This window comes from Gobius niger, assembly GCF_951799975.1.
Source record: "Gobius niger genome assembly, chromosome: 3".
NCBI classification, from domain to species: domain Eukaryota; kingdom Metazoa; phylum Chordata; class Actinopteri; order Gobiiformes; family Gobiidae; genus Gobius; species Gobius niger.
Window position 1 is genome coordinate 41156403 of NC_136854.1, and position 144179 is coordinate 41300581.

The following is a 144179-nucleotide window of genomic DNA, read 5'->3' on the forward strand; positions in this document are numbered from 1 at the left end:
TTGCCTTTTTTGAGCCGTTAAACCACTTTCTTTTCCTTCTCCATGTCTCTATATCTTTGTTTGGTAGAAAATATCCATCATTCAGCAAGAGTATTTCTTCTCTCTCTTTGTTTTCCCCCTAAGGCTTTTTGAATGTGACCTTTTGTGAGCGCGTTTGTGAGCATTGAATAAACCTACAACACACTTCAGGAGATAAACTATTGAATAAATATTCTCTGGGAAAGCCTCATGATCCACAGAAAATGCTTCTGCGACCACAACACGACCCCGAGTTAACTAATTGTTTTTGAGCTTTCGGCTAGTGCAATTCCAGCTCTCACTATGTGCTTTCCATGTTGTAGATTTGACAATACTGCTGCGACTGTGACCCGTCTGAGGCCTGGGGCGCCGTTTGTCTCCTTTAAACCGTTATGGCTGTTTTAAAACCGGTCGGTCAGGACTTACTTCAAACCTCTTGTGGTTGAGTTCATAATATTTACACTGTGGTTCCCATCAAAGCAACAGCCACGTCTCTTAAAAGTCTTAGATAGCTTCCTGGTTGGGCATGTACCCGTTGGCAGCGTTTCCGTTGGCCCGTGCCTTGCCGTTTCCTGATTGGTGGAGAGGACGGCTGTCTTGTTGCGCCGACTGGTCGAGGGCGTTCGCGTCGCGCAGGGCTTTGGCTTTGATGAGGTTTCTTCTGTGGTAGAAGAGATATCCCGGTAACAGGAAGCCGGCCAATGAGAAAATGAGCAGGCCGAAGTTTATCTGAGGGCAAAAGGAGAAGGGAGAAAAAAAAAGGGCACGTCAAAGCAGGCACCCCTCGGATCTAACCTGTTTCTGAAAGGTTCCCACAGTCCCAAACCACACGCTCCCACGATTCAGTCACACATGAAGGTGTGCTCGCCGTCCTCGTGGGAAAATGCAAATGCAAAATCTAATCACATTCACAATCTCTGCTTGGGTCGGTCTCAATGATCGTCATGAGACAGCACAGAGTTTGGGAGTTTTTGGAGGAGATAATTAACCTCTTAAAGGGACTATAGGGAGTTTAAAAATGTTTAAATGATGTATTTTCCTCCCCCTACATGTTCCAGCCCTGTCCTAGTGTGTAGAATGAACTCAGATCTGTTCACCACAACTGCCTCTAAACTCCTGCACTGTCACTCAGAAAGGTGTTACTTCTTAATATATAAGGTGCAGTTACACGTATGACCTGAGGTGGCAGTAGTGAGTATAAAATGGCCAACTTGCATCCAGCCCCTTTAAAGGAATAGGCCACCGTTTTTACATACTGAGATATGTTCTTACCTTAGCTTTGACGAGTTCTTTAGAACCTGTCTGATCTTCCCCTGTGCCTTCAGTCACGTAAACACAGCGCAGACGGCGTTAGCATTTAGCCTCTCCCTCTCTCCTCTATAGCTCCAAAACAGGTCAAGATAGAAGCTAGAACCAGGAGTAGTTCGAAATCCGCGCAGTAATCTTCATTTTACTGTGCGGATGCCAAATTACTCCTGGTATTATTACGCCTTACAATATAGTTCCCCCTTTTATCCGCTTAGAAAATCCACATTGTTTAATTTTGTGTAATTATACTTTGTAGTGGAACATTTCACGTAACCATATCTAAATAGGGAAAACGTGGAAGAGCTTGGTAACTTCTATCTTGACCTGTTTTGGAGCTATAGAGGAGAGAGGGAGAGGCTAAATGCTAACGCCGTCTGCGCTGTGTTTACGTGACTGAAGGCACGGGGGAAGATCAGACAGGTCCTAAAGAACTCGTCAAAGCTAAGGTAAGAACATATCTCAGTATGTAAAAACGGTGGCCTATTCCTTTAAGCCCCGCCTGAACCAAGCACATTTTCTCCAGTTTGGCTTTACTAAAATCTCTCTCCTTGGAAAAAAAAACGTCAAAATAACAACTAAAACGAGACGAAAACAAGGATGAAAACGCAACAAAAACGTGATGAAAATGTGACAAAAAAGCTGTGGTAAAAAAAAAGGTAAAAAAAAGTGTTGACAACCCGATCCATTTCGATGAGTATTGTAGCTCTTAGCTTTCAAATGAGGCGTTACTCTGGCCTATTGGCTGTGACCTTATGGATTTGGGTAAAGCTGAACTAGAGAAAATGTGCTTGGTTCAGGTGGGGGTAAAGAGCTTAAAGGAACAGGCCACTGTTACTCTTACCTGAGTTTTAGGTCTTTGTGTGTGTGCTCAGTCACGCAAAAAGACCAAAGATGTTGTTTGCATTTGGCCTCAAAAATTTGGCTCCAAGCGGGGGTGAAGTTAGAAGCTACTAAGCTCGTCCACGGGCACAAAGACCAGACAGGTACGTATCAACTCGTCTAAGCTCAGGTAAGAACATATCTCAGTATGGAAAAACAGTGGCCTGTTCTTTTAAAGGATCTAGTGTGTTAAATTAGGGGTTCCAAAAATGTTTTAAGACTGTGGTCCCCAAACCTTTTGGTCTTGCGGACCCTCTGGACCATTCAGTGGTAAACCCTGTGCCCCCTACCTCAAGGGTGTTGGAGTTTATCTAGTAGTAAGCAATCACTATTTGTAACTAAAAGGAAAATGTTGCCTTAAAAATATACCTACAATTCTCCCCAAACCAGGGCCGTGGTAAGATGTTTTGGCTAGATGGTGCTGAGAGACAAGAATGCCCCCAAAAACGCTATTTCGGTGCCTGTAATGCATAGTCTATCCACAAGGGGGTGCACCTTCACCTTCACCTTCAGCACCCTGGGTTCCTTGCTGAAAACTACACATTTTACTGCAAAATATAGCTTTTTCCTTCCCAATGATGTTCAGTTTCCCATTTTTATTCAATCTGAAATAGTTCCAAGTACCCCCTGCATCAAAATTACATCAATTAACAACAACAAAAAACCACCCAAATGAGAAATACTAAAGCAGTTTTTAAATGCAAGCTGAAAAATGTGGGAACCCCTGTGGTAAATGACTCTGCAATGGAAAGTATTTGTCCATTATTTGAGGTGAGGTTTGTATAAAGGGCCTGTCTTCTTGAATCAGCTAAATATTTCTTTTTAATTTCAAAATATAAAATCGATTTCACAAGCTCGATGTACCAATATGAGAGGAAATAAATGGGGGAAAAGCCACATTCTCTTGATCTAGAAGGTGGTGTAACTATCAACCTTCTGGTCACTGCAGATCGGGGGGAGGTAAGTTTGATCAGTGGACCAAAATAAAGCATCCTCTTTCAGCAAATGCCAGTGTTGTACATCACATATGACCTAATCTGGTGCCTTGTCAGGAAATTTGAAAGAGAGTACATGTTTAGAGTACATTAGCAGGCTTTATGCTGGAGGGGTGGATTTTTGCCACTGGAATTAAACGTTTAATCTGTCATTAACTACTTACCACATTAATTTATCTAAATCCTTGAACTAAATTGAGCAAAAATTGTGCTAAAGTACGATTTCCTTTGAATAACATCATAAACATGACCAATCCCTGCCCCCAGATATAAAGTAAAGGTGTTTTGAGTAGTAATATTATTCACAAAAACAAAAGTATTCCACATGATGTACCCACACCTTAGGGTTGCCAGATAAAATAGTTATATTACCCAGTATGGATCTCCCTTGAGCGTTCCCAGCATGAGGATGAACAGAGGCTGCTGCAGGAGAGCGAAGGCTGCGCTGACCATGGACTGCATCCCAGTCAGAGTCCCAAAGTGGTTCGCTGGATACCTGAGGGAGCCAAACATCCACCATTAAATCATGCACTGTACTGTACGGTCCTTTAAACACTGTAATCCAAATATAGTCATTTCCTTTCTGGGAGAGAATCGCGGCGTAACACGGGAGAAATGTACGTGAGCCTGTGCAGACGTTACAAAGCGTTCGATCTCATTTTCTCAAAATTAGGTGTTTTCATTCCACTCTCCACTTTAGCAGCTCCAACAAACTCTTTTCCAGGCTTGTACTGAAGAATTTATCTCAGAATCATTTTTCAAATCCTAAGTCTTTGTCTGGTTTATTGAATTTAGAACAAAAAAAAGGCTAAATTAGAATTTTTACAGATTTTTTCACTCATGAATGTCTTAAAATAAGCAAGACCAAAAATCCCCTTTATTTTAAGGTGAGCTCATTAAGTATTAATAAGGTATTAATAAGTGCTAATAATGTGATGGTAAAGTTTTAACACACTGCTTATTATACTTTTATCTGTTAACAAATACGCTTATTCATAGCTAAGCCTAAACCTAACCCTGACCTTAAGCCTAATCCAAACCCTAAAATGATACTAATGCTTATTCATACTTAATGAGCTCACCTTAATCTAAAGCGAAACCAAAAAATCTGTGTAACTAATAAAACCATAAATTCAAACCTGGGTCAATGCATTACTTAGATTTTGAAGCTGAAATTATAGAAAAGTTTGGTAATTTTTATGCATAAAATGTCATATCTTTCTAGTATGAAAATATAAAATGACAGAAAAATTGCAATATTTATATCAATAATGTATGGGAAAAGTTTCAAACTGACGTGTCAAAAACAAAAATTTCCCTATTTATCTTTTTAATTTTTATTCATAACCGTATGGAAGCCCATTTCCGCCATGTTTATAAAATAAAAGCCCAACAGAAAGTAGAAATTGCGAGATTGAAACATTTCAAACAAAATAACGAGTTTAAATCTCAAAATTACGATTTTGAGTTCAAATCTTATAATACAAGTTTAAAATTTGTGGGTATGAGTTTTAAAAAGTTGTAATAGTGTGTTTGAAACTCACAATTCCATGTTTTAAACCATGTAAGAGATTAAAATTGCGCATATGCTGACCCGGCTGTCCAGATTATGTCGCCCCTTTAACAATAGAGAGCAGCATTACAGGTGCGTACTCTAGCCTCTGGCCTCTACACAACTTGAGGAAATTCACGAGGAGGAGGTCGACATCCTGTTTCTTTCAATAACATGGCGCACGAGTTGGCAAAGAAGTGCTTTGCAGATGGCTTTACGACACACTGCATTTACTTCAACATTCACATGGAATCAAATTAAGCAAAGGACGTTCGTCAGCATCGTCGAGGCCTGCGCAGTTTCAGTATCTTTTTACAGAGAAAAAGTTGTTGTAAAGACAAAATTGCAACTCTTGAAAACTCGTAATTACGAGTATGAGTGTCAAACACATCATTTCGAGTTTTAAAGCAGAACTAAGTAACTCTTGCCCCTAGAGGCCATAAGTGCCACTGCAGGTGTCGTAGCATGTTACGTTTTTTTACTCATTAATTGTCCGTGAGAGTAAATACTACGCTGACAGAAAAGACAAAGGGAGAGAGGGATATTGTACATCCAATTACACAATGAAGATAATTTTGGCTGTAAATACTGTTTTAGTGGCGCTAGCCCGCAGTTAGCTTTGCCCGTTAGCCTGTTAGCTTCTTCTTCATGATTCCATTAGTGTGGTTTTCTGGCCAGAGACACCAGGGGGAAATGAAAGACCCCCCCCCCCCCCCCCCAATCATCATTTATTAAGGTTAACAAGTTACTTAGTTCTTTAAAAGTCGTAATTTTGAGATTTAAACTCGTAATTGTGTGTTTTAAACTCATACACTGCAAAAAGTAATTTACTAGATTAGTTTAGATGTCTCAATTTGAGCATAATAATCCAAATTTTAGTTCTTTTGACTAGTCAAGATTTAGTTGGGCATCTGACCTAGATTATTTCACTTGTTCTGAGATGTTTCTGACTCGTTAAATACATTTCATCTTTATTTCAAGTAAGTTTCTCTGCCAGTGGGGTAAGAAAAACATCAGAAACAGCGACAAGAAAGTTGTCGTCATTCGGACATTAATGGCGCTCCTGCCACACGGAGTTCAGTAAATGACTTCTGTCGTTTATGTCAGAAACACATAAGAACACAAGCAAACCGGAGCATTACGTGGAATAGTTGCTTGTGTTGAAAAACTACAAAACAAAGGCGCAACAACGTGACGCCCGTTCAGGGAGCTGCTCTGATTGGTTGGTCGGCTCCATATCGCTACGTCACTTCCTTTGAAAGTGCGCAATGGAGTGTTGCCAGACCCTCTTCTGTTAAGAAGCGGAGTCTGGTTGGCGAGACTACTAAAATGGCCGCCATCAGAGTTTTTACAGATTACTCAAAAATACAGGAATGTGCCAAGGCAACACTTCAGGCATGTTTTCAATGAGGGAATGACATAATAACATGATGTAAAGCTTGAAAAAGTCCATTTTGCATAATACCCCCCCTTTAAACAAATAATAATGACTTTAAATCTCGTAATTTCTTCTTCCTGTTGGGCTTTTATTTTGTAAACATGGCGTAAACGGGCTTCCATATAACTGTATCTAAAGTAATCCGAAAAAAAAAAACTGACTTAAGTGCATCGCTAAAGCATGAATAACACTCGCGATCCACTGAAGAGTTTCATAGCCCACTTTTCAGTCCCGACCCACGAGTTGAGAACCTTTTTCTGCGATACTCACACGGCGGCGTACAGGCCTCCGCAGCACGAGTGGGCGAACCCCCTCACGATGGTATGCAGAACGAACGACACCATCTGACCAACGACACAAATCAGTTATTCCAGCCGTTTATCTGCTTCACATCCCGTTACGCACTTTTCACAGATGATTTTCCTGAACTTGGGCAAAGGTCAACACGCGGTCGTTCCTGTCATGTAATGTGTGTTTTCTGACCTGAACGGGCAGGTTGTCGATGAGGGAAATGGCTCCGAACGCGACGAGGAGGAGGTTGGTGAAGACGAACGCTCTCATGGCGTTGGTCAGTTTCTGGATCTTCCGGTCTCTCTTCGGAGGATCTGAGGGGCTGAGGGACACAAAGGTGAAAAAAGTTATTATGTTGTTTGTGTCTATCCCCATGCAAATGAATGGTGAAGCCAGTCCCTGCATTAACCTCTTAATTCAAAAGATTCAAAGCCTCATGTATGAAACTGTTCTTCAGTCGACTGAACCTGGCCTGTAGATTCCGCAGTCTCCTCCCTGAAGGAGACTACCTTGAAGAGACTGTGTGATGGTGCGAAGGGTCCCTGGTGATTCTGACGGCTTTGTGGGTGAGACGGGTGGAGGACATGTCCTTAATAGAGGGGAGAGGAGCTCCACAGATCTTCTCTGCTGCTCTCACGATGCGCTGGAGGCTCCATCGGTAGGAGGCAGTGCTGGCGCCGTGACACACAGTGATGGAGCTGGTCAGGATGCTCTCTATAGTCCCTCTGTAGAAGAACCTCACAGTGAAGGTGAGGATGCTCTCTATAGTCCCTCTGTAGAAGAACCACACAGTGATGGTCAGGATGCTCTCTATAGTCCCTCTGTAGAAGAACCACACAGTGATGGTCAGGATGCTCTCTATAGTCCCTGTAGGTTCTAAAATTATATGAAGCCAGCATGACTCGCTGCGCCCTTAGCATGTCGTAAAGTAATCCAAAAACACCGTCAATAATAAAATCCATGGAGTCAAGAAGTGCAGTTAAAAAACTCTTTAGTGAGAAAAAACATACATTACATGACAGACAGACAGGGGATTACAAAAAAGGGGTAGCAGTGGTCTAAAAACTGTTTGGCTCCATTCTGTGCCATCCCCACCAATGCGACACTGTGCGGCGTCATGATATAGCGACACCTATAGCCTGACCAAACAAAATATGACAAAAAATAATTACCAAATACCAAAATGAAGAAAAGTAAATAAACCAAAATAACCATAAAGTTACCAAACAAAAATAATTATGTCTTAAACTGATTGAAACTATTTACAGAACAAAACATAATTTAGGCTCCTACATTACCGGCCCCTAATTGTTAGCAAGTTTACGTAACAATTACCAACAGATTAATTCATTAAAGGGAGCCTCAAACATAGATGGTTCAAGGAGTCTAATCAGGTTATAGAACTCATGTCTCTTCAGCTTCTTGTAGTAGACACAGCTTTGTCACTGGCCGCAACAGCTCAGAGCTTTTGGTCCTGATTTTGACTTGACGGACGAGACCTTTTCTGTCGGGAAAAGTCTCTACCACTCTTCCAAGTGGCCATGAGTTTCTGGGTGAACTCTCATCCACGATCATCACTATATCTCCCACGTGAAGATTTCTTCCAGTTGTGGACCACCTCTGGCGTTCCTGTAGCTGTGTGAGGTATTCTTTACACCAGCGCTTCCAGAAGATATCTGCCAGGTACTGGACTTGTTTCCATCTTCTCCTGGCATATTGTTCCTCCTTATTGAAAACACCAGGGGGCAACAATGGTTTAGTTTTGAGCAAAAGCAAGTGATTAGGCGTTAGGGCCTCCAAATCATGCAAATCTGAAGAAGCTCTTGTAATAGGTCTGCTGTTAATGACCGCTTCTGCTTCACATAACAGCGTATGTAAGCCTTCTTCTTCCAAAACTTGCTCTTTCAATGTCACATTCAGTATCTTTCTTACAGAGCGTATCAATCGTTCCCAGCAGCCACCATGGTGCGAGCCTGCTGGTGGGTTGAAATGCCATGCAACTCCCTTTTGTTGCAGATTTTTTGCAATTTGGCTGCTGTTCCATTGCTGAATAGCTTGCTTCAACTCCGCATCCGCTGCTTTCAGGTTGGTACCATTGTCAGAGTACATCTCCTTCACTTGTCCTCGTCTTGCAGCAAACCTCCTTATTGCATTAAGACATGCGTCCGTGTCCAACGAAGATGCAACTTCCAGGTGGACAGCTCTCACAGCAAGACATGTGAAGATGACTCCATATCTTTTTACTTGAGCTCTTCCTCTTCGCACCAGGAAAGGACCAAAGTAATCCATCCCAACTCTGGTAAAAGGCGGATCGTCAGGTAGCAGCCTACATTCAGGTAAGTCAGCCATTAATTGTTTCCCAGTAGAGCCATGGAGCCTTCTGCAGGCAATGCATTTTGAGAGCAACTTCCGGATAGCTCCACCAGCTCCAGAAATCCAAAACTTCTCTCTTAATTTAGCCAACATGTGATTTCTGCCTGCATGAGCTGTAACTTCATGAACGTTTCTCAACACAAGAGAGGCAACATGTGACTGCTTCGGTAGAATAACTGGCTGCTTGAGTTCAGCTGGCATGGCTGATCGACTCAATCTTCCACCCACTCTCATCACTCCGTCTTGAAACACCGGACTTAATTTGTGTAGTGGGCTACTTCTCTTGACTCTGTTGTGTTCCTTTAACGTCATTATGTCCTCTTGAAAGTACTGCATTTGGAAATATTTCACAATTTCTGTTTCAGCTTCATCCAAATCAGCATAAGTCAAATCAACTCCTTTGAATTTTGATTTCACATCCATCATTTTGTGATCATTATTTGAAGTCAACATTTCCTTTCTTTTCATCCTCAGCTCCATCAACAGCGTTTTCAGCTTGAGAAACCAAGCAACAGCTCGCTTCAACTTGATCCAGGAAGAAAAATGAAGCATTAACTTGCCTGTCGCATTGCTGAGTTGTACCTGAACCGCGTGTATTTGAGCCACTCTCTTCACCTCCAGGTCTTCACAAACCAAAACTGTGGGATCTGGATTGGTGGGCCACAGATCAGGTGACTGGAGAATAAAGTTCGGTCCAGACAGCCAATTTTCACTCTGCAGGAAGGTCTCTGCCGTGAGCCCTCTGGAGGCACAATCTGCAGGGTTAGAGATGGAATTCACATACCTCCACTGACACGGTTGTGAGTGCTGCAGAATGGCTGTAACACGGTTCGCCACAAAGGTTTTGAATCTTGACGTTTCACTGTTCAAGTACTTAATGACTGCTGTACTGTCAGACCAAAATATTGAGTCTTTTAGCTCCAACTCCAGCTCCTTTCTCAACAGCGTGTCCATCTTCACTGCCACTGCAGCAGCTGTGAGCTCCAACCTTGGGATAGTGGGCGTTTTCAGAGGTGCGACTCTGGCTCTGGCCATCAGCAGAGTGGACTGTGCATCACCAGTGTCATTATGCAGCACCAGGTAGCTTGTCGTGCCATAAGCATCTTCACTCGCATCAGCAAAATGGTGAAGCTGTGCAGAGACTTGTTTACCAAAGTGCTTAGTTTTGATGCATCTGGCCACTCCAAATCCTTCCAGCAGCTTGAGGCCAGAAAGCCACTTTTTCCAACTTTTGATGATGTTATCTGGTAGCTCTTCATCCCAGGAATATTTCAGACGACATAACTCCTGAAGAAGTCTTTTCGCTGGTAAAATGACAGGAGCGAGCAAACCCAGTGGATCAAAAATGGAACTAACCAGGGAAAGCAATCCTCTTCTGGTGTGCGGACGCTCTTTGAGATTGATTTTGAACTTGAACTGATCCATTTCAGTACACCACTGTATTCCCAGAGCTCTCTCCACTGGTAAGCAATCTTTGTCCAAATCCAAATCTTGAAATCCAGTAGCTCGTTCATTTACTGGTATTGCATTGAGCAGTGTTCGGCTGTTACTGGACCACTTTGTCAGCTTGAAGCCTCCTTTTGCCAGCATTTCCGTCAGAGCAGCAGCAAGTACAACAGCGCTGTCTTCATCCTTGACAGACTTAATACAGTCATCCACATAAAAGTTCTTGAAGACTGTTTTTGTTGCTTCTTGGCCGAACTCAGCTCCAAAATCAGTTGCACATTTTTGCATTGCAAAAGTAGCTACACTTGGTGATGACGTAGCTCCAAAAATGTGTACCAACATCTTGTGATCCACCAGCTCTTTACTGTAATCGCCATGAGGCCACCAGAGAAATCTGAGGAGGTCTGTATCACCATCACTCACTCGTACTTGATAAAACATGGCCTCCACATCAGCCATCATGGCAACAATCTCCTGACGAAATCTCAAAAGCACTCCAACTAATGAGCTTGTCAGATCTGGTCCTTGCAGTAGTTCTTGATTCAGAGATGTTCCTTGAAAACTGGCTCCAGAATCAAAGACAACGCGCAGCTTTTGTTTAACAGGATGTCTGACTCCGTGATGAGGTAAGTACCATTTTCGACCAGCAGATGTTGCATTTTCAGCGTTTGTTATCTCCACTGCATAGCCTTTCTCCAAAATGTTGTCCATAAATGCCACATATTCCTTGTAGTAGCTGTCATCTTTGGAAAATCTTCTCTTTAGATTCAGTGCACGTTGCTCTGCCACTGATCTATTTTTTGGCATTTGCAGAAATTCATTTTTGATTGGGAGACAAACACTGTAATGTCCATTTTTCAGCTCTGCAGATCGAGACACCATGGAAATAAACTGATGATCATCCTTTGACATCTCAAGCTCCTCAGTTTGTCCAGCATCAGGAAAGTCCTGTTTAAACTGAAGCTGCCACAACTCATCCAACCTGGCAACTGAAATCCTGTTTACAGTCACTTTAGTCCATGCATCATCCTGTTTGGTCTCTCCTCCACCTCGCAGCGGCCCGTTTATTGTCCAGCCTAGTATTGTCCTCACAGCGTATGGTCCGTTATCCACACTTTTTACCACTTGAAGTGGTTCCATAGCTTTGGGTACATTTGCTCCGATGAGCAATCCAATGTTGGCTTGGATAACAGGGATTTTCACTTCTTTCAGGTGAGACCAATTATTCACATCTTCTTGGCGAGGGATGTTCTCTTTGCTTACTGGAATCGACCTTTGTGAGTAAACTTCAGACAACTGGATGAAGTGCTCACTATCCAAACTGCTGATTTCCAGTCCGTTCACAATACAAGTGTTCACAACAGATTCTCTTCCCATTGTCCTGAGCAAAATACTTGTGTTATGTCCATTCATATTCAGTTCATTTATCAGTGACTCTGTGGCAAAAGTAGCTGTGCTTCCTGGATCCAGAAATGCATAGGTATTTACTACTTTAGTCCCTTTCACAGCTTTCACACACACCGGCACAATAGAGAGAGTGCAGTCTTCTTTACCGGCCCCTGTGTGACGATGAGTCTCCATAGTCTGTACCAGAGCACTTGACACTGTTTGCTGCTCATGGTTTTCATTTGTAGATTGTGATTCTTTTGGTTTAAAATTCATGTGCAGCAAAGTTGGGTGTGGTCCTGAACACTCTTGACAAGTTGCCTTTTCTTTACAACTATTGCCCATATGTCCGTGTTTCAAACAAGCAAAACATAAACCTCTGCGTCTCAAAAAGTCAATTTTTTCTTTGTGCGACTTGGCTTTGAGCTTCCTACAGACAGCAAGACTGTGATGCTCTCCTTTACAGTAAGCACAAGGTTTAGCGTTTGCATCCACAGGTATGTATGACACTTTCTGATTTTGTGATGTATCATCTTTGTTTTCCACCAAGGAAGAAACAACTGCTGTGCTGAAGACTTTCTTGGACTTTGGTGGATCTTGGACCCTTGATTTTGATCTTTGGTGGAAGGGTACAAAGTCACTATTTGTTTCTTTTATGCTTCCATAAAGTGGATGTACCATGTATTTGGCTTGTTTTGTAATAAAATCGACAAAATCCTTAAATTTGACTCTTCTTTTTGTTCTTTCTTGCAAGTCACATGCACATTTTCTCCAAGTTTCTTTAAGTTTGTAAGGAACTTTGCTTACCAGCAACTTGATGTTTGTAGTGTTGTCCAAATCTTCCAGGTAAGTGATATCTGACATGGCATTGGAGCATCCAGTGAGAAACAGTGCAAAAGAGTGTAGTGCAGCGCCATCTTCTGACCTAATTGTTGGCCAGTCCATTATTTCTTTCATATAGGCATCTGCAATTTTAAAATCGTCTCCAAAAAACTCTTTTAGCAAAGTCTTTGCCTTAGTATATCCAGCTGTCGGCTCCATATGAATACAGCTTTTTACCAGTTCATGTGGTTGACCACTGGTGTATTGCAAAAGAAACTGCAATCGGTCGCATGCATCACTTGTGCGGCCCTCAATGCTGTGTTCAATAGATCTGATGAAGGTCTGAAATTGAAGTGGGTCACCGCTAAACGTTGAAATTTTTATTTCAGGAAGTAGAGTTGCCTTGTGATTTTTCACCAAATAGTCAGTAACACTGGCCTGTTGATTTATGGCTTTGCACAAGCTGTCAAAGGCTGGCCCGTCAGCTAATTCCAGGTTAAGGGCTGTTGAGGCTCTTGGTGGCATGACTGTTGGCAGTGGTGTTTTGTTTCTAGGATTGGGTGCTGATGAAACATTAGGTGCTGGCCAAACATGCCGAGATGAAAATTGGGATACAGGTGGTAGTTCTCTGTGCATGTTGTTCATTTCTGATCCAGCAGATGGCAGCGGCTGTTGCCTTTCCAATGGTTGCGCCTCTGAATAATCAATGTCCAATACATCTCCATCAGCATCGTTGTTCACACCACCATCACCATCCTCATTATCACCGCCATCACTGCTAAAGTCAGAACGAGCCTGGACGCACTGTGAGCTGTATTTTTGCAACACCTCCATTTTAGCCTCCGACTCAGCCAGTGCGGTTTGAATGTCATGCATTTCTTTCTTTGCTTTAATTTCCGCCTCAAGTCGTTTTTGATGCGTCTCAAACTCCACGGCTCTCAGCTTTTCTTGTGCCATTATTTCAGCTTGTTCTTTTTCGATAGCCAGCTTTTCCTGTAGCGCAGCAGCTTTAACTTGTAATGACGCGCGTTCCAGCTCTGCCTTTATCCTGATGGAAGATGTTGAACTACGGCTTCCATGAGATGAGCCCGAACGCCGACTTTGCGCTCCGCTCCTTGTTGACTTATTGTCCACTTGGTCAGCGCGTAAAGATCTGACCTCGACCACGGACGCTGGTGCAGGTGCCTTTGCGCCAAGCACACCCACCGCTGCGTGCTCAGTTTGTGCCGTAGGTTTCAAAACATTCTTCATCCAGTTCTCACATTTCCAAAAGTAGTCATTTATGTGCTTGTTTTTAGGTTCAAACCACGTATTTTGATCCTCCACATAATCCTCTTCGGACATATAGTTCATAAGCCCCGCATTTATTTCACAGAACTCTTGATGCAAACTGTGATAATCCACACGTACTTTGTTTTTGACAACATCTGCATTTTCATCCGTTTTCATTAATTCATCAAGGTGATTAATCATTCTTGATATTTGAGACAACTTTTGTTTGCGTGCATTTAGGTACCTTGTTTTGTAGTCCTCCATAGCCCGCTCGGTTAACTTTATTGTCCGTTTTTCTCCAATTTGCTCCAGATCTTCCGACATTTTGATCGTTCTTTTTCCACAATAATAATCCACGAATTAGGAAGGAACGAATAATCCACAGAAATGTCCAGAATATCCACGAAAACGGCTTTTATCCAAGGATTCACTCGTGCGTAATAGCCGCGCCACGGCGTGGTCCAGGTTAGCAGCAGCAAACAAAGAGAGGCTAGTGCTTCGGCGTTTTCGTCTTCAATCACCGTTTTGGCACACAAGTTCATGATCCACTTGTACTCATCTGATTGTCGGGTATTTCCACTGTCCAGTAGTCCATTTGGAGCGAGTTTTTAGACTAAATGTAGGTTCTAAAATTATATGAAGCCAGCATGACTCGCTGCGCCCTTAGCATGTCGTAAAGTAATCCAAAAACACCGTCAATAATAAAATCCATGGAGTCAAGAAGTGCAGTTAAAAAACTCTTTAGTGAGAAAAAACATACATTACATGACAGACAGACAGGGGATTACAAAAAAGGGGTAGCAGTGGTCTAAAAACTGTTTGGCTCCATTCTGTGCCATCCCCACCAATGCGACACTGTGCGGCGTCATGATATAGCGACACCTATAGCCTGACCAAACAAAATATGACAAAAAATAATTACCAAATACCAAAATGAAGAAAAGTAAATAAACCAAAATAACCATAAAGTTACCAAACAAAAATAATTATGTCTTAAACTGATTGAAACTATTTACAGAACAAAACATAATTTAGGCTCCTACAGTCCCTCTGTAGAAGAACCTCACAGTGAAGGTGAGGATGCTCTCTATAGTCCCTCTGTAGAAGAACCACACAGTGATGGTCAGGATGCTCTCTATAGTCCCTCTGTAGAAGAACCACACAGTGATGGTCAGGATGCTCTCTATAGTCCCTCTGTAGAGGAACCACACAGTGATGGAGCTGGTCAGGATGCTCTCTATAGTCCCTCTGTAGAGGAACCACACAGTGATGGAGCTGGTCAGGATGCTCTCTATAGTCCCTCTGTAGAAGAACCTCACAGTGATGGAGCTGGTCAGGATGCTCTCTATAGTCCCTCTGTAGAAGTTGCAAATATCGGAGGCTGGGACTCTCGCTCTTTGCAACTTGCGGAGAAAGTAGAGACGCTGATTACCTTTCATGACCAGTGATGTAGTGTGCATGGTCCAGGAGAGCTTCTCTGTGATCTGCACACCCAGGAACTTAGTGCTGCTCACCCTCTCCACTGCAGCACCGTTGATTGTTAGAGGAGCACGCTGGACCCGCGCTCTTCGAAAGTCCACAACATTCTCTTTTGTCTTCTCCACATTTAGAGAGAGATTGTTCTGCACCACATGGCCAGACCGCTCACCTCACTCCTGTAGTTTGACTCGTCTCTGTTGCTGATGAAGCCCACCACTGTGTCGTCTGCAAACTTGATGAAGAGGTTTGAGTCGTACTTTGGAGCTCAGTCATGGGTCAGCAGAGCGAACAGGAGGGGGCTCAGCGCACAGCCTTGGGGAGCCCCCGTGTTCAGTGTGATGATTCTGGAGGACACGTACAGCCTGTGGTCTCCCCGTCAGAAGGTCCAGCAGCCACAGTGATGTGTGGATCCCCAGGTGGAGCAGTTTGTGTATGTGTGAATGCTGAGCTAAAGTCTAAAAACTGCATTCTAACATAGGAGACCTGTGAGGGCTGCGTGAAGCACATCCCATTAACCCCCGCCTTAACCAAGTGCATTTTCTCCAGTTCAGTTTTACCCAAATCTAAAATCTTAGATTATTGAAAGTAGACCAGTCTAACGCCTAATTTGAAAGCGAAGACCTACAAACCTGATCTGAAATGGATATTTTTCCTCGCATTGTTGCCATATTCTCATTGGATTTTATTTGTCACTCTTTTGTTGCCTCTTTTTGGGGATCTTTATATTGCGTTTCAAACCCATTTTTGTCAGTTTTTCATATTTTTTATGACTTTTTCGTGTTTTATGTTTTGTTTATGGTCCGAAAAAATATTTATTCATCATCATATTCTCATTCTATTCTTATCCTCTTGTTGAACTAGCCCGGTCTTCGGAGAATAATTACGAGAGCTACTTTTGCTTTTGCACACGCGGCCTTTACCTCGTGAGCGCGTCGGGGCCGGCGTTCTCCTCCTCGCACTCCTTCATCCTCCAGTCCATGATGTATCCGATCAGGGGACACGTGACCAGGCACAGCAGCTGCATCGACCCGAACACGGAGGAGTAGAAACTCACTGCAGGGACAGCGACGGGCCACCAGAGGGCAGCACAGGGAAGAACAAAGATTTACAGGCCAGGACTAGGCAGACAACATTCTGATCATAAACTGTGGCCCAGAACCTCGACCTCATTCTAGGTTTTGCCAGCGTAACTCCTAAATACTATATACGGTAACACTTTACATGACGGGCCGGAAAGTCCTTGGTACTTACAGAAGTAGTTTTAGATACTTATCGTGGTACTTGCGGTGGTGCTTACAGTGATACAATGGTAATTCTAGGTACTTATGGTGGTAATTACAGTGGTACTTACGGTGATACTTATGGTGGTACTTACAGTGGTACCTATGGTGGTACTTACAGTGGTACTTACGGTGATACTTATGGTGGTACTTACAGTGGTACTTACGGTGATACTTACAGTGATACTTACAATGGTACTTATGGTGGTACTTAATTCTAGGTACTTACAGTGATACTTACAATGATACTTATGGTGGTACTTACAATGATACTTATGGTGGTACTTACAGTGGTACTTACAGTGGTACCTATGGTGATACTTACAGTGATACTTACAATGGTACTTATGGTGGTACTTAATTCTAGGTACTTACAGTGATACTTACAGTGATACTTATGGTGGTACTTACAATGATACTTATGGTGATACTTATGGTGGTACTTACAGTGATACTTATGGTGGTACTTACAATGATACTTATGGTGGTACTTACAATGATACTTATGGTGGTACTTACAATGATACTTATGGTGATACTTATGGTGGTACTTACAGTGATACTTATGGTGGTACTTACAATGATACTTACGGTGATACTTATGGTGGTACTTACAGTGATACTTATGGTGGTACTTACAGTGATACTTATGGTGGTACTTACGATGATACTTATGGTGGTACTTACAATGATACTTATGGTGGTACTTACAATGATACTTACGGTGATACTTATGGTGGTACTTACAGTGATACTTATGGTGGTACTTACAATGATACTTACGGTGATACTTATGGTGGTACTTACAGTGATACTTATGGTGGTAATTAAAATGGTACTTATGGTGGTAATTACAGTGGTAGATTCTAGTAATAATAGTGGTACTTCTAGGTACTTATTGTGGTACTTAAAGGATACTATAGTGAGAATTACAAGGTATGTACTTCTAGAAACAGTGGTAACTCTTAGTAATGAAGGTTGTACTTCTTGTTTTCTTGTAAATGCCAAATTACTCCTGGTATTATTACGCCTTACAATATAGTTCCCCCTTTTATCCGTTTAGAAAATCCACATTGTTTAATTTTGTGTAATTATACTTTGTAGTGGAACACTTCACGTAACCATGTTTAAATAGGGAAAACGTGGAAGAGCTTGGTAGCTTCTATCTTGACCTGTTTTGGAGCTATAGAGGAGAGAGGGAGAGGCTAAATGCTAACGCCGTCTGCGCTGTGTTTACGTGACTGAAGGCACGGGTGAAGACCAGACAGGTCCTAAAGAACTCGTCAAAGCTAAGGTAAGATAGAGATCTAACAGTGGACCCCATGAAAGGTTAAGGATCAGGAGCTCAGGTTAGGACATAGAGGCTATAATTTGATGGTTTCGGACGCAGCCCAAGTCTAAACGGGGCAGCACAAAACAAAAGTAGTCCAAACATTATTCATCTGAACTTGCCTTGAGCCTCGGCCTCTTTCCTCAGGACTTCAGAGGCTGAAAAACATCACAGAAAGAAAACAACAAAGTGTAAAAAAAATGCTAAAAGGAAGAGAAATGTGTGAGCAGAAAGCGCGGCCTCTCACTGTCTCCGTGCGTGACGAGGAACTCCATCATCTTGTTCATGGCGCCCATGAAGAAGATGATCCTGAGCTGCGTCATCGCCATGGTGATGAGGCTCCAGAGCAGGATGGGCGAGCAGATGGACCGGCACAAAGGCACCGTACCTGGACAGGGACAGGACACGCACCGCTGAGTTTACATGCTCTCCTCGTTTCCCTCATCAATCCAAAAACATGCCCAATGGGGTAAAATCCTCGGGCCGGGTGATTCTGGCCATTAAAGCCACACCGTGCAAAATGTCACCACAAATAAACAGGACACCAGGCTCTGAAACAGGGACAGGTCAGGTTAATGGGAGCCGGGACGTCTCCAGATCGTCCCCATGGAGATGTTGACTAAAGGCAGCCAAATATAACTCCCGCTTGAACCGAGAGGATCTTTTTCGTCACGTCATCATTTTTTTGTTGGGTGTTCAACTCATTTTTGTAACTTTTTTGTAATTTTTTGTCACATTTTTGTCATTTTTTCGTCAATTTTTCATCACATTTTTGTCAATTTTTTTTTTGTTTTTTTTGTCATTTTTTTGTCATTTTTTTGTCAAATTTTTCGTCCATTTTTCGTCCATTTTTCGTCAATTTTTCGTCAATTTTTCATCACATTTTTGTCACATTTTTTGTCAATTTTTGTCAAATTTTTGTCAAATGTTTGTAATTTTTTGTCAAATTTGTATCACATTTTTGTAATTTTTTTGTCAAATTTTTATCACATTTTTGTAATTTTTTGTCAATTTTTTACCAAGTTTTTGCAATTTTTTGTCAATTTTTATCACATTTTTGTCACATTTCTGTCATTTTTTCATCACATTTTTGTCACATTTTCTGTAATTTTTTTGTCTATTTTTGTAATATTTTTGTCAAATTTTCATCACATTTTTGCCATTTTTTTGTCAAATTTTTGTCACATTTTTGTCACATTTTTGTCATTTTTTGGTCAATTTCTTGTGACATTTTTGTGACACTTTTGCCACTTTTCCCATCAATTTTTCGTCACTTTTTTGTCACATTTCCATCATTTTTTTCGTAATTATTCTGTACAGGTTGTGTTTGCGCTGAAACTCATATAAACCTCGTGGTCTTACTCTGGGGGGAGCTCTGGGAGTCTGGACCGTCCGGGTCTGAGCTGCTGGAGCCCACGGTTTCCTCAAACGTGGTGACAGGAGTGAAGTGCATGTCTCCCGTGTTTGTGTCCTTTGTGACGATGCTGCTCATCTTCACCTTTTTACTGCACACACAGAAAGACAGATGTTAATGCGTTTTAAAGTTTAAAAATATTAGGCTTGTTTTGTTTTCACTGACGTGTATCGCATGTCCTCAGGGGCCGGGAAGGACTCCAGGGGCCAGTTGAGGAAACAGTTGATGAAGGCCAGAGAAGCGACTCCAGTCCAGGCCCACATGATGACGGTAAAGGGCACGCCCGCATCGTAGATCAACTGCAGAGTCACGGGACAGAGGGAGGCAAACACATGAAGGGAATAACAACAAAGCGGGAGTAAAGATGTGTGTCTTTATGTGAGTGCGTCTGAATAACTAAGGTATTACTAGTTTTATGGTAAATGTTTCATGTCCCACATTTTGCAAGAAAATTCCTAGTTATTAAAACCTATTCTGATTCTGAACTGAGGCAATCAGGTCCATCGAAGGCCAGTAGCTACAGACGGCCATGGTTCTTAAGGAAATCATTCTTTTAAGACATTTCTGGCACATGAATGATTTGTCACAGCAGATTGTCCATTAACCTCTTAACTCCCGCCTGAACCGAGAGGATGTTTTTTCTCACGTCATTTTTTGTCACATTTTTGTAATTTTTTCGTCATTTTTTATCAATTTTTTGCAATTTTTTTTGGGTCACATTTTGTCAAATTTTTGTAATTTTTTTGTAACATTTTTGTAGTTTTTTGGTCAAATTTTTATCACATTTTTGTCCTTTTTTTTGTCCATTTTTATCAATTTTTTTGTCACATTTTGTCATTTTTTGGTCAATTTTTATTATTGCCATTTTTATCAAATTTTTGTCCATTTTTTGTCAATTTTTATCAAATTTTTGCCATTTCTTTGTCACATTTTGTCATTTTTTTGTCACATTTTTGTCATTTTTTTGTCAAATTTTATCAAATTGTTGCCATTTTTTATCACATTTTTGTCACATTTTTTTGTCAATTTTTTGTCAATTTCTTGTGACATTTTTGTGACATTTTTGCCACTTTTTCCTCAATTTTTCGTTTGCCAACGCCACTTTTTTGTCCCATTTCCATCATTGTTTTCGTCTCAGTTTTGTCGCTATTTTCACAGCTTTTTTCCGGAGGTTTTTCGACTGGGGTAAAGATAAACTGGAGAAACTGTGCTCGGTTCAGATGGGAGTTAAGGGGTTAAAAGCGAAAATCTCCTCTTCTGAGACACTGAAGAGCCACCAAGAGCCCCTACAGCTTCACGAAACAAAAAAGGGACAAACTAGAAGATGGTGAAAGACTGTTGTGGAGCGGAGGAAGCTGCAGCAGGAAGGAGGAGGAGGTGGAGATGGTGACCAGTGCAGCTCTGTTAGAAGGAGTTCACCATGCAGAGATTGTAGATGATATACTGTACTGTATATACTGTATAAACATAATTGTAGAGAGTGTTTGGCGATCTAAAAAGAAACGTTTTGGAAATACCTTGACTCCGGGGAAAGTGACGGCAGACGAAGCGTACGAGCCGATCATCAGGGAGAGGATGGTGGAGCGGATGTTGCCGAACATATTGGGCAGCTGTGGGGGACAGAAAACTCACATGAAACATTAAAATCACCGGACTGTTGGAGGTCTTGGAGGAGGCGACCACAGCAGCTTTACGAAGCCCCATCTGATCTCTGAGTTGGCAGTAGGACTGGGATGGGAGGTACCAGGTGCTGTGAGGTTGGATGTTGGCGGTTGTTGGAGAGGCCGATGGCACAGATTTCCCCAAGTCGAAACCCAGGGCAGCTGTGGCTTAAAGGAACAGGCCACCATTTTTCCATACGACTAAAGATGTTGTTAGCATTTGGCCTCTCCCAGTGTATTCCTATGGCTCCAAACGGGGGTGAAGTTAGAAGCGACCAAGCTCTTCCACGGGCACAAAGACCAGACAGGTACACATCAACTCGTCTAAGCTCAGGTAAGAACATATCTCAGAATGGAAAATGGTGGTGTGTTCCTTTAATAGCTTAACCAAGTTCATATTTAACCAAATCTAAAAGGTTACAGCCGGAGCCTATAGGCCAGAGTAACGCCTCATTCGGAACCGATCATTTTCCTCGCATTGTTGCCGCGTTGTCGTCACTTTTTCGAGCTTTTTTTCCATAGCTTTGTGTTTGTTTTTGTCACATTTTGCCACATTTTCATCGGTTTTTGTCACTTTTTTAGTCTCTCTTTTGTGGATTTTGCATTTGGCGTTTTCATCACATATTTTCATCACTCTTTTGTCACTAACACTTTGTCAGATCTTTGTCACATTTGGTTTTTTTTTGTGATCAACTTTTTATTAAAAAAAAAATCTTTAAGTTTGGGAGTGTATACATTGTTATCATTAACCTCTTAACTCCCGCCTGAACCGAGCACATTTTCTCCAGCTTGGCTCTACCCCAGTCCAAAAGATTCGGGGGAAAAAGCTGTGAAAATAGCAACAAAACTGAGACGAAAACAATGATGGAAATGTGACAAAAAAGTGAGAAAACATTGACAAAAAAGTGATGAAAAATTTATGAAAAAATGACAAAAAAAATGACAAAAAATTTGACAAAAATGTGATAAAAAATTGACAAAAAATGATTAAAAAAAATGACAAAAAAATGACAAAAATGTGACAAAAAAGTGATGAAAAATTTATGAAAAAATGACAAAAAAAATTACAAAAAAATGACAAAAATGTGACAAAAAAATTACAAAAAATTACAAAAATGTGATAAAAATTTGACAAAAAATGTACAAAAAATGACAAAAATGTGATAAAAATGTGACAAAAAAATGACAAAAAATGACAAAAATTTGACTAAAAAATGACAAAAATGTGACAAAATGTGACAAAAAAATTACAAAAATGTGATAAAAATTTGACAAAAAAATTACAAAAAATTGACAAAAAAATGACGATTAAATGACAAAAATGTGACAAAAATGTGATTTAAAAAAATGGACGAAAAATGACAAAAAATGAATTTTTTGGTGAGTGTTTTTTTCATCGTCTTTTGTCACTTTTTTAGTCTCTCTTTTCTGGCGTTATTGTCGCGTTTCCGTGTCACATTTTTATCACTCATCTCTTACACTTTTGTTGCATTTTCATCGCTTTTTTTGTCACCTTTTCATCCGTTTTCTGTCACTTTTTTGTGGATTTTTCATCACTTTTTCATCACTTTTCTGCCACACTTTGTCAGATCTTTGTCACATTTTTGGGGTCACTTTTCCATCCTCGTTTTTGTTGCTATTTTGACACTTTCTTCATGAAGCTTTTTGATTTGGGCAAAGCCACACTTGAGAACATGTGCTCGGTTCAGGTGGCGGTTACGAGGTCCAAGTCTTATTATATCTCTCCCTCTGACTCTTTTGTGTTTTGGAACGAGAGGCGCTGCGTGGAAATGCTTACATCACACTGTCCTCCCCGTTTGGATCGATTCGTAGAACTCTCCTCTCTCTAACCTTTCCGTGCGCGGTTCATGTGAGAACGGTCTGTGGCAGAAACACATGTGAATCTTCCAGACTCTAAGTTTAGACTCGACCTGAAGGGAAGCCAAGCACCGGCCCGGCACGTGTCACTGGAGAAGCTCGACTAAACCCGGACTGACCCCCGGCGGGACTAAAACCGCGTCTAAACTGACACAGAAACTTGCAATTCGAAGCTAGCAATTGTGTTGGAAAGAGAGGGGAAAAACTTGGGCCCGGTCAAAAACTTTGTGGAATTTCCCTCTGCTCCAGGAAGAGAAGGAGGAAGTGTCTGCAGCTGAACGGAGAAAATATGCAGAGAAATGAATAGGCCTCTGTTATGCGAGAATTACCCGTGGAGAAACGGGGAGAGCAGCGGTTCAGTCTGGCATCACAGCTGTTTAGTCCTTGGTATGAGACTCGGATGGTTGCTTTACTCGGCTCGTTTACTTTACTTGCTTTTAACAGGCTAACTTCTTAAGATCTGCAAACGCTCCGTCAAGCAGAGGAATGAGGAGGACGTTTGAAATCGGACACAGCGAGGAACCTTTGAGCAATAAATTGGGTAAAAGTTAGATTCAATGTCAGTTATAATTTGTTTTAATGACTTTTAATGACGTTTAACCCCTAAACCCCCACCTGAACCGAGCACATTTTCTCCAATTTGGCTTCACCCAAAACTAAAAGCGTAGAAATTAAAATAGCATCAAAATAGTGACTAAAACGAGGATGAAAACGCAACAAAAAAGGGACAAAAACAATCACTTGGGTAGGTCTTAGCTTTCAAATGAGGCATTACACCGTCGCTCTCCAGTCGAGAAGCTGTTAGATTTGGGTGAAGCCGAACTGGAGAAAATGTGCTCGGTTCAGGCAGGAGGTAGGAGGAAGACTTTAAAGCTGCCTTAAGCGATGTCTTTTTTTATGCAAAATTGACTTTTTCAAGCTTTACATCATGTTATTCTGTCATTCCCTCATTGAAAACAAGCCTGAAGTGTTGCCTTGGCACATTCACGTATTTTTGAGTAATCTGTAAAAACTCTGATGGCGGCCATTTTAGGGATAGGTTTGCCTGAGTCCTCCTAGGAACGCCCCCACCTCCTGGAGACTGATGCCACAGACAGCGTGTGGAGGGGGCGTGTCGGAAAGGCTCAGAGGTTCTTAAAGAGGGGGTATTCTGCTTTTTTCAGTCACATAGCACCAGTCTATATCACACTACAATGATGACGAAACCTTCTGTTGGTCTGTAAATGCAGTAAATTAGAATAACTGCCTTGTATAAAATGTCTCTCTCAAAATGGCTGTAGCGAATGTCTTGAAATAGGCCTCTGTCTCTTTAAGAACCTCAGAGCCTTTCCGCAAACCTCTTAACTCCCGCCTGAACCGAGAGCATTTTCTCCAGTTCAGCTTTACCCAAATCCTGTAGGCCCAGTGTAACACCTCATTTGAAAGCTAAGACCTACAAAACTAAATTGATCTTTCTCCTCACATTATCAGATTTTTTTTCATCACTTTTTTTGTTGGGCAGTCATCTCATTTTTGTCAAATTTTCGTGACTTTTTCGTGACTTTTTCGTCAAATTTTTCGATGTTTTTGGTCCATTTTTTTGTCACTTTTTTGTCAAATTATTCGCATTTTTTCATCAAATTCTTATCACTTTTTTGTCCCTTTTTTCTCAATTTTTCATCAATTTTTCCGTCCCTTTTTTCACATTTTCATCCTTGTTTTCGTCTCAGTTTTGTTGCTATTTTCACACCTTTTTTCCAGAAGCTTTTAGATTAGATTGTCAAATTTCCGTGACTTTTTTGTCACTTTTTCGTCAATTTTTTAAATTTTTTTGGTCCATTTTTTGGTCACTTTTTGGTCAAATTATTTGCATTTTTTCATCAAACTCTTATCACTTTTTTCAAAATTTTTTGTCTAATTTTTGTCCATTTTTTCTCACTTTTTCGTCCCTTTTTTTGTCCCTTTTTTCACATTTTCATCCTTGTTTTTGTCTCAGTTTTGTTGCTATTTTCACACCTTTTTTCCAGAAGCTTTTAGATTAGATTGTCAAATTTCCGTGACTTTTTTGTCACTTTTTCGTCAAAATTTTCGATTTTTTTTGGTCACTTTTTGTCACTTTTTCGTCAAATTATTCGCATTTTTTCATCAAATTCTTAACACTTTTTTGTCAAATATTTCTCACTTTTTTGTCCCTTTTTTCACATTTTCATCCTTGTTTTCACTCAGTTTTGTTGCTATTTTCACACCTTTTTTCTCAGAAGCTTTTAGATCGGGGTAAAGCTGGAGAAAAAGTGCTCGGTTCAGGTGGGAGTTAAGGGTTTAAAGGAGGGGTCTTTTTTACTCTGTGTAAATGTGAATGAATTCTGCTTTACAAATGAACTTATAGCATTCGAGATCCTGTTATTCTGATGCAGTGGGTTTAAGCAATTGGCCACTCATGGAAACTGCAGCTACAACAAACACTAAAAGTAAATTTTCCTCCCACGTGGAAACTTATTTGTTGCATAAACGTCCTATATCAACAAAGACAAAATGAATCGGAACAGCCGCTCATCCCGTGGACTGGGGTGACCGTGTGAGTCCCGGGACGGCGGCCAGGTCATGTGCGTCTGTTTGACGGGACAGAGGCGTTTGAGATAAGGCTGGGAACTGACACAGGATCACGGGGAGGTGTGTGTCGGACCCAGGCCTCTGATTGGTGCGGCAATATTTAGATCGACACGCAGCTTTCCAACGCTCAAACAGGCTCTCGCCCAGCCAAGTAAGAAGTACTGTTACTATAGTGTTACTTCGAAAAGGATCGAGTCACGTTACCTCATACACTGACATCTGTCTTCAGCTTCCAACCTATATCCCGTTCTAAAGGGATGCACAGCAGTGTTCATTTTGACAACATATTTTTATTTAGTTTTAGGATTTTAGTCCAGTTTTAGTCAAAAAAATATCTTCAATTTTAGTCTAGTTTTAGTCGACTAAAATTGCAAGTAAATTTAGTCGACTTTGCATTGATAATATTCATTACAATCATATTTAATCTTGTTCCTGAAAAAGTGGCAAAAATGTGACAAAAAAATGACAAAAAATTGATGAAAAAAATGATGAAAAAATTAAAAAAAATTGACAAAAAATGACAAAAAAATGTGACAAAATTTGACAAAAAAATACCAAAATTTGACAAAAAATTACAAAACAATGACCCAAAAAATTACAAAAATGTGATAAAAAATGACAAAAAAAATTGATTAAAAAAAATTGATGAAAAAATGGAAAAAAAATGACAAAAAATGAAAAAAAAGAAAAGTGACAAAAATGGACACAAAAAAAGACAAAAAATTGACAAAAAATTACAAAACAATGACCCAAAAAATAAAAATGTGACAAAAATGTGATAAAAACTGACGAAAAAATGACAAAAAAGTTACAAAAATGAGTTGCACACCCAACAAAAAAATGATAGAAAAAAAATCTGATGACGTGAGGAAAAAGATCCTCTCGGTTCAGGCGGGAGTTAAGAGGTTAAATGACTGGATCTCATTAAAGAGTTAAGTCGCATTGAGTTGCCTTGTGTACGAAAGGCACTGTATAAATAAACATGCCTAAACAGTTAGACTTCAAGTTCCCATCATTACAAGCTTTTCAAACGGCTCCTTTCTTCATCCTCTGGGGCAGACTTGGACGTCACCTACATGAAAAACCTAATGCTTCAGTGCAACCTATGCAAAACGTCTGGGCTTTGTCTGACAGTCAGGCTGGAAACGTCACAGTACATTCACAAAGGCAGAGTGACAAACTTTCTCTTCTAAGTCTTTCTCCTTTTAACGCCTTAACTCCCACCTGAACCGAGCACATTTTCTCCAGCTTTACCCCAATCCAAAAGCTCCTGGAAAAAAGGTGTGAAAATAGCAACAAAAGTGAGATGAAAACAAGGATGAAAAAGTGACAAAAAATTTACAAAAAATTTACATAAAAATGACAAAAATGGACAAAAAATTAACAAAAAAGTGAGAAAAATGTAACAAAAAATTGACAAAAAATTGAGAAAAATTTGACGAAAAATTGAGAAAAAATGGACAAAAAAGTGACAAAAAAATGGACAAAAAATGGACAAAAAATGACAAAAATTGACAAAAAATTTGACAAAAAAGTGAGAAAAAATTGACGAAAAACCGAGAAAAAATGGACGAAAAAGTGACAAAAAATGTACACTAAAAAATGACAAAAATTGACAAAAATTGGACAAAAAAGTGAGAAAAAATTGACGAAAAATGCACAAAATGTGAGCAAAAATTGACGAAAAATTGAGAAAAAAGTGACAAAAAAATGTACAAAAAATGAACAAAAAATGTACAAAAAAATGTACAAAAAAATGACAAAAATTGACAAAAATTGGACAAAAAAAATGAGAAAAAATTGACGAAAAATGCACAAAATGTGACGAAAAATTGAGAAAAAAGTGACAAAAAAATGTACAAAAAATGAACAAAAAATGTACAAAAAAATGACAAAAATTGACAAAAATTTGACAAAAAAGTGAGAAAAATTTGACGAAAAACCGAGAAAAAATGGACGAAAAAGTGACAAAAAATGTACAAAAAATTTGACAAAAAAGTGAGAAAAATTTGACAAAAAATGCACAAAATGTGAGAAAAAATTGACGAAAAAATTGACAAAAAAATGACCAAAAAATGACCAAAAAATGTACAAAAAATGTACAAAAAATGTACAAAAAAATGACAAAAATGGACAAAAATTTGACAAAAAAGTGAGAAAAAATTGACGAAAAACCGAGAAAAAATTGACGAAAAAGTGTCTAAAAATTTACAAAAAATTTACAAAAAAATGACAAAAATGGACAAAAAATTGACAAAAAAGTGAGAAAAAATTGACGAAAAATTGAGAAAAATTGAGAAAAAAGTGACAAAAAATGTACAAAAAATGTACAAAAAAATGACAAAAATTGACAAAAAAATTGACAAAAAAGTGAGAAAAAATTGACAAAAAAATGAAAAAAAAATTGGACGAAAATTTGACAAAAATGAGATGACTGTCCAACAAAAAAAGTGAAAAAAAATCTGATGATGTGAGGAAAAAGATCAATTTAGTTTTGTAGGTCTTAGCTTTCAAATGAGGTGTTACACTGGCCTACAGGATTTGGGGTAAAGCTGAACTGGAGAAAATGCTCTCGGTTCAGGCGGGAGTTAAGAGGATAATCAATAAACATAAAGGAATGGAGCCACACCAACAGTACATTACAAAACTACAAAACTATTTGGCTTTGCACCTTGGAGTCATCACATCACATTGCGCAGGAATGAAATCACTACAGAGCTGAGAGCACAGAGGAGACTGTAACACATTTATACAAAGTTAAATTCCCCTCATGAATTAAATCTTACCGTGAGCGACGTGAAGGTCAGACAGATTCCTCCGAACCCGTTGAACGAAACCGCGAGGAAGATGAGTATGGACAGCACTGAGGAAACATGAGAAGAGAAATGCTTAATTATCAAGAACAAAGAGGATAATGCATGTATTCTTTGTATTAATATAATTTACCTTCTGGTTTGTACGCCGCAGTCGCCATCATCGCACAAGACGCTGCAAAGCACGAACTGAAAGGCAGAAAGCAAAGAGCCTTTACATTTCATTCAGCTTTATGTATTTTGTAGCTGCTCCTGGAAAATTAAGGCGGGACGCTGCAGGTGAACAGGGATTTGCTTTTTTAGAGATATCGATTTGAAACTGTTTCTGTAGATTACTGATATAAACAAGAAAATGTATTGCTTGTCTACTTTTGTAAAAGATTACACAAATGCCTGTATTTTCAGTGACGAAATCAAAAAAGTGAATCAGGTCAGGTTTAAATTAGATTTTGGAGTGACTTTGTGGCTTTGTTTTTTCAAAGCTCAATAAATCAGGCTAGGAATTAGACATCTCTCAGAAAAAACCTTCAAACTACTCTTAAGAAAAAGCCTTGAGTTTGGAGCTACTAAAGTGGAGATGTTGTTGCAAGAGTGTGAAGAAAACTGGTCCTAACGTTTTGTAACATCTGCATTTGCCTGTTTATTTCTCCCGTCTTTAGCTGCTTTTTTTTTTTTTTTTTTTTTTTTTTAATTACAACTTTAACGTAGAAACGTCGTGCCCAAAGGCATTGACGGCTGGGTTCATGAATATTAAAAACAAAGATCAGCCTCTTATCAATGTCCCATAATTTGTTTTTAAAACAGTCCAAAGTAGGACAGTCCCACAGTTCTGGAATTTTGTTTAGTAACTTTGTTGAAAATAGAAATGGAGATCGGTCCAGTGCTCGACTCGTGGGGAACTCTATGCCCAGATGGACAAGTGTTTTATTCCGTGTTTCAATAGGAGTTCTTTTAATGGTTGGACATAGGGACTGGAGAGCCTTTGGTAGTAATCCTCGTAACAGCTTGTAGCCATAGCACATAACTGCAAAGTTTCTCCTGTGTTTTAAAGGAGCCAGTTTGAGTTCTTCATAGTCCCCATCTGTAACTGGTTGCGTGTAGGAGTAGTGTAGTATGATCCTAATGGCTCGGCGTTGGAGTTTTTCCAAGCGGTTAGTTTGTGTGACATTTAGAGCGGCCCAGACAGGTGATGCATATTCAAAATGAGGTAGAATATAACATTTATACAGTCTTGTTAATAGATTCTTGTCATTAACAGAGAGGGAGAGTCTACGAAGGAGGAACATTTGAGATGCCGCCTTTCGGCAGGCGTAGTCCACTTGTTTGTCAAATTTGAGATCGCTTGTAATCCAAAATCCTAGATGGAGATGTTCATTAACCATTTCGACTGGATACTGCTTCTGTCTCTCAGAAAGGAAATGACCATATTTTGGATTACAGCATCATCTTGGTTGCCTTTCATGCTGCACGTGGACACCAAATATATCAATATCTGTGAATTAATGCCCGTGTGAAAGTTGAGAAAAAGTGACGAGAATAAGCATTATGACGGTTAAGTCTGGAATTAAAACTATTTAGGAAGAAAAACTCTCAACATTGACCCCTGTTTTCACCGGCCGTGTGTCTCGCCTTACGTTTGCACTGTCCGGTAATGAAAATGTACAGTAAAGCTTCTATAAATACATCTGAAAGCTCACCTGCCGATCAGCCTGATGGGGCGTGGCCCGAACTTGTCCATTAAAATGCCCAGAGGAAAGGTGGCGGCGCTCAGGAGGAACGAGCCGATGGTGAAGCCTAAATTGAGGATCTCCTCCTGCTCCACACAACTCGCCCACTCTCCGCTCTCCACGGCCGAGTGGTTAGAGTGCGCCGTGTCGTTCTCTGAAAGGAAAAACACTTTAAAAGACATAGGTTCTCCATATCTCCGTGTGTCTGTGGAGGTTTCCCACGTGACTCTCCTAAACAAAGGCAATGTGGGTTAATCCTCCAGTCCAGGGCTCCAGAGTAACATATTTGGTTGGTGGCACCGGTACATCTGTAAGTATTCTCATTAAAGGGCAAATCTCACCGAGAGAGTTGTGGAGACTGCCAGTCGCCGCAACTCGGACTGAATGAGCACTTACAAAGGCCTATCTCATCAGCCTGGAGACTATTTAGAGATAGGTGGAATCGAGGCTGCTTCCGAAACGGTCAGATTGCTAAGAGCTCTAACGCCAAACCGGATGTGCGTCAGCATCCGCCATGGCAAGTTGCTTCCGAATTGGTAACTCAGTTAGGAAGTAGTTAGGAAAAGGAGCCTTGATGCTAACTATCATAGCCACTTTAGCATAGGGACCTCTGATGCTAACTATCATGGCCACTTTAGCATAGGGACCTCTGGTGCTAACTATCATAGCCACTTTAGCATAGGGACCTCTGATGCTAACTAACCAGTGATTAGGAGCAGTGGCCCACAAGCCATTGCGCCAAATCCCCCCACCCCCCTCGCCCCCACCCTCGAGTGATTCATGCGCAACCACTGTTGATTGACAGGAGCACATTTAATAATAAAAATAATAATAATTAAAAAGTAAGATTCTGCTCAAGCCAAACTTTATAAAAGTGATAAATCCATGTTGTCGTCCCCACAGCTCAGTCACATGTCAGTGTTAAAGAGGAAACTCAGTAAACGGATTAAATGCTTTTGTTTTCATTTAGTAGAAACTTAAGCCACATGGATCATTTGCTGCTGTAGCTTTAAAAAACAGCTGTTGAAATAAAATAAGACTAAAGGGAAATGTTTGGATCATTTGGATTTATTTTTCTCCTTAAATGTCTTTGTTTGGACACTATGTTGTTGTTGGACATTGTACACTAGGGGGCGACATGCACTTTTGTTTGGCCTGCACTCCACCAATAACTTTAAAGAAGAAGAAAAACAGCTGTTGGTGATGTCACTTCCCTTTCCCCTGTTTAAGGACGGACGGATTGTGCAAATTCTGCCAAAGGTTTAGTTCACTAACTGCACAGATCTAACAGTCGACCCATGAAAGGTTAAGGAGTTAGTTGCTAGTGTTAGTGCTTAGAGGCTACAATTTGATGGTTTCGGATTGAGCCCTAGAGTTGCCGATGGTCATGGAGATGCCTCTGAGATGTCCCCTGGCAATAAGGCGAGTCTCCAGGTAGTCTCAGTGAAAATGAACAGGTTCGATTTCGGCTGGGTCTTTGCCTGGTCTCTGTGAAGTCTACGTGGTCATGAGCAGCTGTGGCAACGTTGCGACACTATTCGTTGTCCTCAACCTGTGAGACGTTTCTGTGACGTCCCCACAATGTCTCCGAGACCTGTCGGATTCCAAGGAGATCTCAAAGAGTCGTTTGGAGTCAGAAAAGTCTCACAGGTTGAGGACAACAACGCGACGCAACTGCTTGAGACCGCGTAGACCTTTCGGAGACCATGCGGAGACCACATGGAGCAGGTGGTCTCCGCTACAATCAAACCTGGCGAAGATGTCTCGGAGACAACTTCGTGACTAGCAAAAACTTGAGTCTCCAACTTAACTAGTCTCCAGGCTGGTGAGATAGGCCCTTTAGGATTTTTAATAATAATAATAATGCATTGGTTTAATATAGCGCTTTTCTGGACACTCAAAGACGCTTTACATTGCACTATTCGTTCACTCCATACTCGGTGGTGGTAAGCTACTATGGTGGCCACAGCTGCCCTGGAGTAGACTGACGGAAGCGAGGCAACCAGTCTGCACCATCGGCCCCTTCGATCACTCACTCACTCACTACATTCGCCCAGGCTTCCTGGTGTTTCCCAAACAGTCTCCCATCCATGTCCTACCAGGCCCTTCCCTGCTTAGCTTCCGAGGTCTGACGGGATTGGGCAAATAGCAAAGGCGGTTTGGCGCCTTTGCTATTTGCCTCTATCTATGTCACTTCCTGTCAGTGTCCGATAAGGAAGTGAAACTATAAACAACACAAAAATGGTCCAACTAAAGAAAGCTGAGTACAATGTTTCGCAAAATCTTAAATATAATTGTGTTAATTATGTTTTCACAACAAATGTGTCTAATATGCACTTTAATGAAACTATAACGTTAATAAGGTTCCACGTACAAGTTTTCGTACTCGAGGTGACTCTGTTGATTCTTTCAAATGCGAACTTAAGACACATTTATCTGTTCAAGCTTTTAATTAGCTACTTTTGGGCTGCTATGATTTCTGTGTTGTTGTGACCCCTTTTTATATTGCATGTAATTTTTGCTTTTACTGTGTTGAGAAGCACTTTGTGGCCTTTGCCTGTGAAAGGTGCTATATAAATAAAGATTACTTACTTACTTACTTACTTACTTACTATAACGACGACTGAAATTATTTATATTGACTCATAAAAACAAAATAAAAATGAAAAGAAGGGACTAAAAACAAGTGACCTTCCAGTGGCACAGTTTAAAAGAGCCTCATATCATTTAGATTCACTGCTTTGTCCATGTGGGAGAAGAAACATGAAGCAGAGAATGTGATTAAACGTAAACTTGACCACACTCAAGTCCACTCGTATTTGACTGACGTTGGAAAGGACTCGTTGTGATGTTTAGTTTCCTCCATGTGTGGCCGTTACCTGTGCAGACGTGTGAGTAGAAGCCCTCGTTCTTCAGCATGATGAGCAGGGAGCCCCAGCCCAGCAGCACCGCGGAGCACAGCAGGTTCTCCACGATCGCAGTCACCGCCATCCACCAGCGGCGCCGGTACGACCGCGCCAGACTGGGAGCCATGGTGCTGCGGAGACGACAAGCTCAGCCACAGGGGCACAAACGGGGCTTAAATTGTTTTAATTATAGTTTTACACCAATGAAGTGGCAATTTCTTTCTAAAGCAAGGCTGAAAAAAGACGTTTAGCCAAAAAAGTTATGGAGCTCCTGGGAAGGTCAAAGATTCCCTGAAAAAGAGCGCACGCACGGTCCTATACATGCGTTTCCGATGACATCACGCATAGTTCCGGCGGCCATTTTGAATACCGAAGTAGCATTATGCAGTACTATAGCATGTAACAATATCTCAACTCAGGATGAAAATGAAAGACAACTGATTGAAAGTGGCGTTTTTATGTACTGGTAATCATTGTTCAAGAAGATAACAGTAAAAACACGGCCCCAGAGACGCACTTTTATGTGATATAATCAGTAAATGTGGCTCAGATGTAGCAGCTCTGTCTGTCGAGCTACAGCAGGATTTACTAAAGATCTGCTTCACTCTGAAGATTAAATGAACCCATCAAAGAGGAAAACAGAAAACCTTTCTCTGTGATTTTTACAGTTTGTCATGGCAACAGAGAAACAGTCTGGGTCAGTGTTTAAGCTGCTCAAAACGTTAGCATGCTACCAGTTAGCAACTGTCAATGGCTTCAACACGATAAACATGTATGAACACTGAGGAAATACTTCAGTAACAGCTCAGCTCTGACCTCTGTCACATGTTTGGCTACATGTTTGGAGTGTGGTTCAGGGCTTTCTCTTGGAGAGTTCAGAGCTGAGCTGTTGAAGCTAGATGCTAACCAGTAGCATGCTAATGTCTTGAGCAGCTTAAACACTGATTCACTGGTTTCTGAGGTTGTGATTTTTCTGAGGCTGTGATTTTACTGTTTTCGTCTTGAGCAAAGATTACGAGTAACTAAAAATGTCACTGTCAGTTGTCTTTCATTTCCAGCCTGAGCAGAGTTATTGGCTGTTTCTCAATTGCGAGGATCCGTCCTCCGTTTGGCCACTTCATTGACGTCCTCGGTGGCGGCTCCTCCAAAACGGAGCGGAGTGTCCTCTCACCGCCGCCTTTGAGCTCAAATGGAACGGCCTCCGGAGTGAGCGGCTGCGTCAGGTCACGTCTCAATCTATGCTTATTAAAACAACTGTTTTATGAATAACAGAGGCCAGGAAACTATTTATGTGGAATAAAACTTTTTTAAAGTGAGTTCAAACTAATAAAGTTTTGCGAGAAAAGAAAAAAAAAACTATGCTGCAGTGCATCATGGGTAATTTCAGCTCTCCGAGGCAGCGGAGGATCCACAGCTGTATCCTTCGTAAATGAGCCAAACGGAGGAGTCGAGCTGCGAGGGGGCGAGTGTGGTGCAGGTGAAATGGAACCACTTGGCGGCGCTGTGATGACCTGGCAATTGGGAAACAGCCATTGTTACACGCTGTAGTCCTGCATAATTCTTCGGTATTCAAAATGGCCGCCAAAACTACAAAAGTCACATGACTGAAAGGCATGTATAGCTGACATATTGCATGGAAGCGTGTGGAAGTACTTAAAACATCAGTCGTCAGTGTAAGTGGATACACAAACCAAATCCCATATTTAAACGATTAAAAAGCCTGACATTTTAACAAACGGGTAGAATACGTCCTTCTAAAAACTATGTATAAAAGCAAAAAATCAAGTAAAAGTAGATATAACTACAGTTGATTTTCAAGCGACAAAGATGAAATACCTCTATTCTATGTCTGAACCGAGAGCATTTTCTCCAGTTCAGCTTTACCCAAATCCTGTAGGCCAGAGTAACACCTCATTTGAAAGCTAAGATCTACAAAACTCATCTAAATGGATCTTTTTCCTCACATCATCAGATTTTTTTCCATCTTTTTTTGGGGGGGGGGTTTTCAATGACAACTAATTTTTTTGTCTTTTTTTTTGGTCTTTTTTTGTCTTTTTTTGTCATTTTTTTGGTCTTTTTTTGTGACATTTTTTGTCTTTTTTTGTTCTTTTTTGTCATTTTTTTGTCATTATTTTGTCATTTTTGTTCTTTTTTTGTCATTTTTGTCATTTTTTTTGTCTTTTTTTGTCACATGTTTTGTCATTTTTTGTCTTTTTTCGTCACTTTTTTGTCAATGTTTTCTCACTTTTTTGTCACATTTCCATCATTGTTTTCGTCTCAGTTTTGTTGCTATATTCACACCTTTTTTCCAGAAGCTTTTGTACTGGGGTAAAGGTGGAGAAAATGTGCTCGGTTCAGGTGGGAGTTAAGGGGTTAATATTGCCTGCAGTTCAAAAATAATATAGATATAAAATAATATATAAAATAGATATAACTACAGTTGATTTTCAAGCGCCAAAGATGAAATACCTCTATTCTGTCTGTATGTCTGAATAATGCAAAATACTGGACCTGTAAATGAGAAAAAAGAAATGTTCACGTCACTTTAGATGAAGCTAAAAGACAGAAACTCAGTAAATCAGGTAACACTGTGAACGCCTCATCATGATCCAAAAACATGTCTAAACCACATGCGTTTTCTGTGTCATTTTTCTGACATCTTTGAGGAAACGGTCTGTAAGCCTACTCCTTCTCTGGAATTAGCCGGGGTCACATTTAGACCCGTGTGAATGACGTGTCAGGAATAGCCCGCCCCGGTTTCCCTCGCTCGTGCATCTGTCAAAGGGTCGTTAGGACTTTGAGCGCTGCACATGTGCCACTGTTTCTGCGAAGGTTTCAGTGTCTCTGCCACGAAAACCGACGCTTACTTTGTATCTCCACATCACAACAAGTCACAGCGTATTTATTTACATATGCAGCCAAAAGCAAAACGTGGGAACTTCCTAAAGTAGCTCCAATTTAGATTTTTTTTTTTGTGGTGTCCCCCAGGGTTCTATACTGGCACCTGTTCTTTTTGCACTCTACCTCCTCCCACTAAGCTGTATATTCAAGAAACACGGCATTCAATATCACCTATACGCTGACTGCCAAATTCACCTACCACTCCAGAAACGCTCTTCCAGCCCCCTGACTCCCCCCCTCCTCAAGTGTCTTTGCACTATTCTATTCTATTACACAGGAATCAGTCATTCTGTACTGTCCCGCTTACAGATAGTCCAAAATTCAGAATTTCTCTTAACCGGGACCAAGAAACATGTACACAGTTTATTTACTTAAAGGGGCTGGAAGCAAGTTCGGCATTTTATACTCACTACTGCCACCTCAGGCCATATGTGTAACTGCACCTTCTATATTAAGCTCGTGCATGACGGCAATTCGGGCCGAAGTGACACATTTTTGAGTGACCGTACAGGATTTTAGAGGCAGTTGTGGTGAACAGGTCTGAGCTCATTCTACACATTAGGACATGGCTGGAACATGTAGGGGGAGGAAAATACTTAATTTTAACATTTTTAAACTCCTTATAGTCCCTTTAATTTTTAATTATTTTTTTTACATTTTTATTGTTTACGTTGTATCTTATTTGTGCAGCACTGGAAACTTTTTTTAGTTGTTGAAATGTGCTATATAAATAAAGTGGGATTGTTTTTTCCATAAGTTCGATCCTAAGTTCCAAGTCTTGTTTGATAAATATCATAAACGTTCTGTTGAAATGATTTAGTGGTTCTCCAACTTGTCACACCAACTACCTCTAAACCACAGTAAGTGCTTTAGAAATAGGTCAAATTTTCTCCTTACAGTCAACAAAAAAAGCTACAGCTATCACCCTGTGTTAGCTTCTCCTCATGGGCTTTCTGTGCATTACAGGAGAAGGTTTAAGCTTTAACTTATTGTCTTTAAATTTCTCCATGGCACTGCTCCTCTGTATTTGGCTGAGCTTCTTGTACGTCATGCCCCTCTGAGATCTGCTGATCAGCTGCTGCTGGAGGGTCCTCGCTCCAAGTGTGTGACCAGAGGTGACAGGGCTTTCTCTGCTGCAGCTCCTGTGGAATGACCTTCCTCTCCTATAAGAGCTGCAGACGCAGGACCATTATACAACCTTGATAAAGAAGCATTTCTACTCCAACGCTTTTAACACCGTCTAACACATATCACGGCCAAAATCTGAGCTGTTAGTGCTTTGCTGCCTGTATATTCTGTATTGTATATTTTTGTTCTGTAGACTTTTTGTGAAGCTCTTTGCTCAACAAGAGCTGTTTTTGAATGTGATATATAAATACATTTGATTTGATTTGACGTACATAAGTAAAGAAAATCAGCCAGGGGGACGAGTTTTTTGCACTTAAATTAAACTTCTCATTGCACTTAAAATGATATAACAAAATTCAATTTACTTGAAATAAGATGTTTTCACATATTTAAGTGCACACTTATTTCACTGGAAGAAATGGCTCAATTCAAAGCCAAATATACAATATAATTTAGTTATTTCTTTGTAGTATAGGCCTAGATCAAGATAAAAAATGTAAAAAGTTGTAAAGTTGTAAAGTTGACCAAAGTGGACTCAATTCTGTCTAAACTGTCTAAACTAAAGTCTGAAATACACCACTGAAGCATAAATGAGATCTTAAAAGTCTAAAATGGCAGATGACTCTCAGCATCACCTGAAGAAAAACAAGTTTGAGAATCATTAAATGATGAGTTAACCCTTAATTCCTCATGAACAATTCATTAGTCAACACTTAATAACTGCTTAAAGGGACTATACTATACTATATTGTCATCTTTATTGCTCTGTTTTATTGCTTTAATGTTCGGTGCAGCCCTGTAAGGCAACTCCTGTTGTGATATCGCGCTATACAAAACCAATGATTGACTATATGGAGTTTACAAATGTTAAAATGATGTGTTTTCCTCCCCCTACATGTTCCAGCCATGTCCTAATGTGTAGAATGAGCCCAGACCTGTTCACCACAACTGCCTCTAAAATCCTGCACTGTCACTCAAAAGGCTGTCACTTCGGGTCTGAATTGAGCTTAATTGCACGAGCTTAATATAGAAGCTGCAGTTACACGTATGACCTGAGGTGGCAGTAGTGAGTATAAAATGGCTAACTTGCATCTCGCCCCTTTAAATGAATTCATTTTGATATTATACTACTACTGCTCAGTCAAAGCTGCCGGACAGGATGACGTCACAACATAATTGACTTAAACTGACTTACAGTCGCTAAGAAATGTATTGCGGTAGCTATGGCAACCGTCAAAATGTAATGTTCGACCTGATTTATGGTTAATATCTCCGTAACGGCTGGACCTAAACAAAAACGGTCACATAGTTAAAGTCTTCTCTCTCAGCATACGAACTAAGGTCACATGACTGTCTCATAAAGGCGTCCAAAAGTGGAGACGATATTCCAAATAATGTGGTTAATGTCGGTCAGATGAACGGATTTTCAGCCGTAAGTTGATCGTAACAGGTTTGTGAATCCAATCACTTCCAAATAATGATCTTTGGAGATTTTGTTCTTCTCAAATTGAGCCGAAATGATGACGTTACCTCTGAGCCACTGTTGCCCAAATACAAACAAAAGAACCGAGACTCACTGACCACTTTATAAGGTACAATATCGAATTATTTACTCTATGTTTATGTAAATATGTGAGACGAGTCAGTTTCCCAGAACGCCAGAGAGCACTTGTTTCGCAGAAAATGACTAAAACGACTTGCGGTAATGGCTTTTATTGACATTTTAGTGTAAACACAGATGATGCAACGTCTGTGTTTGATGCCGCTCTGAGGGCAGGGACCTCACAGCGGCACTAAAATAGCCCCGTGAACCGCACGTGTCCCTGGACCTGCTGTGCTTCATGCTCAACCGGACAGTAGCGAGAAACATAAATCTCACCTCGGCCAAAATATCTGCTCTTTAAAGCGTTCGGGAGGGTTAAGGTTAGAGCTGCCAGGAAAAACAAAAGGACATGGAGTGAAGTCAGGAGAGGATAAGCTGCTGACTTTGGGGATTAATATCAATGTGACTGAAATTGAACAGCCAAATATGAGATTTAAATAAGCGAGGTCCGACACAGTGAGGGAAAAAGATCAACAAAGCCTTCACGATTACATTACAACATCTTTCCAACGCTCAGGAATGCTTAACGATGTCATTCTGCCAAGTGTTAGGAGGTAAATCATATAAAGCTAACGTTTGGCCAATGGTAAAATCTAAAAAAAAAATCTTTAAAAAAGGGTCAAAATAGTGACACAGAACGAGATGAAAACACACCAAAAAAAACATTAAAAAGCCACAATAAAGGGACAAAAAAATGGGCAAGAAAGCGATGGAATAAGTGTCAAAAAAAAAAAGACAAATATGCGACAATAAAAAGCAACAAAAGAGCAGCAAAAAAGTGATTGGAAAAAGTTAAAAAGGTGACGGTTAAGAAAAAATAATTATGCTTGAGACTTAGACTTACTCGTATTATATAATATAATATAGATAATTGATGTAGTTTAAGTTAAATGAATATATAAAATAAAGAAATAAAGTAAAAATCATGAAATCAACTGGAGTTTCATGTAAAACTAATCTAAATAAATAGGGTGCTAAACTTAAACCTTGACAAAATAATAATAATCTACATGCAGACATACCGTACCTGTGTTTTGTTGTATAAAACAAAAAATAGTGGGAATGTGTGTATATATATGTGTAGAAACTTCTATGTTTGTAATATCTGCTTATGCAGGAGGTTGCAAAATCCACACTGCTGACATAAATTAAGACTTTTATTATCTTATTATTTTTATTTTACGCTATTGATTTAACTATTTATTTATCTGTTTTGCCGCTGTTTTCTCCTTCTTTGTTTCTGTTTTTTTTTCTTTTGTTTATTGTAAAAGAAGAAAAAAAACGTTAGCCCGCAGTTAGCTTTGCCCGTTAGCCTGTTAGCATCTTCTTTATGACGCCATTAGTGTGTATTGGTGGCTCCGACCCGGTGGCAGTCAAGTTGCAATTATGTTTTTCTGGCCAGAGACACCAGGGGGAGAGAAAAAAAAAACTCCAATCATCCCTTTAACACTTGTATTACCCCCAGAGGGACTACGGAAAGGATTTATTAAGGCGAGACACTGCAGGTGAATAGGGGAAAAATGTATATTAACAGATATCAATTTGAAACTGTTGCTGTCGATCACTGGCATAAATGTGAGAAAAAAATACATTGCAAGTTTTCTGTCATTTTATCTTTTCATATAAGAACAAGGTGTTTTATGCCTAAAAATGCCCCAAATTTCCCATCTTTCCGGCGACAAAATCTGAATAATGGATAGAGCTACATTCAAATTTATGGTTTCATTTCATTGATAAATGAGTTACCAAGACTTTTTCAGAGGGGATTTTGGATTTCTTGTTTAATTTTAAAATAAGCTGTATTTTAGTGGGAAAATGTGTAAAAATGTAATTTTCGCCTTATTTTTTGACATTCAAAACTCAATAAATGGGGCTTAGGGATTAAATAATAAAAAATCCCTCTAAAAAAATCTTCCAAATATTGTTCAGTCCAAGGCTGGAAAATGTGAAGTCTTTAGGTCCGACTGACGTGGACATAGTGTCGCCACAATGACAGAAACATGTGTTTTGAGAAAAAGGCCCTTGAAATTGCGTTCTCCCATATAAGTCTATAGGGGAACATTGAATCAGCGCAATATTTAAACATGTTTTTGTGAAGATTAGGTACATTTTTGGTTTCCGGGAGAAAGCTTATATGTTCAGAGACCAATTTGGCCCAAAACCTGAAAAAATTTAGTTTTGCCTGTAGTGTCTCCCCTTAAGGTAAACAAGTTACTTAGTATTGCTTTAAATGAGATGTTACACTGGCCTATCTATAGCTCCCCAGTCATGAAACTTTTAGATTTAGGTAAGGTCGGCCAAACTGGAGAAAATGTGCTTGGTTCAGGAGGGGGTTAGGAGGTTAAGGTTTAGGTGCTTTATTTGTCATTATACAACAAATGTACAACGAAATGTGTCCACTGCATTTGACCCGTCCTTCGTCCTTTCATCTCATTTCATTTTGAATATCGTGTCCACTTTTGGACGCCTTTATGAGACAGGCATTTGACCTTAGTTCAAATGTGCTGAGAGAGAAGACGTTGTACTCTCTGTGACAGTTTTTGTTTCATGCAGCTATAGGTCCAGCTGTTACTGGAATTAGAGGAGAGAGTGACCACTGTGCAAAGCCTTCTCCGGCACATCCCAAAGGTTCTCAATGAGGTTCAGATCTGGACTCTTTCACAACCTGGGCCCGATGAATCCTGGCTCTGTCATCTTTGGAATATGTCTGTGCCAGTCAGACATATTTAATCATCACTCTTCTGTCACGTTCTTGTTGCATTTGAGCCACATTGTTGTTGGCTTTTTTGGAGCTGTTTCGTATTTTTTTTTGTCACTTTTTTGTTGCTTATTTGTCACCTTTTCATCAGGTTTTTTGTCACTTAGTTGTTGCATTTTTGTGGATTTGTCGTCACTTTTTTGTCACTTTTTCAACACTCTTTGTCACTGTTTTGATGCTTTTTTCAAAAAGCTTTTAGATTTGGGTAATGCCAAACTAATTAAATAAAAGTGGCGGTTAAAGAGGGGTATTCTGCTTTTTTCAATCACATAGCACCACCAGTCTATATCACACTACAATGATGACCAAACCTTCTGTTGGTCTGTAAATGCAGTAAATTAGAATAACTGCCTTGTATAAAATGTCTCTCTCAAAATGGCTGTAGTGAATGTCTTGAAATAGGCCTCTGTCTCTTTAAGAACCTCTGAGCCTTTCCGACACGCCCCCTCCACACGCTGTCTGTGGCATCAGTGGGGAGGGGGTTCTGCTGAGGAGCAGTGGTTGGTTACTCGGCTGGTGACGAAAGCTCGGAGGCGTCTCCAGGAGGTGGGGGCGTTCCTAGGAGGACTCAGGCAAACCTATCCCTAAAATGGCCGCCATCAGAGTTTTTACAGATTACTCAAAAATACGTGAATGTGCCAAGGCAACACTTCAGGCATGTTTTTAATGAGGGAATGACAGAATAACATGATGGAAAGCTTGAAAAAGTCGATTTTGCATAATACCCCCCTTTAAGAGGTTAAATCAAGATGTTGACTTTTATTTGGGTCAGGCAGTGTAATGACACATAGGCAATGGGCACATACATACTCTAACAGGGGTGCCCAAAGTGAGGCCCCGCCAGAGAGTGACCTACCTTTGCGTATTGTTAATACTGTCTCCCATTCATTCTCAATGGTAAATATGGATGCAGTATGCTTTTTGGCCACCAGCGTCAAATTGGGGGCGCTGTTTCACTCCTTTAGCAAAGTTAAGGAAACACTGTGGTGTCTTGGTGTTTATCAATCACGGAGCGTTATAACATCTTAACGTTTGCAACCAAAGTTGGAAAAATAGTTGTTGACATCAACAAAGGTACATGTTAACCTCTTAACTCCCGCCTGAACCGAGAGGATCTTTTTCCTCACGTCATCAGATTTTTTTCCATCATTTTTTTGTTGGGTATTCAACTCATTTTTGTAACTTTTTTGTCATTTGTTTTGTCATTTTTTGTCAATTTTTTGTTATTTTTTTGTCAAATTTTTATCACATTTTTGTCTTTTTTTTTTGTAGCATTTTGTCCCATTTTTGTCTTTTTTTTAAATCATTTTTTTTGTCACATTTTTGTCATTTTTTTGTCCCATTTTGTCCCATTTCTGTCATTTTTTCGTCAATTTTTTGTCCATTTCCTGTGACATTTTTTACCACTTTTTCATACATTTTTCGTCACTTTTTTGTCAATGTTTTCTCACTTTTTTGTCACATTTCCATCATTGTTTTCGTCTCAGTTTTGTTGCTATTTTCACAGCTTTGTTCCAGAAGCTTTTGGGCTGGGGTAAAGCCAAACTGGAGAAAATGTGCTCAGTTCCGGTGGGAGTTAAGGGGTTAAAACTGTACTCACAAAATAATGCATGCTTAAATGATACGTTTCAGTCACTGTAGGTGCTGCAGATACAGTTGTTGTTGTTGTTGTTGTTTACATTTTGCACTATATTGCTACAATTGCTGATTTTGTTCTTCTAAAACTAAGCTTTTTCCATAGTTATTAACATTTGTTTTAACGTAGCTTGGTATTTGCATAGATAGAATTAAATGCAAATATACCAAAAAATGAAATAATTATTATTTGCATGTATTTCACAGGCACTTTATCATTTTGGCCCCCGGAGACAAAAAGTTAGGGCACCCCTGTACTATAATATTCCGTGATCTTGCTACTTCCTTGCTGTTTTAGCATCTTCACTGCAATTAGTTTGTTTTTTCATTCATTTTATGTGCTCTAGTGTCATGCCTTGACCTGTTACTTGCCGTCCCCCCTGATTAGAGGGTCAGGTTTAGGGTCAGGGTCATGATTAGGGTCACAGGGACGTTCTAATGTGATGTTAGTTGTGTTTCACTCACACACTGTCAGCTCTGTCAATACGCTTTTCGATTTGGATAAGGCATAAAACAACTCTAACCCTAACATGGCGGGTAACAGGTTAAAACGCAGAGACCGAGAGTGGGTCGGTTGAGAGAGCAGTTCACTGACGAGGATCTTTATTTTTGTACCGTCAGTCATCCGTGTTCTAGAGCCGACCCTGCCTAAATTTAACCTCTTAACCCCCACCTGAACCAAGCTTAGTTAGTCCAGTTTGGCATTACCCAAATCCAAAACTAAATTAGGCCTAAACTGGGAGTAAAACACCAAACTTAAAGCATAACTGAAGCAAAATTAGAATGAATAGAATTACATTATGCAGCCCAGAGACCAAACTTCTGTAAACTTTAATAAATGCCTAGAAACGAAGCACAAAAGGTTCTTAGTCATTCACTTACCTTTTGTGAGTGTTTTCCCGTAAAACTTCGGTCCACGTTAGTAACTTGCCTCCGCCGTGTCGGTGCCGCTCAGGTCTGCAGTTGTTGACTTTTTTCCCTGCGTCAGCGCTGGAGACCCACGAGTGAAGAGCACATGGACTTTCTCTCCAGCCGCGCAGTTTGTCCAAAAAAGGAACGGACCCTCCCTCCCACGCACTCGCACACGATGGGGGGACTTTATCAGAGCGCTGACTGTACTACTACTACTACTACTGCTGCTGCTAAAGTGATCACGAGAAGCACTGACTCTTCAAAGTGCGTTCAAAGCAGGAGTAGAAGAAGCCAAAAGCGTAGACAGATATAGAGAGTATGTAAAAGTAATACGGGTATACTCCAAATATGGGCAATTTCATTTCTTAAGATTTGCACACATTCAATCAGAGAAATGAGGGACATTTGTTTTAACTATTCAGCCAGAAATACATACAAACGGCTTGATTTCAGTACTTGAGTAAAAGTAGAAAACACCAGTTAGAAAATACTAGTTAGAAAAAATTGCTTCAAAAACACAAATATTACGATTGAATTCATCCAGAGCCGCGGGAAGATGTTTTATTTAGGGGACAAAATGTACCCCCAAACCATATTTCCACATTTATTAATATTGCCTGCAGTTCGCCAACTATCCGCCAGGGGGTGCTACAAGCGCCCTCAGCACCCTGGGTTCCCACGGCCATGAATTCATCACCTGTCCGGCAACACGACGGGGACAAACTTTCTTCTTCTTTCTTGTGAGTCGGTGGCATTGATAGTACGAGTACATGGCGCCACCTGGTGTTCTGGAGTCGGCATTATTAGGCTTTTAAAATCAACAAAACACATTGATAAATCTACTTTTTGGAAATGTAGTAGAGTAGAAAGTATTATATTTATCCTTCTCTACAAAATGACTATTCAAGTTAAGAACAGATCCTCAAAAACTCTACAGAGCTTAAAGCAGAACTAAGTAACTCTTGTCCCTAGAGGCTATAAGCGCCACTGCAGGTGTTGTAGCAAGTTGCGTTTTTTTTTTTACTCCTTAATTGTCCGTGAGAGTAAATACTACGCTGACAAAAAAGACAAAGGGAGAGAGAGACATTGTACATCCAATTACACAATGGAGAATTAAATGTAAATACTGTTTAAGCGGTGCTAGCCCGCAGTTAGCTTCGCCCGTTAGCCTGTTAGCTTCTTCTTCGTGATTCCTTTAGTGTGTATTGGGGCTTCCGACCCGCTGCAGGGAAAGCTACAATTGTGGTTTTCTTGCCAGAGACACCAGGGGGAGATGAAAGACCCCCCAGTCATTCCATTAACACTTTACCCCCCCAGAGGGACTAGGGAAAGGATTTATTAAGGTAAACAAGTTACTTCGTTCTACTTTAAGTAAGTTTACTGCGTGAGTTTACTCTGCTTTTAAACCATACTTTTTGAAATTTTGACAAACTTCAGCAGCAAAAACAGCAGAGCAATGTCTGTCAATCGCTTTGAATCCAACGCTTTTATTAAATGACATATAAGGCCTTTTAAGGACATTTATTTAATAACTTTTTCTATATTTTTCAATATTTCTATAAGTGTGTTTCTGAAAGATCCGCAGAAACCTTGTAATACGGGAATAGTAGTGATTCTTCAGAGTGCAGAAGGACTAAAAGCGTCCAAAAGCGTGATATATCAGGACAACTACTATCACTACTACATTTGTTTGTTTGTTTTGTTGGGTCCTTTTATACGTTGACATTGTGGTTTTGTACGGCTTATGGCTAAATAACTGAATCTATAATTCTAAAATGACTGTTCCTACACAAACAGGACCTTGTGTTTACGAACAAGTGCTGCTTTTTATCACTGATTTGCAAAAAGTGTGAAAATATTTGTGAATGAGAGGTTTTCAAGGTTCAAACAAAGTGCTCCTCTCAGAGCATTCCTGTAGCTTTGTGGTTTGGATGATGAATAGATGAACTTCTCGTTGGCGCCCTCATGTGGTACTTCCAAAACCATCTAACAAACGGGTCTACAGTGGGGAAAAAAAGTATTTGGTCAGTTTCACATAGACATTCTATTGGATTTTGGCCAAATACTTTTTTTCCCCACTGTATATTTAAAATAGTACTTGATTAACCTCTTAACTCCCACCTGAACCGAGAGGATCTTTTTCCTCACGTCATCAGATTTTTTTCCATCATTTTTTTGTTGGGTGTTCAACTCATTTTTGTAACTTTTTTGTCATTTTTTTTGTCATTTTTTGTCACATTTTTGTCATTTTTTTGGTCAGTTTTTTTTTATTACATTTTTGTCCATTTTGGTCATTTATTTGTAATTTTTTGGTCAAATTTTTATCACATTTTTGTAATTTTTTTTGGTCAATTTTTTTTATCACATTTTTTTCACATTTTTGTCCAATTTGATCATTTTTTTGGTCATTTTTTGGTAATTTTTTGGTCAAATTTTTTATCACATTTTTGTTCTTTTTTTTGTCAATTTTTTTGTCATTTTTTGTAATTTTTTTGTCAATTTTTTTGTCAATTTTTTGGGTCAAATTTTTGTCATTTTTTTGTCACATTTTTATCACATTTTAGTTATTTTTTTTGTCAATTTTTTTTGTCATTTTTTTGTCAATTTTTTTGTCAATTTTTCTGTCATTTTTTTGTCACATTTTTGTCACATTTTTGTCAATTTTTTGTCAATTTCTTGTGACATTTTTGAGACATTTTTGCCACTTTTTCATAAATTTTTCATCATTTTTTGTCAATGTTTTCTCACTTTTTTGTCACATTTCCATCATTGTTTTTGTCTCAGTTTTGTTGCTATTTTCTCACCTTTTTCCCAGAAGCTTTTGGACTGGGGTAAAGCCAAACTGGAGTAAATGTGCTCGGTTCAGGTGGGAGTTAAGGGGTTAAAATACTTACTTTGTTAACAATACATAAAAATGCAATAAAAGTATTTACAGAAGTACTGTACTGAAGTAGAGTTTTTGAGGATCTGTACCCGCTGGTCCTTTTTGATCTGTGGTATTTGTACCTTTATTCAAATGACGAAATCAAGTACTTTGAAAACCACTGCGGCTTCGATTCCAATGATGTTGCATAAAATAAAAAAACTATTGTTGTTTTTAGCGAGCGCTCCATTAAAATCACAAACCACGGACGTCAGAGTATTCAAAATCCCTTTTCAATCTTTATTTAACCACACAAACTCTCCCAAAAAGTCAATTTCCTCTCTACAAATCCAAGTGACGCGGCAAAAGCTACAAACAATAAATAATCAACACGTTCAATATTAAAACATAGAAATAACATGAGATAAAATAACATTTCTGTGTCGCAAAAATCTCTTCCCTCAAGGTTTGCATTTTTCAAGCATTTGTCAAAGCTGTAAGACACGTTTCAAGTCTAAAACGATGGAGAAAAAAAACAGGCAGAAATGTGGAAAGCAAAAAAAACCTAGACATGAAATCACAATTAGGCAAAACAGTGCTTCGATATAAAAATTAAGAATTGTAATTGTTTGACCGTCTCTCTTCCCACATGGACTTTCCTTACAGCTTCACGCAACAACGTCTCTTTTGTTAATCATTTCATATTCGGAATTATTAGAGAAAAGCTAGTTATTAGTGTTGTTATTAGTGAACTCTGGCTGTTCCGCCGCTCTCCAGGTAGAGGCGCCACTGAGTCAAACGTACAGGTATAGAAAAAGCACGACTTAAGCTTTGAAATGTTCACTAATGTTGAATAAAACAGTTTTAATAAGATACTCGAACGAGGAAGACAAATTTAGTGTTTTATGGTCACGTTGAAGCTTTTAAAGATTAAAGAGTGCAATGTTACGGACTGGTTCATTTCAAGGGCGGCGCATCAGCTCTGAAAGGTTTTGTTTTTTTATATTTTAACATTTATGTCGGCTAAAGACTAATCAAGTGTATATGATTAGTTTTACATATTTAGTACATTGCAAAAAAGTCCTCTAGAAATGTGTGAATTTTTCTTGAAATAAGCAAATTTGTCTTTTATTTGAGCAACAAGAAATCTGTCCGTGGGAAAGATTCTTACATTTAAATTAAGAAAAAAACATGAATCTATTTTTTGAGCGTGATGAGTAGAGGTTCTAAGGCCGTTATGATATTTTTTTTAACTTTAAAAATGTCTTCTACAATCCTGAGTATGAAGCTTCTAAACTAAAAAGTGTTAAACTGTGCCAGCAGGGGGCGCTTTATTACGGGCAAAGGGTTGATTTATTCAAGATAATCCTGTTTCGTAGAGAGATCTCGTTAGAAAGACATAAAACAGCAGATTCCCAAACAAAAAATGGTTCTGAAATTACAGGCAATACCCAGATATCGGCCCGATATATAAGCCAGCCGATAACGATTTTTTTGTCTAATTTTAAGTGTTTTCAGTTCAGTTCAATCTATTTTTTGAGTGTGATGAGTAGAGGTCGATCGATGTGGGGTTTTCTAAGGCCGATACGCCGCTGATATTTTTTAACTTTAAAAATGTCTTCTACAATCCTGAGTATGAAGCTTCTAGACTAAAAAGTGTTGAACTGTGCCAGCAGGGGGCGCTTTATTACGGACAAAGGGTTGATTTATTCAAGATATTCCTGTTTCGTAGAGAGATCTCGTTTGAAAGACATAAAACAGCAGATTCCCAAACAAAAAAAGGTTCTGAAATTACAGGCAATACACAGATATCGGCCCGATATATAAGCCAGCCGATAACGATTTTTTAAAAACTAATTTTAAGTGTTTTCAGTTCAGTTCAGCGAAGAAAAGAGTGTGCAAATTAACGCTTTGGAATGAATGAAGTGTGTGTTGATTTTAATGCTGTTTTGGGGAAATGTATTATTCTGTATTAATATTTTTATGACTTTTTGAGGTTCATGCATGTTGTACACTGTCCCTGTTCAAATAAATAAATATAAACTAAACTAGTATTATGGATTTTTGAGATCACTTACTCAAATCAGGAACAAATGTACTTATTTCAAAAACATTTCACTCATTTCTAGATAATATTTTGCAATGTGCGGTACAAAAAAAAATGGCCTAAGATCTGAAAACTGCTAAAAGAAATATCCAAAAACCCCCAATAAATACAACGTAAAGTAACCTTTTTAAAATCGCAAAACAATTGGCCTCCAAACCACTGACGGTGTTTATAACTTCTTCAGTGACTATTCGGTTTAATTTAGTTGCAAATGCAGATTATAACGAACAAAGGTAAGAACTAAAGCTTAAGGCCTTTGAACAAACCCAGTGAGTGACTGAATTACGCAATATCGTCGCAAAGGTTTTCCAAAAGAAAGAGCCATGTGTGTAAAATGCTTCTTCAGTCGTAAATGGCTCAGAAAAGATGACTTCTGATATAGAAAACTCCCGGATGACAGAGAGCTTACACAAACCAGGAATTGTACTTTTTATTGTTTTTTTACTGATTGTCAATTGAATTAGTTTTTTAAATCCCCACTAAACCATTGACCTACTCTTTCTTGACATGTGTTTCCTGTATTTCCTTCACGGACCAACCCTTCTTTTTTTTTTTTTTTATCCATTTCCCTTGATATATTTCTTTACAAATCCGTTTTTTTTCCTTCCTTCGCCGTCTGTCCCTGTACCTTCGTCTGGGCCGGTAACTTTAACCCCTCTCACTCCCAGAAGATGTTGGTGATGTCAGAGTCCAGGCTGAAGATCCACATGACCAGGGGCGCCGCGAAGGCCACGAACGCCCAGGACACGCCCTGCAGCGACTGGCGCACGCACGTGACCACGCAGCCGACCAATCCCGTGCCGGCGCCTCTCCGGAGCTCCGCCTCCTCCTCGGGCGACTGCAGAGAACAGAGCGATAGAGAAACCATGTCAAACTCTTCATGACAAAGACAAGTGACCATCTTAAAGGCACATATATACAAATAATGGCTAATTAGCATTTATTTCAAACAAATAAACTTAAATTTGAACATCAATCATATTTTATTGATAACCATTTGATTTGCAAAAAAAAAAGAATCACTTAAATATCACTTTGGGCCCCCCTTTGCAATCCGAGACGCCCTCAGGTTGAGAACCACAGCCACACCTTCCCTTACAAGTCACTACAACAGCGCAGGGCTCCCGGGATGTTGGGGTTAAGAAAGATTATTGAATATTTACACATTTTCATTTCTGGAGCCGTGCTAATATCGTCGACTAAAATGAGACTAAAACTAAGACTAAAACATTCAGACATTTCCGTCAACTAAGACATGACTAAATGAAAAGAACAGACTAAAATCATCAAAACTTCCAATGAAAGAGCCTCATATCATTTAAAGAAGGCACAGGTCTGCGCTTTGTTCATGTGGAGAACAAACATGAAGCAGAGGAAGGGATAATGTATAGAACGCTGGTCATTATTGGGAAAAAAAGTACTGGGCAACTGGACAGGGCGAACCGAAGCAGATCAGCGTTCTATACATTATCCCGCTTATTATACGGCCATTTGCCAACTGAACACACACAACATTAGGGCTGCACGATATTGAAGTGACTTGCGATATGCGATACTGCTGTGCAATATCGCGATAACGATATTATTGCGATATTTCACTAAACACAATTTTTTTCAGCAAATTGTGTCAAAAGAAGACTTAAAAAACACCCAATCAGGACCAAAACAAGGGTAGAATTTAAAGAGCTTCTCACCCCCGCTGCTCGAGGCTTACGTCACTCACATTCTCTTTTCAAATCTCCCTCCAAATGGGCGTAGCCTGGAGGACTAAAGGGGACAGGCGGGGGGGTTAATGTTGGGCGGGTCTAGGCTATGATTGACACTTGACATTGGCAGTGACCAAGATGGAGGACGATCACAGCGACGTCAGCTCTACAGCTTCTGTGCGGTCTTGGGAGGTGGAGGACTTCTCTCCACCATCCTCACCGGAGGTTGAGAGAGAGGAGGCAGATAGCGGCCCTCAGCCCTATCAATTTGAGCCGCTAGCTCGCGAGCTAGCCCGCGCCACCGGGGGAGCCGATGCTGCGGAGGCTACGGAGGCAGCGGAGGCAGCGCAGGGCCACAGAATGGGGCCTGTTTCTGAATGGTATATATATATATATTAGAGCGGAATAAAAAGTACGAACTGCTTGTTACAGGTCTTGAAAAGCTATCCTGTAGGGATCCGGATACCGAAATGCTAACCTGTCTGAATCGAACCTTTGACAAGAGTGGGCAATTATATAGCCTAACACATTCCCATACAATTTTAAAGTAACCCCTTTTGTTGCGGTCCTTTGCTTGACCTTTTTGTATTTGAATTTAATAAATGAACCCAGACCAAGATAAACTATATGTTGTGTTATTATATAGGTATAATATTGAAAACTCTGCCTCAATAGGTGCACCTGTGGTCACTGCACCTGTTTGTCCCCAAGGGAAAACGTGTGCTGCAAGGAGACCCCCAAGGTATTTTTGATAGAAATTATGTGCACAAAAGAAACATTAATTTAACACATTAACCCTACACTAAAGTCTTAGCCCTGATTTATTTATTTTAATTTTGCCTGTCAGGTTATGCGCAGATGTCAGCAGGTGGGTCATGCCACCTGCATAACCCAGCACCCCGGATTTGAGCCAGTGTCTCTAAATCCGTATGTTCTCCAAGCAGTGTATGCAACCTATGTGCAGCTGTTTGGAGACATGCCAGAGACCATGATCAACAGGTTAGTTTGAGTTAGAGTATGACAATGTGTTGGCTCATTAATTTAATAAAAACACACATGTATCATCTTTCTTACAGCTGTTACAGGCACCTGGCATACAGGAACTTTGTCCGGTGGTGCTGGGGTTATTTAGGGCAGCACATTCGTGTGGTCATCCCCTCCTGTGCGGTGACCAGGATCAGGCAGGAATTCCCAGAAGACGGGGAATATACTGGGTTCCTCCCGCCACTGGAATTTGTATAGTTGTATAGTTGTATAGTATTTTATTGTATATAGTTTTGCAGTTTTTGTTTTAAATATATGTGTTCTTAATCACCCCTCCTTGAACCGCCACCTTAACGTGGTGGAGGGGTTTGAGCACCCGAATGATCCTAGGAGCTCTGTTGTCGGGGGCTTCGTGCCCCTGGTAGGGTCTCCCATGGCAAACAGGTCCTAGGTGACGGGTCAGACAAAGAGCGGTTCAGAAGCCCCTTATGAGAGACCACCAGGCCCGGTTAGAACCATGAGGCCGTCCTTCCGTGGACCCACCACCTGCAGGAGAAGCCATAAGGGCTGGTGCAATGTGATTTGGGCAACTCCAACAGCTGCCCCCACGACCCGGCAACGGACAAGTGGAAGAAGATGGATGGATGTTCTTAATCAAATACAAATATCTGAAAAGACTTGCAGTTGTTAATTACTGGTCCATTAAAAAACATTTCTTGGTATCGATTTGAAATCATACTTTTATGCTTCACTTTTACAATCAATATCCATGCAGGCAGCTTTTTTACTACAGAGACAGCTTTGAGGTGCAAACAAGCATAAAGAAAAAAAGTTACATTTGATAACAAGTACTTATAACAGAAAAAAGTCCTTTATGTAAAATGAATAAAACATGTGCAAAGGAAACAAAGTAGACCTTGATTACATACAAATAAAAATAAAAAAAACATTCCTTGACTGTCCAAAAGATAAACTTACAAATTACTGTGATAATGAAGGTTGACTGTGGCTGATAAAGTGACACTGATGAAGTATTTGTAAATACAGAACACACATTGGCCTGCACACTCTGCACACAATCAAAACTTGACACATCTGAATTACATGTTCATAATGGACTTCATCATCACACCCTATTGTTCTATATGCGGTTGGCTACTGGTCCATCTGAGGTGCCGCACCCACCTCCCCTGCTCACTGAATGGTAATTATAATTGACTGGAATTTACGGATGGCTAAGGCCAGGCTAGCCCAAGACTAAATTTATTATTTTGATTGCAGCAAAACTACACCATTTGTCATATGCTCTCCTGTAGATACATGCAACAACAGATAATAGTTGCCTTTTCTGTTTTGCAAAAGCCTCAGGCAGGATATTCACGAAGATAGCATGTGCAAAGGAATCCATCATCATACTAGTCTGTTACAGCACTTGGCTGACAACTTTTTTCCTTCTCAAACACTGTTGGTCCTTATTGCCATTGACCACGCCAGATAAATCTGGAAAAAAACAAAAAAACAAAAAATTAGCATTAACAGTAATGTAATAATATTGTCATGCAAAATATAGAAGACAACACATCATTCCATTCTGGAAGGTCTTGTTACGCAGGACACTAATCGAGGTTAATAAAGGTTTGCAATGTGTACTTGCCATGTTTGAGCTTTGGGAAACTCCCAGCAGTTGTAGTGTGTGACCATGTTGTGCTTCCGTTGCACTGCAGCATCACAATTTGGGCCTAAAGAAGACAAACACAAAATGTAGTATTATTCACAAGTAAAATGTACACATTACACAAAATATTTTTATAACTTTATCTACTCATTACCTGGCCAACATTAATTTGATGACGATGATTTTGAATGTCAGGCAGTGGGATGCCACAAGGGTTGTGTGGTACAGATGGCTGATTTTCTCAACATCCACAAAAAATGTATGAATATAAAAATTTAAATTCCAAAAGTGAAACATTGTTATCTGTATTTTAAAAACACACATTTAAAAATTCTCACATTTCTCACCTTACACGACACCCGTTTGTCTGCTCCTTCAAAATGGGCACAAAGTGGTACAGGCACAGGTACTTTGTCAGAGTAGTCCTGATAGGGACGGGCCTCCTCTATCATGCTATTGAAAAGTAGATCCATCAGCTCTTCAATGTAGTCTAAAACACAACATTTATTTAAATCAACATTTATCCTAATAATACTTATGTGTCATGCTAATTTAAATAAATATGACATACATGAAGTAGGGTTGGTCTTCATGGCTCTCACTGTGTAGTCTCCACGTTTGAATTTTGGATACACTATGGCATACAGCAGCATATGTGACGATTTGCCTTTTTTAATCATAATCAATTTCACAAATAAACATTAACATGCAGTATCAATGTATTATTTTCTAAACATTTCAAAGCAATAAAATAACTCAAGTGAATATTTGTTGAACCTTTATGATTCATTACCTGGCCAGCATTCCTTTGAACAAGAAGCCCAGACTATTGAGAGAGAATCAGGCTATGGATGCCTCAGTATGCGAAGTGTGGTATTGTGGGCTCATTTTAGCTACATCTTTCAAATAACGTGGTGTAAACAAAATAGTAAGAGTCTCTCGCATGCTGCTGTGCCTACAAAGAATTATAAAGAATTACAAAGAATAATAAATTTATATCTGAAGTGTAAATACATCAATATAAATTAGATATTGGGAGGAGTAGTTGCAATTCCACATACTTGATTTTGGACGCACTCTTGCATCATCACCTGAGGAGGACTTTGATGGCGACCAGTAGAGATGGTTCATATAGATGGTTCACAACGCTTTTGTTCCAACTCGTCATTTCCTCCGTTCACCTTTTTTTGCCCAGCTCAGTTTTTTCCTATCCCTGGGACACCCAACACCCCAAGACAATAAAATATGTGTTTTAATACATGAGATATAAAATGAAATTACTGAAAAAATTAAACAATTACATGACTAAAATACACTTTGGTTAATGGTTAGCACTATAGCTTAGCACTATTCACCTTATTCTGGCCCGCCCACTTTTGCCACTTTTTGCTTTGTCTCGGCACTTCCGTTGTACAGACACTTCTGGTCGAGCGCGAAGCCCGTTCATTTAACGGAGAACGAGGGAAAATATTCTTCCCTAAAATCTGACATTTAGTAGATTGATTTGTGCAAAATGTCCAATGTTCATTTGCATCAACAAGTCAACACTGCACCGTTGCTCTGCGCTCGAAAAAAGGCTTTGTTTTCGTGTAGTGCATGCAGTCCCATGTTAACAGATAGGAGAAAAGGGGCTGGCACAATTAATGGCGGTGCCCATGCGAGCCCTCGGAATAAATAAGCTAGCTCTATAATCTACGTCATGTACTTGCCATACAAAATGACCAAATCCAAAATTTCTTAAAATCTGTATGCAGTACAGGTGCGTTGGTCACCTTATGTCTTCTTGAAGAATCTGGACCTGTGCCTGCTCACAGCCTCCTGTTTGTCTGGCCTCTCATATTGTGCACAGAGTGGTTCAGGCACAGGGACTTTTTCTGAATGCTCCTGATACAGGAGAGGATCCTCCACCACACTGTCAAAGAGCAGTGCCATCAGCTTGTCAATATAGACTGTAAACAAAGAATACAACGTTTGTCCTCGCTGACTTATAAGCATTGAACTCATTTTGTAAATGTGACATACATGAGGTAGGTTTCGTCTTCAGGGCTCTCACAGTGTAGTCTCCGTGTTTGTACTTTGGGTACACAATAGCATACCTAAGCACACCCTCTACTGTCGTTGCGTGAGACCTATTTGCATTCTCATTGTAATGCAATGCAGCAACTTGCAACCTGGGGAAAAAAAGTATATTTACATATATACACACAGAACATATATTTTAATACTTTCTGTAGGTATTACCGAGCGAACATTCCTTTGAAGGAGAAGCCCACACTTTTTGGGGAGAATCTGATAATCAGACTGTGGAAAGCCTCAAGGGTTGATGTGTGGTACACCGGACTAATTTTTTCCACATCCTTGACAAAGCGTGGGGCCAATAGAATGTCTGAGAGTCTCTCACACGCTGCTGTACCTACAGAGTAAAGCATTTTAAAGAATGACATTTAGAATGGCAATGCTAGCCTGAAATCTAAAATACAATGGCCAAAGGGCCAGTATTGCTTGCTATACTTACTTGGTTTGAGCCACACTCTTGACCCTTCCCCAACCAGAGGCCCATGGAGGCACTGAGGGAACAGGACGTTGTCATGCGTGTGGACATTCTGCATGTGGTTCGCCACAGAAGTCCACTTGGCGACAGCCTCTTGTCCCGAGGAGGACGTAGAAGCTGACCAATAGAGGTGGTTTACCACGCTTTTCCTCCACTGGCCAGCGTCCTGGGTGCTCTTTCTCTTTCCCAGCTCATCCACTTTTTTCCCAATTCCTAGGTATTAAAATATATTGTTACTAAATGCACAATAACCATAATATTATACAGCATTACCAAAATGCATACCCTTTCCCATGTGCCATGGGTCAAAGTAGTGACGGATTTCCTTTCTTTCCTCCCGTAAAAACTTTTGCACGCCGGTGTGTCGGTCCGTCACAATGGCCTCCACATTGACACCCCTCTCTTCCAGCATGGTCAGACTCCGCACAAAGCCCTCCTTCTCCATGCGCACGCTGTTTCCAACCTCATTGCTCTAATAAGACAAAAAAAATAAGAATAAAGAATTCTATCATAATGCACAGTTATCCCAAATTACATATACATTTTTATTGTAATGTTTTACCTGGACTAGCTGGATGTCAATGACTTTGTTACACGTTAGATTCATCATGGTGTAACTGCCATACTTGGCTGAATGTCCTACACGAATGCAAGTTATACATTAGCTGACTTTTATTAATACTTCTGATAAATGTTTATGAAATGTATTTACCAGGTGAATCTGCCCGCATGTCCCCACCCAGTGACACAGAGCCGCTTTCAAGAGCCTCCCTGATGAGGTCATCCTGCTCCAGCTTCCACTGCCAGTTGACCGTAGGGATGAGGAACTTTGCCTGATGCCTATAGAAGCACTGCTCTGACAGGCCCTGAATATTGAAGGCCCCCAAGAACTATAAAATGAAAACATCTGTTATCAGCTGATAATATATGGAAAAATAATCCAAACAATTCAAATGTTTTTGTAGTACCTTTGAAATCTGCCTAAATGATGAGCCGGTGAACAGCACAGCAGCACAGAGCTGTAAGTTTCCAGCTGGGATGTTGTTCACCATGGGCTGACTGGACCACTGATTGGTAAACTCACAGCGAGGACACTGTTGCGTGACCCGAAGCAGTGTGCCGACTGTGATGGTGTCCACAGCACAGCGACTAGTGCAGACAGGACATCGCCTGAACAGCTCCAGCAGTTGGTCCTCGTGAACAATATATTTTTTGTCCTTGTGTGGAGGGACTTCAGCAGGAATGCTATATAAAAAAAAGAGGCATATGTCATCCCTCAAAAAAGTAGGACGCTGTATATATTTTTTCAATTAAAACTCTAGAATTTCTTTGTACCTTGAACAGTTCACAGTGCTGGCACTGTCATCAATGTGGAAGCTGGGGTCAGACGCTGACACCTCACACCTTCTCCTTTTTAAAGGTGTAGAGGCTGCTCTGGGACTGTCAGGGAGAGGGATTTCCATCAGGTCCCCTGTCCCACAACCGACGCTTGTGTAAGCGGTCCGGGCTTGAGTAGCTGTACAAAACACAAACAAAAAAAACACGTTTAAAATGGCAGTAATTACACAACTTGTGTCTAACTATAGAAAAAAAAACTAAAGTGGTGAGAGTACTGTTTAAAGGATAAATAGAGAGATCACCTTTGCTTCGCCTGCTCGGCTTCACATTGGCCTGGACACTTGCATGCCATGTAATGACTGGATCAGTCTGGCAACCAATTTCTCTGCTCACTTTTGGCTGAAAACATAAAAATAAATAATATTTATAAAGCGCACACTCACGTGACATGCACATAGATTGTAAACTTGTATTGATGATTTATAGGAAAACAACCTTGGATATACTTTAGAGTATGCCACCCTATAGCAGATAAACCAAATATTTGTATCAGGTTAATTCTGGCTACAGTCGCTACTAAAAACTTCCAAATGGTTTGGCATTTTGAATAGCTGCGTTCAAATAGGTGTAAACTTTGGTTCAGTTCAGAAAACTTGTCAACATGAACATAATTAGCAGAATTGATCCTACTTTGTGAACCTGTTCAACAACAATGGCAATAACAACTATACTGATTCTGAAACCACGTAAGAACAGCTCATATCTGTGACCACAATGACCACACGGTCCACCTGGAGTGGTCAGCCCTCTCCTCACTGACCACACGGTCCACCTGGAGTGGTCAGCCCTCTCCTCACTGACCACACGGTCCACCTGGAGTGGTCAGCCCTCTCCTCACTGACCACACGGTCCACCTGGAGTGGTCAGCCCTCTCCTCACTGACCGCAATCGAGCATCAAACGGGAGCATTCTAGCTATACGTTAGCTTAACATGCTAGCTTGTAGCTACTGTCAAAAGCTACAGTCATCGCAAAACTTAGATTAGTTTGGTGCTCACTGCTCAGACTCGTGCACATTTGCGCACAGTGTTGGCGTAACTTTGCAGACTGATGCATTAGCAGGCTGCCCCGGGCAGAGTAGACGCGCTTATAACCGGTGGCTGCTGTTCCTCAGCCACAGTGAGCGAGTGCGGGACACGTCGCCTGGAGCTGAGGCTGCACAGTCTATTTACACGCCATATTTTTTCAACATATCTACACGACTCATGTGATTGGTATTATCAGAGGCGAAAACGGCGAATTTGTTTGAGACACTACAATAACGATCTATTCTGACGTGCACATCAATATTCTATATACTGTACATGACTCAATCTGTGAGCAAAGTAGCTTCTACTGACAGAAATGACCGGGACAGAGTGAACCAAGTGCCTCTTTTTACAGCAGCTACAATCATTGCAATTATTACCAAATCCAAAATGGGTAAATCAGCATTATTTTTCTCACTCACCTCACATTGGCGCCCGAAATCGTCCTGTTGGCGGGGCAGCAGTGTCGGTGGGCTAAGGCTCAGTCGTGGAAGAGCAAGGGTGGGGACGGCCTCGCTCTTCAAACGCAGAAGACTAGCATAGCCCAGTTCAACCTCCATGAAGTTGGCGAAGGAATCGCGCGTAAAATGGTCTTTGCAAACTCCAGCCTGAGCAGGGAGTTCGCAGTTTTCCCCCAAGCCAATTGCGCGCGTCCACTGGCGCCTAATTTCTAAGTTCTGCGGAAACCTGTGCAAACCTACAGAACTGTGGCACCCCACTACGCTACACTTCCTCCCCATCCTAACACAGTACAATTAACACCTAACAATTAAATTATACACGATAGACCACTAAAAACAATACTAACAAACGCCCTAAGCTAAACTGAGCTAACTAATCTAACAATAAAAGCAACTAGTGACTACAACTACAACATTCAACAACTAACACTACTAAAACTATACAATTATCTATAATAAACAAGCTATCCTAATAAAATCTACCTAAATGCTATGATAACTAATCGCAAACCTGACAATCGATGAAAATATTCTCTCGCTATTCCAACTCCAACTCGCTACGGGGGCGTGAGCGAGACTGAGCCCTTTTATACCCCAGAGCGGCAGGGCCCGTGACATCATCTCTCGCCTCCTGACATCATCTCTCTCCCCTCCGCTAATTGGGTGCCGAATTCAAAAAATCAAATGCAGTACAGACAGTTCGCTGCAGATGGCGCCACACAGACGGTTTGGGACACAAAGACAGGATTTCAACAAATTTGCACTAAATTGTTAAAATAGTGACATATACACGTAGACAACACTATAAGATACCCATTTATACAACTTAGCTAGAAAAAAAAGTTGATTTTGGGGTTAGTTGTTCTTTAACAAAGCTAGTAAATGTTAAACTAAAACTGAACTTCTACACATGACTTCAATGCATGAGTTTGAGTTTGCAAAAAAAATGGGTCGATCTCAGTCAGATGAAGGTTATGGTGATGTTGGCGATATATTGTGGCTTCTCGCGATACGGATATTGCATCAGCTAATATCGCGATACGATATTTTTCGCGATATATTGTGCAGCCCTACACAACATAAACTTCATCCACTTTCATGAAGGCTGAAAGGTTTATTTAAAGCAGTACTAAGTAACTCTTCCCCCTAGAGGCCATAAGCGCAACTGCAGGTGTAGTAGCAAGTTACGATTTTTTTAACATATTAATTGTCTTGGAGAGTAAATACTACGCTGACAGAAAAGGGGAAGGGACAGAGGGTTACTGTACATCCAATTATACAATGGAAATATTTGTTTTCACTCAAACCTGGCTGTAAATACTGTTTAAAGTGACGTTAGCCCGCAGTTAGCTTTGCCCGTTAGCATGTTAGCTTCTTCTTCGCGATTCCATCAGTGTGTATTGCTTACTCCGGACCGGTGGCAGTCAAGTTACAAACATGGTTTTCTGGCCAGAGACACCGGGGGGCGATGAAAGACCCTCCAATCATCCCATAAACACTTGTATTAATCCCACAGGGACTACGGAAAGGATTTATTAAGGTAAACACGTTACTTAGTACTGCTTTAATGACTTCCAATGATTTCTAGCAGCTGGCCTAGCTACTTAGTTGAAGGTGCAGTTGAAGAGGAGGAATGGTGGTGAATCTCTGGGTAAGTTGAAAGTCGGACTCACGTTAACTTCACTCACAGTGACGGAGACAGAGATAGTGTCGTCTACTATTACACACAGAGTGATATGAAAGACCTGTATTACAAGCACGAACTCCATTGCCATTGGCAGCGGTCATTATTTTTTTCAGAGGTCCTCTATCAAAAAAAAATGACCGGTAGAACATTGGAAAATCCCATTCAAGTCAATGGAGCGTTCTACTTGCGTTGTGAAGAGACGTATAATAAGATATCACAAATGGTCCGTAAATTCCGGACTATTGAGCGCATCTAACCCGCACCAACTAAACTTATAATTTGTCTTTTATTTATTGTTTACATAAGATGCAGCTGTCCACGCTGTTCTAAGCGCAACTTGAGGTTAAAAATAGCAGAAGTAAGCGCTGCACTGGGTCATGATGCGTAGTAAAAAATACTGGCAACGGGCAACCCCCAGCTTTTGCTACAAGGCGAGCACCCACACACTTGGTTAAGACAAAAAGACGTCTTAAAGATCGCTTCTCCAAACACAAATACACGAAAAGGAGCAATAACCTCAACGTTCCTATTGCTCGACATTTTCAGTTTATGTAAAATCAATCTCCTCAAAGTGCTGGTCATAGACACCATCCCACCCAACACTAGAGGCAGTCCCGTCGCCAGACGTCAGTCTTAAGGGGGGCATATGAAATCCACGGGGGGGCACATTTACTATTAAATACATATTTTCATATGCTATTCACGTAGCCCTGGCGCACACTGATCATTACATTAAACATAATCAACAGCAAATATGACCAGATCAACTACAGCTGCAACATGAGTCCTCGTGATGGAAACGTCAGTACAGTTGCAGGTAGCGTTTCTCTGAGTTGAACCTCCTCATCAACACATCCTTCTACTCAAACTTGAATTCATGAGAGTGAGGTCCTTTTCAAAAGCAGCTGAATTGTCTGAGTGTAAAACGCACACTTGGAACGCGGGGACTTTTCGGCGGACTTCAGCGCTTTGTAGTAAAATACACACGAGCACCTGTCACTGCCTTTGCCTCTCACGAGCCGGGACGGGGAAAAGAGCATGAAGAGGCCGACATCGTGAACTCTCAGGGCGGAGGATGATCGTTAATACTCCTCTATCATATCAGCTATATTTTATTTTGTGCCCAGACAACAGCGCAGCTAGAGGGAACCGTGCCAGAGAAAGAGAGAGAGGGGTGAAATGCCGCCGGTCCCCTCTCTCGGTGTCTGGGGAGGGATAGTTACTTGTTGTGGAGTTTGGGCTGGTCTCTAATCGGGCAGAAAGCGCAAAAGTAACACTGCGCAAATGAGTGATACGTAGCCTATCTTTGCCCAATTTGTAGTGGCTTCTCGTGGTTATACGGCGTATACCTGTGTATCACGTAGACTACACCACATCTGTGTCTGGGGGGGCACAAGCATCTTGGGGGACGGGCACGGCCCCCTATGGCCCGCCCATAGCGACGGGTATGACTAGAGGTGGCGATCGGCCGACTCTGCTCTCTCAAAAAGAAACGCTTTGGATAGAAACTCTGAAAGAAACTACATTTCCAGGTCTTAATGATGACCTGGATTTTTCGGTGTTCCTCTAGTGGTGGGATGTTGATTCTGTGGTGCACACATGTCCCCTTTGTACTATATTGTTACCACACTTCCGCATGTGTTGTCTTTTTGTAAACACTGTGCTTTTATGTATGTGATATTCTTATCTACCTTCAACAAACAGCATTTTTTACTTATGTGTGGATTGAAACGCATAGGCATCTCTTGTCAATAAAGGACTTTAAATCAACCTTTGGAGAGCCTCGGATTTTTGCCCATTTCACACGACATTAGTGAAGGCTTTTAATCTTTATTTTATCACTGTTTCAAGTGCATTTGAAGAATCCGCAGCGTTGGGAATTTCTCTCTGTGAGAAAGAGAATGGTGGCTGCAAGGTTCAAGGCATGGGGAAGAAGTAGCAGCTTATAGTTCAGAACATAGGCGCCGATTGATGTTCTTCCCAGTGGATGTGTCCCCCGAAAAAAAAAGGCTTGGTTAGAATCGATCTCATTAACTTAACCTATGGAGCTAAACGAGTGTGGCAATGCTACGGTAATGTTATGAACCGCCCCGTGCGCATTTGTTCGCAGAAAATGGGCGGCTTTACAGGCTAGGCTATATTTATTGAATCGTTTTGTTACTAGAGCAAATTCGCCTGGGTGCCCGAAGATTTGAGTGGGTGCTCCAGCCCCACAGCACCCACAAGATCGGCGCCTGTGTTTCCGGAAATATCGGTACATGCTATTTTAGTTAACTAGATTAAAATTGAAGAGAATTACTTGACTAAGAGTAGTAAGTAAAATATGCTGACAAAATAACACTGCTCTGGAGCCGAATGAGGAAGGACTTGCTTGAAAGTTTGAAACGTGTAGTTTCCGACACAAAAGAAGTTTCTATCACTTTCCGTTCCATAGATATATCTGGAAATCCGGAGTAGGATTAAAAATGAAAGCGCCCCCTCCAGTAGATGCCTAGGTCGCCTAATTCCCAAGCTACTTCTGTTTCAGACCACAAACCCGTCCTACCTGAATGTGTGTTCCCGGCTCGATGTAGTTTCGAGCCAAAAACTTGAGCGCTTCGTCCATCAGAATGACCGGGAGGGACATCTTCAAAACCACCACCCACTGAGGCCAGGACAGCGGCCGGATCTGGAAAATCGTCTGAGAGAACAAAAGAAAGATCAGAGTTAAATACGAGAAACGAAATCCAAAAATACCATCACAATGTAAATAGTCGGAATGAGCAAGTCGTTAATACTATTCATCCTACATTTCGTTCTTCTCTCATATGTTAACGCTCCAGGATGTGTTTCAAATGTGTGGTGGGAACTCAATATTCACGTAAACGCGAAATTCAATCACAAAAATCATCCGAAAATCTCACAGAAAGCATGGAGACGTAGAGGATGAGGAAGTGCAGGGCCATGGACAGACAGATGGCTCCCACCAGCCACGGGTTCGACCAGGGAGGCATCTTCAGCAGCGACTGGTTTTCAGAGAGACTACAGACAAATACAATCATCATTTCTAACTTTAATACTGTTGTTTTAGAAGCAAAAGCACACACACACAACTACTAATTTGTCTTTTGTACCTGTTGAGGGCGTTGCACATCTCGATGGTGACGAGCACAGACAGAGCCATGGTCATCGGGATGGGAGACTCGAACACCGAGCACTGGACGCCGGCAAACTCCTCGTGGCCCTCACTGCACTGGAGGTAATGGGACTGTGGGGCAGAGAAGCCAGAGGTTTAGGCAAGATACTCAAGAAGAGTGTTCAATCTCTATGCACGTGAATGGTGAAGACAGGTTCTTAACTCTCATCTGAACCGAGCACATTTTCTCCAATTTCGCTTTACCCAAATCTAAAAGTTTCTTGAAAAAAGCTGAAGCACAGGTCTGCCAATGTGTTGTTGTAAAGTGCTATAGAAATAAACACTGTAAAAATGAGACGAAAACGAGGATGAAAATGGAACAAAAGAGTGGCAAAAATGTCACACAAAAAAGATGAAAAAGTGACAAAAACGTGTGACGAAAAAAAAAAAAAAAAAAAAGCAATAGAAAAGTGACAGAAACGCAAGAAAAATGTGACGAAAACGAGGATGAAAATGGAACAAAAGAGTGGCAAACATGTCACACAAAAAAGATGAAAAAGCGACAAAAACGTGTGACGAAAAACAAAAAACAAACAAAAAAAAGCGATAGAAAAGTGACAGAAACACAAGAAAAATGTGACGAAAACGAGGATGAAAATGGAACAAAAGAGTGGCAAAAATGTCACAAAAAAAACAATGAAAAAGTGACAAAAACACAAGAAAAATGTGACGAAAACGAGGATGAAAATGGAACAAAAGAGTGGAAAAAATGTCACACAAAAAAGATGAAAAAGTGACAAAAACGTGTGACGAAAAACAAAAAACAAACAAAAAAAGCAATAGAAAAGTGACAGAAACACAAGAAAAATGTGACGAAAACGAGGATGAAAATGGAACAAAAGAGTGGCAAAAATGTCACACAAAAAAGATGAAAAAGCGACAAAAAACGTGTGACGAAAAACAAAAAACAAACAAAAAAAGCAATAGAAAAGTGACAGAAACACTAGAAAAATGTGACGAAAACGAGGATGAAAATGGAACAAAAGAGGGGCAAAAATGTCACACAAAAAAGATGAAAAAGTGACAAAAACGTGTGACGAAAAACAAAAAACAAACAAAAAAAAGCAATAGAAAAGTGACAGAAACACAGGAAAAATGTGACGAAAACGAGGATGAAAATGGAACAAAAGAGTGGCAAAAATGTCACAAAAAAAACAATGAAAAAGTGACAAAAACACAAGAAAAATGTGACGAAAACGAGGATGAAAATGGAACAAAAGAGGGGCAAAAATGTCACACAAAAAAGATGAAAAAGTGACAAAAACGTGTGACGAAAAACAAAAAACAAACAAAAAAAAGCAATAGAAAAGTGACAGAAACACAGGAAAAATGTGACGAAAACGAGGATGAAAATGGAACAAAAGAGTGGCAAAAATGTCACAAAAAAAACAATGAAAAAGTGACAAAAACACAAGAAAAATGTGACGAAAACGAGGATGAAAATGGAACAAAAGAGTGGAAAAAATGTCACACAAAAAAGATGAAAAAGTGACAAAAACGTGTGACGAAAAACAAAAAACAAACAAAAAAAGCAATAGAAAAGTGACAGAAACACAAGAAAAATGTGACGAAAACGAGGATGAAAATGGAACAAAAGAGTGGCAAAAATGTCACACAAAAAAGATGAAAAAGCGACAAAAAACGTGTGACGAAAAACAAAAAACAAACAAAAAAAACAATAGAAAAGTGACAGAAACACAAGAAAAATGTGACGAAAACGAGGATGAAAATGGAACAAAAGAGTGGCAAAAATGTCACACAAAAAAAAGATGAAAAAGTGACAAAAACGTGTGACGAAAAACAAAAAACAAACAAAACAAAGCAATAGAAAAGTGACAGAAACACAAGAAAAATGTGACGAAAACGAGGATGAAAATGGAACAAAAGAGTGGAAAAAATGTCACACAAAAAAGATGAAAAAGTGACAAAAACGTGCGACGAAAAACAAAAAACAAACAAAAAAAAGCAATAGAAAAGTGACAGAAACATAAGAAAAATGTGACGAAAACGAGGATGAAAATGGAACAAAAGAGTGGCAAAAATGTCACACAAAAAAAGATGAAAAAGTGACAAAAACGTGTGACGAAAAACAAAAAACAAACAAAAAAAAGCAATAGAAAAGTGACAGAAACACAAGAAAAATGTGACGAAAACGAGGATGAAAATGGAACAAAAGAGTGGCAAAAATGTCACACAAAAAACAATGAAAAAGTGACAAAAACGTGTGACGAAAAACAAAAAACAAACAAAAAAAAGCAATAGAAAAGTGACAGAAACGCAAGAAAAATGTGACGAAAACGAGGATGAAAATGGAACAAAAGAGTGGCAAAAATGTCACACACAAAAGATGAAAAAGTGACAAAAACGTGTGACGAAAAACAAAAAACAAACCAAAAAAAGCAATAGAAAAGTGAAAGAAACGCAAGAAAAATGTGACGAAAACGAGGATGAAAATGGAACAAAAGAGTGGCAAAAATGTCACACAAAAAAGATGAAAAAGTGACAAAAACGTGTGACGAAAAACAAAAAACAAACAAAAAAAAGCAATAGAAAAGTGACAGAAACACAAGAAAAATGTGACGAAAACGAGGATGAAAATGGAACAAAAGAGTGGCAAAAATGTCACACAAAAAAGATGAAAAAGTGACAAAAACGTGTGACGAAAAACAAACAAAAAAAAGCAATAGAAAAGTGACAGAAACACAAGAAAAATGTGACGAAAACGAGGATGAAAATGGAACAAGAGTGGCAAAAATGTCACACAAAAAACAATGAAAAAGTGACAAAAACGTGTGACGAAAAACAAAAAACAAATTAAAAAAAAGCAATAGAAAAGTGACAGAAACACTAGAAAAATGTGACGAAAACGAGGATGAAAATGGAACAAAAGAGTGGCAAAAATGTCACACAAAAAAGATGAAAAAGTGACAAAAACGTGTGACGAAAAACAAAAAACAACTAGAAATGCAATGGCTGCGCCATTGCGATTGACTGCGGAAATGCGGGAAGCGAATGCAGAAATTGCATAAACTCTTCAAATTGCATAATCAAATTTGCATAAACTGGTAAAATGCATAAAATGTCATGTTGCATAAACTATATAAACTGCATAAAGTGGTAAAATGCATGAATAGGTTAATTTGCATAAATTATGTAAATTGCATAAAGTCTTTAAAATTCATAAATCCTAAATGGCATAAACTCTTAAGTTGCATAAACGCTTTAAAATGAATTAACTGGTTAAATCCCATAAAGTGGTTACTTTGCATAAATTGTTAATATTGCATAAACTTTTAAATTCCATAAACTGGTCAAACTGTTGAAATGGCCTCAGTGCTTGATTGGCAGAAGCTGCACAAATGGCTGACAGTCCTGGAGTCTCCCCATTGGCTGGATTCCCCCCATACACACCAATGCAAAAATTTCAAACTCCCGTATAAAAAACTGGAAAACTGCAGAAGGCCAATTTTATCTCAAAACCCACAAGTTGCATAAGCTGAACATGCACAAAGTGCAGAAATTGCATAAAATGCAGAAAAAAGTGCAGAAAAGCATGGATTTGCGGCAGCCCCATTATAAGTCAATGGGAAAAATCTCCGACATTTTGGCCGATTGCGGAAAAACCGTAAGTTGCAGAAGTCCCAAAAGTAATAGCACCCTTCTCCTCAACATGCGGAACGTTTTGATGCATAACTTGCATAAATTGCACAAAGCATGAAAGTGCTGAAAGCTCTAGAAAATCAGGAAAAAGATGGAAGAGGAATAATAATAAAGAACATGAAAACCAATAATTGACTGCGGAAGAATTAAAATCTAATTAGAATTAGAATCAGCACCTCCAAATCCGAGGCCATGGTTCTCCACCGGAAAAAGGTGGTTTCCCCTCTTCGGGTCGGTGGGGAGTCCTTACCTCAAGTGGAGGAGTTCAAGTATCTCGGGGTCTTGTTCACGAGTGAGGGACGGATGGAGCGTGAGATCGACAGACGGATCGGTGCGGCGTCAGCAGTGATGCGGTCGCTGCATCGGTCTGTCGTGGTGAAGAGGGAGCTGAGTCGGAGGGCAAAGCTCTCGATTTACCGATCGATCTACGTTCCCGCCCTCACCTATGGTCATGAGATTTGGGTCATGACCGAAAGGACAAGATCGCGAATACAAGCGGCCGAAATGAGTTTCCTTCGCAGGGTGGCTGGGCGCACCCTCCGAGATCGGGTGAGGAGCTCAGTTACCCGGGAGGAGCTCGGAGTAGAGTCGCTGCTCCTTCACGTCGAAAGGAGCCAGCTGAGGTGGCTCGGGCATCTGTTTCGGATGCCTCCTGGTCGCCTCCCGCGGGAGGTGTTCCAGGCATGTCCTAGTGGGACAAGGCCTCGTGGAAGGCCCAGGACACGGTGGTGGGACTATGTCTCCGAGCTGGCCTGGTGTCGCCTCGGGGTCCCCCCAGAACAGCTGGAGGAGGTGTGTGTGGATCGGGAAGTTTGGGCATCTCTGCTGAGACTGCTGCCCCCGCGACCCGGCCCCGGATAAAGCGGAAGAAAATGGATGGATGGATGGAGAATTCCGCAGTCAATCAAAAAACAAAAAAAAGCAATAGAAAAGTGACAGAAACACAAGAAAAATGTGACGAAAAGCGATGAAAATGTGGCGTAAGAGGGCGACGTATGACATGTCGGTTTTATGACATTTCTATCATTTCGGTGGTTTCTCGATCATTTACATTTAATGAGTTGATGTTTAGTGGCCATTGAAAGTGTGATCAACCCCACAAAAAGGAGAAATTCAATTTAATATGAGTTGGATTTCAGCCTGCAGACTAGATATAGACCACTGGGAGGAGTTTGGCTTGGCTCAGTCTCTCCTCTCTATTAAAAGGAAAAGGCCACCGTTTTTTAATACTGAGATATGTTCTTACCTTAGCTTAGGCGAGTTTACGCGTGCGCACCGTCACGCAAAAAGACCAAACCTGTTGTTAGCATTTAGCCTCTCCTCCTCTCCTCTATGGGACCAACAGAACAATGTAGCACTCCTTTTCATGTTTCATTTTGTGTAACTATACTTGGATTGTGTAACTGCTCACGTAACCGTATTTAAATTGGGAAAACGTGGAAGAGCTTGGTCGCTTCTAACTTCACCCTGTTTTGTCACATAGAGGAGAGGAGGAGAGGCTAAATGCTAACAACATCTCCGGTCTTTTTGCGTGACTGTGAAGACCAGAATGTACACACGTACTCGTCTAAGCTAAGGTAAGAACATATCTCAGTATTGAACAACAATGACCTATTACTTTACTCTCACTCTCTTAAAAAAGGGGAGGGACTTAGCCTCCTGTCGGACTGAGAGCTTATACAGACAAATTGTTTGATTGGCTGCCTTATTGCTGAAATAATACCTCACAGCCATAATAAAGTAGAGAGGGGGTCGTGAAATATGTGCAAGAGTTTTCAGGATGTTTGAAAAGCCACACAATGTTTCTGGGTCATGTATGAGTGTTTTACCAGTTGGTAGAAGGTGACTTTCGGCCCGTCCTGAGCCGCCATGAACCACCAGGCGGCGGCTCCGACAGTGGCCGCTCCTACGTAACCTACACAGAAACACATTTCCGTATTAAAACCCGCTCACACCAACAAACAAAAGACTCACTTCGGCCTGGAGACTCACCGCCGATGATGAGGTAGCGACAGAAGAGCCAGCCTGAGATGAGCGGCTCTTTGGGGGAGCGCGGGGGGTGAGACATGATGTCGAGGTCTGGAGGGTTAAAGCCCAGAGCGGTGGCGGGGAAACCGTCAGTGACCAGGTTCACCCACAACAACTGCACCGGGATGAGGGCCTCGGGCATCCCCAACGCCGCGGTCAGGAAGATACTGAAGACAGAGACACAGAGAGAGGTTATTGAGCTGTGATGGCGGCACAAATCATGAGAAGTGGGAGCTCGCCAGGTGAAAAGACGCCTGTACTAACCAGACGACCTCGCCGATGTTGGAGGAGATGAGGTATCTGATGAACTGCTTCATGTTGTTGTAGATGGCGCGTCCTTCCTCCACAGCCGCCACGATGGTGGAGAAGTTATCATCAGCCAGGATCATCTCTGAGGCGGACTTCGCCACCGCCGTCCCACTGCCCATCGCAATACCGATCTCTGCCTTCTTCAGCGCGGGGGCGTCGTTCACACCGTCGCCCGTCTGTGGGGAGAGAGGGAGAGTTTTGTTATCTTTGGGCATTGAACACAACAAAATGAAAACGTTTTAATGTCCCATTTCATGCACATTACTGAAGCCTAAATGTGATTATGAAATGAATGTCTAAAATTACCCTGAGTCCTCCCTAAAGATGCCCAGGTATCAACCACAGGTGTATTAACAGATTACACAGCATCAAGTTCAAACGGTAAGTTTATATTTTGGACAATGGCATCTTGTTTATAATATAAAATAAAGACAAACCCTGGAGTAGGCCATAGCTAAATCTGCATAGAGTGAAACACCACAAGTATTCACTAATCCTATAAAGCATGTTCATATAATTTCTCTTGTCTAAGTAAATCAGTGGTTCCCAAAGTGGGTTTTGAGCGGATTTAAAGGAACAGGCCACCATTTTTACATACTGAGATATGTTCTTATCTGAGCTTGGACAAGTTAATGTGTACCTGTCTGGTCTTTGCGCGTACCCTCAGTCACGCAAAACGACCAAAGATGTTGTTTGCATTTGGCCTCTCCCAATGTATTCCTATAGCTCCAAACGGGGGAGAAGTTAGCTCTTCCACGGGCACAAAGACCAGACAGGTCACATGAACTTGTCTAAGCTCAGGTAAGAACATATCTCAGTATGGAAAAACGGTGGCCTGTTCCTTTAATATAATTATTAATTGAAAACGAAAAGATTTGTGAAAAGAGGTCAAATAGCAAAATATACAATGTATTTGTAAACAAGATTTTAAATGTAATTTTGCTTGATATATTCTTTTTTACAACAGGGATCCCGGATTGTTCCCATGGTCATTTTCCGGGTCCAAGCCTGAAAAGTTTTGTGTTTTTTTTCATAGATTAACTGGAGTAGGCTACTTCTCTGTACTCCAGATATTGTATTTGATAAGACTATTGTAGGAGTTATTTTTTGTTGAGAGTAGCTTTTTAGAATAAAGATGGGTGATGCTAGAACAAAGTAAACTTCTCTCAACTAAATAGCTTCCTCAACATCCAGAGATATAATTAAAGTTGCACTGGGAGTTTGCCCTGACCATGGCGGTGATGTCGCTGAGGCTCTGCAGATACTCCACGATGCGGCTCTTGTGCGCCGGCTCCACTCGGGCGAAGCAGCGCACCGTCCTGCAGGCCTGCCTCTGGAGGTGCGGCGGCAGCTCGTCAAACTCCCGTCCCGTCAGGCCTCCCCCGGACCCCTCCTGCTCCTCCTCCTGCTCCGTGATGATCCCCACGCGGCGGCAGATGGACAGCGCCGTGTTCTTGTTGTCACCTGGAAGACGGACATTTGTGATTGATTATTTTAACTGATCACCTCTGAGCGTCAGTAGGTCTTCCCGCCAGTGTTGGGAAAGTTCATTTTCTACATGAACTAGTTCATAGTTCAGTTCACAAATTTCAAAATGAACTAGTTCGTTCATAGTTCATAATTGTATATAATTAATGTTCGTTCATAGTTCCAAAAATGAACTAGTTCATAGTTCTTTTTTTTTTTTTTTGCTGCGAGCTGTTATTCAGGCATGAAAACGGATCGAGGTGAAAAAGGTGAGACGTATATTCCCCGCTCACAAAGCAACAATCTGGTGCATTTTTAAATGCATTTTTGCCAACCTTGGTAGAGCTGGAGAAAGTTGACTTCAGCCTTGAGTTAAAAATATTATCCTCACTTAGTGTTATGCAGCTATGTCATGTCAGCCCATTTTATTTTATTCTTTTTTTAGTTTGTTTTTTAGTTTAATTGGTAAATTCTTAGTGGAAAATGAAGCTACAAATATTCAATTGCATTTGTGTTAAATTGGTAAATTAATCATGTGAATAATATTGTTTTAGGAGCAAATTTGTAGTTAAAAAACTCCACATTGTGGCTTTATGCAAATGAGTGGCACCGCGGAGCAGAGGAGTTTGGAGCGACAGACGTTACACAAGGGAAACGAGCTTCGTAGCCTCACCCTGTGGCTGCTGCAGGCACTGTGCGGACCCGCTGGTTACCCGTGTGCCAGGGCATGTGCCAGAGCCATAAACAGCAGAGTTCACCCCCCACAGAACTGGACACAGTCGGGCCGTGGGCGCGGGGGCGGCGCGGAGCAAGCGTGAGCTACACCGTGGACCCGCCAGAGTTTAGAGCCGCTGGTAAACTGTGACGGCGGGTTTTACATTCACTGATCCGCGGTCTTAAATCACAGATATAAGAAATCTGGCACCATATTGAACGAACGTAAATAGAACGGGAATGCCGTTCACAGGCACCAGAATGAACGCGTTCATGGTTTCGTTCATCAGGCAGCAACACCGTGCGTTCAGTTCACGTTCGCCCAAAATATGAACACGTTCATGAACTTTTGTTCAATGAACGCGTTCAGGTACATCACTGCTGCCCGCTCACCTGTGATCATGATGACGCGGATCCCGGCCTGTCGACACATCCTGACCGCTCCCAGCACCTCTTTCCTGGGAGGATCCAGCATCCCCACGCAGCCCACGAACGTCAAGTCCGACTGAGCACAGACAGCAGCAGTTTAGCCATTTCCCATCATGTCACATTATTACTATTACTATTACTATTATAGTTTTTTACCCGACTACTCTTTCTTAACTAGCTTTAATGTAATTCTGCCTGTCTGAACTTTAACAAAGGGTCAATTGCAGAGAGAGAGTTGCCAAAATACAGTCATGTCCATAAATCATGCCTCTGGAACAGATTTTGAGGAGCTGTAAGTCCTGAACGCTTCCTATGATTTCGATAAAATTACCCTGAAATTAAAGTTGCTCGTCTGCACTTTAAACCCTGAAGTTTTTCTAAACAGATGAAAGGAAATTTCTGGTTACTGTCCCATTTTTATCTTTGGACATGACTATATTTACACAAGTACTGTGTAAGTAACACAACTTTGAATCATTTTCAGGTAGAATTAAAACTAGACATCCAAATAAATACTAAGGCAAGTTGGTAAAAATACTAGCAGTAAATAGGGATGCACCGATCCGCTCCCGATCAGATATTTTAACACTTCATCTGGTCGATACCGATCCGATACAGTCTTTTTGTATTATTATATTTTTGTATAATATATATCATTATATATCATAGCCTATGGATATCACAGTAGTTTTACCAGTTTTTTTTTATAAACATGCATGAGGTTTAGGCTTTAGCTTTGAATTATAAATTAGAACGTTTCCAGACGTTTCAGGTGTTAGTGGCAGAATAACGATCGTCAACAAATGAATTTATATCCTCCTGTGATGTGGATGTTGTTCTGTTATGATTGATTGTACAGTTTCTGTGATTTTATTTTGGCAGCCTCTGAATTCTGTTTTGAAATGTGTCTTGTAAGCCCATGAGGGCTGGGCACTTACTGTGCAAGACATAATAATAAGAATAAATAAAATAAAATAAATAAAATCTGTATCCTAGCTTAGCGATAGCATGAAGGCCGTGAATCTGGTCCGGGGTCTGCAGTATCCGATACAGATACTGAATATCGGATCAGTACATCCCTAGTAAATACTAGAGTGATGTGTAACCGAGCATCGGTCTGATTAATGTTTCAATCTTTTTTTATTATTTTCAATGAATAAATTACATAATGTTTAATGCGATTAAAAATGTTAATTGAAATCAATCACACTTTACTTTAGCGGTGCAGACAAATTTTTGTCTTTAAAAACATTGTGCCCAAAATCTCCACCTGAACGGTAACGTGACGGGACAAACATTCTTCCTTGTTGTGAGTCAGTGGCATTTGACAGTACGTCTGCACAGCGCCTCCTGCTGTTCTGGAGTGGGCATTACAAGGCTTTTAAAATGAACACATGGCCAAAGTAACTTTTTGCTTTGGAGCGTTTACTTTCTTATTTACTTTCTTATTTCCACCTCTACTTGTGTTCTTGAGTAAATGTATTAACCGCCTCCAGCCCAGTGCCATTGTAGACATAAAGCATGAATACATTTTTAAACTTTGAACCCTTTTATAAGAACATGAACCTACAGAAAACCCAAAGGCTCAGGTGTGAAGTGTTTCCTCATATCCTGCCCCTCCTCACCTCGTAGTTGATGAACCCGGTGGAGTCCTCCAGGTTCAGTGACTTGATGTCCGGAGGTGAGTCTCTCGTGGCCATGGCCAGACAGCGCAGCGTGTCCCGGCCCGAGGCCCACTCCCTGACCGTGGACAGCAGCTGCTCCCTCATTGTCCTGCTCATGGGCACGCGGGTGCTGCCGTTGATGCGTAGGTGGGTGCAGCGCTCCAGCACACTCTCTGGCGCACCCTGTGAGACCGAGGACGAGGCCGAAGGAAGACGCAAACACAAGAAGCAAGCACATATTATAATTAATAGCGTATTTTTTTTGATAATTGGAATCAAGAAGAGAATCGATACAGAACCGGATCGATAATAGAAATCATCAATGGCATTGATATCGAAAAAACTAGATATAATGAATAATTTTAATCAATATTGTGAATGAATTTGCATTTTGTTGAAACATATCATCAATAATACTAATCAGTTTGTTCGGTCGGTTGAGCGTTGACGCTCTTTTGAGACTTTCATTCGGTTTGAAATTGTACAAAATGGCTCTTTTGATGTAGAAGGTTGCCGACCCCTGCTCGAGATGGTTTAAAATGTTCCTTAATTTACACAAAAATAAATAGGGAGTAAATTCATTTATTTTGTTGTTTCTACTGATTAAGGAGCCCACATAACCACATAAATTTGACATCCCAGAGACAAGTCCAGTCTCTAAAAGTTCTCTAAACTTTATGAGCTTCTTCTGAGAGAAGCATCTGCAGCACAAAGGAGGTAGCAAAGAGGAGGCAGCAGAGGAGCTACAGGAAGCAAAAAACGGACAAACGAGGAGGCATCCCCACCATAAGACCCACAGCTAAAGCCACAAATGCCTTCTAACCCTACTACTACTGATGTTTGTTCACTGGAGTTTAAGACGGATTATATTCGTCTGCTACGCTCTTCCTAGAGGATGGTGAAAGACTGTTGTGGAGCGGAGGGAGCTGCGCAGGAGGAAGAGGAAAGAGGAGGCGGAGGGGCTGACCAGTGCAGGACACCACGCTCTGAAACAAGGACGAACCCGGGAGGCGGTGCACCGTTACAGAGGATCAGGAGCCATGAAGGCAGTACTCCGGTTTCCCCCGACCTCTAAAAACATGCTGCTCAGGTTGGCCCACAATGGCGGCTCAGGACGAACCCAACATCTGAACGCAATTTCGCACTTATTTTGGATTGGAATATATAGTAAATTTAGGTGACTTAAAGCAATACTAAGTAACTTGTTTACCTTAATAAATCCTTTCCGTAGTCCCTCTGGGGGTAATACAAGTGTTAATGGGATGATTGGAGGGTCTTTCATCTCCCCCTGGTGTCTTTGGCCGGAAAACCATGTTTGCAACTTGACTGTCACCGGACCGGAGTCACCAATACACACTAATGGAATCACGAAGAAGCAGCTAGCAGGCTAACGGGCAAAGCTAACTGTGGGCTAGTGCCACAACAGTATTTACAGCCAAGCTTGAGTGAAAAAAAATATCTCCATTGTGTAATTGGATGAACAATATCCCTCTCTCCTTTTGTCTTTTCTGTCAGTGTCGTATTTACTCTCACGGACAATTAATGAGTTAAAAAATCGCAACTTGCTACCACACCTGCAGTTGCGCTTATGGCCTCTCGGGGCAAGAGTTACTTAGTACTGCTTTAACTTGCAATTACATTTTACTGCCAAAAAAAAAGAATAAAACTAAAAATAATTAATAACCTTAATCTTGTCTGCAGCTTCAAGACTACATTGACCATTACCATCAAAAGCAAGGTGGCTGTAGATCTTTTCTCAACTGAGTCTGCGTTTTAACTATCCACGGAAGAACCACTGACATTTTGGTTAGTGGGCAAACGTCTCCGTCGACCACTGCTGCCCCAATGCTGTAAAAACAGAGTAAGCGGTCGTTCTGCTTCACCTTGACAAACATCTTGGCTCCAGAGGCCGGGCGTGTGAGTTTATTGGACGAACAGAAAACGGACATCGACTTCCGGTCTCGAGAAAACTCCAGCGTCAGCTCCTTCGTCATCAGCTGCTTTATCACCTACAAATGAACACACACATTTACTATTCTGTTCCTCTTGGTGCTGAGGCTTTTTCTTCAGAGGCCATTGCCACTTAATGTTTAGAATTTCTCATAAGGACGACAACAATGACAAAAAAATGACATCGCTTACACCATTTATACATGTAAAGGATGTATTGAAAGTGCTCCACTAGGGCCAGGGCCTGCGGTGAAGCAGAGCAGCAGCGTAATGGACTTTAATGTTTCAGGAAACGTTGCATAATAGATCAACTCAAGAGGTGCGTCCTCCAACACGGATGGACACACACATAACACTACATTTGGTTTTGACAGCAGACATTAAGAAGAAACATGAGTGATTGCACAGAATAGGGCTAACTTGTTCTGTAAAAAACTATTCTTTAAATACTAAATCTTCAATTCTAAAAACCACCAAATTGGATGTGCGTCACTGTTCGCCATGATGACAACAATCCAAACAAGTTTCCACATACTATGCATTTACCCATCTCTGTTTGGCCGCTGTACGTGACACAATAAGCTTCCCAGACACGCACAGTTGAATACTGATAACTGAAGGTACACGATGAAAACTTTTGTGGGCCAATGCTGCTTTTGGTGGAGTTTTGGGAATTGTTCAGAGGTGCCATGGCAAACACTAGAGGAAAGAAGCAGCTAAAAGACGAACTTTGAAGGTAAACTACATACAAATGTTATGCTAACACGAGCTAAAGTTGCGCTAATATCGGCAAAATCACCTTTCAGAACAGCGGTATGATGTTGTGAAATATGAAATCTGTATGACCTGCATGTTAATAGTGAGGACCGTCCTCTCTCTCGTTTGCCAATCAGGTGTTCATGTCACATTAGTCTCCGTTCACCGCTTTGGCCACAGCCCGAGGTTGGTCCGAAAACTTATGCCTGGTCAGCCCGGATTGGCTAAAGTCTGGCCTCAGCAGTGGAGACGCTGGCCTAAAGCCACTTTTCCACTGGCAGACACTACCCAGCGCAGTGCACTGAACAGACGCTGGCCTCTGATTGACCAACGAGACAGAGGACAGCAGGTCGTCCTACCGCTGCTCTGAAAGGGGATTTTGCCGATATTAGCGCAACTTTAGCTCGTGTTAGCCCAACATTTGTATGTAGTTTACCTTCAAAGTTCGTCTTTTAGCTGCTACATTCCTGTGGTATTTACCTTGGCACCTCTGAATGATTCCATAACCCCCACCACAAGGCAGCATTTGTTCTCATCACGGCTTACAAAACCTTTAATGACGATCTGTACAGCGTGCACTTGTAGGGGCGACAGTCGATACATGACAAGGCGAGTTCATATATCGGGGTGTGTGACAGAGGGCCTCATTTCCTAGTTATCCAGAGTGTTGTTGATTTCTGGAGATATTTTTTTCTTAAATTCATGCAGTTCTTATATTTGAAGAGCTTAGTGGTGCTAGGCTAGTCGTAGGCTAGTGCATGTCTATGGTATCAGCTAGCCTGCATTAAAAACATTCTCACCCACTCAACAGTGCACCTGAGCTAAATCACTTATAATGTCAGACTAACCATATAAATGTCCAGGGAAGACCAGGGACTGGGCTGGGTAGGACCTGCCAGTGGAAACACCTCAACACTCCTGTATGCTTCTTATCGTAACTCTTCCGTGGACATTTGATGGAATATTTGACAGGAGCTTGTTTTATATCTTTGACTGAGGGCTGTAGCTGCAGAACTGCTTTTTATCATCGTCTGGTTTCTGTGTGGCTTCATATCTTTACAGTGGTTCATGGTACGAGTGATGTATTATGAAACAGGTTCGGAAATAGCCACAGTTTTGTTTCAGGAGGAGCAGTATCTTGCTTTCCAGACATTTTTGGCAGAAGCAGCATTTTTTCAGTAAAAGATGAGCTTGTTTTGGATACTGTTAAGAGATCGCGCTTACAGAGCAGCAGGCAGTGGCTCTCTCCACGTGGCTCAGGCCTCTCAGATCAGTGTCGAAAACGTTCATTTTCTCCACCAGACAGCAGAGGGCAGTCTCCGTCGCCTCGCCCACTTTCTCAAACAAACCCTTGGCCTTGGGAAAACAAACACAGGAAGACACATAAAAATGAAATATTCGGTTCACGCTGAACTGCAGATGGTCTCTGGTACCTCGTTGAAGTCCAGCGAGGAGTCATTACACAGAGCGCAGACCGTGGCGAGCTCCACCAGGCCTTCGTACTGACTGCACTTCACCACCGCACCGTCTTTGTACCTGAGAGAAGAGACGGCTTTGTTTAAATATAGCTTTCAGCTGCTTCACGCTGTACTTTCACAGCAATTCTTCCAGTACCAACAACTGGACAAAATCAGCACATCTACCATTTAAATGACTGCCTTACACACTTACTTTATCTTTTCTTACTTAGCTTTATCTCTATCCCAAAAACTGATCATTAATATCCATTGTCCCATTCAAATAAAATGAATTGAAATAACAAATCTTGGCCACAGAGGAGACAACATTAGGATTTCTTATTTTATTTTGGTTAAGGTAAGACTGCAGGTGCATTTTATGCTTAAAAATTGCCTATATTTATAGCAACAAAACCTAAGCAATGGAGCGAGACAGGTTTAAAAGTAAGGTTTTATTTTGTTGATATATTAACTACAACAGTCACTATTAGGGCTCAAAGCTCAATAAATCAGGCTGGGGATTAGATATTAAAAGTCCCGCTCAGAAAGTACAATACAAGTCTGTAGGAGCTACTAAAGTGGAGATGTTGTTTTTATTATTTCAAGAGTGGAAAGAAAACCTCTTATTGAGAAAACAGTCCAAAAGTTTTGTAACTTTGTGTGCCTTGGTTTATTTCTCCCATCTTTAGAGACGTGGATACCAAACATGTCAACCTCTTACCCCCCCACCTGAACCAAGGGCATTCACTCCAGTTTGGCTTTACCCAAATGTAAAACCTTTAATTTTTTTTTTTTTTTAAACATAAAAATAGCGAAAACAAGGATGAAAACGCAACAAAAAGAGACCAAAACTCTGCAAAAAAAGTAACAAAAAAAGCCTTGAAAATGTGTCAAAAACACGACAAAAATGCTACAAAAAAGTGACATAAAAACGTGACCAAACGCATCAAAAAGCGAGAAAGGAGGGACAAAAAACGTGCTAGAAAAGCAACAAAAATGTGACAAAAAATTGACAAAAACATGACAAAAACGCTTAAAGTGATAGTCTGGAAGTCTAAATGTTTTACAAATTTTATAAAATGTGCAAAATCGTCCACCTGGTTTTGCATTTTGATGTAAAGTAATTACAAATATGCCTACCTAAACTATTTAAGTCCCTCCTTCCCTGATTTCTGCAGCTAATCAGAGTGCAGTATCCTCCCGCGTTGACCAATGAGACGAGCTTTCCCTGTGAATCAGTCTGTCAGGTCCAATCAGGAGGGAGGAGGAGGAGCTTGACTGTTTACTTTACAAAATCCTGTTCCTGCTCTCCTTATTTTGCAAACTAAGAAGGGCTTTCTGGTCCAAGAGGGGAGGAGTTTACTTTTACATTTCACCCAATCTCTCCTCACTTTACAAACTTACAGACTATCACTTTAAAAAATGTGACAAAAACATGGCGACAACACAACAACAAAGTGATCACCTTTTAGCTTAGTCTTAGCTCTCAAATGAGGCTGTCCAGTCGAAAAGCTTTTAGATTTGGGTAAAGCCGAGCTGGAGAAAATGCGCTCAGTTCAGGCGGAGGGTAAGGGGTTAATATTTGTGAATGAATAAGACACAAGAGTGAGTTTGGTCTATGTTTCTATCTTTCTTTTCATTTCACAGACAAATAACATGCCAGGTTTAGTTAAAATCTAAAATTAGACTCTTAGTTGGTGTGTCTTGTTAGTGCCAAGGTTACAGTGAGGGTTAAAAGGACTCACACTTCTCCTTCGGGAGCGTATGTCGATCCGGTCACTGTGAACTCGGTCATGGGGCACTGGTCTCCAGACACAACCTTATCCACAATAAACATCTACAAAATGCATTAGTCATTAGTCGGTTAGTTGAGGTGAGTCAACAACAGATACAGTCACTTCAGTCACATTAGAAAGCAGGTCAGATGGTAGAAAGTAAAACATGAAGCAGCTGCAGGATGCAAACTACTGGAGTTAGCAATCACAAATCTATGATGCTGCACAAAGTGATTCTCGGGGCTGAAGAGAAAGATACACGTTTGATACAATAAGCTTCTGCAAAGTCAAAAGATCCAGTGTTGTGATCCAGCATTTTTCACCAAGATCTGGTATTGATGAAAAAATGAATATTAAAAGACTCAGAATTGCCGCAAGCGGTTTCCTTCCTTTCCTTTAGATAGACAGAGTTGCAAAAGGGCATTATAAGCATCTTTAAATATTTCAGATATTAATAGTAAGAAAAAACAAAGTGCTAGGCCTGTAACAATTTGAAGTTCAATGTATTGCGACTGAAAAATATCACGATAAACTATATTATCAGGACCACTTGATGCCACTGAAACCAACTTAAAAAACATATCCGTTATAACAAACGAGTTGAAATTAACATGAATCAACAAAACACATTTTCTTCAGTAAAATTGTTCAAGTATTACGAAAAAAGGATAAAAAATAAGTAATAAATGTACTGACAATAATTACTGAGGCTAGAAATATATTGTTTTCCTGTCATTTATTGGACGATGAGTTATATATATAATATATAACTTCTTGGAACAGCCTCCCCGTGGAGCCGATTGAAATACAAAACCTGGACCCTTTTAAAGATAATATAAGATCATCTTTTATTGATCTCACAAAGCTAAATCGAAAACAAACATTTTTAAGAAGGCTTATAATTGTTGATGGTTTTAAATGGGTTTATTTTTGTGTAGCACTCTGAGATTCCCTGAATGAAAAGTGCATTACAAATAAACAGTGTTGGGTAACGTTACTTTTAAAACCAACTCGTTACGTTACTGCGCTTCTTTATTATGAAGGTAGTGCGTTAGAGACTCATGCGTTGCCCATAATAAACATTTATACATAGCCTTCATTTATCGATCATTGTTTTCCGATGAGGAACGCTCCGTTTCACAAACTGAGTCGCCGAAAAAGCAGCTCATGTAAACAGCCCGATACCAGTACTTCAATCAGCACAATACATTCACTTCTGAGCATTATTTTATATGTGACATATTACAGCTAAAGGCAACAATAACGAGCATGTCGACTTATAAAAGCTTAAATTCGTTCTTAAACAGTTTGTAAAGCGTACGCGCTCCTTTAGAGACGTTCTTCAAAGTGCATTGAATTGGTAATAATAAACACACAACAAACTCACTCAACTTGCTTTAGATTGTACAGCTTTCCTCAACCACATAACCGGCTGCGAGTTTGTTGTTTACAACTCGTTACACCCAACACTCCAAATAAATGTATTATTATATATATTTTCCTGTCATTTATTGGACAATACATTATATATATTATATATAATGTATTGTCCAATAATTGACAGGAAAATATATATAATAACACCCATCCATCTATCCATCCATTTTCTTCTGCTTTATCCGGGGCCGGGTCGCGGGGGCAGCAGTCTCAGCAGAGATGCCTAAACTTCCCGATCCACACACACCTCCTCCAGCTGTTCTGACCCCGAGGCGACCCCAGGCCAGCTCGGAGACATAGTCCCTCCAGCGTGTCCTGGGTCTTCCACGAGGCCATGTCCCACTAGGACGTGCCTGGAACACCCCCCGCGGGAGGCGACCATATAATAACACATTTATTTGTAATTTTCATTCAGGGAATCTCAGAGTTCTACAAGAAAATAAACACCTTTAAAACCATCAACAATTATAAGCCGTCTTAAAAAAGTATGTTTTCAATTTAGCTTTGTGAGATCAATAAAAGATGATCTTATATTATCTTTAAAAGAGTCCAGGTTTTGTATTTCTCGCAGCTCCACGGGGAGGCTGTTCCAAGGCCCGTCCAAAGCCTTGGCACAGCAGAGCAGAAGTCTCTGTCGCCCATGGGACCATCCTTCAATGCCACTGGGGTTGTCTATCTAGAGCAGTGGGCGGCTACACTGAAGCACCAGGGGGCCAATCTCCAGGCCTTGAACAAGCTTTAGGTTGATGGAGTAAGTCCATGAACAAACTCCACATAGAGAGACCCAAACGTATAAATGTACGTCTCCTATGGGGGACATGAGTGAAATGAGAGCAGTCGGCTTGTGCTAACGTCGGGAGCCTCACCCTGCACACAGACATCTGGTTGGTGGTGAGCGTCCCCGTCTTGTCGGAGCAGATGACGGAGGTGCAGCCCAGAGTCTCCACTGACGGCAGGCTGCGCACGATGGCGTTTTTCTGGGCCATTCTCCGGGTGCCGAGAGCCAGGCAGGTGGTGATCACTGCAGGGAGGCCTGGGGGCAGAAGAAAACGTGCAAAACAAACAAAAGATACAATCCGCATTATATTAAATCATCATTTGAGTATTTTTAATAATATTACGGTTGTTTATTAGTGAAAATGTTCAAGTAAATGTCAATAATGGTAGGTTCAAATTAGGGCTGCCAAATTATCATCAGTGCATCATTAATAGTTGCAATGTTTCTAACCTAGTTCCAACTTAGTTCAACATTTTATTGGCTGCAAGTTGATTAAATGTTGTCAAAATGTGTAATGCACTTCAGTCTTCAGTTTCTGGGATTGTTTAACCTCTTGAGAAAGTGTGCTCAGTTCAGGTGGGGGGGGGGTGGCGATATGGCAAAAATTGAATATCACGATTTTGGAATTATAAACTCCCGATTTCGATTTTATCACGATTTTTTTTATATAGCAACTAAAATAACTTAAATAACACACTGAAGAAGAAAAAGATTGAATGAATATACTAATTTATTCAACCTTGTGGTAATCAATACAGCAAAAATAGACTTAGAACTAACTCTATACATTAAAACACACAATAAAACTCCAGGAAAAAAAGTAAGTAAAGTAAAATAGTAACACTTGGCAAAGGCTTGTTGTTCGTGTCTGTTGCTGTTTGACCCTTTCACAATAAGAGTCTTACTAAAGCGATAACATTCAGTGACTTTTGTTGTGTAAAAGGCAACTCGGGAGCAGTTCGTTACCATAAATTATTACTTGACTAAGTAATTCTCCAAAGTTGGACAAGTCTTATATTTTCAAAGATATGGATAAACAGCGCATTTGTGAACACGGTCCAGGATTTAAATTACACAAATGAGAAGGATGCAGCGCCTGACAGAACTGAAAGGACAAAGGACACACTCGCTTCTTCGCACATGGGCAGTCAGGTAAATAAATAAACACATACTGTGATCTACACAGAGCAGCGGCGTTAGGGGGGAAAGACACTGACATAAATACCACTGAAATAGAGACAGAACGCTGGGTTTAAAGCTCTAGATTGAGGAGTCTGAACACTCGCATTAGCGTCCGTCATTGCGTAGCAGAAATTTAGCGGCTTGGGTTTGCTTCACTGATAATGAAAAGAATCAACTGAAGAAGTGCAGAAGTGCAGAAGTGCTTAAAGGAATAGGCCACCGTTTTTACTTACTGAGATATGTTCTTACCTTAGCTTTGACGAGTTCTTTAGGACCTGTCTGATCTTCCCCCGTGCCTTCTATCACGTAAACACAGCGCAGACGGCGTTAGCATTTAGCCTCTCCCTCTCTCCTCTATAGCTCCAAAACAGGTCAAGATAGAAGCTACCAAGCTCACCAGGAGTAGTTTGGCATCTGCACAGTAAAGTGAAGATTACTGCACGGATTTCGAACTACTCCTGGTATTATAACGCCTTACAATATAGTTCCCCCTTTTATCCGCTTAGAAAAATTGTGTAATTATACTTTGTAGTGTAACACTTCACGTAACCATATTTAAATAGGGAAAACGTGGAAGAGCTTGGTAGCTTCTATCTTGACCTGTTTTGGAGCTATAGTGGAGAGAGGGAGAGGCTAAATGCTAACGCCATCTGCGCTGCCTGACTGAAGGCACGGGGGAAGATGAGACAGGTCCTAAAGAACTCGTCAAAGCTAAGGTAAGAACATATCTCAGTATGTAAAAACGGTGGCCTGTTCCTTTAAAATTGTGATAAAACGATCTCACAAAAATGACAGATATTCAGCTCTGGAGGTCGTAAGACGGTCTAATATCGTCATATCGTCCAGCCCTAGGTGGGGGTGAAGAGGTGAACGTGCTGTACCTTCAGGAATCGCAGCCACAGCCAGAGCCACAGCGATCTTGAAGTAGTAGACCGCCCCTCGGAGCCAGCTGCCTCCGTGCACCGGGTCGTTAAAGTGCCCCACATTGATGGCCCACACGGCCACGCAGATCACACTGATCACCTGCAGGAGGGACACGGGAACACATCATACAGAAGGAAGTCACTGGGAATTAGCTTACTGTGCATGTTTAGTCAAAAACAAAGCCTAAATCACAGCGGTTTTGCATAAGAGTGACTTCTGCCTGGTACAAAAGCTTAAAAAGTCGTTTCCACCGGTGCAGGCTCTTACTTTGGACAGCTGCTCTCCGAACTGGTCCAGTTTCTGCTGCAGCGGGGTGCGCTCGGGATCCGTCGCGGCCATTTCGTCTCGGATTTTCCCGATCTCTGTCTGCACTCCGGTCGCCACCACTACGCCGATGGCCCGTCCCGCTGCAATGTTGGTGCCCTGGGACACAAAGACAGGGGAATAACAAAAACACCAAATCAGACAGTTGCTCTTTCTGTTGAAATACGCCACATACTGGGAGTGGAAACAACTTCATAATAAGGTTTTCCTCACTGCCACTGGTTAGACGATCACGAGCCGGACTTTTGTGACAGTGGGGTGAAAATTGTAGCTAGAGAGCAGTGTTCGTCAACAAAGACTATATCCTTACGCTGATGATGATAATGTAACGATGACAAGCTTAAAATTGGGTGTGGCTGTGCTTTCTCCAGCCGGCGCCTCTACAGTAGCTCCATGATCTGAGCGCGACTGACAGCGATGTCACTGGGACTTTATCTTTTCTCAGGACAATTTTTCCCACCTTAACCTAGTGCATTGTCTCCAGTTTGGCTTTACCCAAATCTAAAATATCTCGAAAAAAGCAGCGAAATAGCAACAGAAAATATAAAAAAAAACAAGGAAGAAAAGGCAACAAAAAAACAACCAAAGAACAACAGAAAAGTGACAAAAATGTGATGAAAAAGCAGCAAAAAACGCCCCCAAAAAAGCGGCAGAGAAGCGATGACTATGCAACAACAAAGCCACAAAAAAATAACAACAAAAAGAGTAGCATAAAAGTGAGAAAAAAGCAATGAAAGAGTGGCAAAATGTGACGAAAAAGTGACAAAAACGGCACAAAAAAGCAATAAAAAGAAATGTCAAAAAAGTGAGAACAGCCCAAGGAAAAATATCCATTTAGATTAGTTTTGTGGGTCTTAGCTTTCAAATGAGCCATTACACCCACCTATAGGCTGTAAACTTTTAGATTTGGGTAAAGCTGAACTGGAGAAAATGGTTAAGGCGGTGGTTAAGAGGTTAAATACTGTAGCACAGGGGTAGGCAAGTTTGCGTCGTGGGGGGCGATTTGCATCATTGCCAAAACACCCAAGGGTCGAACCTTAACATTGTAGCCTAAAGTAAAGAACTATTTTCTGCAAATGCCAATGTTTTACATCAGTGGTTCCCAAGTGGCAGGGCTTTGGGACCCACTAATACCCTCGGATGACAAGCCAAGCCATTTTCCACACAGGTTTTTGTTGAACAAGCAGTAGATTTCCCATTAAGACTGAAATTATGATCAAAACAACCCAATAACATCTTCAAAGAAGGTATTCGAGTCGTCTCCTGTACTCAGTGGTTGGAGTCTCAAACGTTTCGCCCTCATCCAAGAGGCTTCATCAGCAAACTAAGGTTCCATTCAGCCCGCAGCCTAGATAAAGACCTGTGAGTGGTGTTTACTCACAGGTGAGAGCAAAGGTTTCTGGGGGTCCTACCCCAACTCCTCCCTTTTGGTCTTTATCTAGGCTGCGGGCTGAATGGAACCTTAGTTTGCTGACGAAGCCTCTTGGATGAGAGGCGAAACGTTCGAGACTCCAACCACTGAGTAGAGAAGACGACTTGAATACCTTCATTGAAGATGGACAACTCCTGTACGACTGAGAGCTTACACAGAAACCCAATAACCTTCATTTTAACAGACAGAGTTAGTGTTTCTATGCAGTTTCAGATGGAAAATATTGAATTAAAGTTCCCTATAGACTCGCGACCCACTGAAAATGGTTCCGTGACCCACTTTTGATCTCGACTCACCAGTAGGGAATCACTGTTTAAAGGGGGGTATTATGCAAAATCGACTTTTTCAAGCTTTACATCATGTTATTATGTCATTCCCTCATTAAAAACATGCCTGAAGTGTTGCCTTGGCACATTCACGTATTTCTGAGTAATCTGTAAAAACTCTGATGGCGGCCATTTTAGGGATAGGTTTGCCTGAGTCCTCCTAGGAACGCCCCCACCTCCTGGAGACGCCTCCGAGCTTTCGTCACCAGCCGAGTAACCAACCACTGCCCCTCAGCAGAACCCCCTCCCCACTGATGCCACAGACAGCGTGTGGTGGGGGCGTGTCGGAAAGGGTCAGAGGTTCTTAAAGAGACAGAGGCCTATTTCAAGACATTCACTACAGCCATTTTGAGAGAGCAATTTATACAAGGCAGTTATTCTAATTTACTGCATTTACAGACCAACAGAAGGCTTGGTCATCATTGTAGTGTGATATAGACTGGTGCTATGTGATTGAAAAAAGCATAATACCCCCTCTTTAACATTAAATGTGATCAAGCGGGATGTTCTGATAGGACATTTTTTTTAAACTGACACTATTTCTCACATTTTTAGACTTACTTTAACCGGTATTTGATCTCTTATTTGCACAATAATATTTCTCAAAATCATCTTGGGGGCCAGAGGTTCTGTGCTGGAGGGCCGGGTTTGGCCCCAGGGCCTGACATTGCCTACCCCTGCTGTAGCATATGAACACAGAAAGCGTGTGGATGAACTGAAGTGCAGACGGAGCTGTTAGTAATAAATCTAAAGCGATGAAACCAAAACTAGATGAAAACTATCACAATTAGAAATGACTCAAATGTGACCAAAAGACTAAGACTAAGATGGCTGCCAAAAACAACACAGCTGGAGTGAGAAAATGGTTTGAGAGAGGTCAAAATGAGGGTATTTTTTGTCCTTCCTCTTGGCTCCTCAGATCAAGAGAGTGACAGGGCTTTGAAATAAAGATAATTTGGTAATATTAAAGATTAAAGATGAAGCTAACTTTATTGTCACATCTCTGCATATAGAAAATGTCCACGTTTTTGAAAGTCCTATCCTTCTATTTGGTTCTCTAAGGATATTACTCTAAGATATTTAAAACCCCAGAAAATCCCAGCCAGTCCCACGTTTATGACTTCACTCCGTCGCTCCGTGCACAAACCATGTCGTTTATCATATTTGCCGAGGGGAACACTCACTGTGCCACCACTGTAGGGACAGTTCTGTTGCAGCTGAAATGTCTGAGTTAAATAAATCATGAGCGTCTGTCCTTTGAGCGAGGACTGTGTGTGACTCAGCTGCTTTTGAAGATAATACAAACCCACTCTCTCTCCCTGTTCATGCGTCACCATTTTATCAATACTCCCATGGGTCCCGAATGCTCTTGTAACAGTGTTTTTGAGGTGACAGCCAGGTTCAATAAATGTCCAGATCAAGCAAAAAAAACGTCTCTTTCTATTCAACGCGTGTAGCTCCACAGTCCACATCACTGTAGCTCAGATCCAAATGAAAATCATGAGACCTATCTCAAGCAAAACATATAACAGTCAAGCAGTCTGTAGTTTCTGATGACATGTTTGTTAGGGTGATTTGTCCTGAGTTTTATTTCCTCATAATAATGTATCTTGATTTTCCATTTGGTTTAACCCAATAAAAATGATAACTATTCCAATTCATGAACACGGACCTTTTATAACCTCAGCTTTAAAGGCACACTGGGTAACATTTTGGAATCTACGTCAGATTTTTGTCTCATAAGATTTTTAGACGTCACTTTGCAAGACGTGGGAATTGTAAAATCGTGAGCTGCTCTCATCTCCACTGTGTGATAGTTCAAAGAGACAATCATAGCCACGACCAAAGTGTCAGGCGTCAGGCAGCATGTGTTTAGTGCAGCATGCGAGCGGGGTTTATTTCTGTGGAAAAGTGCAGGGAAAGTCCTGTAAAATGCAGATTCGGACCCTCTCTTGCCTGGCCTCCGCTGCTTGTCATTCTCGTGCAGTGTTGACGAGATGCTTGACAGAGATCCTAGCTGCAGAGAGAGGAGGCTCACTCTGCGACTGCTGTTCCATAATATCAGACACTGCCTGACGTCGGTCGCAGCTCGTCTCTGATCGCACAATGGTTCTTTTTAAAGTCTTTGTCCCCGACTCACTGTAAGACCTGCGATTTTGAGCTGTGACCGAAGATTTTCCCCATGGCAAGTGATCGGCTAAAATCACACCCGGCTTAACCAATTCAAATCTCATATCTGGCTCTTTGGTCATCATCTCCATGGAGACATGTTGAAGACATCCCGCTCCCAGAAAAGTCTCAGGCTGTATCCGAATGTCCACACTATTCCCAATATAGTGACTATATAGTGGTCACGCCATTTTGTAGGGGTGTCCGAATGTCCAGAGACAAAAAAATTGTCCACTCGAAATTTCCCACAATGCATCTCGAAAAGTAGTGAGCATCGATGGCCACTAAACGGGTCAATATAGACCACAATGCAGCGACAGGTCTTTGAACTAAACAACACGACTGAAGTAAATCAGCTGTTTCAGTCGTGTGTTTGTATTTCTCATGAATAAACGACTTCAATATAAACGGTTACGGTGAAAAGATGCTAACGTTAGCTGCTAGCCTTTAGCTTGAGCTGTTAAATGACCGATTGCTTCCTCTCGAATAATCCAAGCCATTCATGTAAAATCCATGTGAAATAAAGCGTATCTGACTCGTATTTATCCATAAATATTCCACTGTCTCTGAGTTTGGTCTTTATCACAAAAATACTTTATTCCCGGAGTTTAGCGAACTTTTAGCAGATGTAGTGACTCAATCTGCTGGTGCTTCGGACACCGGCCTGTGACCGTCTTTTGAGCTAACGCTGGGGAGATTTTTTTTTTTTTCTTCCTTTTTTTGTGATGATAGTTTTAATTTTAATTTAAATGACAAACAAAACGCCTGTAAAAGTGCCAAAACAGTCGTTCTGCTTCATAAAATAAACATTTGTAACAATAAATAAATTCAGATAAAAAAAAAATTTTTAAAACACGTCACGCAGCACGGAGAAAGTAGTGGCTTGTGTCCGAATCGCCAACAGAATCAGTGACTATATAGTCGACTATATAGTGCGGGCCTATGTAGTGAATGAGGGGTTAGGGAATAGTGTGGACATTCGGGTAGTCTTAAAGGAACAGGCCACCGTTTTTCCATACTGAGACATGTTCTTACCTGAGCTTAGACGAGTTGATGTGTACCTGTCTGGTCTTTGTGCATGCGCTCAGTCATGCAAAACGACCAAAGATGTTGTTCGCATTTGGCCTCTTCCAGGGTTTTCCTATAGCTCCAAACAGGGGTGAAGTTGGAAGCTACCACGCTCTTCCACGGGCACAAAGACCAGACAGGTACGCATCAGCTCGTCTAAGCTCAGGTAAGAACATATCTCACAATGTAAAAACGGTGGCCTGTTCCTTTAAGAGAGATGAAACACTCACAGCAAAAAGTTTTAACCTTTTTTATGTATTTTTCCATAATAAAAACATCTGTAGTAAAATAAATGCTTGTATTCTATTCATAGTGTGACATGTTACAACAGACTGACTCATTAGCAGTACTTCATGCCGGTTGATTAGCCTGTTGCATGATCCGGTTTGTGCGGTTTCTTACAGAGAAGAGCATGTTCTTCTTGTCCTGGTTGACCGCTCTGGGGTCCGGGACGGGGTCGGTGTGTTTGAGTACGGACACAGACTCTCCGGTCAGGATGGACTGGTCCACCCTCAGAGTGGTGGAGCGGATGGAGGCCAGACGGATGTCCGCGGGAACTTTGTCTCCGACTGTGGACAGTGACACAAACACAAAAGACAAGGTCAGTGAAGAAAGGTGAATCAAAAGGTTTCTTTAAAGAGGGGTATTATGTAAAGCCGACTGTTTAGAGCTTTTTCTTTACCATGTTACAATGTTGTCCTCTCTTCAAAAACAGAACTGGAGCTGTGTTTCGACCCACTTGCACATCTTTGAGAAATATTTTAATCTAAACCTGTGGCTGTTCTTGGTTTCCTTACGTCTGATCCCTTGGAAAGTGTATTCTTTTCATCCTGAAGTAAAAGCACTCGCTATGGCTTCACCACAGCCACATGGGCCGTCTGGGTAGTTTTACTTCTCTCTCTTTATTGAAACAGCTGCACAGCAAAGGGTGCTCCCCTTTGCGGAAAGAGGAAAGGGCCGATCTCTTGAGAATCAGGAAGTGAAACTGCCGGATATTTTTGTCTTTGCTGTGTTTGATCAAAATTGCATTTTCTAACCAACCAAGTGTGAGATCTGTTGTTAGGAGCAGGATTATTACCAAATACCTTATAAAAGAATAATACCCCCTCTTCAAATTTCACAATGGGATCTTCCAATTCGTTTTCCATGCATCCTTTTTCTATCCACCTTATTCCTACCCATGAGCCTTTGTGTGAAGTCTGGCATTGGGGGTGAGTTCTGGTAAGACCGGGACCGCTGTTAGTTTGCATGCAGATCGTTCGCTCTGATCCACTTTTTATGAGCTTTAGAAACGTAAACTATGTGGGAACACGAGCTGCTGAAACCAAACTACGAGCTGCTATTAGCTGCTCACAATAAACTTATGACTAAAAATGGCTCCGTCGAAGAGTTTTCTGACCCGTGGGCGTGTTGGCCAAGTAGTCTCCACTTAACCTCTGTGGATATCTTCTAGTTCTGTGATCTTTCTCAAAGACTTTACTCAGATGTGGGTACTTAAGGCTTAGAGGATGTATTGTCAGCTTAAAAACACTTGTTTCGTGTTGATTGATCAAATATCCGCAGAGATCTTCACATTTTCGGAGAACAGCTGAGCTACAGTCTGTTTATGAGCCTCATTACATGCGCCGCATTTAAACTGAAACAGGCCATGTCTGCTGTTTAATTATGTTTAAAAAGGGGGTATTATGCTTTTTTCAGTCACATAGCACCAGTCTATATCACACTACAATGATGACGAAACCTTCTGTTGGTCTGTAAATGCAGTAAATTAGAATAACTGCCTTGTATAAAATTGCTCTCTCAAAATGGCTGTAGCGAATGTCTTGAAATAGGCCTCTGTCTCTTTAAGAACCTCTGACTCTCAATGTGATTGAAAAACGAATAATACCCCCTCTTTAATTCAAGTAGATTCATGTCATTTATTCCTTAAAATGATAATTATTTTTCCAGTGCACTTCCTTCAAATGCTGTTGTACATAATACATGACCTCATCGGGTGTTTTGACAGTATTTCTACCTTTGTTTCTACCATTTAACCCTAATAGTGTTAAAAGTACTCTCTAATTTGTATAATAAGGTTTCTCAAAATCATCTTGAGGGCCAGAGGTTCTGTGCTGGAGGGCCGGATTTGGCCCCCTGGCCTGACGTTGCCTTCCCCTGCCTTAGGACATTGTTGAAATGTGTAGGGGGAGGAAAATACTTAATTTTAACATTTTTAAACCCCGTATAGTCCCTTTAACGATAAAATCTCTTGAAATGTATCTCCTTTTTGAGCAAGAGCTGGCCTAAAGGCACCTGTGATAATACAATGTACAATTAAAAATCAAACAGGCGCATATTGGCCGATTGAATCAGCCTCGTGACGTGACATCCTCCCACTAACCTCATGTCCTCTCTCCACATCGTCCCGCATCTATAAATCTCTCTGGTTTTTCCTCTAGGCCTCCTTTTTCCCGCAGCTCGAACCTCTGTACCAGCGCAAGACATTTAACAAAGCTTTATGTACCGAGCAAGCGCAAACACCATTAACATCTATAAAACAGTCCAGCGAAGCCACGAGACAGCTGTGGCATAGTTACGCAGAACTTTGTAAACATTATGGGCCACAGTAACAAGCTGTTCCTCGACAGGCATTTGAACTATTTAGATACAAAGAGACAAATTAACTGTTGTTACGAAGTGGAACTAAACTAAACCGTCTTTTTGTTCTCAGTCCATTTTTGCCATTTTAGTGGACACTTTGCACACCAGGCAGTCCAAAGTGCTTCAGTTAGATAAAATGACAAGAAGGCAGATAAAAAAGATCCATAAAACATCAATAGAAGTAATTACATCAACCTCTTAACCTTTTCTGTCACATTTTTGTCACGTTTTGCTGTGTTTCTGTTGCTTTTTGTGAAGAGTGTAGAACTTTCAGTGTCATATAAAGCTAATAGGAACTGCTTTCAGCCTGGATTTTTGAACATTGTCGGAGCTGAGGCCTGTCTCACATCTTCGGGAAGTCTGATCCAGATTTTAGCTGCGCAAAACTGAAACACAGCCTCGACGTGTTTAGTCCTGACTCTGGGACCAGCAGGCGACCACTCACTGAAGTTCTCTGAGTTGAGTCTTTGATGCTAAACCATGAATAAGATAAGATAGCCTTTATTGATCTCACAATGGAGAAATTTACTTGCTACATTCAGCTCTTGAAACACTCACAACTAGGGATAGGTTTGCCTGAGTCCTCCTAGGAACGCCCCCACCTCCTGGAGACGCCTCCGAGCTTTCGTCACCAGCCGAGTAACCAACCACTGCTCCTCAGCAGAACCCCCTCCCCACTGATGCCACAGACAGCGTGTGGAGGGGGCGTGTCGGAAAGGGTCAGAGGTTCTTAAAGAGACAGAGGCCTATTTCAAGACATTCACTACAGCCATTTTGAGAGAGCAATTTTATACAAGGCAGTTATTCTAATTTACTGCATTTACAGACCAACAGAAGGTTTGGTCATCATTGTAGTGTGATATAGACTGGTGCTATGTGACTGAAAAAAACACAATACCCCCTCTTTAAATAGTAAATAGTGATATCTTATATACAATGACAGGACTTTGTGGGGACAAAAAAACTATAATGCAGGTTTACATTATAGTGCATGTGGTTGATAAAGTGACGCAGGTAAGTGAAGTAAATACAGGGATTATTGCATGTATTCTCCAAGGGGTTATTGCACATGTTACTTTACAGTCTTGTTGTACAGTCTGACAGCAGTGGGGATGAAGGCCTTGCGGTAGCGCTCCTTCTGCACTGAGTCTGCCACCGAAAGAGCTGCTCAGCTCCTCTACAGTCCCGTGTAGTGGGTTGGAGGTGTTGTCCATGATGGAGGTGAGCTTGGCTTATCACCTCCACCACAGTCCAGGGGGCAGCCCAGGACGGAGCTCGGTGTGATGAATCTTCTCTTCTCTTGAACGTTACAAAAACAAAAGATATGATCATCGACTTTAGCTAGAGCGCTCTCCCACATGTTGTAACATATATAAAGGGACAACAAGTGGAGTGTGTGGAGTCCTACAGGTATCTTGGAACAATTATAGATTGCAAACTGAATTTTAATGAAAACTGTGCTGCTGTTTGTAAAAAGGGCCACCAACGACTGTATTGTCTTCAGAAACATGTAGATAAAACTGTGATGACACTTTTCTATCGGGCATTCATCGAAGCGACCCTAGCTTTCTGCCTGGTCGCCTGGTACGGGAGCTCTTCTGTTAGAAACAAAAACGCCTTGAATCAGCTGGTCAAGTGGTCAAGTAAAGTCATTGGCCAGCCTCAGACCAGTTTGGACTTTCTGCATGATAGACAGTTAGAGAGGATGGCACGAAGCATCGTTAAAGACACTGAGCATCCTTTGAATTCAGAGTTTCGATTGCTTCCGTCTGGGCGTCTGTTTTTGATGCCAATAAGCCACACAAACCGTATAAAGAAAAGCTTTGTTCCCGCTGCCCTTTCCTTTATGAACAAGTCGGGATCAAATTGCCCCTGACACGGCTTTTTTATCTTTGTTACTGTCAAGTGGCTTAAACTTCAGTTGTATCTGTACCAACGGCACATCCTGTTAGTATCTGGAGCACTTATAAGTTTTATATTTAAATACTGTATGTGTGATGTTTTATCTTTGTGTTTTAATGTGTTGACTAGTTCTCAGAATTGCAAGACGAATTTACCCACGGGTACAAATAAATTAACCTAACCTAACCTAGCCCTCCTGACCAGCTTGTTCAGTCCGTTCTGAAGAGACTTGGACACAAAATGTGCCGTTTCACAGTCTATTCTTTGAGCGATAAATGTGTTACAGCTCACTAACTAAATGTGAAGTCTTGGGGTTTTCAATTAAAATCAATGTACCTGATTTTGTTTTATTACAAACAATGAAAGCGGGATGGAGTAATTTAAAGTGTTACTTAGGGCTGGGTGCCGATACTGGTAAATTTACAATACTTGGTTCACTATACCTATACCTGAACAATGCCTAAACTGTACTAAAATATTCGTCATCTAGATCCATAAAACAGAACAAAAATGTTACGTTTGAATCATTATTTGAGCGGAAACAACCAAGCGACTTTAAACAAGGATGATGTGAGGTTGACGCTGAATAATGCTTCCCTGGGGCAATTAACAGGCTTTCTTGGAAGATTCAATCAGAAAGGTATGAAGCTAACACCTGAAAATGCAGACAGGTGACAGGTTGTGGGAACAAAGAGGAATTTTTAATCAACTTCTTTGTTTCAGGATCACAAAAGCCAACTGCTCACGCCAAACTCACGATTATTACGAGTAAAGTGTTTCTATTGAACCCCAGACCTTCAAGTAAACTTTTCTCTGACAGGGAGCACAGAGAGGAGAACAGTCAGTGATTTAAGTTTGTGAATGAATGCAGCTGATCCCTGAGGTAATATTAATCACAGACACAGGATGGAGAGGAAGTTTGCAGTTACACATAAGGTCGCACAAAGGGTTAAATTCTTCCATTAGAAACGCACATAAACAGTTTACATTAGTTTAAACACACAGGGGCAGTGTGTGAGTGAGAGGACGACTGTTCGCCTGTTCCTCTGCTGAAATTGCATAGACTTAAACTTACTTTACTTTATTAAGGCTTGGTGGTAATTAAACACTGTCTGGTTCTTGTTAGATGTCATTTTTCACCGGTTAAGTCTCCATGAGCCTAAACAACATGTCCACCATCTGAGACAGTTTGAGAGCCACCATTCTCAATCACATCACGTTTACAAGAACACGTCACACCTCATTTTAAACAAATTACCGTATTTTCCGGACTACACGTCGCTCCGAAGTATACGACGCACTAGTCAAACATTGCCTGATGAAAAAAACAACCGGCTGAATAGGAATACAGTTTGCTAACGTAACACATTCATGGTTAGCTACATGAAGCTAAACAACAAACTAAACAGGTGTCTGGTTTGTTAACGTCACAGAAACAGTTCAGATAACTATAGCATAAAGAACATGCCAAACTCTTGATCTCACTCCAAAACACTACATCCATTGAAATCTTCATCCTCCATGCCACTCTGAACAATCCCCTTGACACGGAGGACATCTGGACACGGAGGCGTAACTGACATCACGTTGTTTAAGCAGCCATTTGCAAACTCGAGCTGTGGCTATCTAGCTTTTAGCCCGTGATCAACTTTTTTTGTTTACTTCATTGTAATAACCTCAAATTTTCACTCACTCCAAACTATCTTTCTGCTGCTCAATTAGCCTGCAATGCCCTCTAGTGGCATGTGAAATTATATATTTGGATTTAAAAAAGGGAAAAAAAATCACATATTAGCCGCTCCGGAGCATAACACCTGTCAAACTACGAAAAAATTTATTGATAATTGTGATTTATAGTCCGGAAAATACGGTAGCAATAGGCTAATGAATAGGGATGCACCGATACCGATACCAGTATCGGGTATCGGGCCGATACCACATGCTTGTACTCATACTCGTACTCATTCGATACCAGGAACCGATACCATTTGACGTGCGGCCAGCGCAGCTACGAGGCGCACCTACGAGGCGCAGCTCTCAGCTGAGGAGAGAAGAAGCAACAAACTGGAGAATTGTTTAGTGTAAACACAATAATCCACATAGAGCTGACTTTATTCCAGACTGCGCTCTCTAAATCAGAGTCTGTGCTGGATTTAACCAGAGCTAAATGTTGTTAGTGCTGCAGCGTCTGCAGTGTTTACAACATACAGGCTAACGTTGCTAACTCGCGGCTAGCAGTTTTGGCCATTCTGACGACGTTTTATGCCCAGGGGTATATTCATCTGAAAAACTAACCCAGCGACTAAAAAGTCCTCAGAAAATCCAAATTAAAGACATACAGCATGTTTATATTGAGCGAAAATGAGCTGCAGCAGAACAATGAAAACGCTGTAGCTTCTCGCTAAGTTACTACAAACACACGAGAAAATCTACAGGAGCTGAAGTAAAGACGAAAAGAGACCATTTAAGTAACATCTCAATACTATTGTTAAATAAAAATACATAAATGAATAAAGCACAGGCATTGGGAGCTTTTGGACATGGACTTTTCTGTCTATGATGGACAGTGCAATAAAAATAAAAAATTATATTGAATGAAAATAAAAATAAAAAATAAATGGCATCAGCACAATTCTAAAATAACTGCTCTTAAATGTGTCGCCTACTTTACTTAAGGAAATGTACATGAGTAAATTTACTAATTACAAACCAATCTGCTGTGAAAAAAGTAAGAATGTTGAAGAAAATGCCTTGTACTCGTATCGGTATTCGGTATCGGCGAGTACTTAAATCCAAGTACTCGTACTCGTACTCGTACTCGTACTCAGTGCATCCCTGCTAATGAATAGCCTCAAAGCTAAAAGCTAAAAGCTAAACGTGGTCTGACTGCTTATTGTTATCTTGCCATTGAGATTTAGCCTGATGGAAAATAGTTTCAACTCATGCACATTCAGAGAACTAAGGGCAGTTACTAAAAGTAACTCGCAGCACACATCAGAGCCTCAGACTAAGGCTAAGACTCAATCCTCCTCTGAGACAAATACAGCTGCTTTGCTCAGTTCTGTTGACCAAACTACTGTCCAGGTCAGACTCCTCTGATCGACACAATGAGGAGATAGTTTAATCAGTGTATGGTCGATGCAGTTCTGTGGAAAAAGCATGAGGCGAGCAATGCTGGGATGTAGAATACGGACGAGCGGAGATGCACTTTGGGATGCACCGTTCTGTTGTTTATCACTTTTTAACCTGCGTAAAACTCTTTTAGACCAGTTAACGACATATTTCTCTATCTGACATATCTACCTCATCTGAAGTGGCTCAAACGCAGCCGAATCTCAACATAAACAAACCACCGCCAAATCTGAAGCTAAAAATAATCTTTGTCTAAAAATGTCTTCGGTGCAGACTGTGAAAGTTCCCATGGTCCGGAAACTCTTCACTCTAAGGGGGTGATCACACAGAACAGTTTGATCTTGGCCTAGTAAAAGCCGCTCAATTCCCCAAACGCCATTTTTCTGCTGCTATTTCAGGGGCTGCAGAGGAAACAGGGCAGCGGGACAGCCCTGGAGCATGTTCAAAAAACGCATCTTATCAACCAAACTCAAACACTCAATTGCCTGATGAGAGGGGGGAGAAAATATACTACTCTGCTACCAACTACTGTGATATTACTGCCTCAGCCTCAATGAACAATCTTCCACTTTTACTACACTGCCACTAGTGATACTTCGGTCCTGTGCTGTAATGCAAAGGGCAGCATATATCACTTGATTGATCACAAAAGTTCAGTTTTAGTCATGATTTTCCGCATTGAAAAAGGTCATCTTCTTCTAAATCAACAGGTGAACTACTGACCTATTTCAATCAGCAGTGAGAGAACGAATTTGCCTCTGTGATTGGAGCGATAAAAGGCTTAGAGGTTTTGGAATTGGCTACGGGCAAAGTCCCAAATGCTCCTACGTTTGAACAGACAGACACAGACACTAACGGAATTACTACTACGCCTACGTTGGAACCAATTTTGTCCTGGGTTCGTAGGAAATGCTCTATGTATACAACCTCAGAAGGAGCTAAGAATAGCCACTGTGGAAGATTCAAAGGTTACTCAAAGCTGCGCGAGTGGGTTGAAACACAGCTCCAGGTCTAAAACGTCAATTTTGCATTAGGGATGCACCGATATCGGGCCGATACCACATGCTTGTACTCATATTCGTACTCATTAATGAGGTCCCGATACCAGAAACCGATATCGCTTGACGTGCGGCCGGCAGCTCTCAGGTGAGGAGAAAAAATATCAAAAAACTGGAGAATTCTTTTGTGGAAATACAATATTCCACAAAGAGCTGACTTTATTACAGACGACACTCCCTAAATCAGAGTCTGTGCTGGATTTAACCAGAGCTAAATGTTGTTAGTGCTGCAGCTTGGAGTCTGCAGTGTTTACAAGATACAGGCTAATGTTGCTAACTAGCGGCTAACAGTTTTGCCGATTCTTCCGCCGTTTTATGCCCAGGGGCTTATTCATCTGAAAAGCTAACCCAGCGACTAAAAAGTACTCAGAAAATCCAAAGTAAAGACATACAGTGGGGGAAAAAGTATTTGGCCAAAATCCCCCCCAAAAAAGTCTATGGGAAACTGAACAAATACTTTTTTCCCCCACTGTACAGCATGTCCATATTGAGCGAAAATGAGCTGCAGCAAAACAATCAAAACGCTGTAGCTACTCGCTAAGCTGCTATAAACACATGAGAAAATCCACACGGAGCTGTAATAAAGGCGAGAAGAGACCATTTAGCTGCAGTAATAAGCAACATCTCAATACTATTGTCAAATAAAAATAGATAAATGAAAAAAGCACAAGCATTGAGGAGCTTTTGGACATGAGCCGTTCTGTCTATGAGGGACAGTGCAATAAAAAATAAAAATGATATTGAATGAAAAAAATAAAATGGCATCTGTTCCAATTCTGATGTAACTTCTCTTAAAAGTATCGCCTACTTTACTCAAGGAAATGTAAATGAGTAAATTAACTGATTACTAACCAATCTGCTGTGAAAAAGTAAGTCTGTTGAAGAAAAGTACTCGGCAAGTACTCGTATCGGTTTAAGAAAAAGTGGTATCGGTGCTTCCCTATTTTGTATAATAACCCCCACTTAAAAAACACAACAACATTTGAATAAACGCGTTCACCAAATGTTACTCGAGGAAAAGACTGGAGTAGCTTTCGGCGTCACATGCTTTTGAAATGCATAAACAATGACTATCTTTCAGAACGGATTGTGTAGAGAATATGTTTATGCTGCAGGTGGTTCACGTCTAAATAAAGTTAATCTTCTGATGGTTAATTCCAAAGTACAGACTAGGAATGGAATTAGAGGAATGAAAGATCCTAGTATTTATAGTCCGCCGCTGAGATTTTCTAACCAAACGCGAGAGGACGGGGAGAGGGGACGGTCGGAAATTCGTTTACCACAACTGTTTGATACGAGTCGTTTGTGAACTCACCGGCCACTTCCACGATGTCCCCGGGAACGATGTCTCTGGCTCGGATTCTCTGGACGCTCTTTTTGTCCTGACGATAGACTTTGCCCATCTCCGGCTCGTACTCCTTCAACGCCTCGATCGCATTCTCTGCGTTACGCTCCTACAATCAACCAAATACGGATCAATAACCATCAACAACCTAATTTCTTGGTTAAAATTACTGCTCAGTTCTCAGTATATTATGGTAGATATGGAGTAATAACACATTCAGCTCAGTACAGTCCATTAACCTCTTAACTCCCGTCTGAACCGAGAAGATCTTTTTCCTCACGTCATCATATTTTTATCATTTTCTTGTTGGGTATTCAACTCATTTTTGTTACTTTTTTGTCATTTTTTGTCACATTTTTGTCTTTTTTTTGTCAATTTTTATCACATTTTTGTCACAATGTTTGTAATTTTTTTGTAATTTTTTTTTTTTTTTTTTTTTTTGGTCAAATTTTGTCAAATTTTTTTTCGTCAATTTTTTTGTAATTTTTTTGTCAATTTTTTGTATTTTTTTTGTCAAATTTTGTCACATTTTTTTGGTCATTTTTTGTCAAATTTTTTTTTTGGCAATTTTTTTAAATCAATTTTTTGTCATTTTTTATCAATTTTTTGTCATTTTTTTGTGACATTTTTGCCACTTTTTCATCAATTTGTCGTCATTTTTTTTGTCAATGTTTTCTCACTTTTTTGTCACATTTCCATCATTGTTTTCGCCTCAGTTCTGTTGCTATTTTCACACCTTTTTTCCAGAGGCTTTTGGACTGGGGTAAAGCCAAACTGGAGAAAATGTGCTCGGTTCAGGTGGGAGTTAAGGGGTTAAAATTGCAGTAAAACCTGTTGAAACAGTGAATAAGCTCTTTCTATCGCTGCAACCTTTTGACCTATTTCCTGAGAGAAATTTTGGATCGTATCTTCGACAACGACCAGCTTAAAACTCCTAATCAACTTGAAGCTTGTGATTCAGGGCAAGGGTTAATATAGTAAATGCCTGCAACAAAGCTGATTTGCGCACGCAATCAAACAGCATTAACATGAGAAACTTGACAATGGTCCAAACTAATCACTTACCTGCCACACTCCCACAATGGCATTAGCGATAAGGATCAGGAGGATGACGAAAGGCTCAACAAAGGCTGTGATGGTGCCCTCTCCCTCTTCGAACCAGGCCAAAGTCTGGAGCAGAACACAAGGATTACAACTTAAATTCAATATGAAAAGTAAAGAAAGTAAGTAGTAAGTAAGTGCTTTATTTGTCATTGTCCATCCATCCATCCATCCATTTTCTTCCACTTATCCGTTTCCGGGTCGTGGGGGCAGTTGTTGGAGCTGCCCAAATCACATTGCACCAGCCCCTCCTGCAGGTGGTGGCCACAGTTCAAGCCGGGCTTGTTGGGCTCTCATAAGGGGCTTCTGAACCTCTCTTTGTCTGACCCGTCAAGGTCTGACCCACATGTTTGCCATGGGAGACCCAACCAGGGGCACAAAGACCCCGACAACAGAGGTCCCAGGATCATTCAGGTGCTCAAACCCCCTCCACAATTGTAAAATGAAATAGTGATCAGATGTTGGGCTAGTCCTGAGCCGCTGCGACTAAGCGCGCCGCCATTGTGGGCCAACCTGACCAGCATGTTTTTGGAGGTCTGGGAAACCGGAAAACTGCCTTAGTGCTCCTCTGAAACGGTGCACCGCCCTGTTTCAGAGCGTGGTGTCCTGCTCCGCTCCACAATAGTCTTTCCTCATCTTCTGGGAAGAGCGTAGCAGATGAATATAATCCGTCTTATTCTCCAGTGAATGAACATTAGTCAGAACAGAACAGGGGTAGAAGATTTGTGTGGCTCCTTGTTGTCCTTTTTTTTGTTTCCTGTAGCGCCTCTTGTGCTGCCTCCACTGTGCTGCAGGTGTGGGGGGCTCTCGGTGCCTCTTCAGGTTTTCAGATGAAGAAATGTGTAGGTCTCAAATGTCTTTAGCTCATCAGCTAGCTGTTTGTTTACTTACTAAACCTGGGTCCTTCGTGGCTAGTACAGACTCTCTGCAGTAAAGAAATCCACTGAACCTCACAAAAACACAGCAAAGGCGTACAAAAGCATCCAGTAAAACAATGTGGAACACAGACATTACCAATGCAGAAAAACGCTGCTGTACCAAGAGAGCAACGCTGCTGTGCCACAGTGGAGATGATCGTGGACTTCAGGAAAGACACAGCCCCACCACCCCCCCTCGCCCTGACAGACTCTGGTTTGGCTGCGAGCCTCCATCTCCCCTGTGGGTCGGATCACTGCTGACCCTTCTCCCCCTGGACACGAACTATTCACCCTCTCTCCTCAGGCTGGAGGCTAATCAGGACCCATAGATCCCACCACTTGAACAGTTTTTTCCAAGTGTTATTTCAATGAATGTAGTTCTTATAACTATTTTTTTCAGTTCTTACATTGGTGCTATAAAATAAGGATGTTTTCTTGGCTTACAAATGAAATGCAGGCAGCCAGCAGCAGAATCCGAACCAACAAATCCTCAAACTGCTCCAACACCAGCTCCCACAGTGACTTTCCTGGTGAGAAAATAATGAAAATACAGTTAGGAGAACAAAATAACCATAAAACCTTCACAAAAAAAAAATCCTCCCCTGCAGAATGCTCACCTTCTTCTGCTGGCAATTCTGTGGGTAGAACAAAAGCAGTTTGTTATTGAAAATGATCAGACATTAGACATCATTTATCTCTTTTATTGTATTGTGAAAGGAAAGGCTTGCTACAAACTAGCGCAGTGGTTCCACCATTTGTTCCTTGGCTTTCAGAGAATACTAATGAACAAACCTGTAGTGATGATTTCTTACCGTTGGGTCCCCATTTCTCCCTGTTCTTCTTGAGCTGCTCACAGCTGAGACCCGTTGACTCGTTCACTCCGAAGAATCCCAGAACCTCCTCCACTGTTTTCGTGTGTGCATTATCCATCACTGAGGAGTGAAAACAAGACCATTTTGAATGAAATACGACCGAAAATTATAGTAAATACTAGGGCTGGGACGATCCACTTTTGTCACGATCCGATACGTTTCACGATACTCAGGAGCCGTTCCGATACGTATTGCCATACAGTAAGTAATTATGATAAGTAATATGTTTACCTTAAAGAGATAAGGTAAACATATTGGTCATTTTATGCTCACTACTGCCACCTCAGGTCTTATGCGTAACTGCAATCTCTATATTCTATTGCACTTCTGACCCAGCAACACCTTTTTGAGTGACAGTGCAGGATTTTAGAGGCAGTTGTGATGAACAGGTCTGAGCTCATTCTACACATTAGGACATGGCTGGAACATGTAGGGGGAGGAAAATACTTAAAGGTCCTATATCATGCAAAATCGACTTTTTGGAGCTTTTAGCCATGTTGTTATGCTATTTCCTTATCAAAAACACCCCCAGAGTGGTTTGTGGCTTCATTCACGCAGCTCTCAGTAATCCTCCTGAATCCTGCTCTCTGAGGCTCCGCCCTCTCCTGGTGAACGACTGAGTGTTCAGTTGTGTCGTAACAGCGGAACGGAAGTGCTCGACGTCTGTAATGTAATGTCTTAATTCTATGCTTACGGCCTGATTTTAATTTGTAAAACAGCTTTTTCATTATTTCTGTCGTAAGAGAGAAACAAAGAGGGGAAAAAAAAAAATGATGTGCCCGAGGTGCTTCCAGGTCAGCTGAGGCCAAAACAAACACATCCCCTGAGCGTCTGAACAGATCAGTCATGTTTGTGCTGCAGCTGAAGATGGAGCTCGTTGCAACTAATTCTGGACACACCTGTTCTTTATTCTTACCTAATGATAATGTCACGGACGGAGAAAAAGAAGCGCGTTTGGCTACGAGGACGGGAGTTTATTCAACTTTTTTCAAGAAGAGGCCACTCTCTCAGAAGCTGTTTTTTTTCTCCTGGATTCAGCGACTTTCACCAAAATGGTGTTTTTCTGTGACTGTCACTGATGGATGTTTGTGAACCTTCACCTGAATCAAAGTGGATTAACTTTTACAACCAACGCGAGTCCCATAATGTAAACAGCGATGGACCAGAGGGTGAGTCAATCCAAACGCGTGTTAGCTTGTATGTTAGCATATTAGCTTGTGTGTTAGCATATTAGCATGTGTGTTAGCATATTAGCATGTGTGTTAGCCATATATGAAGCCACTAAAAACATGCACAATAGGCCAGGATGAATGATGTGTGAGTGAATGGTGGTGGTCAGAGGGTCTGTTGGCGCAGACGTGTGTAGCGCCTCTGTCAGTCTCCCCCAGGGGAAACTGAAGCTACAAACGTAGCTTTCCACCACCGAGTATGGAGTGAATGTACAACTGTCTCATGTAAAGCGCTTTGTGACTATATGTCTGTGAAAGGCGCTATATAAATAAAGATCTTCTTCTTCATCTTCTTCTTCTTCTTCTGTGCTGCAGATGTCAACTCCGTATAACTGCATCGTGAAGTGACTTCACTTATTGCTGTTTATTTATATTACGGTAAAGTATGTGCGGAGAGAGGGGGCGGAGTTAACTGAATCGAAGCGTTTTGTCTTCCAGGTTTGAAAAATACCTCCAGAAAACACTTAAATTTATCACAAAAATTAGTGCTCCATAGTGGTAGAGGTACAATATATCATATACATGCCTATACTTAACTTTGGAATGGCTAAAATAGCATGATATAGATCCTTTAAGAGGTTAATGTGCAGCCAATTTATCATATTAATACAGTAAATCTAAAATGTGTCATATTATCTGTACTAATGTTGAGGATCTGAAGAAATAAATCACTCACAAACGCAAGATTATTCAAAGAAATGAATTTTTTGTTTGTAAACGATGACTGTGTGATTATGTGGGTAGGCAAAAATGCAAGAGCTGGCGGACAGTTTGCAGAGCTCTAAACAAAATTCAGCCTTATGCGCTGAAAAAAAATGGGTGCTTGCGGCCTGGGACTTGCCCCATAAACACTGCTGAGTATTTCAACAGCGGCAGCACAGTTGGCAGGGGACTCACATTCACTGCAGAGCCAGGTAACAGACTCTCTCCAGAGGATACGCCACATAAACTACAGTCCACAGGGTTGAAGTGAACAGATTACAATATGCCCAAATCCTGAAGTTTTATTAGTCAGACAAGCTTCTACATCCATACATGGTTGCCGCTCATTAATGGTGTTATTTACATATAGTTTGCATGAGCTCTGTGGTATCTGTGAATAAATATACTGAAATATCATCAGTATTGACTGCTATACTGAAAGACACAGTAGCCTTATGATAATTAGCATTTTCATTAAGCCTTCATTAAAAGCAGCATTTAAGTTTTAAAAAAGTACTATTGAAAATGAAAACTAACTTATATGTTTCTTTATGCCAGCAATATGAATGACTAAGCAAATTTTAGCTTTATTTGGGCACAAAAACCCGCCTTTTTATTGGTTAAAGCAGATTTAATTGATCTCTTTCCAAGTATTTGACAACACTCTCGAGGTATACAGTATACAGTATCTCCTTGGAGTACCCCCTACCTGCTGTACCTATAGTATTTCGCTATGGCTTTACCTTAAAGGAACAGGCCACTGTTTTTCTATACTGAAATATGTTCTTACCTGAGCTTAGACGAGTTGATGTGTACCTGTCTGGTCTTTGTGTCCAGGGGCGGACTGGGACTGAAAAACAGCCCTGGACTCTGACCTGCCTGGCTCAAATTAGCGTAATTGTGCACTTCCACAAATACATTTTAACCTCTTACCCCCCGCCTTAACAATAACGAGTGCATTTTCCCCAGTTCAGCTTTTTATTATAATTTTTTTGATTGGTTTCATCAGCAAAAAGAACGGGAAAGGCGGTCGTAGAAACAGAAGCAAAATCATTAATATAAATAATAAATAATAATGGTCCCAAAATTGAACCTTGTGGCACACCATACTCCCCCGGAATTCCTTTTAGATTCATGTTTTTTTTATACTGGGCTTTACCCAAATTTAACGATCAAAGACGTTGTTAGCATTTGGCCTCTCCCAATGTATTCCAATAGCTCCAAACGGGGGTGAAGTTGGAAGCGACCAAGCTCTTCCACGGGCACAAAGACCAGACAGGTACGTATCAACTCGTCTAAGCTCAGGTAAGAACATATCACATGGAAAAACGGTGGCCTGTTCCTTTAAACAAGGAAATATAAGTAAATGCATTAGGCAGATCAACATAGTCCACGTATTTTACAAGACATTTCACGCTGGTCAGTGTTAATAAGTTTAACCTCTAACCCCCCGCTTTAACCGAGTGCATTTTCTCCAGTTCGGCTTTACCCAAATCTAAAAGCTTCTCGACTGGCGAGCAACAGTGTAATTCCTCATTTGAAAGCTAAGGCCTACAAAACGTTTCTGTCACTTTTGGCACTGCTTTATGGTCACATTTTTGAAGCATTTTTTGTAGGGTTTTTTCATTGTTTTCTTTGTTGCTTTTTCGCCACATTTCTGTCACTCTTTTGTAGGGCTGAAACGACTAATCGATTAATCGACGACTAATCGATTATTGAAATAGTCGACAACTATTTTAGTAATCGATTAATCGTGTTCTGGTTCACACAGACTTAAACAGAGCAAAACTGACATGAAAATGTAGTATTTTTGATGAAAACCTACTTTGTTTTTCATAGTTTGGGTCTGTAGTGTTTTGTATATTGTAAATTTCATAAATATCCGTCTGTGTCTCATCCAATCAGAAGCAGAATTAGCGCCAAGAGCCTCCAACAAACGTTTACTTTAAAGCAGTACTAAGTAACTCTTCCCCCTAGAGGCCATAAGCGCAACTGCAGGTGTAGTAGCAAGTTACGATTTTTTAATTTATTAATTGTCTTGGAGAGTAAATACTACGCGGACAGAAACGGCGAAGGGAGAGAGGGTTACTGTGCATCCAATTATACAACGGAAATATTTTTCTTCACTCAAGCTTGGCTGTAAATACTGTTTAAAGTGACGTTAGCCCGCAGTTAGCTTTGCCCGTTAGCATGTTAGCTTCTTCTTCGTGATTCCATTAGTGTGTATTGCTTTCTCCGCACCGGGGGCAGTCAAGTTGCAAACATGGTTTTCTGGCCAGAGACACCAGGGGGCGATGAAAGACCCTCCAATCATCCCATAAACACTTGTATTACCCCCACAGGGACTACGGAAAGGATTTATTAAGGTAAACACGTTACTTAGTACTGCTTTAAGTTTCCTCCATCAACACGTCCTCAAGCAACGCCACTTTAGCTTTATGTGATTTTTTTTTTTTTTAATCCAATTTTCCTACACCATTCACAGCCAAGCGATTAATCGATTAATCGTAAAAATATGCGATAGATTAATCGATGACAAAATAATCGTTAGTTGCAGCCCTACTCTTTTGTCACTTTTTTGTTGTGTTATTGTATCTTTTCTGGCACGTTTTTGTCCCTCTGTTATTGCTTCTTTGTCACTTTTTGTGTCACTTTTTAGTGGCAAGGCAAGGCAAGGCAAGTTTATTTGTAGAGCACAATTCATACACAAGGCAATTCAAAGTGCTTCACAGTTGCATAAATATTAGAAAACAAATAGAATCAATAAAAAACATCAACATAAAATTAATCAATTACAGCAAAAGGCGAGAGTGCAGATAAAATACTTTCAGTCATATGCATCGGTAAAAAGAACTGTTTTCAGCCTGGATTTGAACATTGTCAGAGTTGAGGCCTGTCTCACATCCTCGTGAAGACTGTTCCAGATTTTAGCTGCATGAAACTGAAACGCAGCCTCACCGTGTTTAGTCCTGACTCTGGGAACCACCAGGAGGCCCCTCCCTGAAGTTCTCAGGGCCCGAGATGGTTCATACGGCTCTAACATGTCAGAGATGTACTTTGGTGCTAAACCACGAAAAGACTTGTAACAAGCAGAGCTGTTTTAAAGTCTATTCTCTGAGTGACAGGAAGCCAGTGCAGAGACCGGAGCACTGGACTAATATGGTCGTATTTCCTGGTTCTTGTCAGGACTCGAGCAGCAGCGTTCTGGATGTACTGCAGCTCTGACAGCTCATTTAGAGAGGCCAGTGAGCCGTTACAGTATCTAACCTGCTGGAGACAAACATATGGATAAGTCTCTCTAAGTCTGGTTTTGACACTATTCCTCTGATCTCAGCCATGTTTTTCAGATGGTAAAAAGCTGCTGATGTTGTTGCTTTGATGTGGCTGTTTAAGTTCAGGTCTGAGTCCATGATCACTCCTAGATTTCTAACCTGATTTTTTAGTTTTAGAGAGAGAGACTCAAGGTGACTGACAACACTTTGTCACTTTTTAGTGGCTGTTTTGTCATGTTTTTGTCGCATTTTGCATTTTTATCCTAGTTTCCGTTGCTACATTGACAGTTTTCCAATAAGCTTCTAGATTTGGGTAATGCCGAACTGTAACCTGAAAATAGGCCTGTTTCAAGTGGGGGTTAAGAGGTTAAAGGAATACAAATAATAGTGTTTATTGCATGTTAATAGTATAGTATATACTTGTCCATAATGGTAATCCGTGAAGCTGTCAACTGCACTTGCATGGCTAATGTTCACATAGAGCAGATGACACAACACAAACATTATAAATTACGAACAGCTAACAGCCTAAAGGTCAAAGTGTTTGTTTACGATTGACAGCAATGTCCAATGTTAGTTTCGCATTGTGTAATAAATAATACATAACCGCATTCCCACAAGCTGATTATGGGACGGTGCCATACTAGACGTTTTATTACACCGTATGATCCTCAATGAAATCACAGTAAAGTAGCCAAAAACATGAAGCTAAGGCTAGCACTAGCCCGCACTGATGCTTGTGGAGGAGAGGAGCAGCTTGACACTTCACGTTACATTAATCCCCAGCTAGAAGAACAGGTTGCTTACCAGACTCGTCCGTAGATTTCGTGCCCGTCCGTGGAGTATCTTCTCTATTCTAACAAAAACACGGTCGATATTAAAGCACCATGTGGATTGCTATGTCCAAGCGACGGCAGGATGACACAGGAAAGCAATGCGTAGGGAACAGTATTTAGTTAGAGAGACAGCGGCGATTCATAATAGCCACATTAGCCAAAGAAATCTGCACTCGAATGCTAAATTTAGTCCGTGGGAGTAAAGATTAACAAGGCGTTTGTTAAGGCAAAAATTTCCAAGGGCTGTAATGAATTTTAAGCTAGTTTATCCCGTCAAAATGCTATCGTTATCCCGGTTATTATAAGTCGACTACGGACTACATCACCCAACGTCCATCAAGCGCAGACATTGCAACGTTCACTTCCGGTTTCCACCTTCTAATATTCGCCTTTTCGCTTCTTGCTCAGTCACTACGACAGAAAACACTCGAACATGAAAGGAAAACACGCGTATTTACTGAAAACATCACATTGCGTAGAAATAGGGAGCTAACGTGTAAATAATAGTGGTTTTATTTCTCATTTCGCGATGGCTAAATGTTGCTAGCTTGACAGCACTGCGCACGAAATTAACGTTAACGGTACTGGGCAAAACGTTAGCGGAAAGGAGCCAATCAGAGGGCGCCATTTAGGATTGACGTGCGGACTGAGCCAATTGGAGTCTTTAACGTTTGTGAAACCCGCCCGTCACGGTTTAAAAAGGCGGGGCGTAGTTCATTGGACCAATCAGGGAGAGGTGCGTCTGCAGAGTGAATGAATGACACGAAATCCAGCCAATCAGAGCCCGAGAAAGGACGATTAAAACTGTGTTCCGGTGTGCTAAATCAAGATTATACAGTATCTTATTTACCAAAAACAAGTAAAATAGCTGCTTTACCTTTGGTACAACAAGTGAAGTTTATTATTAGCTATTCATCACATCATCATCATTCAAAAATGCCCCTGTTTACTGCTATAAAAGGTGTATCCATAGAGGGTATGCAGATGATGTCACAGCATGGCAAGTGGAATAATCAAATGAGTAAAACTAGCCAATTATCACAAACAGATGCTCCTAGCTTGGTCTCTTATTTATAAACACTCTTTCTCTCCCCACACATTTCAAATTTGGAACAATGCTTGCATTCTATATAAAAACAAATCGATTTTTTTTTCAAACTGGTATAATAATAATTTAATTTTTGTCAAGCAACTTTTCAATCCTGAGGGGTTCCTGATGTCATACTCTGAATTTTTGTCATCCTTTCAGATTCCGGTAACTCCCAAGGAGTTTGCTATTGTTATGGACGCTATTCCTCAAGGTGTGCTCATGTTATTTCGGGGTGGGGTTCATTCACTTACCGAGAGGCCAATTGCTTCTTCTTTGTCAATCTTTGAGACTGTTGTGGGCAAAATCTGTTTTGCCTCCAGTCCTTCCATGAGTAACAAAAAAATTAGAGCTTTACTTCAGAAAGATATTGCTACTGTGCCTTATGTCATTCACTACTGGAGGCAGTTTGTACCTGATATCAAATGGACCACTGTATGGACTTTACCTTCTAAATACCTGGTTACAAACAAATTTCGGGATGTGTGTTTTAAACTGCTCCACAGGTGCTACCCAGCAAAGCAATCTCTACACAAGGACATTGACTGTAGCTGCTCCTTTTGTCATCAGGACAATGAAACTGTCATCCACCTATTTTGGAAATGCCCCTTCACTGTAGCTTTTTGGAAAAACTTTACTCGTTATATACAAACTTATATCCTTAATAACTTTTCACTTACATACTCTGATGTGCTTTTTGGTTTTTACAATCCCTGTGGCTCTAAACGAAAAGAATTTTATGTGATAAATCTTTTTATTATTTTTGCAAAATTTCACATTCATAAATGTAAATTTTCCGGTAAAAATCCCCTTTTTAAACTCTACTTGCTCGAAATGGTGCAATATAAAGAATCAATATGTTCCTCTTCAAACCCAAAAGCTGTTAAGACTCTTGATGCTTTAACCTGTTTTGGGTGCTGCTGCTAATGGCTGCCTCTGTCATTTTTGTGTGTTTTTTTTAATTTTGTATTTATTTTTATTATTATTTCTTTATTATGTTATTTTTTTTTGCTTAACCCCTGGCATAAATGTTTATAACATTAAAATAACTGTTCAATAAAAAAAAAAAAAAGAAAAAAAAAAAAAAAAAAAAAAAAAAAATAGTAGTAAGATACAAAAAAAAAAAAAAAAAATAGTAGTAAGATACCTTATTTTATGTGCAATGAATGCAAGTACTAAAAAATTTAGAGCAGACAAAAAAAAAAAATTTGCTTTTTGTCTTTGCAAAGAACTGCCTGTTGTGGAAGGTCAATTCAGGTATTTTTTGTGATTTCCATATGTGACTTTTGTTTGTGACACTCTTGTCCACAGTGATGACAATGTCCCAGCATGTGAGAAATTCCCTGAAATCCTCAGGAACTCTTCTTTCTTGATGTAGAATTTGAAGTTTGTATGATGTTCTTACAAAATGAGACTTTATTTGAGGTTGAGGTTGTTTGACAGGCTGTTTGGTCTTTGGGAACACTGTTGTTTCCCGTGGGATTTGATGGCAAAACAATGTCGTGCTGTCCAATTCTACTTGCTGTTTTAGAAAAAAGAACCAGAAATGAACCGGATGTAAGCGTACTCTCTAACTTTGCAATTAACCAAATAAATCCTATTAATCAGAACGAAAATCAGTCATAATAAGAATTTAATCAAGACAAAACACCATTCAGTCAAAGTCCGAGTCAAGTTCCACTAAATATTTCAAATGTTTTATGAAACACAATCAGCAAACAAATGTATATTTTTATATTGACTCTTTTTAAAGGCAGCCCTTGCATTGTTAAATTGTTAATATTACCACTACAATATCCTCCCTGCACGGCTGATTCAAACCCCTTTTTGCAAGTTCCACAGCACAATTATTGTTCAGATTGATACAATGACTTTCCTGATCATGAACTTATTTATTACATTATATGAATATCCAGATGAAAATAATAATTATGCTATTTCACACTGTCCCAAATGACCAAATATGTTGTGGGAATTTGGCACAGCATTAGAAAGTATTACAAGTAAAAATACATAATTTAGAAAAAAATTAACATATCATTTGTTGCTCCATTACAATGCACAATTGTATAGGATAGATACAGTGTTGTGTTTTTAACTCATTGTACATAGGATACCTCTATTTACTATTTCATTGTTTGCAGATTTCCTGTCTATTGTGCACACCCTGAGTGGATTTTTCCAATTGTGAGATCAATAAAAGATCATTTTGTCCTAATCAGTTAAATATCATACCCTTATGATTGCATCAGTCAGAGGCAGAATTATTTCTAGGAGATCTATTAACCTTATAATAGACCTCCAGAGCAAGAATTCAAGGCTTACACTTTTTAGAACAGAGGTAATAGGCCAGTTGCTTAACCTGTCCCAAATTACCTGATGTCCCAAATGATCTGTCCCCAAACACAAGCTCAGTTGAGAGAGCGGAAGAGAGGGAGAGAGCATGGCAGGTTTTCTATTCAAACAACATAGAAAATGGGCGTGTATGGAGCTTGTATGTTCTGTTCTCCCTATCTGAGGATGCACAAAAAGCATAGAATGAAATGCAGACAACAATGTACAACTTTATATCCAGACTTGTCTATCCTGATGTAGTTGTGTAATTAAAGACTGTGAGAGTTCAACTGCAAAAAAAAAAAAATAAAAAAAAAAGAAAAAAAAAAAATAAAAAAAAAAAAAATAAAAAAAAAAATAAAATAAAATAAAATGAGTGTCAACGATGAGTCATGAAATTTGGTGTAGCTTTGTCTGGAACATCGAGGGTTCTGTTTCCTTCTTATTTTTTAATATCATTTATTTGAATATTCTTTATGCATGCCCCTATAACCTACCGTTTAAAGTTTTATAGCTTATTTTTATTTAAACTCTGTGTTATATGTTTTTATGTTCAATGGCAATAATAACTTTTCTGATTCTGATTGACTTGAAAATAATCATTCGTGTGAGCAGTTTGGGGAGTAACTAAGTATAGAGTATTCTGGTACAGTTACACTTCCTTTTGTGAGTATTTAATAGAGTTCGGGAATGTGACGTCATATCGCTAAGCATTATGGGATTAGCAGCCATTGTAAACTAATGGAGATTTTAAAAGTTAAAATACTGGAGTTATTGTTCACATTAAAACACTTGGAGACCACAGTGTGTTAGATGTATTTACCAGCAGTATCTCAGCAGCTAACGGAGTCGTTCCACTGGTTTTTTTCTCCACTTTTTGTACTGTTTTTAGCTAATGTTAGTCTATGGAAATGTATGCTAACAGCTGCAAAGATGGCGGATCTCCATGGTAACTGTGGACATTCCCGAACAGTTACTTTCCTAAAATCAAAGGAATACATCACAGTGCTCAGTCGTTAGATTTTATCTTCATATTGCACAACATTATTAAGAAATCATTTTTAAAGGAACAGGCCACCATTTTTACATACTGAAATATGTTCCTGTCTGGTCTTTGTGTGTGCCCTCGGTCACACAAAACGACCAAAGATGTTGTTAGCATTTGGCCTCTCCCAGTGTATTCTTATAGCTCCAAACGGGGTGAAGCTTTTCCACAGGCATAAAGACCAGACAGCTATGTATCAACTCCTCTAAGCTCAGGTAAGAACATATCTCAGTATGGAAAAACGGTGGCCGGTTTTTCCTTCTAAAATGTAATAAAGATTTAACTATAACACAGTTCATACAAACAATGCACATGTACGTGCATTTGCCAAGAGTTTGTGAATTCCTAATTATTGGTAAATACATTTATAACAGACGCTCCAACAATTGTAGCCGATATTTTTGTAATTATATGGCTTATTTATACATGAATATATAATTTATGCAGAATACATTACAGAATATATTTAAGCAAGTATTCAATATTCTGTAACTAAACACAATCACAAAGTATTCAAAGTACATGCAAAACATTGTTGCATTGATCCATTGTTGTGTTTTCTCTTTTGCCTGTCATTGTCATTTATTAGCTTGAGCTGATGGAGCAGAGGCAGCTGTTTCACACTGTGGTTTTCTGTTCCTGAAGAAAAATGGCGCCCTCTGGAGTCTGTATATAAGCTACACAAAACAGGCAGAGGATTCAGTCATTAGTATATACCAGTGTTTTTCAACCTTTTTTGAGCCAAGGCACATTTTTTTCATTGAAAAAATCACGAGGCACACCACCAGTAGAAAATATACTCTGTAGCCTATATTGACAATATAAAGTCGTTCTCATCAAGGCATCTTGAATAGGAACACTGTATAGTCTCAAAAGCCACAATGCCACTGTCACCGCTGATATGGAACATGGTTACTCTGCCGATCACTAGACAGCACAGAGACTCGACAACAGCACATTATTTGTGGATAATAATTCATTTAAAAAAAAAAAAAGGTCTCCAAATAGGTGAAATTGGATAATTTCCCAAGGCACACCAGATGATATCTCACGGCACATTAGTGTGCCACGGCACAGTGGTATATACTATATACATACAAGGACAAAGGTTCTGGCAAACATAATAACCTATTTCATGCACCAAAACAAAAAAATTGAAACAATAGTCAAGCGATTTATTCTACTAGGGAAATATCACATACACAAAGCCAAATTCCTGACCCCGAGGCGACACCAGGCCAGCTCGGAGACATAGTCCCATCACCGTGTCCTGGGTCTTCCACGAGGCCTTGTCCCACTAGGACATGCCTGGAACACCTCCCGCGGGAGGCGACCAGGAGGTATCCGGAACAGATGCCCGAGCCACCTCAGCTGGCTCCTTTCGACGTGGTACAATATATCATATAAATGCCTATACTTAACTTTGGAATGGCTAAAATAGCATGATATAGAACCTTTAAAGGCCCTGTACCCATTTTTTCTAGCATCGTAATCACATCAGTTGCACACATTTGTTTTGTACAGTTTTATTTCCTGTTACAGTTGCAGTGATCATTTGCACCACTAGAGGACACTACTGAGTTATCCCACAGACTTTAATATTTGGTTTCCAGAGAAATCAGGAGATTGTTTTTTTCCCCTCTTACAACACGTAGCAGTGGCTCCGTTTGTTTAAACCCAAGAAGTCGCTCACGTCGGCACTAACGCTGTCGTCAGGAGGAAGATCGAGCCCAATGGGTTTGTTCAAACATGTCAGGGCTCAAAAACACCATCAGCCCTCAGCACTTTCACCCGACGCTGATTCCACTTCCCCCCAAACGCATGATCGTGACGCTCTGATCTAATACTATGAAACTGTAATGCTGCTGAGAGAAAACATCTGGAACAAAGCACGTTTCGAGGTTTGAAAAACAAAAGCTGAGACATAAAATATGCAGAATTTTTTTTATTGCAGTAACAGAAGAAAAATGTTGGAAATATTTCTGGTGCTTGTTCCCAGTTTCACCAAAACATCACTGAGACGTTATACTTCAGATGCTCTGCTGTCCTCTGTGAATCTTCTCGTGTCTTCGGAGATTACTCTGGTCAGCAAAGGTTTTCTCACAGACTGGACAAGCGAATGGTTTCTCTCCTGTGTGTGTTTTCATATGGCGATCTCGATTACCCTTTAGTGTAAATGCTCTATCACAGGTTAGACAGACGTAAGGTTTCTCTCCTGTGTGAACTCTAATGTGCCTTTGTAAATCTGCTCTACTCCAAAATCTCCTGTTACAAACTGAGCACTGATGCTTCCTCCGCTCAGCTCCATCAGGTCCTGCCTTGTCTTCATTGTGGACAGTGGTCTCCGGTGCAGACTTGTTGTTGTGGGACAGTTTGGTGTTTGTGTCCCTGCTCTGGACTTGGTTGTAGTTTTCTCCATCAGCCTCTGTCTCCATCAGCTGCTCCAATGGAGGCTCTTCACTCTTCACACAGACAGCACTGGACTCTGGACCAGGCCTGAAACAGGATTTAGATGAAGCATTCATGAATCTATTGTCCACATTAGTCAGTGAAATGGGCCGTGTTTGAAAGTGTTGGACTTACACTGGCAGCTCTTCCTCCTCAGTGACGCTGTGTTCCTCAGGCTCCTCTTTGATCTGTGGAGTCTGTGTAAAGTCCTGGTTCAGACCCGGGTTCATCAGGACTCTTCTGCTCAGAGCCCGGTCCAGACGCTGCTGTGTCCACCGGTTCTCCTCTTCGGAGCGAGAAAGCTCCTCCTCATACTCCGCTGTGGCTCTTTCAAACAGCACAGACATCTCTTCAGCCGCCGCGGCCAGACGCTCCATCACCAAAGCTCTCAGCGTTTGGAGATTAGACATTTTTACAAACCTGAACAGAGACAACAGAGGAAACAATGACTTAGAGATGATACAGAGTCAAACATTACGAGCAAACCTGATTGTATCGTCCATACATTTATATTAACCTCTTAACTCCCACCTGAACGGATCACATTTTCTCCAGTTTGGCTTGACCTTAATCAAAAAGCTTCTTGAGGAAAAAAGCACCAAAAGAGCCACACAAAATGAGAAGAAAACAAGGATGTAAACTCAAGATAAAGTGACAAAAATGTGACAAAAATTCAATAAAAACTCAACAAAAAATGACAAAAAATCAACAAAAATGTGAAAAAATTCAACAAAAATTCAACAAAAACTCAACAACAAAATGACAAAAAATCAACAAAAATGTGACAAAAATTCTACAAAAATGTGACAAAAATTCAACAAAATTGTGACAAAAATTCTACAAAAATGTGACAAAAATGTGACAAAAATGTGACAAAAATTCTACAAAAATGTGACAAAAATTCAACAAAAAAATGACAAAACTCAACAAAAATGTGACAAAAATTCTACAAAAATGTGACAAAAATTCTACAAAAATGTGACAAAAATTCAACAAAAATGTGACAAAAATTCAACAAAAATGTGACAAAAATTCTACAAAATGACAAAAATTCTACAAAAATGTGAAAAAATTCAACAAAATTCAACAAAAACTCAACAAAAAAATGACAAAAATTTAACAAAAATGTGACAAAAATTCAACAAAAATGTGACAAAAATTCTACAAAATGACAAAAATTCAACAAAAATTCAACAAAAATTCAACAAAAACTCAACAAAAAAATGACAAAAATTTAACAAAAATGTGACAAAAATGTGACAAAAATTCAACAAAAATGTGACAAAAATTCTACAAAATGACAAAAATTCAACAAAAATGTGAAAAAAGTCAACAAAAATTCAACAAAAACTCAACAACAAAATGACAAAAATTCAACAAAAATGTGAAAAAATTCAACAAAAATTCAACAAAAACTCAACAACAAAATGACAAAAATTTAACAAAAATTCTACAAAAATGTGACAAAAATTCAACAAAAATTTGAAAAAATCAACAAAAATGTGAAAAAATTCAACAAAAATTCAACAAAAACTCAACAAAAATGTGACAAAAATTCTACAAAAATGTGACAAAAAAATTACAAAAACTGAACTAAAGTGACCCAAATGGAAAAGAAAAAATACACAAAATAAGGTGACACAACACAGCAACAACGCGAGGAAAAAGATCAGTTTTGTGGGTCTTAGCTTTCAAATGAGGCGTTACACAGGCCTATATAACAGCCAAAGAGGACAGAATGCATTTGGTTTAGGCGGGTGGTAAGAGGTTAAGACAGAAATAAAAAGCATTTAGCGAACAGTCGTACCAGAATACATTAGTGTGAGACTAGTTTGAACACTAGCTTCATTTAAAAACATCAGGATTAAGGGCAACAATAACCAACAAATGAACTAATTATAAACTAATCCTTCAAAATGTGTTAAACAAACATATTTAACATGAATTACACATTGGACTCACCTCGAAAATCTCACAAAGTGATAATAAAGTCACAGCTGAAATCGTCCGTTTACAAACAGAAAGAGGGCGTTGTCACGGTAACATGCTTTAAAATCAAACAAGTGCCAATCATATGTGGTTTCCATAGATATCAAGAGATTGCTTTTTCTCCTCTGTAGCAGTGGTGATCGGTTTTTTTTTTTAATTGAAATGTTGCACATACATTCCATAAAAACATGAGGTAATTTGTGCAAAATACATAAAACTTGCCAGGGGGAAGGGAAATTAACAAAAAAATAATAATAATGAAATCTACATATATTGTGACCAGATTTTAGCAGCCTTTCTGTTAGTACACGGCTCAACGCTTTTTATATACACTGCTCACAAAAACTTAGGGCACACTCAAAAAACACAATGTAACTCCAAGTCAGTCAAATTTCTGGGATATCAGACTGTCCTGTGAGGAAGCCACGCTTGTTGTTAATCAATTTCACTTGGTGTTGTGGAAATTAAACAGACACAGGTGGAAATGAGAGGCAATTAGCAAGATCAGTCCAAAAGAGGAATGGTTTTGCAGGTGGTGACCACAGACCATTTCCCTGTCTTCATCCTTTGTACCGTCTTTTTGGAACACTTTTGCATTTGTCCAGTGTTCTCACCACTAGAGGCATCATGAGGAGCATCTACAACCCACAGAAGCTGCTCAGGGAGTGATGCTCATCCAAAATGGCACGTCCATTCGTGCTGTGGCAAGAAGGTTTGCTGTGTCTCCCAGCGCAGTGTCCAGAGCATGGAGGAGATACCAGGAGACAGGCCAGTACACCAGGAGACCTGGGGGGGGCGACCGAGGTCAACAACCCAGCAGCAGGACCGCTATCTGCTCATTTGAGCACGGAGAAACAGGAGAAGCACTGCCCGAGCCCTACAAAATGACCTCCAGAGGGCCACAAATGTGCATGTTCCTCAAACGGTCAGAACCCGACTCCATGAGGGGGGTATGAGGGTGGTATGAGGGTGGTATGAGGGGGGTATGAGGGTGGTATGACGGGGGTATGAGGGTGGTATGAGGGTGGTATGAGGGGGGTATGAGGGGGATATGAGGGTGGTATGAGGGTGGTATGAGGGGGTATGAGGGTGGTATGAGGGGGGTATGAGGGTGGTATGAGGGGGGTATGAGGGGGGGTATGAGGGTGGTATGAGGGGGGTATGTGGGTGGTATGAGGGGGGTATGAGGGTGGTATGAGGGGGTATGAGGGTGGTATGAGGGGGGTATGAGGGTGGTATGAGGGTGGTATGAGGGTGGTATGAGGGGGGTATGAGGGGGGTATGAGGGGGGTATGAGGCTGGTATGAGGGTGGTATGAGGGGGGTATGAGGGGGATATGAGGGGGGCATGAGGGGGGTATGAGGGGGGTATGAGGGGGTATGAGGGTGGTATGAGGGGGGTATGAGGGTGGTATGAGGGGGGTATGAGGGTGGTATGAGGGGGGTATGAGGGCCCGACGTCCACAAGTTGGGCCGGTGCTTACTGCCCAACACCGTGCAGCCCGATTGGCCTTTGCCCGAGAACACAGCGATTGGCAGATTGGCCGATGGTGCCCTGTGCTCTTCACGGATGAGAGCAGGTTCACCCTGAGCACATGTGACAGACGTGACAGAGTCTGGAGACGCCCTGGAGAACGTTCTGCTGCTGCAACATCATCCAGCATGACCGGTTTGGTGGTGGGTCAGTGATGGTCTGGGGAGGCATTTCATTGGAGGCCGCACAGCCCTCCATGTGCGAGCCAGAGGTTCCCTGACTGGCATTGGGGACCGGGATGAGATCCTCAGACCTATTGTAAGACCATATGCTGGTGCTGTGGGCCCTGGGTTCCTTCTGATGCCGGATAATGCCAGGCCACAGGCAAGAGTGTGTCAGCAGGTCCTGCATGATGAAGGTATTGATGTTCTGGACTGGCCTGCCCGTTCCCCAGACTTAAATCCAATAGAGCACATCTGGGACATCATGTCTCGGTCCATCCATCAACGTCACGTCGCACCACAGACTGTCCAGGAGCTGACTGATGCTCTGATCCAGGTCTGGGAGGAGATCCCTCAGGAGGACATCCGTGGTCTCATCAGGAGCTGCCCAGGCGTTGTAGGGAGTGCATTCAGGCACGTGGAGGCCACACACACGACTGAGGATGATACAGACTCGTTTAGAGGAATTTCAACAGAATTTGGATCAACCAGTGACCTGATTTGTCACTTTGATTTTGACTATAATTTTGGATCCAGACCTCCAGGGGCTGAGAATTTGATTTCCATTTATCATTCTTATGTTATTTTGTTCTCAACACATTGCCCTACACTATGAATAAAGATTTTCATCCGAAAAATCGAACTGATTGACATCAAGGATGTGTTTTTTGAGTGTGCCCTAAGTTTTTGTGAGCAGTGTACATATGAAGTTCTTTTTGAAAAACCTAAAATACAGGGACTTTGTTTGCAAATTTACACTTATGAATATAATATTTTGCCAAAATAATGGTTAGGTTAACAATAAACATCTTGTCAGGACTCATTAATTCACTTGTAAAGAACCCAAGAGCGACATGCTCGTAAAACATTTTATAATTGTTGCCTAGCTTTGACACAAAAAGACATGATAAGATAAGATAAGATGGTACTTTATTGATCTCACAGATGGAGAAATTGCATTCGATGAGAGAGCATCCGGCAGCAGCACCCATTCAGTGCGCACCACTCTTTTTCCACTCTGTTTTTTTTCTTTGGTGAAAGATCGTTGTGTCGCGGCCGCCATCTTCACTGTTTTGGTCACAGGAGGAGCACTGGTTGATGGGAAATCCGTAGACGATGACCACGGCGGTGGAGCTCTTGCGCTTGGCCACGATGTTCTTGGCCACACAGGTGTAGTTGGCCGTGTGGGACAGACGCACCTGCTTGATGATCAGGTTGTGTCCACGGTGATGTAGAAGTTCCTGTCCTCGGCCGGGTCCATGATCTCGTTGTCCTTCAGCCACTCCACCCGCATGACCTTGGAGGATGGAGAAACTGTAGCTGCCCTCTGTCTCCTCTGATGTGACGTCTTTCCAAAACTTCTGAATTACTGGTCCAAAAAATAAATGAAAAACAGTTTCTGGATGGGATTCACAAAACGTGTAACGAATGTCCAAGTCTTTCTTGAATCTTCTTAACAAATGTTTTACCGGGTAAAGTCCAGACCTTAGTCCAGTTTGTGTTCGGAACATACTTAATCCAATAAAAGTGAACATGAGGTTTTGTCCAGATTTCACGTTGAAAGAGAGAAAGCGAATTTGCTTGTTTTTGTTACGCGATGATGAGAGACATGTTCTTCCACAATGGGTTTCATTCAACTTAGGAGGAGAACATGAGTTTCTGTAAGAGGAGCCATCATTCGTGCTCCACTGGGAACAGCCCTGTGACCATTTCAAACCCTGCAGGTGGAACAGATATATTATAAATGGAACAAAAATCACAATATGTTAATGAAGTGCCTTCTGGTGTCAAAAGTTGTTTCTCAAACCAAAATTTTAGAAACAAACTTTTGTTCTCGTACAAAATATCAGAGTTGTTCCATGTAGAATAACGTTGTGGAGAGAAATTGTGCTTATAAATCAAATTCCACGCAGCTTTACAGGTGATTTGTTTATTTTAAAGTTACATAAGAGTAGAAAAGGGAGCCCCCCCTCACTTATCAAACATACACTTTGGTATAAAATTCCACATGGAAGTGTCGTCTTTTAGAAAGTTTTGTAACCATTTAACCTTCAGAACATTGTTAAGCGTTGAAAAATCGAGAAAATCTAGTCCTCCAATTTTTTTTTAGAGAATTAATAACTACAGACAGAAAATTTAGTTTGCATGTTCTTTGTCTAGAGAGAGTGAGGAAGCAACGTAAACAAGTCTAGATATACAGTGGGGCAGAAAAGTATTTAGTCAGCCACCAATTGTGCAAGTTCTCCCACTTAAAATAATGACAGAGGTCTGTAATTTTCATCATAGGTTCACTTCAACTGTGAGAGACAGAATGTGGGGAAAAAAATCCAGGAATTCACATTGTAGGATTTTTAAAGAATTTATTTGTAGTTATGTTGTTATTTTAGTCTCTCCCTTTCATTTTTATTTAGTCTTATTTTAGTCGACTAAAATATCTGGACATTTTAGTCATAGTTTTAGTCTCATGAGAAACTTTTAATTTAGCTTTAGTCCAGTTTTAGTTGTCAAAAATATCACTTTGACTAAAATTAAGACTAAATATTTGAGTCGACGAAATTAACACTGGTATCAACTCGTATAAGCTCAGGTAAGAACATATCTCAGTATGGAAAAACGGTGGCTTGTTTTACTCCTAAAATGTAATAAAGATTTAATTATAACACAGTAAACAATGCACATGTACGTGCATTTGCCAAGAGTTTGTGAATTCCTAATTATTGGTAAATACATTTATAACAGACGTTCCAACAAGTGTAGTCGATATTTTTGTAATTATATGGCTTATTTATACATGAATATATAATTTATACAGAATACATTACAGAATATATTTAAGCAAGTATTCAATATTCTGTAACTAAACACAATCACAGAGTATTCTCCCCAACACTGTGCACACAGTCCTTCAAGGTCTGATATGGTCTGCAAATGGGGCGTTGAATTTAAGCTTTTGGTGCAATAGCCGACTTGCTGGTATAGAAATCAAATCAGCCTCTTCAAACACAATGAAGGGAAATTTAATGGAACTGTTTGTCTACATGCAAAACATTGTTGCATTGATCCATTGTTGTGTTTTCTCTTTTGCCTGTCATTGTCATTTATTAGCTTGAGCTGATGGAGCAGAGGCAGCTGTTTCACACTGTGGATTTCTGTTCCTGAAGAAAAATGGCGCCCTCTGGAGTCTGTATATAAGCTACACAAAACAGGCAGAGGAGTCAGTCATTAGTATATACTATATACATACAAGGACAAAGGTTCTGGCAAACATAATATGCACCAAAACAAAACAAAATTGAAACAATGGTCAACCTATGTATTCTACTAGGGAATTATCATATACACAAAGCCAAATTCTCACAATCCAAACCCATATTCAAAGTCCTCCTAATCGAGATTAAAAACCACATGGACGTTACCAAACGTATAACAAACAAAAAATCAATAAACCTAATCAACATATATGAAGAATTGATTTATTAATTAATGCTGTCATTTTCATTTCTGTTTAATTTGTGTCCTTTTTATTTTTGTTTTTGTTATTATTATTTTAGTGTTGTCTTTGTTCTCTCTTGTTTTTGCCATAGAGCTACATTATGACTTGCAAAAATGCTGTAAAATACTGTATAAGTAAAGTAAGGATAAACGAATCGAACATGAATGTTTAACAATATAATTTGTAAATAATGTATATAATTATGTACATATGATTTAATGTAAATTAAAAAGTTATCATCATTATATCATAAATAAACTGAAATAAACTGCTGTAAAGCAAAAAAAAAAAAAAAGGATAAAGGTTCTGCCCAGTGAGTTTCAAACTTTTCACACCAGCAGATCTAAATCTATCTCTGGCGGCACGGTGGCGCAGCGGTTACACCTCACAGCAAGAAGGTCCCGGGTTCGATTCCCACCTGAACAGGGCCTTTGTGAAGTTTGCATGTTCTCCCCGTGCCTGCGTAGGTTTCCCCTACCACTAAAAACATGTACAATAGATTCCCCTCTGGGGCCAGGACTCCCCTGAAAAAGAGATTCTTAATCTCAGTGGGACTATCCTGGTTAAATAAAGGTCAATAAAAATAATAAAATAATAAATAAACTCAGGTCCTAAACATGACTTTCCCAGGCCTATACTGGGGCTAAACAGGGTCTTAACATGTCTGGAGCTCAGCCAATAAGACCATGATTACTGTATTAAAGTTGTAAACAAGAACTGGATTAAAAAACGACATACATTGAAAATAAAGTTTTAATATACCTTTACGGTAAAGCAGCCCATCACTGTTTGAGAATCACTGATTTAGAGAAAGGGGTTTTGTTTTGTTTTTTCAGTCACATTAAAAGTCACAATAAAAGTACCGTCAATAATACCGTGACATTTACCAAAATATGATGAAGCACCAACAATACAAACAAATAAATACTGACTGTCTAACAAACAATTGCACTGAGAAAGCCTAGTAATTGTATTGGTCAATATGTTTGCTTGTTTGTTTGTTTGTTTGTTTGTTTGTTTGTTTGTTTGTTTGTTTGTTTGTTTGTTTATAGATAGGCCTATATGATTCTAAATTAATAATGAAAAACTAAGTAAAGGGAGACAGAAATAAAAAATAAAAAAAAGACGGAAAGAGATTTGGTTTCATGTACAGGTTTATTAACTGGATCAAGGAAAAGCCAACAAAAAAATGTGCTTAAAATCATATTAAACACTTGCGGTAGAGTCGGCTATAGGCCCGCCAAATGTTCTGTTGAATTTCGCGCCACATCCGACGGCTACGCCAAGAAAAGCGCCATGTGATCCTCAGGAGGCGCTGCTTTTCCTGTTCGTATCGGTGTCTTTTCCAAAAAAAGAATAAGCTCAAGATTACAGGCAGGCATTGGGTTACTGGTGGACAGTCACGCATCGAGTTAAAAACATCGTCAGTTGCAAAGAATTCACTGGTTTATGTTTTGAAGCTAACGGCTAACACTAAATAAAAATGGCGGCAAGATTTTTTTTTTTATTAATTGGCCTGTCTTTAGCATAAATGCTTTTTAGTTGTCATTTTTGTGGTGTTTTTGATACTAGCCATTAGCTCGTAAAAAAAAAAAGTTTCCCGTATCAAGTATTTACATCCAACGTAATGTTTTTAAAAGGTAGCCAGAGACTTCCCATCAGGCTCTCACTGTCCGTTATGTTTTCTTAAACTATTCTGTGATTTGTGAAATCGCTAATCCTTGATTATTTGATTGAGAAAATAGCAAGAAAGGAAGGGCCGCGACATCCGGTGATCGCACTCGGAGTCGCATGTACAGTAGGGATCGGCGGATCGATACCAAAATATTGATATATCGATACCAAACGGATACTTTTTAAGTATCGATATTGGGCAAAAAGTATCGATACTAATTTGCATATGTAAAAGGAGGCGGGGCAGCAATTATCAACCCAAAAGGATGATTTATTTCTCTGTTCTGAGCCAAAACAGTCACAACAGCAAAGGATTGAACTGAGCCAGGCTGATAATTCTGGTTTAGATTCTGTTTGTCATTTAAGTATTAATTTAAAATGTTTTTTATGTATTTAATTTCACAGTGACATTGTTTAATTAACCAGCTAAAGTAATATAATTTTAATGGACCAATTAATTATATAGAATAACCAGTTTTAGAAATGTATATTGATTGAAATGCATTCACCCATATGAAATGACCAGTATCGGTATCGGTATTGAAAAAAAAGACCCCAAAAGTATCGGTATCGCATCGATTCCAAAAAATGTGGTATCGCCCATCCCTAATGTACAGAGCCCATTGGTTTTATTTCACTTCATTGGCCACCAGGGGGAGCACTGGGGCTTCGCGGACGCCGGACACAGTCGTTGTTCACCCCTCCCGGTGCAACACAGCTCATGCACGCGCTGGAGCCCTGCGTGCAGCGGTAGACGAGCTAGTCCACCGATGGCGTTGCCCAGGTTGGAAATGGCAGTGCGTCGGTTCTGCTCGAGCGTGGCGGCCGTGTCTCGCGTGTGACCCGGGACAAAAATATTTGAAAACACGACCGCGTAGTTACTCCAGCGCCGGATGGTGTTCATTTGAGTGAGGATGCTGAAATTAGGGTGAGTACTGCAGCATCGGGTATAACACGGGGACTTGTAGGTGTAAAACAGCAGAAGGTCGGTGCTGCGCAGGGCCGGGTTTCCTCTGTTGATTCTGTTCGTCAGAGTCTGGATGTTTTGAAGGACTCGGTATTCGGCGTGTTGCACCAAACCATCCACCTCTTTCTTGAGCCTCTTGATGTCGTTGTTCGTGCACAGGTCAAAGTCCCTCCAGAACCTGACGTTGGGGCACCTCTGCGTGACGTAGTCCCAGGTGACAGGCTCATTGGGGCATTGTTGCTTGAAGTCTGGGAACTTGAGGAGGGTTGCGGCCACCACCCTGTTGCCAGTGTAGACTTGGCAGCGGTTCATGGCGTCCCTCACATTTTGGGGCGGGTCAGCAGTCGTCACCTGGGTGAAGTCGTAGCGTTGCAGGGCGTCCAGAGGGATGCTGATGGCCAGACTGAACATGGGAGGCTCCCTGGTGAGAAGAACAGACACAAACTTGAGCCTCATTTGACAGAATCAACATACTCTGTAGTAAAAATTTAACTTGACTTGATGAAACTTGACTTTAATTTTTCACGTGGCATTTTTCAACAGCATTTTTGATCTTAGCAATGTGAACATTTGAATCCAGCTTTTGACCAAACTTGTGGAGGAGTGTGACATAGACCAGCCTCCGGATGACTGAAATATCATAACAAGTTTATTCAAATCAGAATTTGATATGGGTTATTGCATTTATTCAGAATAAGGGTCAATGTGAATGGTTCAAGAACTCACATCCTCCAGGAACATATCAAGAGCCTCAAAGCATAATTGCCCAAGTCATTTTGCATTGTTGCAATGGCAATGGCAGTGTTTACTCTTTACTTGTTTTCCAAAAACAGTGGAAAAAATAGTTAGGCAATTATGTGGCTTATGTAACAATTAGCCTTTTATTGTTTGATGAATGTCTAATATATGGTCCTATAGTACACACTCAACAAACTGGCACACCTAAATGTTGTTGCACAAACAAAGTGCATTAAAAAACAATTGATGCAGTTTGTCTGAAATAAATTTCTACCATTCAGTGCATGCCTTTACAATTTCTCTCATCTCCGATTAACAGCATTTAGCGTGTATCATGTGTTGATAAAAAAAAAATCCGACCAGGAAAAAACGTTATCTCCGAGTGGTAGCATTCCAGTTGTCCAGGTCGGACACGTCGGAGGTAGACGCTGTAGGCGATTTTACAGGAAATATTAGCACTCTAATATACACAAGATCTGACTCCATAAGATCAATTTAAACACAGTTAAACAGTTAAGTTTAAAGTATTAAAGTATCAAAAAGGTCTCGCCAAGCGTGTTCGTTGATCCCAAGGTCCAAGAAGAAACCACCAGAATTCAGTAGCTTTAGACAAAGAAGATTTATTCCCTATAACAATTACAATTCTAAACACAGATTCTCCGAGCGCTAAAGTCCCTACACTAACACACACACGGTGCTCGAGCGGGGCAGTCCCGGGAAAAGCATCGTCTAACTGCGCTCTTACAATATATATTATCAAAAATGTGACGTTCACGAAGAGATAGGAGATGAGTTGAGCTTAGGCCAAGGTCACCAAGCTTTTCTCTCAGTAGTTTTCCACTAGAAGTGTCTTCCTGATGCCTTATTTGGAGTTATTATTGTCCACACTGGTGTGGGCACCTGGACGTCTCCATAGATATGAGCAAAAGAATGCAAGAGCGAGAAATGGGGTATTGTTGCAGCAATGTGCGTGTGAAAAGATTGGTTTTCCACTGAAACTTAAAGCACATAGATTAAACTCATAAAAAACATTCAATAGCATTATAAAAAATAACATTAGCTAAAAATCATCAATTTCCCACATTCCCTCTTTTGATCTCTAACCAGAGATCACATGAATGGCATAAGCAAACAATGAATTGGCTGTGTATAAAAAATATTTTTATTTTTTAAATGTCCAATATAAATTCAAAAAACTTACAATACAAATGTATATATCTGTGTGTGTGTGTGTGTGTGTGTGTGTGTGTGTGTGTGTGTGTGTGTGTGTGTGTGTGTGTGTGTGTGTGTGTGTGTGCGCTTGTTCAATGTATACTGTTATGGCAGGAGTTCATCAGTCTCTGTGTTGTCCGCTGTCTCCGCAGCATCTGTTGACACCGGCATCAGCACATACTGTCCTCCTGGTCCCACCATCGAGGTTATCATTTCAGACAGCATGCTGCGAAGACAGGGCACTATGCACATGGCAAAGACACAGAACAAAATCAGTATGATTAGTACAAGCAACAGAAATTTCTGGTCTCTGCCAGTTTTTGCAGGTCAGCGATGGCTTTTGTGACAAAATTCTATTGTAGTTTCTAATTCAAAGGTGGGGGTTCTGTTCAATATGAGTGATATATTTTAACAGTCCTTTAGACAGGACAGAGGGTAGCATGTCAGAGCTGGTTTGGATTGGTATGGTCTGACAAATAAAGATGGGGTTCCTGAAGCGTTGGGCATTTGGGTACACACAAAGCAATTGATCAGATTCCTGTGATTAGCAGTCCATTTGGCATATTTGTACCATATATTGACTTAATGCATATTTTTTGGGTTGTCTGTGTCATGCCATGCGGGTCAATGAGGTTGGTATAATAATCACTGCGTCGGGCACAAATTTTAAAAGGTCTGGTCACATTATACCATAAATCGTTGTTCTGGAAAGTGTGGTTGCATGTGGTCTTGGCAGTTGCCATTATGTGTATGCCCCACTCCCGGTCTGGGTTACGACCACGGAGTTATTGCAATAGAGTAAGTGTGTGGCATATTGTCTCGTGGCATCACGCCAACATTAAAATAGTAGTCTGAGATTGTAAGGTATGCACATGCCGCTATTATTGTGGTGTATGTCTACTGTTGTGAATGTTGTGGTGTGTCAGGTGTTTATTTGTGAAAAAGAAAAATCACGGCACTATAATACCCATACCAATCTTCCCTCTTTTGGACTGGGGTAACCCAGGCCATCAGAGTAGTTAAAACGAGGCATGTAAGCGGTGTAAAGTGTGACTTACGACCAGGGAGTAATATATCCACGTACAGTGGGAACAGGAAACACTCCTAAGAACCAACTGGAGACCTTAACTTGCAGCTCTGACCTGGAGACTAACTGAAGTGGTTAGCGAAAGCAGAAAAAGGAAAATTATTTAATGGAAGAAGAGACGTCCGGTGTGGAATAGTTTGCAGCCGGCCTGGTTTGAGTCAGATGATACTTTTTCCAAGGCCGTTTTCAAATTCAAAGTAGGATGGGCTCAATGGGAAAAATGTTTATCGTTAGCTCATAATCATGTGTTTCAAAAAGGAATGTGTGAGGAGTGTTGCGATGGAGTGTTGCGATGCGCTGCTGGAGCACTTCCTGTCCTGATCTTGGTCTGATTAGAGCACCTTTCGGATACAACCGAAACAATGCACTGTGTTTTCTGGAAGCGGCCTCTTACGTTACAATATCTCAGGCGCTTCATTTTCATATTTAAACTACGTGAAAGTGACCCTTACTATACCCCGTTAGCTTGTCCACCCATGACAAGCTACAAACCCCGGAAGTGTAACATTATATTACTGTATAGGCAGGAAGTGGCTGGATATGCAGATCTCCATTTAAACCATCAGAAACGAGCACTGCCGGGCCAGCACATATCCGGTCGCCATGGAGATAGATACCAGACCACTATGATGCCCCATCAGCGGTTATGTGTAAGCAGCAATGATGTGGCATAGCAGCACAGAGTAAGAATGTGTCATAACAACGGGTGGAAAAGAAAAAATGCCCTAAAACTATTAGTAAACTACTCTCAAAATCAGCCCCCTTCTTTACGGCAAGAAAGTTTCAGATGTGCCGGTACCAGGCATGAATTTGCGACGAGTACCAGGAGATTCAAACCCTCTCTATCCCTGCCTCGTCGTCTGTCCCTGGGCCGTAACTAGTGGTGTACCTGATTAAAACCTATTTGTTAGCTCCAGCTCTATGTGTGTGCGAAATGTGGTTCCAGGAGAACTGAGATCAACAATTTAGAAGTTGTGTCATTTTAAAGTTTAGTTTAATATGATAATTAGAAAGACAAAATTTAAACATGGCATTTACGTAAAGGTATATAATAGAGAATCAGCACTGTTCTTAAAATAATTTGATTATAACACATGGGTATAACGTGAGTGTGATAACAGAGTGCATATATTTCTGTCACAGAATATCAAATGAGTATAAGGTTTGTGGTGATGTAGAAAGCTTTCATACAATGGCTACTACATTATTAGTCATTAATAATGCTAATAATGCTCTTGTCTTGTCAGTAAGGCACATGTGATATATAATTGATCACACAGTTCTCATGGAACAGTTGTCTGTAGTGAAGGTGTATTAGCAAATCGTAAAGTGTGTATTGTGTGCTATAATCAATATACTAGGGACAGGGAAGATGTCTTCATCCGGGTCTTCACCCCACAAAGGGGTCATTTTGGTACCAGGGAACGCTCAGAGTCCGTCATGTCAAAGTCAGGGTCAGTCAGGGTAACTGTCAATGGCATCGTTACCATTACCTGGCAGTGCCAGGGCTCACTGAAGCCCTTAATATACAATTTTTGGTTCAAATTAGCATTAATTTTTGCCCATGTTTTTTATTTTTTCCTATAGAACCCTTATCAAAATAGGTCAGACAATAAGAATGGTGACTGCGGCCAGGTTGATCAGGTCTGTCCACGTTCCACATTCCAGTCTCTAGAACGGCTTTTCCCCCATTCATTGTTCAGGGGTCCGTTTCAAGTGTCCCCCTCATTATTGTTATATACCTGGAAAGGTCCTCGCCATCAGGGTGTTCAAGTCAATCTCCACAATGTGCCAGGTACCTGAGAAGATAAACACTGCACCGTATTGTTTAGTGTTCAAGTCCATTATATTTATTTATTTCATTTAGAGGTGCCATTAAAATGTTAATACTAAAACTGCTAAGCCAATACAGTTTGAATGTAAGGGATCAGGAGATCAATCTAATGATCTGCCCCTCAGTTCCTTCTATTAATTCACATCAGGCTGTGTTCAATAATATTTTCAATTATCAGTCAGTTCTTGGCAATATTTCAACGTTCATGTTCGATGTTCTAAATATTTACAGTTGTTTTTTGTATCTTCTGCACAGTATTTACAAATCTTCACAATATAAAACCATCATATTCATCTTTGTATATATAAAAACTAGATTTTTCATAATTCTTCAGAATTTTAGCTCAAACGCGATGTTTGGCCCATTGCTTTGGTCCTTATATGGTCAGTTATTTCAGATTAAAGTGAAGTAAAGTTTTTTTTATTTTGTTTTTCTTATTATTATTTTTTAGTCAGTCTTGGGTGTTCATTTGCAATTTATTTATTTATTTATTTATCTTTCTTTTTTTTAAATGTATTTATTGGCTTATTTGGTAGGGACAGTGCATGTTAATGAACATACACGGGTCTCATGCATGTAAACAAGCCACACCGGATTGTAGCCTTGGGCTAATTTCCATCCGTCGTCCCCCATGCGCACTCTCAAACACACACTCTTTCATCCAGGCCTATTGTACATGTTTTTATCCCAAACTTTATAAAAACTCTATAACTCTATACAGTTCTCAAACCATGTCAGTGTTTCCCTTATATGCTTACCGGTTTGACTAAGAAGTTAAGACCAAAATGTGCACACTGCCGGGGAAAATATCTAGCCTGTAGATAATATTGTAACCATTTTGTTTGAATTCCTTTATGATAAATATCCAGTTCAATTTAGACAACTCCCTCCAGGAAATGCAGCTCTTTCAAAACCGTACAGCACACGTACAGCACACGGACATCACACGGACAGCACACGGACAGCACACGCCATCACACGGACCTTCACCTCTCACAAGCAACTTCACTCGCTTCCCATAAAACAAAGAATCTAATTCAAAATACAAAAATCATTACATTCAAAGCACTTCCTAACCTGGCTCCTCCGTGCATATCTGACCTCCTGCCCACACACTCTGCTCCTCCTTCTCTCCAGCTCCGTCACCAGGGGTGAGCCTTCAGCCGCTCTGCCCCCAGCTCTGGAACTCACTCCCTCCTGACCTACGTACCATAGACTCTCTGCCACTTTTCAAATCCAGACTGTCCCAGACCATCGAGTCACACACTCACCATCTCTCACCAATGCTTTGCTCTATTTGATTCTGTTCTGCTTGTAAATATTGGTAGGGGAAACACTGCATGTTGCTACAATGTGGTTTAGTTTTGCGTTATCTTTCGTCGACTGCTCACAGGAATATTTGTTTCAGTAACTTGTCGCATTTAATACATTTTTGTGTTTTTCTTTCACACGGTATTTAGTTTCGAGGCCAGATATCAGCAAAGGTTTTTCCTTAGGTCTATTAAAACTGACATTTGTCATGGGCATGATTAAAGTGCACATGACACATTAGACAAACATTGTGCTAAAACATTTAAAATTAAGATTCTGCTAAAACATCTAATCCTATATTCATTAGATTCTACCTACAACATAAATACTATTGTCTCACTTCCTCATTGGACAGTAACAAGAAGTGACATAAATAGAAGTAAAATTTAAACTGTCGCTGTGCCAACCATGTTTTATCAATGAGAATTCAGTCACTTGTAATTCTTTTCTATGGATTTCCCTACAGGGATTAAAGTTTAACTTAACTTCTATGGGACTATCCTTATGTTATCAACTATATATATTGATAGAAATAACTTTTCTTCCCATTTGTTCTTAAATTGCTGTTTCACTGAACAAATATTATCTCTATAAATATAAAAGAAATTAAAACCTCTCATATGCACTTAAAGTACAGACGTTTGAGTCCATAACCTAAAGCAGTGTCCTTTTATTGATTTAACCTGTTGCATTTTATCTATTTCTGTTAGTATGTATGTTATAGTTTATTATATCCATTATATTTTTGCTTCCTTTTATATATATTATTATTATTATTATTATTCTCATTATTATTATTATTTTCACTTCCTCCTCAACTTTAGTTATGTGAACTCCTTTCAAAGCCAGACGCTAGTTTTAAGGAGCTCTTTGCACAACTTTTATTTATACACATACTCACACATATCCATCCATATTCTTCACTCTCTCTCTCACATTCACCATCCATTTTCACTCAACGTTTTCACACAATACTTAATATCATGGGTTACACAATTCAAATTTTTTTACACAATACTTAATATCCCGGGTTACACAATTTAATACCATGCACATTTTTCTATACAAAACGGCACGCCGACCGTACAACGAGTGACTCTTATATTTACAACGGTTTTTGGGGGCCACAAACCTCCCCAACGTATACCGTAACGTTGCAACAAAGAACCTACGTCTAGGTCTTTCCCAGTCTACGGGGTGGCAGGCTACAATATCGTTAATGAGCAAGGCACGCCGACCTCCTCCGATAATTGTACCTATAGGCGAGCTGGCCCGTTACTGACTTCTATAGTATCAGGCGGTGCCACTCCCTTTCAGTCACTTTAACTTTATATACAATGTTCTATAAAAAAACGGCACGCCGACCGTACAATGAGTGACTCTTATATTTACAACGGTTTTTGAGGACCACAAACCTCCCCAACGTATACCGTAACGTTGCAACAAAGAACCTACGTCTAGGTCTTTCCCAGTCTACGGGGTGGCAGGCTACAATATCATTAATGAGCAAGGCACGCCGACCTCCTCCGATAATTGTACCTATAGGCGAGCTGGCCCGCGGTGCCACTCCCTTTCAATCACTTAAACTTTATATACATTATATATACATTTCATTTCACACTTCCAGCACATTTCACAACATAAAATCCTGTCCCTACTTCTCCGCTCGAGCCACCACATTCAGACAATCTGTGTTTTTCAAAAAAAAAACTTTAACTTTAAGTTTTCTTAAGTTTTGTTTTAAATTTTTTGTATTTTATTTCAAATTGAAACGGCAGACACTTAGTGATATGCTTACTTGTGTACACACCATTTTCTGTTTCCAATGTGGACAATTTTGGTTATTTAAAAACAACAGGCTTGTCCTTACCTTTTTAGAAGTGCCGCGGCGGTGTACACAAGTGAGCAGAGGTCACGGAGGTCTGTTGCCTGTCTCAAGTCCTTGCGGACGAGACTGGGGTTCCCATTGGTCTCTTGGAATCACGTCAGGGTCACCAAAACTGTAGGCGATTTTACAGGAAATATTAGCACTCTAATATACACAAGATCTGACTCCATAAGATCAATTTAAACACAGTTAAACAGTTAAGTTTAAAGTATTAAAGTATCAAAAAGGTCTCGCCAAGCGTGTTCGTTGATCCCAAGGTCCAAGAAGAAACCACCAGAATTCAGTAGCTTTAGACAAAGAAGATTTATTCCCTATAACAATTACAATTCTAAACACAGATTCTCCGAGCGCTAAAGTCCCTACACTAACACACACACGGTGCTCGAGCGGGGCAGTCCCGGGAAAAGCATCGTCTAACTGCGCTCTTACAATATATATTATCAAAAATGTGACGTTCACGAAGAGATAGGAGATGAGTTGAGCTTAGGCCAAGGTCACCAAGCTTTTCTCTCAGTAGTTTTCCACTAGAAGTGTCTTCCTGATGCCTTATTTGGAGTTATTATTGTCCACACTGGTGTGGGCACCTGGACGTCTCCATAGATATGAGCAAAAGAATGCAAGAGCGAGAAATGGGGTATTGTTGCAGCAATGTGCGTGTGAAAAGATTGGTTTTCCACTGAAACTTAAAGCACATAGATTAAACTCATAAAAAACATTCAATAGCATTATAAAAAATAACATTAGCTAAAAATCATCAATTTCCCACAACGCGTCTGTAAAAGTGCAGATAAGCAACTTACCCATGGTTTAGATTCGCTGGTTTATATCTGCAAAAGAGAAATCAAATTAAATTTTCGCTATAAACACAGTTTACATTTCAAACTTCAGACCTAACGTGGATCCCGTGGCAAGTGCGGGCGTTTACGTGTATTGTCAATGAACTTCACGAGGCGGCGGGGCGGTGAGGACGCAGCATTAACACCGGGGTCAAAGGTTTATCAATCAATCAATCAAACTTTATTTATAAAGCGCTTTTCATACCGAAAGGTATCACAAAGTGCTTTACAGATTGCAACATTTAAAACAATGCACCTGGGACAACCTCCCATATATATACATTTTATATATTAGGATTAAATAAATAGATTAGTCAGTTAAAGGCTAAGCTAAAAAGGTGGGTCTTGAGCTGCTCTTAAAAACATGAACGTTCTCTGCAGCCCTGAGCTCCTCCTTAGCCCTGAGCTCCTCCTCAGGTCTGAGCTCCTCCTCAGCCCTGAGCTCCTCCTCAGGTCGTTCCAGAGCCGAGGGCCGTAATATTGGAAAGACGCCTCACCATGAGTCTTTTTGCTGACTTTAGGAATAACTAGGAGACCCCTGCCGGAGGAGCGAAGGGGTCGTGAAGGTTCATAGGGTAAAAGCAGTTCTGAAAGATAAGAAGGACCAAGACCATTAAGACATTTAAAAACCATTAAAAGAACTTTAAAATCGATCCTGAAACACACGGGGCCAATGCAGCGATTCTAAAAACGGTGTAATGTGGTCCCGCCTCCTGGTCTTCGTCAGGACACGAGCTGCTGAGTTTTGTATAAGTTGTAAACCTGAGATACTCTTTTTGTGAAGACCAGAAAGCAGGGCATTACAGTAGTCGATACGACTGGTGATAAAAGCATGCATGAGCGTCTCCGTGTTGGCCCGAGAGAGAATGGGGCGACTCTGGCTATGTTCTTTAGATGGTAAAAACCTGTCTTTGTGATATTCTTAATGTGTGGAATAAACGCCAGCTCAGAGTCAAAGATCACACCCAGGTTCTTCACCTGTGAGGAAGGATTAATATTAATTAATTATGGTCGAGCGGCCAGCCCCGCCTACCATTAAGCCATCTTCGCGACACATGGCAAAATCATTCGAACTTCTCCGTTGCTCATCTGCATGAATGTTGTGATGTTGTTTTTAGTAACATAAAAAGTGAAGACACAAACGCACAAAATCATATGAACAATATTAAAGAAAAAATAACATAGAGGATGGAGACTGAAGGAGTTTGTTGTCAGTCTCCCTGACAGAAAACTCCTTCAGATTGCTGTCTCAATCAATCACAGAGCTTGTGATTGGTTGATCAATCACAATCACAGAGCTTGCTTTCTCCAGCACTTGGACGTGAAGTCACATTTCGAAGGACCTATCCGCTCCGTTTCCGTACCTGCAGCTCAGCGCAGATGGAAGGAGTTGACGGACCACCATAAACCAGGCTTTATAAGAAAAGGGGAGTCCAACACATTCGAGAAAGGTGAAGGGGATTATCTGTCTGAATTTGGAGCAACATAACCACCTCTACTACATCATAAAGACACAAGTGAAACGGAAACACCGCCTGAAAAGAGGAGGAAAAGCTTTATGACAAGCAGCAGCTGTGGTTTGAAATGCCTTTCCTGAGCCCAGGCAGTCGAATCAGAGGAATTATATGCTTCAATAAATGTATGAAAACACGGACGCAAAATAAAGAACGCACCTGATTACAAACATTTTTTTAAACGGGATTTTATCGTGATATGAGGCTGACCAGGTACTGCACTCTCCAAACCCACACATATTTAAATAAAAATAGTTCAAATTCTCATTTTGTTGCTTCTGGGTTATTGCTTGATCCCACAAACCTTCACCAAGCGAAAAACTACAGAATATTGGATTGTCAAACCACACTGTTAGATGGTTTGAAGAAGTCTTTTAACAGTATCATCCGGGTTCTATTCTTGGGCCACTTCTCTTTATTATTTACATAATAAAGAGTGGAGGACGCTGTCATCTACCTGTCGGAGCGGGCGCTCACGCACCTGGAGCACGCCGGGAACGCTGTGAGGGTCATGTTCTTTGACTTCTCCAGTGCCTTCAACACCATCAGGCCGGCGCTGCTGCGGGGGAAGCTGGAGGACGCGGCAGTGGATGAACATCTCCTTGCATGGACCATCGACTACCTCACGGACCGACCACAGTATGTGCGGCTGCGCAGCTGTGAGTCTGAGGTGGTCGTCTGCAGCACCGGGGCCCCTCAGGGCACCGTCCTCTCACCGTTTCTCTTCACCATCTACACATTGGACTTCACATACAACACGGACAGCTGTCATCTCCAGAAGTTCTCCGACGACTCCGCCATCGTGGGCTGTGTGTCTAAGGGGAACGACCTGGAGTACCGGTCAGTCATCATAGACTTTGTGGACTGGTGTGAGCGCAACCACCTGTGCTTGAACATCAGTAAGACGAAGGAGATGGTGATCGACTTCACGAGGAAGCCACTACCGCACACACCGCTTAACATCCAGGGGGAGGACATTGAGGAGGTGGACAGTTTCAAGTACCTGGGTGTTCACCTCAACAATAAACTGGACTGGTCCCACAACACCAACGCCCTGTACAAGAAGGGCCAAAGTCGCCTCCACCTTCTGAGGAGACTGAGGTTGTTCGGAGTGAGCAGGCCTCTGCTCAGGACTTGTTATGACTCTGTGGTGGCCTCTGCTCTCCACTACGCTGCCGTGTGCTGGGCCCCGGGCAGCACAGAGCAGGACAAGAACAGACTGAACAAGCTGATCAGGAGGGCCAGCTCCGTCCTGGGCTGCCCCCTGGACTCTGTGGAGGAGGTGAGGGACAGGAGGGTGTTAGCCAAGCTCACCTCCATCATGGACAACACCTCCCACCCACTGCACAGGACTGTAGAAGAGCTGAGCAGCTCTCTCAGTGGCAGACTGAGACACCCTCAGTGCAGGACGGAGCGCTACCGCAAAGCCTTCATCCCCACTGCTGTCAGACTGTACAATAAGACTGTGAAGTAACGCCGACTGTAACAAGTGAATTTCTCCTTTGTGAGATCAATAAAGGTTTATCTTATCTTATCTTATCTTATCTTATAAATGATTTAGATAAAGTGATCAAAAATGCAAATTGGCACTTCTACAGAGATGATGCGGTTACATCAGTGCCTTTGGCAGAACTTGCAACATCACGACTGCAAATTGGTTTTAATCAATTACAGGATGCTTTTTATAATGTAAAATTAGTTTTAAATGCAGACAAGACAAAATACATACAGTACATGTTGTTTTCAAACAGAAAATCGGTTTCCCAGGACTTGCCTTTGTCTCATCAAATCCAACTAGTAACTGAATATAAATATCTTGGCATTTTAATTGATGATTGTTTATGTTTTAAGCCCCATATTCAAAAAATGATTGACAGATTAAAACTAACATTTGGGCTCTTTTTGGATTAAGTCGTGTTTATAATTTTAAGCCCGAAAGAAACTTGTGAATGCTACTTTTATGCCTGTTTTGGACTATTGTGATGTTATGTACTGAATGCCTCCCCTGATTCTTTGCGTGCTTTGGACATTGTATCATGGAGCTTTTCGCTTTATTACAAACATGAGGTCGTTGACTCATCACTGCGTCCTTTACGCCCGGGTGGGCTGGTCATCTTTGTTGTTTTTCGTTGATTGAATCATTGGTATCTTTTGGTTTATAAATGTATTGCTGGACTTGTCCCTCCGTATCTGCAGCAGCTCACTGAGCTGAGGAGCAACAGCAGCTATAGCCTGCGCTCTCAGGACCTTCTCTTGCTCTCTGTGCCCAGAGTGTGAACACAACTGGGTAAAAAGGCCTTTAGATTTGCTGCTCCGCACTCTAGGAATGAGCTACAGAAGGAGTTTCAGTTTAAAGAACTTTTGTCACTTCATACTTTTAAATCACTGTTGGCAAATCTAGAAACAGAGTCTTTCACATGTACCTGTTTTATCGTGATTTGATTATGCAATCTTTATTTGTAATTATTTGTGCATAAATGTAACTTATGTGTAGTTTATGTGAGCTTTATCCTGGATAAATAAAGGTTAAATAAATGTTTTTTGTTTGTTTTTTTATCCAGGAGAGGCAGGAGGAGGAAAGAGGCCAGGTCGAGTGTCAGAGAAAGGTAGCAAAGAATCAGGAAACAATTTTCATTCAAAACTCGTGTGCAAATTTACAATAGACTCTGAACTAAAGTGCATTAAACTGACAAACTCACAAGTTCAGGATGTCGTTGACAAATCGTGCCAAGTCATTTTTGTTCACCACTGCATCGCTGAGTGAAGCCGAGAAGAGCAGCACGAGAAGAACCACTGACCACTGACCAGCCATCTGATACACAAGAGAAAACACAATCAGTCTGTGGCCCGGAAGGCAACCTTCAAACTTTAGATGAAAAACATATGCCAAACTAACGTAAAACCAAAGATCTGAGCATAAAAAGTAACGCTGGCAGCCAACAGTCCTTTAAGTTAAAAATAACATGTGTTGAGATGTGCAGCCACCGTTCTCAACGGGGTCCGGGTTCTTCAGGTTCCTGAGTCACATGTTGCTAAATTCTTAAGAAATTCATTGATAATTTTGATAATGAATTTTGTACCTAATTAAATGGAATGTTGTGCCAGGTTATAGGAGGAGAAATTGCTCGTCCCTGAACAAGCTTAACTGATTTGTGCAGTTTTTCAACATTGATTCAGAGTCTGAACCATCACCCAACATCAGACTGGCTGCCATGTTAAGGTCTACTCTCGTCCTGGGTTTGATTCCTGGACAAGTTCAGGCCTTTCTTTGTGGATTGTGGAAGTCCTCACTGTGTCTTAAAATGGAGATTTTCAGATCACTGGAACCATCCTGTAAACGGGGTGAAGGACATGGACAGTGCTGAGTCTCTGTTGAGTTTCTGGATAAGGATTTGCACTTACCTGTTCAAGGCGAGAGGTTGTCTGTCTGTTGTAGACCTTTTACAGAAAAGATGTAAGCGCTGATTCTTTAGAGGTGAGGTTTAAATGGACAGTTTGGTCCAGTGGCTGTTAATATTTAAACTGCAAAAACAACCAGATCTGCCAATTTTCGAAATAATTCCAAAGTAAGTCAATATCCAAATAATTCCAAAGTAAGTCAATATCCAAATAATTCCAAAGTATAAAGTATAAAGTACATATCCAGTAATCCACTTTTTATCATCATTCCACTGCACTGTGTATTTGCTTTTCTTGCAACATATTTGCAAAGGCACATAGTCCACTTTTCCATCCAAACAACTGTTTAAAAAACAGTTTAAAAAACAGTTGTTTCCTGCATCAAGTATTTACATCCAACGTAGCCTAATGTTTTTAAAAGGGAGCCAGTGACTTCCGACCAGGCTCTCACTGTCCGTTATGTTTTTTTGAACTATTCTGTGATTTGTGACATCGCCAATCCTTGATTATTTGATTGAGAAAATAGCAAGAAAGGAAGGGCTATGCAGTTAGTGAACTAGAGCTTCAGCAGCATTTGCCCAATTCGACCGTCCTGACCCAGGGGAAGGGCCAATACCAACAGCTGCTGTTCTTCTTCTTTAAGGTCATTGGCAGGCAAACAAAACAAAAAATCCAGATTACCCTTCACATTTCCCTTTAGTGTTATTTTACCTCAATAGTGGTTTCATAAAGCTGCAGTAGCAAATTAACCATGTGGCTGAAGTTTGCACTCATATAAGGCAGGCAATAGCGATGGCACCTGGACAAACAAGGTAAATGTAAATACCATAGAAAAATGTACATTAGTGCTGAGCCAACACTAACAATGATTTGATAATAACGAACTGGCGACGAGGGATTGAAGAGCCAGGCTTATGTACACAGCTGCTGATTAAAGTGGAATGGGATCTGTAATCATACACATTTGTTTGGGTCTTGTCCTAGGCTACAAAACTACTGGTACTCATACTTTAGAACAATTTAGGACATATTAGGACACAATCTTGAACCGTTTCCTCTCATTGCAATATTTGGTATACCTAAACCGGGGATAAAATTGGCATCAAAACAAAAAAATATTGTCTCATTCACTTCGCTCATAGCCCGGCGCAAAATATTACTTTTATGGAAGAACCTGGTGCCGCCCTCTGCAACATCCTGGTTACGGGACACGATGTCCCATGTCAAATTCTCGTTGACTTCAATATTTTAAAGTGATAGTCTGGATGTCTAAATGTTATACATTTTTTAAGAATTGCACAAAATTTACCTCCTGGCCTTAAACTTTGATATATAGTGAGTACAAATATATATTATTATATATTTTTTAAGTCCCTCCTTCCCTGATCTCAGCAACTACTCAAGAGCCCGTTCGCCGATCGCGTAGACCAATAAAATGCGAGCAAGACGATGATTGACACTTCATGCGCGCTGCAGGCTCGCGCCCGAGAACTGAGCACGCGCAGAGAGTGTTTTTCGTACCTGGATCCGCCATTACGCCCGAGCGCCGCTCTGGACAACAACAGCCAGAATCTACGACTGCCTGATCCTTCTCTTTAGACATGTAAACAGTTCTAAAGTCCATCTTCTAAACTAGCAGGAAAACGAGGGCAAGACAGATGTGGAATTTATATCGGAGAGTTGTACAACAGATGGACGGAGCTACGTGAGCCCAACTTCAGCACGGAGGAAGAGAGATGGCAAAGTTTCTACAGGTAAATGCATGACATTTTGAAGTTTTCATGACGATAATTAGTTGAATTTAGTCCGTCATGATTAGGGTTTTTGCATATTCTAAGCGCTAGTACGCTAGCTGACTATGACCTGTTTGCATGGCGTTATAAAGCTATAGGTTAGCCTACTGTAAACACTGACACTGGTCACCGCGATGTTTTCACTACTTTACATGCACGTGAACTGACAATGTATATTTCTGTGCAAACTGGCGTTACATCAAATGTAGCATTGAGATTTGGAGACGTGCAGACACGCAGTGTTTATAATAGATCCATGAGTATATGTAATGTCAAAATCTAAATATAGTGCTTGAGTCTGAACTTTATTGTACGATAAATAAATGAGGGCCAGTGGGCTACGTGCGTTATTGAAGAAAATGTGATTCAAAATATAGCTTACTCTGTAAGAATTGTATTAGACTTGCACAATGTCGTTGTTACATTCTGTGTAAATATACATAACTTTATGTTTCCAGTTACCAAACCGGATCAGGAGTTCCAATATCTACTCCCAAAATATAAAAAAAACAACCACTATCCTGCTCATATTGCTGTGTCAGCACTATCAAGTGTCCACGGGGACTTCTCTGAGAGGTAAGAATGTTTTGGGGTAAATTAGATTATCACACAACACGACAGTGAAGGTAAAGGGCAGAAAAAAATGTGCATTGAAATTCGAAGCCCCACATCCCAAAAAATCTACACAGAAACAAAGTATAGACGTGTGAACTGTAGTGGATTGAGGATAATAGTCTAATCAAATGGTGTGCATTACTTACTAAAAATAGGTAAGCCTTACTGATGCTAGCCATGGAAAAACAGACACCCAAACACCACACATAATTCATAAACTGCCACTATCCTGTATTTGTAGAGATAATGATTTTGAAGAGAGAGTGAACATCTTGGAGCAAGAGGAAGCTTCTACTTCAAGAACCGGAGAGTAAGTAAAACATGTTTGGTATCTTTATAGTTGTCACACTGGTCATTGACACTGAAATGAAAATAATATTTTTGTTTTTTGTTTAGTTTACCATCACTTGGTATTCCTGAGGAGGAGAACAGCCACACTGTGAGGATTTGAGCTTGTGTTTACAAAAACAAGTTTAAACCAATCCAGTCCTGTTCCACATAAATACATGCAGATATAGACACGCAACAGAACATGTAAACCTTTGTACATAATACTAATTTTTCACACTGTGTTCAGGGGCCTCTCTGAGAAGGACAACAGACCTGAATGACCTTCAGCACATACATGAGCAGGAGGCAGAGGTCCACATTACAGAAGTGAGTACTGATGCCCACTCACACATTTCTGCTCTTTTCAGTGTCATCGTTTGTTTGTTATGAAACTTATAATTGGACACATCTAAAGCAGTTATAATTTTTATTTTAAATTTATAATCCTGACACAGGAAATGGCATATACAAAGACAGTGGAGCACAGATGATGTGGCTGGGACTAAGAACTTTGGCAAAAAGTTACATGCAGTAAGTAAAATTGTGAGCTTTGTAAAAGATGCTTATTGTGCATTATACTGTACATGTATTTGATTTTTGTCTCTTTTCTGTGTAGGCTGGTCAGCAAAAGGGATGTTTCACAGTACTACAGTAAACTAAGACATCTGTGATCATGTCTGGTTCTGCTGCATGAACGTAACGCACTGGAAAGTGAACGGGTGAACAGTGAAAGGTTCAACGGCGTGACGTCATTCTGAAAGAACGTTGGTTCAAAGAAGTACTAAAGTATGTGAAGTTTAGGTATTGTATTTACAATTTCTTTTTAAATGTAAATTATAGAAGCTTCAAAGTATGCATTATTTTTGTAGATCAACAGTACGCCTGGAGACATTGCACTATCTTATGTCATCTTATGTACGTCCGCAAAAGATTCAGATGACTCGCCCATTATGGATACAAGAATGCAACTCTCAGCCTTCACCGTGTACACAGATCTGCAAAGAGGAATACTGATGGATGTATAATTGCATACAGTATGTACACATTTTGTAAACTATGTATCTTCATTGCTTTTGTACGATTTACTTTTTTAGCATTATTTTGTCTCTATTTCAGATACCGGAAAGTATTCAATAAAAAGTCCAGGTGCCGCAGGATTTATACAGTGAAGGTTGAGATGGACAGTTCATATATTCCAGAGCTCCAGACAATGATCGTTGCTGCACGTCGCGCAAAAGTGAGATCCTCAGACAACTGGGTTTGCTGTAAACTGACCCAACAACCCAGGAGTTACTCCAACACCAGCACATAAGGAGATGGTATGGACTAATTTACTCTTCTCACAATATTGACTATAGAAATTGCATACGTCTATGTATCCATAACATTATCCTTGTTTTTTACAGGTCAACAATTGCCACAGAAATAACATCATGATGTTTTTTTTATATATAAATAAATAAATAGTTGTTGAAAAATATTTGACCATTGTTTGATTCTATGTGCAACCAAATGTTTCCCTGACAAGTTATGAGATGGTATTTCTGTGCATGTTTTTTTTTTAGGTAATGTGTTGCTGTGTGTGCTTTGAAATTTGAAACTGTATTACATTGCATTCTTTATTCTCATGAAAACAAAGCAAAGTGACTTCAACTGAAATGTTAATTACACTCGACATGTGGCATAAATCCAATGTAGGGCCCACTAGGATAGTGTGTCTGATTTAGTCTCTACTTGTGACACTTTAGAAATGCAGTTCACTGGAGGCTGCAGGCAGCATGTTTTTCAATATCAGTGGGCATTTCTGCATTGGGGTGTGCCCAGGAGGTGCAGAGTGAGAGATGATGTCAAACAGAACACCAGGGTCTTTGTCCACCGTCCTGACCTCCAGAGTCATATTCTGTATGTGCATACCAAAAGAAAGAGTAGTTTTGTTTTACTAACACATTTTATTACAATTGCTGTAAATGGTTACACAGACTTCTGAAGGGACTTGCACGTTCGAAGTGTAGCCTCTGATAATGACCAGGGGTTAAATCCTCTTCACTAAGGTCTAAAGCTGGGTCTCCAACATGCTTCCACGACCCAGGTCACAGATGCTTTTGGAGATGGTCTGCTTGATGCTGCAGGTGGGGTTTATTTATCATCGGAGGATCCGCCCATTACAGAGCTTTGCAGAAGATGAAAGATAAAATAATTAGAAAAAACAAAAGCAATATGGACTAAATCTGAAGTGGTCTAAAACACACCAAAAAGACGACAGGACAATCAATCGTACGCTAGCTGTTAGCATATCAAAGAAGTAAACACAATGTCGCGTGCTATAAACCATGCCAAACGATGTCAAAACTACATGTTTACTAGTTATACCAGTTTATTTGACATTTCAGTACAAAGTTAGCTGCATAAACGTGTTATCGCCGTCAAAAACACAACGATTTTCTAACATAAAATGCATTGTTACCTTGGAAAACTCCATTGTTGACAATGTCACCGTAATGTCTCTCCTCGTCACTTCTTGGCCCATTGAACCTCGCGCGTGCACGGGAAAACAGGCGTGGCTTCCCCGACAAATCAGGAGGGGAGGGGGCGGGAGCTGGAGCCG

At 40.6% G+C, this 144179-nt stretch overlaps 2 protein-coding genes across 3 annotated transcripts; both read right to left on the bottom strand.

Moving 5' to 3' along the window:
• Positions 1 to 374: 374 nt before the first annotated feature.
• On the bottom strand, positions 375 to 32984 carry LOC306960828 (large neutral amino acids transporter small subunit 3-like; the record flags this gene model as incomplete). The annotated part of the gene is made up of 14 exons (XM_079553406.1): positions 375 to 747; positions 3573 to 3696; positions 6461 to 6534; positions 6674 to 6803; positions 16180 to 16312; positions 17992 to 18027; positions 18117 to 18257; positions 19232 to 19374; positions 19449 to 19582; positions 20801 to 20893; positions 28198 to 28274; positions 28358 to 28413; positions 29922 to 30105; positions 32831 to 32984. The coding sequence occupies 14 exons, from the start codon at positions 32982 to 32984 to the stop codon at positions 523 to 525; spliced, it is 1704 nt and encodes a 567-aa protein (XP_079409532.1). The 3' UTR covers positions 375 to 522.
• Positions 32985 to 48897: 15913 nt separating this feature from the next.
• Positions 48898 to 108635, bottom strand: LOC306960794 (sarcoplasmic/endoplasmic reticulum calcium ATPase 2). Of its 2 annotated transcripts, XM_079553349.1 has the most exons (24): positions 108258 to 108635; positions 102188 to 102307; positions 101993 to 102010; positions 101820 to 101902; positions 100423 to 100527; positions 99328 to 99466; positions 89680 to 89846; positions 84226 to 84381; positions 83916 to 84057; positions 81941 to 82107; positions 79608 to 79699; positions 77839 to 77941; positions 77630 to 77761; positions 75583 to 75708; positions 73661 to 73882; positions 72000 to 72111; positions 70657 to 70889; positions 69381 to 69601; positions 69081 to 69283; positions 68918 to 69003; positions 63367 to 63500; positions 63157 to 63274; positions 62799 to 62933; positions 48898 to 49602 (listed from the first exon to the last, which is right to left on the bottom strand). In XM_079553349.1, exons 2-24 carry the CDS (start codon positions 102303 to 102305, stop codon positions 49423 to 49425), a joined length of 3192 nt encoding a protein of 1063 aa, XP_079409475.1. In that variant the 5' UTR covers positions 102306 to 102307; positions 108258 to 108635; the 3' UTR covers positions 48898 to 49422. The 2 variants fall into 2 exon arrangements, with proteins under 2 accessions (XP_079409475.1, XP_079409474.1); XM_079553348.1 differs by lacking the exons at positions 101993 to 102010; positions 102188 to 102307; positions 108258 to 108635 and having other exon boundaries at positions 48899 to 49602; positions 101820 to 101898.
• Positions 108636 to 144179: the final 35544 nt, after the last annotated feature.

Excerpts from the sequence above, each read along its gene's own strand:
- LOC306960794 (XM_079553349.1), bottom strand. The coding sequence starts at position 102,305 with ATGGATAATGCACACACGAAAACAGTGGAGGAGGTTCTGGGATTCTTC. Across the intron at positions 72,112-73,660 it reads CCGGGTTCATCAACTACGAG|TCGGACTTGACGTTCGTGGG; the intron begins GTGAGGAGGGGC and ends GTCTGTGCTCAG. Across the intron at positions 63,501-68,917 it reads AAGTCACCTTCTACCAACTG|TCCCATTACCTCCAGTGCAG; the intron begins GTAAAACACTCA and ends TCTGCCCCACAG.